A 144,179-nucleotide genomic window follows, 5' to 3' on the forward strand; every position below is an offset into this window, starting at 1 on the left:
GGGCATCTTGTGTGAACAGCTGAAAACTTCTTGCCTGGTTCTGCTGCTTTAGACACAGGACTATGAATTAAATACAGTTTTAGATGAAAGTGAATTGCCCTGCATTTAGTCTAGTAGGAACGAATGAGAAGAGAAAGTAGGTTATTTCAGATGATGTTCTTGGGGAAAAAACAGTAGGAAAACAAATATGGAGCCACAGTGTGATCGTTTTCTTGTCTTCTCTTCCTTTCTTAGTACATCGTGTATCAGCCGTTTTCCATGGGTGACATAAGTTGTCTACAAAAGTACAATGCTGCCATCCCTTAACAGACTTTCTACCTACTCTTTTCTTTCCACTCTTTTCTTCTGCCAGAGATTCCATCCACATAATAAAACCAGCAAAGAACACTGTGTAGGCCCAAATTTCAGCTCTTTCAAACCATGATTGCTAAAATAACGGTATACACTCTACTGTTTGCTGCTTTGCATAACAGAAGCAGCTTGTATCAGATAGGTTAAGAGGATTGGAAATACCTTGGAATAGCCAGCTGGACTGACACAAACTAGTAACTTCCCTGCCTATCTAGCCTTCTCTTCTGCTGGAAGAAGAGTACAAATAATCCTCTACAGATGAATGGTAAATGTGCTTGTTATAGGAGCAAGATGGAAGAATGCAACATCATGAATTAAGCCTCGTCTATATTAGGCTATTGGGACAGGGAATAGGGTCAGAAACATGAAGGCAGGTAAGTTCCTTTTCTTACAAGAGCTCATAGATCTAAATCATACTTTTAGCACACTTACCTGCTCTTCTAGACTTTTCATAGGTGTAATCCTGGTGTATTCCTGGAGAAATGGATGAATGCATACTATTCTTACTGAGATCAAACTGAATTCTGAAATCCTCTTACTGTGTGACATCTGATGACTCTAACTGATCACATGAACTGGATGATTCCTCTTTCCCATGACATTCTTTCTAAGGCTGCATTCCATCCCTGTGGATGAAGCATTGAACAGGAAACAGAAATGCATCCAGAAAAAGTAACACTGAAGTAGGACATATGCAGTCAAATGTTTTATGTCCTTAACACTTCCTTATCATGTGCAAATATGCGAAGAAAATTCTTAAAAAATATAAGCAGTTGAGTAGAAATAACAATGTGTGTTATTAACATAGAATACTGCCTTGCAGCTCGTGGAGGCATTTATCAGAAATGAGAATATTGTCCTTTTGCTATGGAGAAAACCCCAAGCTGTTGAGTGAGCAAATGATCTGCCCTGGAGCACATGCAAAGCAACAATAAGACAGAAATACTATTAAAAACTGTTTCCTGGGATATGCTGATGTACACCGCTTCGTCTCCTTTTTCTGATATATCAACAAATGTTGTGTCTGGTTTTGTGGGAAAAGGAGGAAATAAAACATAAAATCTATCTTCACATGAAATACCTGCAAAAATACATGCCTACCATTTTTGAAAGACAACATTTTGCATTGACACAAAAGGAAACTGTCACAGAAAACACGTACTTGGAGTGTGACTCCTAAAATGACTGTGTGACCATTTCTTCCTCTGTCAGTGAATTAAATGTGACTGGCCAGATGCAGGAAGGTCATGAATATACAGAAAAGAATAAAAAGTGGAGAAAACTGAAATTCAACAGCACATGAAATTAGGACATGAAATAGTATTTATAGAGTAAGTAGCTGCAAAGAATAAAAAATGTACTCCGGATTCCAGGCTTGTCTGAACTGGAACCATAAATCGGCAGAGGGAAGTTCAGACTGTTTTATGCAGAATCACTTATACTATATGGATCACTTTTTCATTGTGAAGTGCTTCCTCCCAGAAATATTTTCATTTTCTTTCGTAGCTTTGAAAAAACTCAGCATCTGTTGTATAAGCTCCTATTCAATGAATAGTTAGCGTACCTAGAGTATTCATTTGTCTTGGTCTTTGCTTGAAAAATGTTATCTCAGGATAACTGCCTTAGCATCACCCATTCCTGTGCTACGTGCATTGTGTGTTTCATGGATCCCTATGGCTCTTCAGTGCAAACGAGCGGTTACTGCTTACAAAGAATTATTGAATTTCAAGGTGCATCACCAGCTGCACAGCCACTGTATTTTCTTTTCTTTTTGCAAATAGGGCATAAAATGTGAAGTTCCTTTGTGTTATGGGGTGGTAAAATGTCATCTTTGAAATGAACAACATAAGAGTGGTTTTGAATTATAAAATGGTAGAAAAACAAAGAAAAATATCCCATACCTACAGAAGTAATTTTTTACCTGCTATATGTTCTCTAGGGGAAAAAGAATTTCCTTTGAGCTGAAACCTGATAGGTTGTTTCAACTTGAGGTGAATTAGTTCAGCTGCTCAGAAAGTACAGGAGTTCCAAAATAGTTTTATAATGGAAAAAATGGTAGATCCTTAACTTCAGCACTGCACACAGACACTTCTAAAGGAAGGAAAAAGGTATTTGAAAGATTTTTTAGGAAGTAAGTTTTGTTCATTGAGGGTGAACTAACAGTAGAGAGTTTTTTTTTTCACTTTAGCTTCCCGTAATGGCTTACATCTATCTAGCTAATTTATTATCTCTACCTGTTTGCTAATTAATATTTGGTTCAAAAAGATACAAGGAAAACATAATAGGTGACTTGTAAAGTACCAGTGAAAGGCTGGGTAGTTAAGACACATTCCTTTAGTATAGTTCTCCTTATGAGCAGGTATTATGTGACCTGCAAGTGCAGTTGTACTCATTGTAGTGGTTACAAAATACAGAATTCTGAGCCATTACACAGCAGACAGAAAAATTAACTTCAGTACTTAGAATGATTTTTGTCTTTTGTGACAACATGGATGTGGTTTTTAGAATCACTGGATCAAGGTAAGCGACAATCAAGTAGTTGCTAGTGAATAATTTGTCAAAAAAGTCTAGGGTCTTTCTGACTTAATATTAAGCTAATCTTTTTTCCAAACATTACTTAATTGTTGGTTATTGTAGTTTGATACTTCTTGTGATTTGCTAAGTGTTGTAGACTAATCCTGAAGACCTATTGCATAATGTTCATGCAATGGTGGACGTCTTTCTCCTGCTAGGTAGGGTCTGAAGTGTTGCTTCTGCTCATATAGCACTCTGAGCTCTAATTTTCACTGTCCTAGCAGTGATAATAGAACAGAGGAACACATACCAAATTACTTATTTTCAATAGCAGGCGTAGTTTGAATTCTTGAATTTCCTTTGTTTGCCAGAACTTGCAAAGGGTCTAGTAAGCAACAAAAGATTGTTGGGTGATTTGGGATGGTGGTGTTGCTCCATGGATGTGTTCAGTCTTAATGATTTTTGTGTAGCTAAACCAGACTTTAAGCAACTTGTTTTAACTTTAAAGTTAGTGTTTCTTTGAGCAGAGTGTTGGAATAAATAACCCATAGAGGCCTAGCCCAATCTAATTTTTTTTCCCTGTGGTTCTACATTACTTGTACAAATAGCTTTTTTTTTTTTTTTTTTGAGAGAGAGCTTCCATGTCAGTAACATTTATTTTTTTAATACACTTCTATGACATCAGGAATTTTCTCCAGTCTTTTCTGGTTTGAACTCACAGCCTAGTGCATGAAGGGAAGGCAATGGATATAGTTTTTCTGTATTTTAGTAAATCTTTTGATACTGTCCCTCACAGCATCCTTCTGGACAATTTGTCCAACTGTGGGATGAGAGGGTTAATTGTGCACTGGATGAAGAACAGATTGAAGGGCAAAGCTCAAAGGGTTGTAGTGAATGGTGCTACATCTGACTCAAAACTGGTCACCAGCAGTGTTCCTCAGGGTTCAATTCTAGAGCCAATTCAATATATTTGTTGATGGTCTGAATGCAGGAGTTGAATGCATCATTAGCAACTGACGTTACTAAGCTGGGGGTGCTGTTATTCTCTTGAAGGACAAGAGGTCTTGCAGAGGGACCTAGATAGAGTGCTGAGCTATGATTAAAAGGATGAAATTTAACAAGTCAAAATGCTGGATTCTGCACCTAAAATGAAGTAATGTTTGGAATAAGTATAAATTGCAAGAGGGACAGCCCTCCAGAAAGGAATCTAGTAGTACTGGTTGACATTAGGCTCAATATGAGTCAGCAGTCTGCCCTGGTGGCCAAGAGGGCAAATTGCATCCTTGGATGTGTCAAACACAGTATAAACAGCCATTCAAAAGGGGTAATTATCCCATTTTATTCAACATTAGTGTGGCCTCACCTTGAATACTATGTGCAGTTAAGAAGGATGTGAAGGTCCCTGAAGATGTACAGCAGAGGGCAACAAAGCTGATGAAAGGACAGGAATGTTATTTGAGGAGTGGGCAAGGGCTTTGGGTTTGTCTAATCTGGGGAAAAGGAACTGAAGGGAAACACCATTGTTCCCTGTAGCTCCCTGAGGAGTGGAAGTGGAGAGCAGGTGCTGGTGTCTTCCAGTGATAGGATGCGTGGGAAAGTTTCGAAGCTATGTCAGGGAAGATTTAGACTGAACATTAGCAAGCGTTTCTTTACTGACAGGGTGGTCAAACACTGGAATACACTTCCAAGAGACCTGGCCAATGCCCCAGGCTTGTCAGAGGCATTTGGACAATGCCCTTAGCAACACGCTTTAAATTTTGGTCAGCCCTGAAGCAGTCAGGCAATTAGACTAGATGACAGTTGTAGGTCCTGTCCAATGGAAATACTTAATTTTTTTTTCTCTCTTCTCTCTTCTCTTCTCTTCTCTTCTCTTCTCTTCTCTTCTCTTCTCTTCTCTTCTCTTCCACTTCCTCTCCCTTTTTCTTTTATGACTGGCATATTCTTCTGTTATGTTATGAAAATGCTTCGGCACACAACGCAAGGTAACATGGTCTATTAGGCAGAATTAGGGAGGACATAATATAATTTTTGCTTGCTTTCATCAGTTTTGATGCTCTTTAGATGGTTTAAACTGAAGATTATGGACTTCTCGATTCATATCAAATATCTGTATCTTCTGCAAAACAGATACCATACATTTTACATAAGCTTAGGTATGAAACATATGTGGAAGTGTCTTCACACATGAATTACAATATTATTAAGAAGAGTTTTATAATATAGAGCGCTGCTTTGGCTAGTAGTCAGAAATTTCTGGAGAATGCAGTTACAGCTTTCTCCTAGTGCTCCTAGTTATCAGCAAAAACCAGCTGGGGAGTTATTTTATTGAGCCCTTTTTTTCTGAGCTGAAAAAGCTTTAATATAATGCTTAACTAGAAAGAAGATCAGATGATTTTAAATGAACCAGACTTGTGGTGCCTTTCATTGCTCCTTCAAAACTCTCCTACATAGCTTTGCTGATTCTGAAACTACATGCCTTAGCACCCTGGTTCCAGGGACGGCTGCCACATAGCTTGCTGTGATCATAATCACTGTTATGCTCAGATGCCTGGGCTGAGTTTGTTAAGGATGTTTAAAAGTTGTCCCGGTAGATTTGCCAACAGTTTGTTGATTTCTTGTCAAGGACTCAGCATCACCAGTATAAATATCTTAAGTTAGAATATGAAGTCCCGCATGGCTGCAGATATGCAAGAAAGAGGATACAGCATAAAAGCAGCTTCAAAATTTAGAACAAAAATCCAAACAAACAAAATTAAGGTTGCTGTGCCAATATAGTGTCTTTTAACCTTCATGAATGCTTGAACTGTTTCACTGCTAAGTTCATCTTTTCCCATTTGGCCAGGTCCTCATTGGCAACACAATGATGTGACACACTGGTACCCTTTTGGTGGTAAAATCCTTCTAATCTAAAACCACGATTTCTAAAAATTTTGGTGTCCGTCATTTTTAGTTGGGTTTTTTAAAGATGTATATTCTTAAAAGTGAATGAGAAGGTATTAAATCTCTTAAAGATCTCAGACTGGTATCTGAACTGTTCAGGTTTAAAATTATATTTAGGAGCAGGTGTTCATCTTGGGACTTTCCATAGCACCTTGGCTAAGGTACTAAAAAGAGCACTTGCCCGAATGTTGGAATCAGACACATGAGACAGAGAAAATGCTCTGGGAAAACTCTGTTTAATATACTCAATGCACTTGCAAAGCTATAGGCAGCAGCAACTAAGGTTTTGTCAGAAAGTTAACTTAAATGACAGATTACTGTGCGTATTGAGATGTACCACTGTTTAACTAAGCAGTGCATTGGGGTGCACCTCTGTGGACAACAACATTTAGAAAATGAGAGCTCTGAGACGTCCTCTGCAACTATCTCCTGGGCAGTCTGAATGCACGCTAACAGTATTTGCTTCTGCCCACAGCTCACAGGCTAGTGGTGGTGCTGTTGACTGGCTTTTATGCAGAATCTACACAGCTGGAGCATTTATCTAAGAGGCAGGAAACCCAATTTTACTGCTGGCCTCAGCTTGTGATGACTCTCTTAAAAAGAAGCCTTGGCTCCCAGGTCAGTCAGTTGTTGTAGGCTGAGCACAGCCATGACTAAATTTCATTAAAATGTCTGAGCCATAGTTCATAAAAGTCAGAAGTGAAAACAGATGATCATGAGGCAGGGGAAAAAGTACTAGGTCTCATCGATCTGAAAAATGAAAAGATATTACAGGTAATTATGTATTCTCAGCCATTAGCTATTTGGGATTATGCTTCCTAAATTATATCTGCAGCCATAGCAAAATTTGACCACCCTTCTTTTTCACCGGCCAGTCACATTTGCAGTATTTCCAGCTGCCACAGCCCCCAGATTTGTCTGGAAAGCATAAACTTATATGATGATGCTGCTCAACAGCAACTCCTCATCTTCGCTGGCAGCAGTTGTAGTTCTTGGAGTTAATGTACTTTTACAGCCATTTAATATCTTTGTCAGAGGAACACTGGAGTAAGAACAGCCCTTGCTCAATGTTTTCTATAAGCTCTGCCCCTACTGGTACTTTACACTCCAGAGACTTTGTGTGCAACTTTCACATGAAACTCACTGCTATTTCACTTTTATGTGTAAACTCTAATGTTATGTTTTTAACCAGTCTGACAAGTTCTAATTAGTGAAAAGAGGAATGGGAAACTTAAACTTTCACTTTATCAGGTAAGCAATAAAAGGAGTACAAGCATCATCACACTGAATTAAACTAAAAAAATACAAGTTTTTTAAGAGAAAAGTGGCAGAAGTGTAGCAGACAATTACGGAATAACCCATCAACACAGAAACTTGTCTTGTAAGATCAGGACACACAATGCTCCTTAGCTAAAAGGTAACCTCCTTTGTTTAATTCGCATTCCACATATACATCTATGTGACAGCTGGGTAATTAGCGTTTTTCCCTTCTTTTTTTTTTGGAGGGGGAATATGTTGCAGACTGAGCCAAATACACCCCTAGGATCTGCCAGTGAGGATAAAAACTGTTTTAACTCTCCCCGTAAGAAGAGGAACTAAAAAACATATCTAAAATTGTCCTGGAAATGACAATGAAGTATGGAAAACAAAAAGAAAAGTACAAATGAAACCAGCTGTGCCTTTCACAAAGGAAAATAGGCAATTAAAGTTATGCCATAGGTTAAAAATAATTCTTTGTGTTGTGCAAGTTGTGGCACTATTTTAGCTTTGTTCAACATTGTATGACTTTTTTCCTACAAGCACACAAATGTGTAATAGGTAACTATTAATTTTTACATTTGTTGTTTTAAAAGCAGAAAACAAATGTATAAAAATTAGTCAAATGAACCGTTAAACAAATAGATACTTGCTTTCAGAATAAAAACAATATAATACTCAAGGTTAAATTAATGTTTTCCCTGAGTGATGAAATAGAACTCTGTATCTTTAAATACTGTTTATAAGAACATAAGAAGCTAAACTGATAACACAAGAGTTCTGAACATTTTTGTTTTTCTGTACTACAGGAAGGTATATTTGGCAGCAGTGTAGGTCTTCTGATATTGCCTCACCATTTTATGACTGATGTGAGAAAAAGCCTGGCAAACACCTTCTCATTCTAAAAATGGTCACAGATTTCAACCACTATCAGATCACATGGATTCAAATGAATAGACTACTAGTGAAAAGGTCTAGATTTATCAACAATATTTTATCCACTCACACAAAAAATTATTCTACAATATAAAATACATTTTCATTGAATCTCCTGGTTTTTATATTTTTTCCTATATGCTCATTTTTTTTTTAACACAGCGCAGTGGTGTCTCATACAAGCAGGAAGCAAAAATGCAGGCCATACTCTGACATCTCATCAGTGTTTCAAAGTATCATTGAAAACATCTTTAAGACAGCAAATGCCATTGTAAGTTGATTTACATTATAGCACCCTATTGCTGTATGAAATGTAGAGAGGGAAGCCACAATTCTAGTTGGCGAAAACATCTTCAAGGCTCTGAATTATGATGGAAGAAGCAAGACTTCATTATTGTTGAAATACTTTCTCAAGTCACATTCCAGATCAAATGCTGAATTCTCCAGTGATGTAGGAGCTAAACAGGAGAGAAAAAAATCCTGCAGCTGGCCGGCCATTGCATTTATTTGTTCCCTATTCCTTTCCTCTCTCCTTTGATCATCTTGTTTTGTTGCAATATATTGGCTTTTTATGGAGTATGCTTTTTTTTAAGGCACCAACTTTTATTAACAGAACTGCGCAGGTTTACATTTCTCTAAACTGCATGGAAATTCCTTAGGGGGGTCTTCTAAGTAATGACTTGGCTAGATCCTGCTTAGCTAATGAATTCTTTCCAGATTATGGCCCAACATCTATCTCAGTATTTCCTTATTAGTTTAGGGCTGTGCATAAGGGGCCATCAAGCATACTAAGAAGGCTGCAGAGGATTGCAGCTTCCAAGCTGCTCCACTGGAGTTCTTGTTTCAGAGTGCACTCTATGAAGGATCCAAATCACTCACTCTACAATATGCGAAAGTACTAGAGGGAAGAGGGAGATTCTTGTACCCTCAGTGTGTGCATTTGGCTAGAATCTGTCCTCTCTTTTTTTTTGTAAACTACATCTGGAGATGCTTGTCCTTTCTGGGGGAGAGCCCACACTGTGACACAGTCCGTATTTGTACTACTAGCACCCATTTGTTCTCTTATAAAAGATTTCCACTTTCCTTCAAAAGCTTTGTAATAAGGTAGGCAGAACATTAGAATGCAGTTAGAGTGAAAGATGATGTTAAACCCTTTCTTTCAACAGAAGAATTTCCATTGGCTCCAATTATTAGTTCAAACAGTAACACACAAGTGTGTGTGGGTGGAACGATGAAAAGCAAAGCAATTCACAGATTTCACTTTAATACGCTATAGATTTCCATGGATTTTACCGCTCCTCTTTATAGATTATTTTTTTTTTCCACTTTGAAAACCTTCACAATCTTCCATCAAATATATTTATGGTGGCCTCTCTGCTGACCCCGAGCAAGTTAATCTGGTGATGCGTATTACACAGTGTGATTACAGAAGGTAAAACCAAGCTAATAAGGTAGAGTGTGCGGAGCTCTTTAGTGGCCTTGATGTCTATCTTTCAGTTTTCTGTCTTGCCTGTAAAGAGCAATAAACTCCCCCTCAGTTTCAACAGTGCTTGTACTCCCTGTTTCACATTGCTATGTTATTCCAGGCTGACATGCACTGCACCTGTCTTGTTTCTCGCAGGCAAGTCCCTTTGGTCTTTTCAAAGTTATGAATACTTGAGACATTCCTACAAATTACTGCACTGATTAAAAATCCTTGATCATATCATCTCTTAGCTTTTAAATGTACTGTCAAACAATAGAATCAAAAATATGGGGCTGCCGCAGTTATTTCATATTAATGCTTCAAGTTCAAACAAAGTGTCAAGATGACTAAGTACAAGGGATTTTCAGAATGCTTTAATGTTAACTCATTTCAAATCACTTCATAAGCAACTTGGTAATGAGCTCAATAAATTCTACTGGAAAAAAAAATATGCTTGCTATCAAAAAAAAAGAAGGTTGCTTTTTTATAATTAGCCCTCTGGGCTTGTGGGAAGGAATCTTATTTCGTGTTTGAAATCCATTTTGTTATTGCTGTGATATGGAGATGGCTAAATGAGTATGAAATATTGTAATTAAGGACATCACAAGCTGTTTATCTTATCAGCAGTGTTTTTCTTTAAAGGCTGGCTTTAAAGGCTGACCACTAGTGTATTATCACAATTTTTATATGCTTTGCCAACTTAATAGACAGAGGTTTACTAACACTGGAAGAGGAAGGATAGTAGAAAGACGGCAAACACAAATGAAACATAGTAGCCCTTTTGATGGAGCAGATATCTTTCCATTTGCTCTGAGCTGTTTCTTCACCAAGGTAAGGTTCTGAAACCTTCTCTAGACCTGAAAGAGTGTGGTCCATGGAGATCTTGAGGCTGTGCGGTGGGTCTTTGCGTGGCCTGCAGATCAGCTTGCCTTCGTTCATGACAGAAGCAGAAAACCAATTTTATCATTGGAAAAATGAGCTGGTGTATTATTGATAAGTAGTTGAGCCACTGCATTTCTCACTGCTCTCTGCTACTACTCTGAAGGCTTCCTGTTATGATAACCTTCTGACCTCCTTGCTTTCTTATATTAGCTCAACCAGGAAGCAAACACTTCTAAGTACGGGCATCAGTCTGTTTGTACATAGGTCTTTCACAAGACATATTCCTAGCGTTTTGTTGTATTTCCTGGCATTTTTCCTGATTTAATGTGTATCTTGCTTACAGTGTGAAGTAAAATATGGTGGTGAGCACCTCAAGCTTTTGCTGAATAACCTCTTGCTAGATTATGAGGCTCTATAGGCACCTCAGCATGGCTCTGCAAATCAGCTAATTTGTACTTCTGAAAGGCAACTTCATATCTCTCCCCACTGCCAAACTGAGCCGTTTGCTCAGATTTATCTGACTTAAGGTTGCATTGTTGGCAACATTCTTCTAAACTATTGGGACATCCTTCTCCCTGTGATTGTTCATGTTGTCTAATAGGTTTGATAGGCATTGGCATAACCCTCCCCCTCTTGAAGCTGCAGCAGAGGGCTGCTGCCTTGCTGAGTCGGGGTGCAGAGAGGCCAGACGGAGTATCAAAGCCCACATGTGCTGCAAGGATGAGTAGGGGAGAATGAGCCATTATGTATCTGCCACTTGTTTGCCTATCAGGATGACTAAACTGGCACCTGGTCATCCCCTCCCTTATCAGATTTACACCATGGCTACAGAACAAAGACTCAGAGGTGATCCTCAAAACAAAAGTACTAATAAGATTTGTGAATAGAAATCTACATATGTTGTGCTTGGATGATTTAGATATGAGTTTTTGTGATGGAAACATCCTGATATATGACCCTGGATTTTCTGGATTCCTACACATTGGTGGGGATTGCATGGACAGGAAGCAATCCACTGTGTCCCTCACTGTGTCCCTCACCATCGGGCGCCACTGACCAAAGAAAAGGAGATGGGCCGACTGGTACCCCAGATGTTATCACTCCAGAATGGACTATAAGAAAATGAGAGGAGCCAGCCTTAACCAGACCTCCCTCTCAGCTGGTCTGAGACGCCCCACCAACAGCAACAACCTATGAACACTGAACATCAAAGTGTTTGCAGAAACTTCACTCACAGCGACTTCTTCAAGGAAACATCTAAAGACTTTATCACCGAACTCCATACAGGTCATATGGTCCTCACAAATCCTTATAGGATGCTAATATCGGTCTAGATTTAAGCTTATATTCTTGACTTAGAATTGTAACATTATAGGTAACAAACTAAATGTTTAAATATGGTTCTGGGTCCTACGCTGTCTTCCTCGGGGTGTGACAGGCTTGGTTTCCTGTTACAGGAGCTGTGCTTCCAGTTCCCAGTTATATTCCAAGCATTCATACATCTGTTCATTTTACTGTTCACATTAATTTCAACAGATTTGCCAACTAAAGATTTCAGGGGGGTATGAAGATTCCCACTTTCACCCTTATAGTGTTTTTTATTCCTTTGGTATCAAGTCAGTTTCAATTTTATATTGCAAACACGGTTTATAATTCACCAATACAATATTCCTTTAGAACTTGAGTTAATACTACTAGATCTGAGATATTTGTTACCATTTATTTTACTACTTTCTTCTAAAACTTCTCCTACTCATGTTTTAGTTTAATGTAGTACCCCCCAAAAAGACAGGTTACTCTTCCAATATGAAGATGAGTATTAAGAATTTATTCAGTATTTCTGATATATTTTTTTCTTCCTCAGGGACTCTTTTTGCACCTTGATCACATCATCTTACTGAAAGGCTTTCTGTTTAAAATATATTTAAACAAGACATTTATTAGTAGTTTTATGCCTCTACCAGGAGTTTCCTATGATTTTTTTCTTGGCTGTTATATGATGCTTTTATATCTATCTTGTCACATTTGATGCTTCTTTTTTTTTTCCTATTTTCATCATTTAGATATGTCTTTTAAAAATGTTATCTTTTTAATTCTAGTGTTTCCTTTGCTCATCTTTTTTATGTCATTTTTTTACCCTCTTTTAAAAATCTTTTTCTACAAGTAATAAACACTTATTCTAAGCATCAATCTCTGGTTTTAAGCAGTTCCTCCACACACTAAGTATTGAACATTTTTACTTCTCTTTACAATCTCTTAACATGCTTACCCATTTTTATAAACTCGTGTTGCCTAAGGACAGATATTGCTGAAATGCATAAGTTCCTTTGCTGCACATTCTTGCGAAGACGCTGAATTAGAGCAAAGAATGTTTACTATTGAAGCATAGTACTTGATTTACATCTTCACATAGGTTCTGCACAGTGCACAGGTTAAATCAATAACTTCTTTTTGCCTCCTTTCTTAACAATTCAGACTCCTTTAGTGACCCAGACTTTAACGCTACTCAATCAGTTAGTTAATTGAAGGAATTAGATTTGCTATTAGGGTTTCCTGATTGTGAACATGAACATAAGTTCTATTTGTTTTGTCTATCTCAGACAATACAGTTAATAAATAAATAATTCCCTACTTTTTTTTTTTTTAATGGACTTTTTCCGCTGATATATTCATTACAACTGGTTTAGAATGGACCATTGTTCCTTCCAAACCAGTCTTATGCATCTGATAATTGTCCATTAAGTAATGCTTTAGAGGAAAGTAAAATTTACCAGACTGAAGTGCACTGATTTCATAGTGATATGCATTGTGGGGAAAAGCCCATCCTGATGGCAGGTAATCCACTCCTGTGCCCTGAGGCATGGGATATAGATGTACTCTTGTCTTATCTTTTTATAGCAACAAATGCTGTAACTGCTCATAGAATTATTCAGCCCTTTAAGACTCCAGTCACAGCACTCAGTGATAATTTCCTGTGCCAGTAAATTTCAGCAGTTAATTCCGAAATACATAAAGTAGTTTTTATTTTAGATTATTTTACTGCTTCCATATTTACTGGTCATTAGTTTAATTGATTGACAGACTTTTCTTTTATGCTGCAGGCTAAAAATACAAGTGAAGATAAACTGTGCCTATAATTCTTTTGCACATCTTGGGTAGCTCTGTCTCCATGATAGTCCTTAGCAAACCAAAACACTTTGAATTTTTCAGGATCCTGAGTGCACCACCAGGCTTTAATTGCCCTGAGCAGCATGTAGGCATATTTTCTGTAACCTCTCTTCCAAACTCTCTAGTCCTCCTGCTCCATGTGTTATCCACAGAAGTATCTTATTTCCAGTCTAGGCATGATGAGAACATCTATAAGGACCTGCCCACCAACGTGATGTCGTCTGATGGCAGCATAGTGTTCATTGCTGATAGTGCAAAAGGATATCAATATCATCAGTAGCCAAGAGTGTTGATACCCCATCTGGATTATGGGAGATATCCTGACTTCCATCTCCACCTTCCAGCAGGTGTGACTCAGCGAGCTGGACTACAACAAATCCAGACAAGAGCATGACTGCAGAGAAAGATAGCTACAGGTTGATCAGGACAATTAGAAGCTCTTGGTGTTCAAATGAACATGACAGAGTTTTACCATCTCTAGTCATATATCTCTCTTTATCTCTACCCTGACATCCATATACATAAACCCATAAAGCAGCATTCAAGTGCCTAAACACAGGAGGGTCTTGCCATTGGTGATTCCTGCAACGTCTGCATAGAATCATAGATGTATAGAATTGTAGAATCATAGACTCACAGAATGGTCTGTGTTGGAGGGGAACTTTAAGGGTCTAGTCCAAACCCCTTGCAGTCAGCAGGGACATCTTCTACTAGATCAGGTTGCTCAGAACCGCTTCTTACCTGCCCTAAATATTTTCAGGGATGTGGCTTCTATCACCACTCAGGGCAACCTCTTCCATTGTTTCACCATCTGCATGGTAAGAGATTTCTCCCTCTCTACTCCACTCTTGTGAGACCTCACCTGGAGTACCTCCTTCAGTTCTGGAGTCCTCAGGACATGAATCTGTTGGAATGAGTCTAGAGGAGGGCCACAAAGACGATCAGAGGGCTAGAACACCTCCCATATGAGGACAGGCCGAGAGAGTTTGGCTTGTTCAGCCTGGAGAAGTCTAAAGGGTGACTTTATAGCAGTCTTGCAGTACTTAAAGGCAGACCACAGGAAATCTGGGCAGGGTCTCATTATCAGAGAGTGTAGTGACAGGATGAGGCGTAATGGTTTTAAGCTGAAAGAGGGGAGATTTAGATTAGATATCAGGAAGAATTTTTTTCCTGTAAGGGTGATGAGGCACTGGAACAGGTTACCCAGAGAAGTAGTGGATGCCCCATTGCTGGAGATGTTCAAGACCAGACTGGCTGAGGCTTTGAGCAACCTGACCTAGTGGGAGGTGTCCCTGCCCATGGCAGGGGAGTTGGAACTAGATGATCTTTAAAGTCCCTTTGAATCCAAACCATTCTATGATTTTATGATTCTGTGATCTAAAAATGAATTTTATCTATTTTAAGTGAGATAGTCTTCATTCATTTTATATTTTTTCAGAAAATAATCATGTCCAGAAAACAGTTTTTATATTCTTTAATGAATTAAATGAATTGTGCTTGTTGGTTACCTGTTCCTCCTCACTGAGTATAGAAGGAGTAAAGAGACACTATCTTAGTCTTAGACAACTAATATTTACAAAACTCTAGCAAGATTTAGTAATCTAAACACAGGCTTCTAATGTAAGTTCAAATGAGGTTATCTATCTGACACCTTTGTGGAGCTGGCAGAGATTATCTACGGTGTCTTCATCTTTTGGAGTAGCACCTGGAAGCTGGGTGATGTACCCCATGGTATATGGAAAGGCACTAAACAGCTTTTTAGGCAACTTAATCCCATGTTGAGAAAAGGCTCAGCTCCAGATTAAGGTACCTGTAGTTAGGTATTTGTACACAGGGAACTGCTTGTGATCACAGATACCTTAACCATCTTTATCGCCAGTGGAGACCTAATCAATTTGCTCGCTGAAACTTAGGGTACAATTCTGCGTGCTCTGAAGTAGACAATTCAAGTGAAATTGGGCAGTCTGAAGTCTTTAATAATACATATATGTATCATATCTCCCTCACGGTCCCTATCATGACTTTTATTATACTTGAAGTGAGAAGCCATAAGTTCATACCCTGAGCTAACATAGTGAGGCATAGCAGCAAGTTCTCCTTCTGGAGGAATTTTCAAATTTGAGGGTGAAGAACTTGGATTTGATTCCTTTGTGTAGTAGAAACTAGATCTGATGAGAAGCTTCCCCTGTTTTTTTATTATGAAATTATCCAAATGTGGGCACAACATTATTCTGTACTATGCATCGCTAACTTAGTTACTTCATTGAAATCCCTCCAAATATACACTCCTTTTAGCCAGTTAGTTGCTGTGATGTTACAGCTATTATCCCTACTGAGGATGCATTACTCTTTCTTTTTTTCTGGGGTATTTATATATCAAAAATCCCTTGAATATGAAAAGTTTTAGATTATGAATATGAATGAGCTTATACCTATCTTGTTTTGGATTCATCCCACTTTCACATTTTCTCAGTTTGATTACTGGGTTGATGACAGTTTATTTACCTAAATACTTACACACTAGCAGCTTAATCTTTTCTATTTTAGGGACATTAACACAGAAAAAAAGTTTCTCTACTATTGCCTACCGTTATGTTTGTCCTGTATTCGCCCTGTGAAATTATGCAAAGCAAGACCTTTATCCATTTTACATATGTATTTTCATTTTAAATTTCTTTGTAGTCTGCAAGGTTTTTTAAAGTAGAGATCATCTCACTCCTAGTCGAAGTATGAGGTCCATGAGGGCATAATTTGTAAATAGTGACATTTAGGACAGGTAAAAGCAGTAAGGGTAGTTGATTATAGAAATGCAAGGCTTTAACAAAATATTAGACAAACATTTGTGTGAAGTAATTCAGCTATAGTTTACTCTCTTTTTGTAAGGAGATGGATTAAATCATTCTTTAGTATCATTTCCAGTCTTATTTTATTTCAATCTATATGAAAGAAATTGCTTATTTACCTCTCCAAAGAGGAGATTGCCAATTAATTTAGAAATAAGAAACAAAATACAGAGATTTTAGACTAAGAAGATCAGTAAAAGATGTAACAAGCTGTAACTTTATCTCAGAAGTGTGATCACATGCAGAGTGTATAAACCATAATCAATATTACTTCTGAACTTATACTTCGGAGGAGGGTTTTAAAATTTTAGCACTCACTGCAGGAGAGCAGAAGATTCTGTAAGCAATAATAAAATTCTTTAAGAGAACAAGAACATTGTGAACACATGCAACAATATTATTCAATGGCTTTTCCATCAGTAGCCACTACAACTCTTCTCAAAATCCATGACATTTTATAAGCCAGATTCTGCTGTCCAAACTATGACAGTTTAGAACCACATGACACACTATGCCGTGAATACTATGCAGATTTCTTCTTAATATGAGCAAAACCAGCTGCATATATGGTGTAGAATTTTACCCTGTTGTTTTTCAAAGAAGCAGTTAACTCATTAAATCACTCATTTACAGATAGTTAACCTGAATTTTTGTAACTGAAAGTTAGCAATAATTCTCCTTTGCAAGTCAGAGGTAATCTGTGAAATCACTGCAATATACACAGCTGAGTTAGAGTTATGTTACCTAAGCATCCACTCTCTGGTAATCCCTACTATCAAAGCGAACTGGAAAGTTCAGGTCCCAATTTAGGCAATAATGATTCTACCGGGTAAGTGAAATTCCAAAGGAATAACATTTCCTCGAGAAAATTCTGACCCTAGCATTGGAAGTTTTATTCATGTGTCAAGAGTGAGAATATGACTATGAGGAAAAAAAGATTCTGCACCATTTGATGTCATTTAATTCACAACTAGCACTCTGCTCTACACTGCTACTTAATGAATAACACATGCATTGATACGTACATTAACATCATTCAGCTATAGTAGTCACCACACACCAAGGTTAGATTATTCTGTTCTGCAGATGGTAAAGCTATGGATATTGCTGTGATGTATCCAAATAGAAAGATGTCTCTTGAAGATATCTTCAATATTATCACTGTGTCAATAAAAATGGTAGAAGTATCTGAGAAGAATAGTAATAGCTTCTGAAATACTATTGCCAAGTATGAACTCAGAAAAAATGTGAATCTAATAGGAAATTCACGTTAAGAGCCATACCAGCAATAATACACAATTTTCAAAAATGGGTTCCCTTACTCCTTCATTTGCTCTTTTAAATGCTTTCCCTTGCCAATCAACACTACTTTGGTTTTATTTAAATTGAACTTCAGCTAATTCATGTCATCCATGTAATTTTATCACATCTGTCAAGCACTGTAAAGCACAGAAATTTATATGTATGAGTTTAACGAGAAGCAGATCAAAACTTTATTATATTTTTAATATTATTAGTATTTCCAGCAGAATAACTCTTCTTTTTTTTTTTTTCCTTCCCTCTTTCTATTCTGATAGGCCTGCCTATCTGTATGTCTCTCTGCCTTTCACAGGTCTGTCTGTCTGTCCACACTCTGGAAAAGAGCTTATAAGATCATGGCAGCTTTAAGTTTAACAGGTCAAGCAACAGTCTGGCAATTTGCAAAACTACACATGCCAGTATACACCAGGGTTTGGAACAATTGCATATTAACACCAGAAACAGAGACCAAAAGAGAGTAGAATCCCTCGATCACTTCTGCTAGGCTCCACTGTCACTCAAGTAACTGCATAGCTGATGATATCAGTGGTTGTTGACAGATGTAAAAATTTCAGTTAGGACTTCCCATTTTCTTCAAGAATGGCACTATGAATTGTAGGTTGTGGTTCACCTTTTGTCACTAAGGTATCTTGCTGTGCCTGCTCCACAAGATGAATATAAATTTTTAGTGAAAGTGGAAGCATTCTCCTTTAAATTGCCCATTTGAGGGCATGGCAGTCACCACAAAAAGAAAAAAAAAAGAACAAAAAAAAAGGATCTTGCTTTTATATAGATTTAAAAGTGACATTTCAAAACTCTAAATTTTTTCTCTATGCAAGTTCAGTCAAGTGGAAAGGTGTTTTAGTTTCTCTCCATAGAATTAACTATTGTTTTCTGATATCTTCATGAATGAATTTCCTCCTCTGAACTTTGCAGATGACAAAATTTGTTTGGCTTCCATTTGCTTGGTTTCCCTTAGCAATTATCCCTGATTCAATGGTGAATTTCTGGAACCCAATACAAATTTTTTGCAGTGGAAGATGAATCACAGAGAAATGGTGGATTAAAATATCTTTACCCTTTAAAATTTCACTTTATCTTAACCTATCACAACAAGGTTCTCTGAGCTGAAAATGTAGCAAAAGAGATGCCCAAACAAAACCAGAGGGCAGTCACCTAATTCTTTCTGAGAGAGCTCTCAATCTTCCTGTCAGCCTAATCTTCTGAGAAGAATTCTTTTCCCTAGAATAATTATAATCAATAATCTTATATGCTACTGGTACAACTCCTGCACCATTGTTTACCTGTCTGCCTTTGGGATTGGAACCATATTGTGCTTAGACTGCTGAAATTTTGTAAAATGTCATTATTTGACAGTTTAGCCATCTGCCCCTATCCAGATGCTACCATTCTCCTAGACTGATCTGTCACTGAATGAATGCAAAAAGCAGGGCAGTCTCTGGAACGCATTTACTGTGAAGTAGTGTACGCTAGCATTTGCTAGATCAGCCTTTTCCTCCAAAATGTTGTGCATATTCATTCCACTTTTGAATATTTTTTCTAAAATGCTATTGGGAACATTTTTCTAAAAAAAAATTATATGAGAGTTAGCAATTTTTGAGCCAATAATTCCAGTTTTTCTGTAGAAATGATGCTACCCCATTTCCCTCAAGTGAATGCCATGCCTTGGATCCTGTTCCAAACTGTAGAAGATATCAGCTGTTCTTGTATGGAAGACGAAAAGAAGATCTAGAGAAGATGAGTACTTTCTGCAGTATTTCAGAGCTTTTCTTCTTTCTTAAACATCCTCAGTTTTTATCTAGTCATGAGAACATCAGCAGTTCCTTCAGGACATTTTTTCACTTAGGAGGGATGCTAGGCCATGTCTGAAACTTTTTTGGTTTGTACTTTTATTTCTTCCATATGCTTTGTTGTTCTATGTAATTTCTTTTGAAGAAAAAAACCCCATAATCTGTACATAACAATTTATTTTAAAAAAGAACAAAAATTCCAGAAATGAAAAATGTCATCTAGGTATGCAATCAACCTTCTTAAAGAAAAAGGGATATTTTTTAGACAGATGAGGCATGTGGCTCTGAGATGTAACAGAGGCCTTTCAACATAGAGAAAAATATAGATGTGCAGAGGATAAAGGACAGAGGAACTTATTTATTTCCTCTGTTGAGATTTAGAGTTTCTTAACACACAGCAGCAGTCTGCAGGCTGTGTGAAGGGTCATGGAGGCTGTGGATAGTAGGTATATTTAGGATTTAGGCTTATATGGCAATAAATGCTTGCCTTAGAGATGTAGCCTGCAGGCAAAAGGATACAACTAATGCTCTTAGGAAAAAAAAATCCGACAACCTTAATCATGAATAAAAAGGAAGGAATAAATCTCATTTTCATGTACTGTACTTAGCTGCTGTTATTATTCACCAATGAGGGAAAAACTCAAATTGCTGAAGAGGCTGATGGTGTTATCTCTAAGCCTAAACGTAGGTACTTCAGTAGTTCTCGACACTGTAGTATGCAAGTGTCTCCCAGATATTCAGAAATGAAAATAATAACTCATGTTTTCTTCTGCCATCTAAGATTTTAAAAGGGATGACCTGGGTATAATAGCAAGAGGAATTGTCTGTGTCTGAGGAGGTGCCACTAACACATGCAAAGGCTGTTGTATCTTCCTCTCCAGAGATCAAAGAGTTTTTATTTACTTCCCACGAAGAAAAGGACCACAGAACAATACCTATAGAGAAAAATGAGGAACTGTTTTCTCAGGAAAGAGAAGGATTAGAGTACATTTCATCAGAAGCAAAATGAATTGAAAAATACAGAGAGTGAGGACTCATATGGTCATTTTTAGTCAGTGGAAATTCTGGTGTTTATACTAGCAATAGAAGATAATAAAAATAAGATATCTGTATTAGACAGAGGAAGTTATCACTATAGGGAGAGGTATACTGAATATGACCTTTAACTAACTAGATAAAAAATAGATTTATTTTTTTCTCCCATCTCTCTTGTAAAGCATTGCACTAACATTACAGTGCACTAAAAAATGTAAGTTTTAGTCATGGACATGTTGGGTAGCAAGTTGCCTGCACGGAAACAAGTGATGGACTTACCCTGTTCTACTTATGGAGTTGTTTCTTAGAGAACTAAAACATAGATTGATTTCATAATCTTCTATCCTGCTATTGTTTATTAATATTTAATAGTGTTAATTGTTTTCTCATTCATTAGTATATATTCACCTTGAGGGAAATCTCAAAAGAAGAAAAATTTCTGGTCTATGGAATGAACAGAAACTGAAACAGCGTGAACCTTTGTCCTTTCTTATCTCTTATTGTCTCCTCATGCTTTCTGGCACCTCATACTTTCAGTATTTGCATAAACATCATGACGACTGTGTTACATGTTGCATAACATCCTCAGTTGCATTAGAGGTTATCTCTCAGGCTATGGTACTGAAGGAAAAAGAAGGACAAAAGTAAAAACTGAAAAAAAAAGAAAAAAAATGGGTTGTCATTCTCAAACTTGTATAAGCGTATATTTGATACTAACACTAAAACTCACCCACATCCACTTGTCCTTTTACTGAGTTCAGATGTGCTATACATCCATGTGAAATTACATGTGCTGGCTTAATTGTATATTTAGGTGAGCCTGCAGAAATGGAATTTGTAAGTTGATAGAGGAAAAAAAGGGAAAAAATAATTGCCCAAGACTCACAGGGAAAACTGTCTTAACATAGACACACCATGCATTAGTGGTGCTGTAGATTACCACTAAATTAGAACAAACCTGAAAACATAAATCAGCAAGAGTAGGGCTCTTTCTTAGGCACCTTCTCTTTGGCTGGCAGACCCCGTAAATGGATGACATCTATGTTTTCTGTAAGCTCTCTGTTGACCCTGTACCTCTCTGTCCATAGACAGCAGCTATACCTGCTTATTTTCCTTCACAGCAATGTTTAACTTCCAAAGGGTAATTTCCAGAATAAAGAATTGAAGGTCTAGAAGGAATTCTTGACCTAAGTTGCGTGTTCTGCACCAAGTTCCTTGTTTGGCTATAACAACTTTTGCGTCAAAACACTCCCTTTCCCTATAGGACTCTCTTGACTTTTTACCTCTCTAGGTGTGAAGTATTTGTTTTAAAGAAGTGACGGCAGGACTTACACAGTAGGAATAAGAATTACAACAGAGAAAGACGTGAGGAGCAGGTAAAAGCTAAAGATACTACTGAGCTACATTCTACGTGACCGTACAAATAACTTTACTTTATTACAGAGTGACTATCAGGCTCTTTAAGCCTCATTGCATAGATGGGTTGTGAGGAGCTTGTGAGAAGAAGTGCAACTGGGAGGCGGTGCAGAGGAGGAGAAAGAAGTGTAACTATCTAGCTGTGAAAAAATAACTGTTGTGTATGCGTGAAGTTTAGTATTAAAAGGTCCTGTTAAAAATATTCCCTTCAGTCCATTTTCATGATGCTACAAAGAAAGAAGAACTTGCTATAAAATTATGAGTATCCATGCTGGACAGAGTTTATATTTCATGCTCCCCCTTTTTGACTGATGCTCCTGCTTTGTAATAAAGTTGCATTCCTAGCTCTAGAAATTTCCTCAAACTTTAGGCCAGGAAACCTCCTTGTTGTGTTCTCATCTTTTTTCTCACCACCTTTCATCACCCATCATCCTGTCCTTCACTGATTCCTACTCATAGCATCAACAGTGCTGACAGCAGGCTTCCCACACTCGTCTGGTTTTTATTTTTTTTGTTCAGATTTTGTTTATTTAGTCCATTAGATCTCCTTTTTCTGGTAGGCTTTTTTTTTAGTATTGTGACCACTTTGTCTAGTCCCTCTTATCTTGAACCCCTTTTGTAACTTTTACTGGTTTTAACTTTTGTAACTTTTTACTCTCAGTTCTTATTAAGGCTTGGTTGTCTTTGTCCTTAGGTGACAGACAGTTCCCAGCTATTGACATATGATTTACTATTGATTCTAGGCTGTGTCTTGGACCTGCAGATTTTTGAGGTCACAGCTTTGTAATTTCTAAATTGAAGCACCCCCATCTCTAAGGCTTCAATTTGTTTCTATTGAAGAGTACATTAGACTGAAGATCTGTGGTGAAGTGAACAGATACTGTACTAATATCACAAACCAAGAATTTCTAATACTTCAGGGAAAATGTAGCCATAGCAGCCCAAACTCACTTTTAAATCTGATTAATAATAAAGTGGTGACTCCATTTAATGAACAATCCAGTGTGCAATGAGTGCATAGTTCTACAAATAGCACTAAGGAGGTACAGTGCTCAATGGATTAAGTCAGCTATATAATTCCTTGTGTACAGTGCTCTCCTATAAAAAGCTGCATTTATTGCTGAAAAGCAGAAAGTTTTATTAACGTTTTCTTTAATTGATAAAATGTCTTTCTCTAAGAAAAATAAATGCTTGCTTTGGTTGTGAAATTTCAAGTGGAATAATAGAAATACACAGATAAAATTGGGTGCAAGAAATTTAAATGTGTTGTTTAAAATATAGAGAAAATTTTCATCTTCAATGTCTTTTCTTGGTATAGAAAATGGCAATATTTACAGGGAAGAAAAAGGGGGATCCCTTAAGGTTATTTCCTCACTTTCCATGTTTTTAGCTCTGATAAGGACTGATCTACAAGCCATCAATTTCTTTCCTTTAAGTCAGTTGTAATTGACTTGCTGGGGGTTCATTACACAGCTAACAATAGCTAAAGCCTCTGAAAAGTTCAGAGGCTTCTGGGCAAATTCCTTTTTTACTCCCGGTAAATTCCTCTTCCTTGCATTATGAAGGATAATATGAACCTGATAGAGCAGCTCTATTGGGTTTTTTTAAGACAGAAGTGTTTCTCTTAGGTGTTTTCTACTCAGTTTATTCTCTCTTTTTGCTACCTGAATAATGAGAGCAAAAAAAAAAAAAAGAAATCTGTTCAACAACTTCCCCCTGGGAATTGCTGATTTGGACTACTAGATTTGATAGGGGTCTCCTGTAGTCCATAGGCTGAACAAGCCTTGGATTTTTCAGGCTAGTTTCTACAGTCAGTCTATGTTACATAATTTAGCACAACATTAATCTTTCAAATGATGTTTTTTTCAACCAAAGATGTGTTTGAAAGCTGATACTTTTGGTCTCTAGCCTTCACAGATTTCCTTAAACAGCATGATTCTCTCCCGTTCTGTGGGAAGGTCATATTGCATGACAATAAAGTCCTATCCATGATTGACTGTGCCTTGGCAAATGCAATTGACCTTCTTTGAGAGGTGAAAATTGCCTTCTGTCTCATCTAGTGATGCCCTAAACTGTTCAAACTTTCAACAAACAACCCCTTTCCTTCTTGTCATTTCTAAGATAGACTCTAGCTTCTGTTCCTATTTTTGGGCAAATGTATTGCCAGTAGGAAAAATAACACATTAATATTTTTAGTCTGTTTTTCAAACAATCGTAATAGCCCATCTATCTACATTTGTCTGTCTCTAGCTGGGAAGGAGGAGAAGACCTCAGCATATCCTGGCATTTGGCGGTCTTACTGCTGTTCAGAGCATTTCAGTTTAATTGCTACTTCCCCGTACTTTCTGAATTAAGTCTTTTTAACCAAGTCTCTCTTGAACACATTGTAGCTGGCCCTAGGTGCCAATTTTAAGCCCTAAGGACTACTTTAAGGCGACTGATACATGAAAAGATGTTCCAAGTCAATCCAGAAATGTACTAGTGAGTTAAGATGTGAAACATGCCTAGTTGGAATGTGAATTACCTGAAAACATTTTATTCTATGTTTTAGGTCAGGGGTCTTCTGATTTAAAGGGATGGGTGAGAGAAAGAAAAAAGTATTTTGCCTTTCTTGAACCACTTAAGGAAAAAATGTAGGCTGTCTTTTAATACTTGCAAAGAGAAATCATTGCACCTGACTGTACCTCACAGAGCTGTCATTTGTAGTTTATTTGGCTGCTGCTTCAGCCCATGTCACTGTTCTCTTCTTCAATTGCTTTTTCGGATTTTTGCATGATGTTAGTGAATGTTTCTGTACTACATCTCTGTCTTCACTCACTTTTGAGAGGATCTTTCTTTTAGTAATGTACTATTTAATGTGTGCTCATGATTACATACTGAGAAACAGTAGAAAGGATTCCTATAATCATTTGGCAAAGGTTTCTCAATAAAACACTGATTTTTTTTTTGCTAGAGGTTTGTGAAGGTTTTGGTTTTTTGTTTTATTTTATTTTTTTTTGTCACTTTGTGGTTTTTCTTTTCTATTATGCTGCGTTTCTGATTCCTGCTAAATCACAAAGAAAGTGGCCCCTGTAAAAGGCAAGAACGAGGTATAGTATCTTTCATCAGTTCCTAAAATACATGGGCATAATATTCAAAAGTATGAAAGCAGAGTCAGATTTTAAGTTTATAATCCTGTGTCTTTTTTGAAAACACCCATTCATCTGTTTTTTCACTAGAGAAAGTGAACAGCTATTTTTTCTGCTAATGGATGTTGAAAAAAGGCACACAATATTTTATTAGTCAGGGTCATATTTCTTTACAGTGCATATTATTTTGGCATGCCTCTTGCACTCTCTAAACACTATGCTAAACACTTTTAGAAATTCAGATTTCATTAAGTGATATCTTGGAGTTCAATTTTTGGAAATAAAACCTTGGTCTCCTGGTATTACTAGAGTAAAATGAGTATATCTTAACATGAATATGCATATTGCATTGTGCCCATGATTCTTACGCTAGCCCCACCCATGCACACATTTTCAATATTTAGACATGAAATGGATGTTTACATGAATACTTTAAGAATAAGTAAATTACTCCACACAAGAACAGGATACAAATTTCAGAAAATACATATGTTATTTACTGCTTTAACAGAATGTCCCCAGACAATATTGTCCTGATCTTTATTGCCTGAAGATCTACTTTCTTTGTGTAGAAGTTGCTCTGCACTGCCTTATTTATTTATTTATTTATTTATTTTAAGAAAAAGGCTAGGTACCCTTAAACAGCTAAAATTAGGAGCTGTTTGCTTGTCAGTTTCATTTTGCAGTTGTTGCTCCGTTAGCTTTCTTTCTAAAGGCCCTTGGATATGTCCAGTACTGTTAGTCTCCTAATATATTCCAGCAGGACAGTACATCTTGCAACTTTTAAAGGGTAACTAAACCTTGTGAAAAATTCATTCAATTTGTGTGTTTGTGTGTTAACATACTACCCGCATTTATAATGATAAAGATGATCAAGTTTTAACATTTATGGAGCTACGAAGAAAGAAGCAGCAAATTAAATCGAGCCTGTGTCTATAGTTTAAAAGCAATTGTAGACAGAAAAGCATTTTAACATTGACATCTCTGACCTTTGCCTAATGGAAGAGAGACAAATTTCAGAAACACTGCAATACACTAAAAAATGTCTTGATTATTGGGCAGACTCTGTCAGTATACCAGAAAAAATCCTGTGTCCAAAAAGCCCCAACCCTGTTGCATGCAACATGGGATGAGAGGGAATCAGTAACAGTTATTCATGTACTCACTCACAATGAAAGCCCAGGCAGGACATGATTCAGCAACGTGCTGAGCACTAAGCTGCAAATCCATCAGAGAAAACAGTCAGGTTGATTTTTGAAGGGGAATGTCAAGATCTAATTTTCTGATGGCATTATACCTGATTACCACAGTGTAGTCACAAGCACAGTGCATAAACCCATTGTTTTTTTTAAACAATATCTTAAGAAGAGATGGCCATTTTCTCCATTTTGGAGTAACTTTATAAATTCTGGAAACACTAGTTTATTAGAGTAGATTAATTTAGAAAATTTCAGAAAATCTAGAAGCTCTATAGCAGTCTTCTTCATCTTGCAAGTATGGGTTTCCACGTGTATATGCTTTATCAGTGCTTACTAGGTAGAACAGAGTTTAGAATATTCACTGGTACAGAAGATATCAAATGTCTCATATTTCAAGTCAACAGAATCTCTGCTTCCTTCTCATTCTAAGTACAGTCCTTAAAACCATTTGGATTTTTAAAGGATCAGTGTTACTCATGAGTTAATATCCATGATCAAATGTCGATTAGGTGTCAAAAGTGAAATTTGTAACAGAAACATTATGAATTGAAAAGCTTAGCTTGCTGATGTATAAGTTTCCATTCAAACCATAGTGGTCTATAAGGTACAGGAAGAAGGAGGGGCATAAGCTTGTTTCACAACTTTCTGTGCACTGAAAAGGCAGCTTCTGAAGAAAATTGCCTTAATCATCCCAGTTTGTGAAACCTGCTGAGGTTAAGGAATGGCTTTCAGGTAGCATCAGCCCTTTGCCTCTTCTTCATCAGTGAGTCCTCCCTCAGACATTGCTCCCTGAAGTAAGCAGGATTTGGATTCTGATGGTAAAATCTCAATCCAAATCAAAACTGAAGCCTGACACTACCTACGCCAGGTTTTGAGTCTAAGAACCCAGTGATACGTCTGCAGCACAGACAAAGGTGCAGGTACAGATCATGTTGGCATAACTTTCTTATTTTAACAGCAGCAGTGTGTTGACAGCAGAGTGGAATTTAGTTTGGGCTGCAAAATCCTCCTGCAAAGCTGGGGTAAATATTGGATGTTAGCCTACCCTGAACTCTGTACTGCTTTGACAAGGCCAGCTAACTCAAGGAAATAAATAGACAGCAATCCCCTTACAGACTGACTTTCCCACACACTTCTAAAAGCAAAATCTTTCCAGTCCCAGAAGGACAGACAAGAGATAATGTGTCCTTGTTTTGTATGAGTTTTCTGGTATTTAATTTATCATAGAATCACAGGATCATAGAATCATTAAGATTCGAAAAGGTCTCTATGATCATCAAGTCCAACTGTCTGTCCAAGACCATTATGCCTATGAAACCATGTCCTGTAGTGCCACGTCTACATATCATTTGAACATCTCCAAGGATGTGACTCCATCACTTCCTCGGCCAGCCTATTCCGATGTCTCACCACTCTTTCAGTAAGGATTTTTTTCCTGCTATCCAATCTAATCCTCCCCTGGTGTGACTTGAGGCTGTTTCCTCTCATCCTATTGCTTGTTATTTGGGAGAAGAAACCAACACCCACCTCACTACAACCTCCTCTCAGGGAGTTGTAGAGAGTGATAAGGTCTTTGCTCAGTCTCCTTTTCTCCAGAGTAAACAACCCCAGTTCCCTCAACTGCTCTTCATAAGACTTGTTCTCCAGCCCCTTCATCACCTTTATTGCCTTTCTCTTGACATGCTCAAACTCTTTATAGTGAAATCCTCAAAACTGAATGCAGTATTCAAGGTGTGGCCTCACCAGTGCTGAGTATCGGGGCATAATCACTTCCCTTCTTCAGTTTAAGTGAAATTAAGTTTTCTTACTTCAGTTTAAGCAAAGTTCTACAGAACATGTAGATACATGAAAAGAAAAGCGCCCTTTTTCCAAAGAGTTAGCTTTGTAGGGCATGCAAACCTGTGTGATTGACATCCAGGATCTCAAAGACCTCAAAGGCAGCAGTATCTCTTCTGAGAGATCACAGAGAAGAGCTCTTTAATGCAGTTTTAAAGTTGCCTGAAGTCTAGAGGTATCCAGCATTTGATTTTCCAGCATTCTGCATTTGATGTGAGCACTGTACTAATTGTCCTGATTCTCTGTGAAAGGTAACACTCACGTACCCATGTCAATGTTTCTGGATCATTAACTGACATTGACATTTCTAGCCTTAGGATATTGCTAAAATTAGAGACTTTTAACATTAGCTCAGTTATTTTTTTCTCTTGAGGACTCTGGGATATTTACTCAGTAAGACCCTACTGGCAGGTTCCTGTGATCTTTACTCCCTTCCTCCCTCCAGCAGCTCTGTCTGCAGTCTATGAATGTCCTATGCTTTTCTACCTCTCTGATTTTGGATCTTCTTTAATACTTATACTTTTACTTGGGACTGTTTCAAGTTTCTTTGCTGTAAAATGAATTGTTTGTTGGGATTCCGAGATTCCAAAATGTCCTGAAACTCTTGGTTCTCTAAAGACCTAGAACTTCACGTCTGCCTTGTAGGCACCTTGAACTAAAGTCTTTCTAACCTTAATTCAGGACAGGTATAAGCTACTCTAAGACATAATTTGGGCTCTCCTGCCTGCTCAGAAATTTTCAGTTGACATTGCCACAGGAACAGCAGAAAACAGCTGTGAATACCATCTTTGTAGGCATGAATGTGTGTATCAAATCACAAAGTGAACTAGCAGTATCCCTCTTTAGAGTCCCATCCAAAATGTGAGGATGCTCCAGGAAGTGGATAAAAGTAAATGACAAATTTCACCTCTTCTGAAGGTAAAGACCTATACAGGAGCCAGTAAAATCAATGTATATAGGAAAGGATGAATTATGGAAAACTCATCACATATTAAAAAAAAAAAAAAGATGAGAAGTTGCATCTATAAAAATATTTAAGTGTAGATTAATTTTCAGGTATATCTTCCATGGCAGTGGTGGTGAAATATTTATATTTTTAACTTAAATAATGTTTCTGGGTAAACTTGGTTCAGTTTTTGAAATATTAAAAGAGGTTGTTGGGATCTTTTTAACACAGAAAACCTGAAAGTTCCTTTGCCTGCACTACTAACTGATTGAAAATCAAAGTAGTACTGAGGGATAAAGAAATATAGAGGAGTGTATCACTTGCAGATCTTCCCTTCACTTTTATTACTTGAATCCAAAATTTAGGTACTTATTGAATCTATAGGTCCTCTCTCATCGTGATGACAGAGAAACACATCACTTACATTTGACCAAAAGGTTGCAACATTTTCTTTCAGGCAGGGAATGAACTGCATGTGAGTTTGTCACTGTATGAGCAGATTAGTGCCGAGTGCTCTTCTTTGTGGCAAGTTATTATAACAATTTGCTGCAGCAATTTGCTATAATGCTATTGTAGCGTAACAACGACTCTCACTGCACAGAACTGTTTGTCTATCAACCAGCAAGGTCTGATAGAGGTGTTACCAAGGGATTATTTCCAAAATACCTGTTAAGGGAATTGTGACTAAGGATGCATAGGCACAGAAATACCTGATACCTGTCAGAGTTGCTAAAAATGTTCTTGTTATTTTCAAATTGTGCAGTGGTTTAATACCCCATGAAAGCCTGGGTGACATATTTGCTACCTAAGTGAATAAAGTGACAGATACTACTAGGGCTAGTAATAAATGAATTTGCCTCTTGGATGGTAATCTTTCATGCTAGCTCATATACCAGTGCTTAAGGGAAATTATTTAAAACACACTTCACCTAAAGTGAATCTGGCAACACACGAGTGAGAAAAATGTATCACAAGCATTTCTTTTTGACGTGTCTCTCTTTCTCTAATCTAGAAGCCATTTAACGGGCTATATCATTGGGAATAAGAGAAATTTTATGCAATAGATCATTTTTCTAAGTAATAATTCAAATAAAGCTAAAATAGTATGTATGTATATACGATATATCTATTATATGAGATTTTTGTGATTTTTATATATATATATTAGTGCATTTGCCTGTTTCTGTATATTTTTCCAGTATGCCTTTATGTATATATTTGATATATTAGTTTAATATACATGACTGCATATATACGTGAATAACTCCCGAAACTGATTGTTTTTCATAATTCATTGAGGTTTACAGAAAAGTCGAAGCTAGATTTTGTTACAGTAATGTCATTGTGTGGATTTAAATATTTAGAATCTTCTGCTTGGGGTCCTGAGGTAGCAGAAATCAGTGCAACTTCAGCTGGAGTCTGCAGTCATATTCTCTCAGATGAAGTTTTGGTGCGAGGGTGTTAGTAGTAAGACAATTCTAGATGTCTTGAAAAAAGGACGGTAATGATGGAACTAGAGTGCCTTATTTGTTAACTCATGGTGTCAAGCACTGGTAAATGGAATAGTTTATTCTCAAGAGACTGTACAGTGACCTATTGTATGTGAGTAATGTCGGTGGTCTCCATTTAACTTGAAACAGAGAAAGGATTGAGCAAGTGTTACACTAAAAGAGCAATAAATTTGGTAGCATAAAGCTGGCATATGGAAAAGCAGCAATTGTGGGGGTTTTGTAACACTTAAGAACTTAAAGGTATAATGAAAGCTTGATGAGATTTCTAAAGCCTAAAACAAATTTGAAAATCCCACTGGGTTACGAAATTACAGTATCTGCTCTACTGATCTGTTTGTCTAGGTCAGATGAATTACACTAAACACATTTTGCAATCTGAGCTTTTATTTATCTTAACTGTAGCTCATCCACAATCAAGAGATAACCTTAGAAATTATTGCTAGCAGAATATTTTGTGTCTCTTGATACTAAGATTAATGACATGACAGAGGAAACAAACAAACCTCACTACCTTCTTAGAATTATTTCTCAAACTTCATTTCTTAACAGTCTTTGTGTTCTTCATTCTGGAGCGTGTCCGGAGAAGAGAAACGAAGCTGGTGAGGGGGCTGGAGAACAAGTCTTATGAGGAGTGGCTGAGAGAGCTGGGGTTGTTTAGCCTGGAGAAGAGGAGGCTGAGGGGAGACCTTATTGCTCTCTACAACTACCTGAAAGGAGGTTGTGGAGAGGACGGAGCTGGCCTCTTCTCCCAAATGACAGGGGACAGGACAAGGGAGAATGGCCTCAAGCTCCACGAGGGGAGGTTCAGGCTGGACATCAGGAAAAAAATTCTTCACAGAAAGGGTCATTGGGCACTGGAATAGGCTGCCCTGGGAGGTGGTTGAGTCACCTTCTCTGGAGGTGTTTAAGGGACGGGTGGACGAGGTGCTGAGGGGCATGCTTTAGGGAGTGTTAGGAATGATCAGACTCGATGACCCAGTGGGTTCCTTCTAACCTAGTCATTCTATGATTCTATGATTCTATGATTCTATTTTCTGTCTTGACTATTCTTTATTTCCATTCTCTGTTTTATCTTTTGTCTTTATCCTCTCTTCATTTTATTTACGTCTCTTCTCCAATTCTCATTTGTGCAGCCAGATCTCTCTTCCACATACTTTTGTTTCCTCAAGTGTTTATTTTCCTTACAGAGCTCTTATTCTACACCACATCACTCCTGAAATGAACTGAGTCATTCCTTATAAGATGATGCCACTACTGGTCTTGGGAGGGAGAAAATAATTTATACAATATATGCTCACTTTTTATGGCATGCACAGCTGATGTTCTGAGTATAAGGATTCGCTACTTTCATCCCTGAAAGAAAGAGAGACAGGAGGAAGAGACCAAGAAAGAAATTTCATTTTCCTAACAGGTTGTCATTAAGAAATCATTTTAAGACTCTGACAATAATTTCCCAGTGGCTGGTTGAGTAGGAAAAGAAACCAAGAAAGAAATCGTGTGAATCAAGCACTCATGGTGCTAGGAGAATGCAAATTAAAGCTCACTTAGTCATTATGCTGTCTATCTCGATCAAAAAGGTCTAGAGATTCTCAAAGAAAATTGCTCATTTACTTATGTGTCCAGTGTCTGTGGAAGCACTGCATACTTAAAATATAGTCTTGATGGTTCACTAAAGTGCATAAGCACAGTAAGGCTGTATAAGCACTTCCATTTAATATTTCACAAACTTAGGACCTTACTTTCACAAACTGCACCTTACAGGATTACAAAGGACATTGAGAGTCTATAGCGCACGAACATTCAAACTGTCCCACACTGCCTAACACCAGACGCCCTATTGCCCCACACTATTTACAGAAGGCAGACCCTTAATTTTCTATTCATCTAATTGTCTAAGTCTGGCAATATGAAAATTTTCTTCTCCTTTCCTTACCCTTTGCCTGATTTTGCCACGATCAAGATAAAAAAATGGATTTATTAGAAACACAGTCTTTGGATGATTTCACATGGCGTTTCATATGCAAAATAAATTGCTTTGCCAATTGTAACATATACTATTAAGCATTTCTATTTTAGGTGGGCATTTCATGGGCCAGAATGTACAAAACTGCATTTAAAAAAATATTTTACCTTTAGGAAGTTGTGTATCTACTGCAGCAAATAGAAAGTACATGTTGTTTTCAATACATTGTTTTATCCATCTTGAATATTACATAAATGTTAGATTTATTGGTTGTTCATTCTTATTGTTTATATTCCTTAATTTTAAAAGAATGAAATTGATAAAGTGACAGGCTTAAGGTACTGCAGGGCTGCAGAATGACATGTCGGACGTGGTTCACTACTTTTAAACCATCTTGAGCTGAAGTATTGCCTGTCAGTAAAGTATCAAGTAACATACCAAGTCAGTGAGAAATGCAATGCATTCTCTTACTTCGAAGGAAATGTAGAAATTTATTACAAAGCAGATTTTTTTTAAGTCCTAGTAGAATTTTAGAAACAGGGAATTCCAGCTTCTGCCAGCTTTGATGCATTATATTTCTGAGTTCCTATGATTGCTTCTGTGAAAGTGTTAAATACAAAACAAAATATCATGCAGCCATATTAGTAATGAATAACACTGGTAAAGCATTCACAAGCAGCTGCTGTTTTATAACAGTCCTTTTGTATGTATTTATAATTTTTTTTCTGTTTTTGCCTATTGAACTCTCTGTAACCAACACAGTGGAAAATAACTCTCTGAAAGCTTAAATTCACAAAAAGAATCTGCAAGGTTTCTATAAGGTATAAGGTATAAGAACTCACAAACCACACTATTTTAATAACATATTCTAGACTCTTAGAAGATGAAGAAATTCCTATATTTATTTGTCATATCCTAAACTTTCTGAGAGGATATCTTTTTTATTTAGATGCTTGGCCAGTTCTCTGAATATGTAACAAAATTATACAAACATATCACTGTTACTGACTTAGAATGCAATGTTTCTTTAGTAAAGTCACTATGCTTGCAACAGCAATCTTCCTTCATACATTTCCTGCATGAAAAGTAGTTTGTTCTGATCTATTGTTCTTCAGTTACAATTTGTATCTGTCATTCTAAAATCTATGTAAGAAAATTTTCTGGGAGAGTTCTTTGTGTTATTTAAAGATTTTATACTTGTCAATTTTAATCTGTTCTGTCTTTTCTATTTCATGGAATGAGGAGGTAGTTTTTTTTATTCTCATTTCTTTCCTTCTAATCAAAAGATTTGTAAACTTGCAGTCTCACAGTATTTAAGATGAAGGTTTTCTTGGTAAATGTTACAACTATTTTCATTCACAGACTCACGTCTGCTGTTAATAACTTTGACAAAGAACCTTGAATGGATAGAAAAATGTCTAAGTTTGCTCATGAAGTTGAAAATACTATTTCTTAAAATTTTTAAGAAAAAAATGCCAAACTTTCTGAAGATAGTGCATTGAATCTGTTCACTTATACAAAACAACCTTGTATTGTCTGCCTCCAAAAATACCATTTGGTCTATATTGTATGAGTTACATAACAACAACCTCTACTGTTAAATATAAACAGAGGTTTTACCTAGTTGTCTGAGCTGGAAATTTCTAGGAAGTAATTCATTACAACTATTATAACACAGTCAGATGAATATCCTTCTGGAACTACCCCTTTAATTTCTGTGGATTAGTGAGGAAGAAAGTCTGATTTAGTCACCTAGATTTTCAGTTGTATAAACTAAGTAGAAAAGACTCCTACTCAATATCCAAAATTCTGTTGAAGGTATCATTGTGCCTGTGATCTGTGATTATTACAAGCTTTTTCCATGAGCAAGAAATGAACTGAGAAACGTTATTCAATGGGAATAACGCAATTATACAAATGACACTGTGTACTAATAAAAGAAGGTGTTATTCTATATGTATAAATGTTTTTCATTCATCCTGACAATGATAAAAAAAAGAATCTACAGATAAGAAAAGATGTAATTTAAACCCACATTTAATGTCCCTCATACTTCCACTGCAATGTAAAGACTCTTAGTGCAAATGAGAAGTAGGCTCCAAAGAGCTTTTCATCTAATGACTGTGAAGTGAATCATACTGCATTGCTACTGCTGCCATTAACAATGAGAAGTCAGAAGGAACAGTGGGATCTCAACAGTTTTGTGAATCATGGCGTAAGTATGGAGCAGTGGGCGCCAGAAAAGAGAGGCAAGTGCCTAAAATACACTCCAAAGTAACACAGGATATCAGTGATCATACAGCATTACCAATTCTAATTTCTACCTGCCAGCACTCCTGAGCACTTCCATACCACACTGCCCAATTGAAAAAGGCTTTGGGAAAGTCCTTCCTAACAATCAGAAAGAGACTGAAAGCACAGTAGCCTCTCTGCAATTTTTCTTAAAATATCAAAATCTTTGAAAGCTTGTGTTTTGCACATGAGATTTGAAGCACCATCATCCAGTATTTCCTTACATGTTAAATTGGCTAAAGATTGTGTGGTGTTAAGTATTTGATCTTTCTATACCAGGAAACTTAGAGTTTGATAGACAAAAGGAGCACAGAAAGATAAAATGCACAGAAAGATAAAATAGTGTCCATGCACTCCCTGGACACAGTGGGGGAAGTGGATGGGATGCCCTGTGGGGCCAGGACTCATTAAATGTTATTTTCAAATAGAAAAGTATGCACTCTTATGTTACAAAAAACAAATACATTTTTAGTAATTTTATAATCGTAGAATTATAGAATGGTTTCGGTTGGAAGGGATCTTAGAGATCATCTAGTTCCAACCTTCCTGCTGTGAGCAGGGACACCTTCCACTAAATCAGGTTGCTCAAAGCCTCATGCAACCTAGTCTTGGACGTCTCCATGGATGGGACATCCCTGACTTCTCTGGGAAACCTGTTCCAGTGCCTCATCACCCTCACAGTAAAAAAAAATATTTCTAATATCTAACCTAAATCTCCCCTCTTTCAACTTGAAAACATTACTGCTTGTCCTATCACTGCACTCACAGATAAAGAGTGCAATGATTTTTTGACTTGCAAGAAGAGTTCTAATCTACTCTAGTCTCTATACCCAATTAGTGATTTGATCAATATCTACTGAAGCAAATGACAGTGCTTTGATTTGAGGCCAGCATCTTAAGGTTATTCCATAAAAGCTATATTCTACCCTGAGTGTTAATTTGGATAAGAACAAATCTTCCCTTGTTTCTTTCTCACTGAAGAATTCCTGTTCTCCAGAGAAAAAGACTAGTTACATTTGGTGGGCCACCACAGTACTCTTTCCTCAGCAAACCTGTCAACAATTTGCTAAACAGAAACAAAGGAATCTGTTGTCTATTTCTTTCACTACCAGCCATTGATAGCCCAAATGTTAACCAAGCAGGGTATGGGCTGAATCTACAGACTTATTGGTGGTGCTCTGGTGGTAGCATGTATAGCATGATTACTTGCTACTGTATTTTACTAGGATTTCGTTCTGTTGTGTATTTAATTTAAAGGTTCTGAATTTAAGTATCGAACTCTTCGGTATGATTACACTAGAGGTATATAATATTTATCCATATGGAATATATAGAAAGGTTTCTTTAACATGTTTTGCAAAAGGAGGCACGACAGCAAATGGGAGTTAGCCCTAAGGTTCTACAGAGTTCTCTTCAAAACCAGACTTGAACTACATTATGCAAAGATGTGATAGTGTAAACACAGTTTGTAGAATTGTTTTTGAGAATGCATTAGACTTGTTACACACGCAGTAAACATAATGCATAATGACATAAAATAACAAGTTCAAGTCCGTGATTAACTCTCAGATACTTTATTTCTTTAAACACATTAGCAACTGCTGAATTGCATGGCAAAATATGTCCTGCATGAATGTGACTTCCACAAATAAATTGAACATAATCAATGCTATTCCAGTGGCTAGCAGATTCTCTTACCTTGGCTAGGCTTTAAAAAGGAGCTGTAATTATTTTTTTCAGTAAAATTGAAACACTGAGTTATTTTATGATTCTTACCCCAGTTAGATGAGGTTTGTTGTGTTCAAATTTCAGTGGGGTTCTTTTGGAATTATATATGACATCCAAATTAATACTGAAGAGTTCATCACAAATAATGTTATTACAACTATTGCTAAAGATATCAATAAGGATTTCCTGTTGTGAAGTGTAGAAGTCGTAGGGACTTTGCCATCAAAGAACACTAAGGTGGCCTCATCCTGTCAGGTCTTTTGGATTAAGGATATTAAATAAAAACACTGTAAAATATTACAAGATTTACATTCCTCCTTTCTGGTATAAATGACATTGCTAGCTCTACTACACTTCTGGGACCCATTTAATTTAGCTATTGCCTCAGAAAGCAGTTCATAAAAAATATTCATAAAATATTGAATTAATTGTGATATTTCTAGTACATTATATATTTATAAGCTTGTCACCACTTGTAAACTCCTCTCCCAGTTGCCTTGTAGAGGCAAAACTAGAAGATTATATGCAGCATTAAAGTGAAAATTCCAGTGATCCTAACGCTCTGGTCTTGTCATGTAGCACTCTACACACATGTCAAGAGTGAAGTTTGCTGCTGTTTGATTTGTGCTTTCCTTGCAGTTGCCTCTTATGAATGGAAACCAAATATGCAAGACTTAAATCTTTCACACGTAATATTGCCTGGTTTTAACATTGCAGCTATTTACTATAAAGGCTTCTGAGTTATAAAACCCATTGTAAGAAACTGCCTATGACTAAGCTTTCTAAGTAGTTACAACCCTCATTTTGGCAGGGGATCAAAGTGATATCTTCATCGTATAAGCAACTGTTTAGCAAATATCTAAACCAGAGAGAAAAAATACCTTTCGATTTTGATGAGCTTTTTGAGAGAAAATCTACAAATCCTTCTTGAAGAGAATTATTTACTCATTCATGCATGTACATAGGCAGAAGAAAGATTAAGCTACACTTTTAAATCTATTTGGTTTAGGAGGACTTCCCTTTGGAAAAGTACAGTCTCATTGGGGCAGTCTCCTCTATACAGTTGTGAACGCAACATGGTTGCAAAGTATCATTTTAACAGGTAAAGATGAATCTTGAATCTTTCTATCCAGTGTACAGTCATGCATAAATAAGTATCATGTGTCTCAGTCTCAGAGCCTCTTCCTAACTGCTTTTTGTTTGGTATCTAATCTTGTTTGTTGTTTATACACCCTCTGATATGTGAACAGGTAAGTATCTCCAGAGGTCAGTAAGTGTAATAGACTTTAAAGATCAGTAGAACAAATAAATTTTTGGACAATTTTCACTTTCGTCACTAATGATGGAGAGAATCTAGAAGAATTTTTTAGGCTACAGAATTAGAAGTGGCAGTCGGCTATGTAAAGATATGTAACTACTGAGACCTGAAATGCCCTAGGATATATGAGACATAAAAAACTGGAGATCAGGAAAGATATTCTAGGACATTTAGTTGTCCATCCTTTGGCAACTGAATCCCATCCTTAAATTCTAGATACCTACAACATGAATCCCACCCCACTGTAATATAAATTATATGCAAAGAATTATTATCACTATTATAGCAGTTCTAAATGGTCCTATCATTTCAAGCCTTTGTTTATATGCTACTTCAAACAGTGGTACAAAACTAGAACTAATTCTGCTTCAGGATATTTCTCAAGTCATGGTTTTATTAATGAATAACCTTGTTAACAGCTTTGAAATAGCTCTATTCCATTAAAAAGTTGATATTTGATATGAATGTAAAGATGTCATGGGAGAAAATTCTTAAATACCAGTGGAAAAATATGAATACCCAATAATATAAAAATAATATTGGTCAAAATATAGTTTTTTGAACCCTTCTGCACCACTAAGGAAAAGGGCTCAATTAATGTTTCTGAACTAAGCTTTCTTGTGCTTCATTTCTCCTTTTCTGTTGGTCTAGGCCTGGTTATTCCAAGATCTGCCTCAAGTTTTATAAATTCAAGCTATAGCAAAAGGCACTGGCACTGCTTTTACCAAATAGAAACAGCAGCCTGTTGTAGTATCCTATTGATTCTAATGTGTTATTACAGTTTGTATAGCATCTCCACACAGGATAGATGTAAATGGTAAATCTAATGGCCTGAACCGCTCATTCTTCTTGAGAAACGACACTTGAGATTACACAATAAATCCATTAACAGCCCTAAGAGCCAAGAAATTAGAATTACGACATATGAAGAACAAGTGTGACCTTTAAAACATGGTAAATGCACTGTAAATTATATGACTTTTGGTATATCATTGTATAAAACTATAAAGGGTATTTTATCCTACAAGTGTGAATGATGTCTGACGTCTATGGGGCCGGATGGGATCCACCCAAGAGTATTGAAGGAGCTGGCGGATGTCCTTTCCAAACCCCTATCCATCATCTTCCAGCGGTCCTGGCTGACTGGGGAAGTTCCACTAGACTGGAGGCTGGCTGATGTTGTGCCCATATACAAGAAGGGTTGCAGAGAGGATCCGGGGAACTACAGGCCTGTCAGTCTGACCTCAGTGCCAGGGAAAGTCATGGAACAGGTAATCTTGAGTGCTATCATGAAGCACATGCAAGAGAACCGGGTGATCAGGCCCAGTCACCATGGGTTTACAAAAGGCAGATCTTGCCAAACTAACCTGATCACCTTCTATGACAAAATCACTCAACTACTGGATAGGGGAAAGGCTGTGGATGTAGTCTTCTTGGACTTCCGTAAAGCCTTTGACACAGTTTCTCACAGCATTCTGCTTCAGAAACTGTCAGCCTCTGGCCTGGACAGGCGCACACTCTCCTGGGTTGAAAACTGGTTGGATGGCCGGGCCCAGAGAGTGGTAGTAAATGGAGTTAACTCCAGCTGGAGGCCAGTCACAAGTGGAGTTCCTCAGGGCTCAGTACTGGGTCCAGCTCTGTTCAATGTCTTTATCAATGACCTGGATGAAGGCATCGAGTGCACCCTCAGCAAGTTTGCAGATGACACTAAACTGGGAGGAAGTGTGGATCTGCTGGAGGGTAGGGAGGCTCTGCAGAGGGATCTGAACAGGCTGGACTGCTGGGCTGAGACCAATGGGATGAGGTTTAATAAGGCCAAATGCCGGGTCCTGCACTTGGGGCACAACAACCCTATGCAGTGCTACAGACTGGGGGAAGAATGGCTGGTGAGCTGCACGGAAGAGAAGGACCTGGGGGTGCTGGTTGACAGCCGACTGAACATGAGCCAGCAGTGTGCCCAGGTGGCCAAGAAGGCCAATGGAATCTTGGCTTGTATCAGAAATGGGGTCACCAGCAGGTCCAGGGGGGTTATTCTCCCTCTGTACTCGGCACTGGTGAGACCGCACCTCGAATACTGTGTTCAGTTCTGGACCCTTCGCCACAAGAAGGATGTTGAGGCTCTGGAGCGTGTCCAGAGAAGAGCAACAAAGCTGGTGAAGGGGCTGGAGAACAAGTCCTACGAGGAGCGGCTGAGAGAGCTGGGGTTGTTTAGCCTGGAGAAGAGGAGGCTGAGGGGAGACCTTATTACTCTCTACAACTACCTGAAAGGAAGTTGTGGAGAGGAGGGAGCTGGCCTCTTCTCCCAAGTGACAGGGGACAGGACAAGAGGGAATGGCCTGAAGCTGCGCCAGGGGAGGTTCAGGTTGGATATCAGAAAAAAATTCTTCACAGAAAGAGTCATTGGGCACTGGCAGAGGCTGCCCAGGGAGGTGGTAGAGTCGTCTTCCCTGGAGGTGTTTAAGGAAAGGGTGGATGAAGTGCTTAGGGACATGGTTTAGGGAGTGTTAGCAATGGTTGGACTCGATGATCCAGTGGGTCCTTTCCAACCTGGTGATTCTGTGATTCTGTGATTCTGTGATTTTGTTACGTCACTATTTGTATGTAAATAAAATAACTAGCAAGTAAAATGAAATTTTTAAACCCTGTTGCTGGATTCTATACAGCACAGAAGCTTTTGATTGGAGTTCAACTTCAAAATAAAGAAATACACAGCAAAGCAACTCATCTCATTCATAGACTGATCAGTGCAAAGATTGACTTAGTGCATGAGTTGCAATACGAACTGGAAATTTCCATCAGACCACACATTTGGGTAAGATCGTGGGACGAAGAAGCATAAACTTCTAGCTTTGAAACATAGGAGAAGAGCTATTCTGGAGAACTAGTGGAAAGATTTCATAAGCAACCAGAAACCACAGACTAGCAGATAAATTCAGGTTCCAGGGTATAATGGGAGATACTAGTTGATTTAGTATCCTCTACAGTGGGAATATGACATTAAGGGCTGGTATGTATTTCTTCCATCAGAAGCCTGGATTTTCTGAGCTGCAATTGTAGGAAACACTTCTGCCTACAGATGTTATTGAAGAAAGGAATAGCACAAGGAAGCAGGAATATTGTCTGTGGTACAGGAGGTTATAAAGTAAATGTGGCTCACATGGCACAAATTATTATTGAGTCCTGGTTGTGTAAACTTGTGACAAATATCAGTTTTTTTTAATGTTTGGAGCCAGCATGCTAACACTTAAGTTCTGGTATATGAGCAATATTCCATCACCAACAAATAGAAATGATACATTAAATATTTGTGTGAAGCTTTATTTCCCAGAATTGCAAATGTATTGCTGCAACTAGCATGTATGGGACTAATATATCATCCATCCAGGAATTGAACTCGTGTAGTACAGTGATAAGAATCTGCAAAATTAACTCTTGCTGATAAACTAAAGGCTACTTAGTTTATGAAGGTAATATTTTCATTCAGAATTTCTTCCTTGTATTGCAGCAGCAGCTTTATCTTTTTGTTTTATTTTATTTGTCTATGAACTCAGATGCTTGGAAGATAAAAACAGTCTCCCCAGCTGTTGCTACTGGCAATAACAGCAACGTATACAACAGTACGGTAGTGTGCTACTGGCATAATACTGATTAGTATGGCACCCTTACCTGTGGATGCACAGGCAGACCCTGGAGACAAACTTGCCTTTAGAAACTGAAATATGAATAAAGTGCTACTCTTTTGTGATTATCAAAGAAGCTTGGTGATATGAAGAAGTAGAGAAAAGAACTACATTGACTGAAAATGCGTGTTCATAAATAAGTCTACCATTTCATTTTAGTGGATGAGCACCTTTCCAGCACAAATGCAGTCTCTGAAAGGCAACTTAATAGTGACTTGATATTGTTCCTCTCCTAAAAAGGGTACTTGATGTTTCTGTAAATGTTCATTTGATAATTCAGTCTCAAAACAAAGGGACACCACACCAGCAGGACAAATATTAATCCTATTCAGTGTTCAACAATTTTGAGCTGTGAATATATTCACATCAGTGGTGCAAGTTTTGTTCATGGAGATAAAAAGCTTATTGAGCTATTAGCACTTGTTCCAAGTTCAGATTATTTCAAGATGACAGGTATTGCACTGGGAGACTTCAGTCTTCTAAAACACCATTGAGAGGACAGGCAAATGAGAAGGAAGAATAGCAGAAGAGAAGCCAGTGAGTGGTCATAATGCTCTGCTTGGAAAGAGTAACAGGAAAGGAACTGAAGCAGAAAATTAAATGGTCTGATATTGACTTTGAATAATAGCTATGGGTCACCTTGAATCTTATAGTACTGGATATGCACACATATTAACAACCCCCAGCTGTGATCATTTTTGTTAAGATGCTTTTTCTCTGTCTCCTTCTCTCTCTTTCCTTATATGAATATACATCCATAGGTTAGTAAGGAAGATCTAACTACTTAAAAGGCTATTCCATTGTAGAATTTCCTTGGAAATCTTTTGGAAAATTTGGATATTTCTTTCTCTTTTCATTAACTCCTTCTGAAATGTTGGTCTTCCTATGAATCCTTCAGTCATCAGAATTTAATTATTTTTGCCTTCCATTCAGATTTGGCTGCCTGGGTCTAGCTATCAGAGGTGGTCTCGTGGGAAATCAGATTTGCTGAGATATTTGTTAGCACTGCCAGTTACCTCTCTAGTGGTAGGCACTTTTTTCTGCTTTCATTAACTCTTTTTCTCTTTTCCTGCTGACCACTATTTCAAACCCACAATCGTTGTATTCCCACAGTGAGCTGAGGTAGCAAAACACCCAGGCTCTGGATTTTGAGTTCTAAAAATTATAGCTGGAAGTGATCAATTAGGTTATCCTACTACCATTGCAAGATTATATCCCACAGTATAGTTTTCTACTGTTTTATTCAGCCTAATTTTAAAAGCCTCAAGTGATGGGGCTTCTGCATTTACTCTAGAAGACTTTGCAACAGCTTACTGTCAATAGGATGATTTATTGTTTTCTTTTTCATCTGCATATTCTTCTGCATAATGCATTTCTATGACCCTAAATTTACAGTCTTGAAAACATTTGAAATCAAGTATTCTTCCTTGATATTGTCTTGACGGTATATGAGGATTATTGTTCAGTATGAATAATAGGCACCTGCCATGGAACAGGTATAACTTTTAGTTTTTTTCTGTTCTTCAACAGTGTACCTGTTGAACGAACACTAAGAAATAATCCTTCTAATGGATTTCCCTGATCTACCTTTGACAGTCACCACTTGTTTCCTTGGTCAATCTATAAGTCTTCTTCACCCTTTTCCACCATGCACTCTCACTGACAGTCATTTCCAGTCTAGAAAAGGCCAATGTTCAAACAGTCTTCTTTTAATTACTGCAGGCTCCTGGCTCCAGCAGGCTCCTAGAACTCTATTAATATTTTCTTCCTAAGGCTTCTACAGTATCTATGCACCTTGTCTTAGGAAAAATTTCTCATCTACATGTATCAATTTTAAACTCCTTTTTGTGTTGCTCCCAGACCTTGCCTATGAGTCCTGCACAAAGACCATCATGTACTTCCAGATTTTATTTCAATTTCCTCATTGGGAGGATCTTCTTCACATTTACTCTTACTTTCATTAATTGTCACTGTGCACACATGAAAAACGGTAACCTTTAAAAAACAGTTAGTTCTCCTTTGATTAGGCAGAGTTTTGCTTAATTTTCCCTCAGTAATTTGCCATGCCCAGTGTCATACTTATGACTATATGTGGTTCACAAATACAGGCATAGGCATGATCGTGTGTGCATTAGCAGCACATCAACACAACAGAAATTATGAATAGAAGAACCTGAAAAGAGCTTGTTAAGGGTAACAGTTACATAGGTAGTTGCATTCAGAAACATATACGTTCTGCTGTAAAAATATCACTGCTTGTATTTTACATGTAATTGTGTCTACAATAAAAAACGTCAAGGCTTTTGTTATCCTTTTCTAGGTCAAAGAACTAAAAAGGATGATTCCTTACTTCTTTACCTCTTGAGCGGGGTAAAAAGCAAAAGTGGGCCTCAACTTATTAAATCAAGAATAGCATTCAGAACTTTCATACGTACTGCTGAAGAGTTTCACTGAAACATGTTCAAGAGTTTCATTAAATCAGGACTCCAAATTATTTTCATATGAAGCACTATCATTTTCACATTTGTCTAAAAACACTAAACCAGTCAACCCAAAAAAATAAAACTAAAGGAAACTTTGTCAGTAGTTTTCATATTTACTATGCATCAAATTTTACTTAAAAAATTCTTTGGAAAAAGAAATGGTTTCAATCAAAACCACTTTCAGCTACATTTAAATTAGATATCTGTCTATCCAGAGGAATCAGAAGGTATTTTGTACTATTTGCTATGCTAACACTGGTACAGTTTATGTTACTTAAACATTACTTTCAGAAACTTTATCTTTTGATTTTAATTTTTTATTTGAATGGGACAGATAAGGAGCTGAAAAGAATGCAAATGAGAATGGTTTCGGAGACAGGCGTGCTTTGTCACTGCCAAAAGATCCATCAGTTATATGGTATCATGAGAAGGAACAGCTGAAAGACTAAGGATTTTACCGAAACATTTGAGGACGGTATTGAAGTAAGATATGGGGCAATGCCCCTAAAGCAAACTGATGCTTACTCTGTTAGTTGCTTTGAGGTGAGGAAATACTGACAGGGAGCCGTAATTTATCTCTGTTTCTAAGGGGTCTTTCCACTAACCTGCCTAAGTATCAAAATTTCCAGCTTGTTTGATAAAATTACACCTTTCACTATGCTGAGGAGTAGGACAGTAGGAGCTCCTTTTCACTTTCCTCCCTTACCTGTGGCAAACACAGAGACTGCTTCTTTTTTATTCCCTCCTGCTCCTTTTCAGAGAAAGGGCAGATCCTCAAAGACTAGGAGGAATCAGCAAAGGGACAGCGAAAAGGAAAGAACAGAAAAAGAAAAGAGAAAGGGGCAGAGAAAGACTGAAGTGTCAGCAGTTTCTCAAAGACATATGTGATAGTTAACTATCCAACCACAATCGTCCTTCTGATTTTCGACAACTCAGTCATGAAGGCAGAACCTAATAGAGACTTCAAACTAATTCATTTTCTGTAATTTAACATGGCTCATTGACCTGTGCCTGTGGGATTTCCAAGTGATCTCTCATCCAAGAGCTAAGCAGGCCCTTGAGTACTTAACTTCAAGACAAGACCAGGTACATTCAGATGATATGACGGAATCTGTCACATGCCTTTTCCCTTTTAAAATATGTTTTGAGAAGGCTAAAGAATCATGGTATCTTTATGACTATTGGCAGGATAAAGAGTGGACAGAGTTGCTCAGCAAAGTGTTGTGCTTTATAGAAAACTGATTATTCATTAAAATACCTTGGGCAGAGAGCTCATTAATATTATTTTCCTTAAATCATGAAAATGTGAACACGAGGAAGCAAAAGGAAAAGAAGCATCCAAGGCCACACCAAGAATCCATGTCTGAATTCAGGACATCTTCTCCTTTGCTGCTGAGGCTGTAGCTCAGGTCATACTAAATAGGCTAATTAGTGGTTTTTTTTAATTCCAGTACTCCAGAACTGCTTAAGTTCATTTTTCCTCGTTAGAAGGTGTGAAGCATATTGATAAATGACCAATATTTTAACCAAATACATGAAATTATGATGTTTTTGGTCCAGCTATACTATAGAGTGTGAAAAGTTATTTATGGTGAAATATAGTTATTTGATTTGTCTTTTTGTCCAGTGTATCTTTGACACTACAAAATTTTAAAGGCACAAGAAACAGATGAGCTTGTGGTTTATCCCAACTCATCTGCTTTTTCTTAACAATTTTATGCTACACCATCATTGGTGAACACACTGATTAGGTTCCATAACAAGCAGAAAGGTCAACTGCTCCCTGCCTTCTGTGCTAAGATAATGCATTTTATGGCAGCTGGGTAGAATGGTGGCATGTTCAGAGACACGCTCTTAAGCTAATTTCTTTCACCAGCACACTAAAAAACATTATGCAAATTATCAAACAACTATGGTACTGCTTCACAGTTTATGTTATGAAATTAACAATCAAACTGGAGTACCTTTTTCCATTAGCAGGGAAGATCACTGAAGTTCAAAATGCTTTAAAAGAGTAGGCAAACCAAAACAGAGAGAAGGTAACTATGCTATTGCTGTTATCGATAGTGAGGATGCTTGGTAGCCAGCCAAACAATTCAGTTTCAGTGTCACTATTTTTCAGCTTGTATAAAGCAATTTGTTGAAGCCATTAAGCTTCCTTTATTTGATTGTAATAGGCATTTCATTGACTGCTAGCCTTTTTCAAAAGTTGGTGCAGACCAATTAGAAAATAATACCTGCATCCCACAAAAGGCTGAGCTGGTGTTATCAGAACTGGAAGTCTGCATCATATTGACTTTGCACAGCTGAGTAAGAAAACAACACTATTTTGGTTCAAATTTGGAGACTGTTGTCACATGTTTGGTCACAGACTGCAGGAGATTTAATGCCTCATCTGCAAATCTTTTGCTATGGAGTGTCAATCCTTTAAATAAATAATGGACATCCAGTTGGGAAATCATTTTAGAGGTCCTACTCCACCAAGCACAGTTCAGTTGCCTTCTAGTTCCCTTCTACAGGACATTTTTTACTTATGTTGTGTTGTAGCTCTTTAGACTGTTCTCCAGCCTGATACAAAGCCTGTGTAACCAATGGAAGTTTTTCCGCTAATTTAAATGACTGTTGACTGGATTCTGATTGCTATTTTTTTGTTACATTGTTTTTATGTGTAAAATACATTTCGAAGGTCAGGTTTTCTTACTTTCCCTTTCTTTTTCCTTTTCTCTTTCCTCTTTCACTATATTTTCCCTTTTCCTTTTTCCTTTTTTCCTTTTTTCCCCCTTCCCTTTACCTCTTCAGCCTTGCCTTGCCTCCCCTCTCTCCCCCTCCCCTTCCTTCCCTTCCCCCCCATTTTCTCCTTTTCCCCTACTTGTCCCCCCTTTTTTAAGGCCATAGACATTATTTCTCAGTTACTAACTAAATCAGGATTTTCTTATTTTTCTAGCAAAAGCTCACAAGGAATCTGCTCTCACAAGAAATTAACACAGCTGAACACTAGCAGGATGAAATCAAGACCACTGGAATAAGATGAACTCATGGATACTGAGATGAGCTCAGGATACTGTTGACCTTCTGGGATGCGAGTGCACATGAGCCGGCAATGTGTATTGTCAACCGTATCCTGGGCTGCATCAAAAGAAGCGTGGTGAGCGAGTCGAGGAAAAGTGATTCTGCCTCTCTATTCCTCTCTTGTGAGACCGCATCTGGAGTATTGTGTCCAGTTCTGGAATCCTCAAAGTATGGACCTGTTGGAATGGGTCCACACGAGGGCTACAAAGCCGATTGGAGGGCTGGAGCACCTTCCATATAAGGACAGGCTGAGGGAGTTGGGCTTGTTCAGCCTGGAAAAGAGAAGATTCCAAGGAGACCTGATAGTGACCTTCCAGTACCTGAAGGGGGTCTACAGGAAATCTGGAGAAGGGCTATTCATAAAGGCTTGTGGTGGTAAGATGAGGAGGAATGGGTATAAACTGGAGAGGGGCAGATTTAGACTGGACATTTGGAAGAATTCACTGTGAGAGCGGTGAAACACTGGCACAGGTTGCCCAGGGAGTTTGTGAAAGCCCCATCTCTGGAGGTGTTCAAGGCCAGGTTGGATGGGGCCGTGGGCAGACTGATCTAGTGGGATGTCCCTGCCCATGGCAGGGGGGTTGGGACTAGATGGTCTTTAAGGTCCCTTCCAACTCTAACTCTTCTCTTCTCTTCTCTTCTCTTCTCTTCTCTTCTCTTCTCTTCTCTTCTCTTCTCTTCTCTTCTCTTCTCTTCTCTGCTCTGCTCTGCTCTGCTCTTCTCTCTTAACTCTTGTGTCAATAGGTATGTATTCTTCCAAAGTTTTTGTTTAACTCTCACGCTGGAAGCTTTTGTGTTGATTGCCTAAGTTTCTGAACACCTAAATGAAATGTTTCTCATTGTCTTTGATGTAACTGATGTCTTCTTTTACCTTTGCCCATTATTTTTTTAGTAAGTTCATTAATCAGCATTCATTATTTATATCCACTGTGTGAAGTCACTGTTTATAGTTTCCTTTCAACAGAACATCCTCTCAAATTGAGTCTTTTTATTTTTGAGATTTTATCTACCAGGTTTTAGCTATCATAAATACATGCAAATTATTATTCACTTTCGCTTCTAATATAATCTCAATTTATATATATTTGCAATATTTTCTGCATTTCATCAATGATTACTATGTTGAAATGCTATGTTTGCAATCCTGTCAGCATTGTATCTTTAAAATAAAAACCTTTTTTTTCCTTGAAGGATATTTGGCCGTTGCTGAACCATTCGTAAGTGTCCATAGAGAAAGATACTTTGCAGAAGACTGCCAGGATTTCTATTTTTTGAGCATATTTTTCTTTTTTGGAGGAGGCTTAAGTGAACTACCATTGATATGAATCATTGCTGTGTTCATAATATTAAATTTCATATTTAATGGATGTTGCCAAAGCTGAAAAAGGTTGATGTCAAAGGAAATGGACAGTTCTTTGTGAGGGAGTTTGAAATGAGAGGCATCTGTTCAAGATGTGGGGGAGATAGCTATGCTGGTAGGGATGGAAAGCACTGAGGACTATCAGTATCAAATTACAAAATCAATATTCTCTTACACCAGCTTAATGGGAGTGACACAAAATGGTTCTTGATTTCTTAGTATCATTTAAATATCACTCATTTGAACTGCCATGGGAGGCACATGATAGATTCAGACCATACTGAACAGAGGCAGAGCTTGTGTTTCATTGCCTTGGTGACAGCAATAGAGTTATCTTTCTATAAGAGAGGAGAGTGGAAAAGGCAAAAAGAAGTGAGAGAGAAGAAGAAAGAAATGATTGGATGAGATGAGATTCTCAAGGCCATCTATGTGCATAGACAAAATACACATTTGTTTAAGGAATTTGACAGCTGGAGAAAGCAAAACAGTCATTGTCACTTTCGTTGATTTGCCAAATTATTATGGCAGCTCTTGGGGGTGTTGTGAAGTGCTAAAGACTGTCAGGGGGAAGAACCAGCAGCCCTTCACCTCTGTACACAAACACACACTCTACTCCCTTCGACATCTCAGAAACATCACTAGCAACCCTGCATTTCTGAGAGTTTTCCTGCCTCAGTGTCTCACTCAGTTCTACCACTGGCAGAAGGCTCAATAAGCCTTTTCCAGAAATTGAGCATGATAAAACTAAGTTTTACCAAGACTTTGAGAAGTTCTTAGTGATTTCTGAACACTGTGTGATTTCTTTAAGGGTCTAAGTAGAGAATAGAAGACTGAATTTGAAAGGAATATCAGGAGGAAAGCTAAGATTATCTCAATGAGGTAACCGTGACAGAAAATAATCATCTAGGTGAAGATGATCAATGGAAAATTAAGACAAGTTTGTCAAGAAGCCTATAATGTTAATCAAGGCACATATACATATATTTTTTTGAAGGGTCACTAATAATATTTGTAAGTACCTAGCTAACTCCTGGCATCCAATTTGCAGGAATGATGAGCACTCTGTGCAAGAATGATACGAAAGGGGGTGCAGAGCTTATAAAGTGTGAAGCAATGTGAAGTGCTTGAGAAAATAATTTCCTTGGTGACTTAAATTGGCCACTTCAAATCCATGGATAGTGTGGACTCTAATCTCTCCAAGCTTTAGCATCTCAGCTGCAAATGGAGGAAATGTTTCAAAAGAGTACTGTGAAAATGAATGCATGATAGAGATGACTTACACAGAAAAGCACATGAGGTAATTAATAATTCTGTCTTCTGAACAGCGTTATAATTGTGAGCAATAAAATAAGGCCTACAGCAGCACAGTGAAGAAAACAAATAGTATACTGGTGCTCATTAAATAAGCACTGTCTCTTCTGTGCACAGAACAAAACAGGGGTCTTTTGGGAAAAAGGTATATGACTGTGTAATTAAAAAATACATCATTATGTGTTCACATGAGGGAGCCAATTTAAGGAAACTTGAATTCTGGCATTTTCTAATTTTGACTTCCTTCTATACAGATTGTTTTGCATCCCTTGGAAACCAAACTTCAGGTTGGTTTATGTGATCATACATTCTCCACAGGAACTTTTACTCTCTTTCACCAATTTCAAACTGAGTAACATTTCAAGGACAGTAAAGGAAACATTAAGTTTGAGGTTAAGTATATAAATGTAGGTATCTTTAGATAGTAGGTGTCTAAATTGCTGACACACTCAGTGGAGATCTAGTCTCAATGCAATTACCGGCACAAAAGCCCATTGCTTTTAGATATAAACAAGTATATCCTGCTGCATGGTTTCCTGCTGTCTCTGCAGAAGAGTCTCTCATAGGTTCTGTGTCTAATTTGCCCAACCCACATGGTAACCAAGTGCATCTCGAATAGTGGTGGACACTTGATCACAGAATCACACTCCAAGGCAATTCAGTTAGCAAAGCCTAAAGAGAAAGTCAATCTCCTCTGATGTAAATTTCTCAATGGGATCATTCTTTAGCCTTGGCTGACTGAATTGAGGAGATCTCCATTGACTAAAAGCAGAGCTGAGAGATATAATGTTTGCTTAGATTCCTAAATGCGGACATCTAAATTTAGATGTCTTTTAACGAAACTGAATCCAGTGCTAAGTACCTGAAAAAAAATGTTATGTTCTTTTAAGATACTTCTCTCTTGGAAAGACAGGGTGAACTCAACAAATGTCCATTGTACTTCAGCAAATCACTCACCAGTTAACATGCATATGTTAGCCGATCTCTTGGGGTGCACATATCTCTTGATTAGCTGTGGTGTTAATCTCTTCTGTCTCTTGTCCAGATAGAAGACAAAAATACACGTAGTGCACATGGGAAGAAACAGGAAAAGGGATTCAGAAACAAAAGTTATTATCTGGTGATATGAGAAGGATCTGGAACTATTGCAGTTGGCGTGTTACATAGGATGTGGTATTGCAATAAGGAATAGATGACACAGGAAACGTAATACAGATCTGCTGAAAATATTGTTTCATTGATTCCTCACTTCATGGACAATGCATTTTATAACACAATATTAGGTAGTTGTTAAGTAATTTCTTTTCTATAAAGAATGATGTAAATAGTTTTAAATGCCACCTTTGGGTTTTGAGGGTTACCACTAATTGCTTACTCTGAGTCAGGTGACAGGCAGGTAGGGATACACTAGGCAGATTACCCCTCTTAAGACATGAGTTCATGTCATAAGTTCATGCCAAAATCAACATTTTTTGTCTCCTTTTACTTTTCAACATTAAGATCATATAACTTAGTTTAAATCCAAGAGTAGATCTCCATGAAAACTTTCAAATTTTGTCTAAGGAAAATTAAATAGTTTGCAACACTTTACCAGACTTCCTTGGGATCTCTGTACTTGTCCATTGTCTGTAAACAGGTTTCAGTTTCTCCAATGAGGTTATTACCTGGCTGAAGTTACTACACGGTACAGTCCTTAATAAAATCAGAGTGACAAACTAAAATAAAATCCATTCAGATTAAATGCCCTGAATGTTGTTCATGAGGCATCTGTGAGATACTAGGCCATTTCTATTGAGAGATTCTAACATTTTATTGGGATCTCTCCTGAAAACAATAGACTTCCTTCACTGTCAAATGTAAGAGGAAATCCTTCTTTTTGATACTTCACTTACTTTGTGTATTACATTCATAACAAATCTTCATCTTAATGCCTCTTCATTCCCATTTTGTTTTCCCTTTACATTTGCTTTTGACTGCTCTTGTCATTTCCTTTCAATGATCTTTACTGGGGGAAGGACAAGGAGGACTCAATTAAGTTTGGCTGCTCACCAGTCAGTTTGATTATGTCATTCATTTCCCATCTGCCTCTTTCTATATTTTATCTGACGCACAGTTTCTTCTCATGTCCTGCCTTACTTCTCCAATACACTTTACAACGTTCTCTTTTTATCCATGTTTTTGCTTGTCACTTGTAACATTTTGTACTCCTGCTGTCCCATTTCCTTTCCTGACCCCTGCCTACCTGAGGCCTCCAGATACGTCTGGTGTATTCCTTAATGGTAAAAAACATTGAGTAAATGGAGTGTTTTTTCAAATGATGCAGCAATTAATCTGCTGTGGAGTACAGGTAGCGTAAACCTTCCATGTAAAGAACCGCTTGACGTCACGTTTAGTCATTCTCCTCTATAATATTCCTATCATCGTAAACCAGGACTTCAACTCAGCTCCTGAGCCTGGTGCAGAATCAAAACTGCACTGCCATGGATAGTTCCCTTTGAGAGGGAATTTAGACACTTGATTCTGTTTTTCAGTCCATTGGTCCCTTTACACCCTACGTTACAACCCTGCTTGGATTGTCAACGAATTTCTAGCAGCAGCAGTGGCAGTCATTTTATATAGCACATCCCATTGTGGGCTGTGTATGTATTTATGCCTTTAATTCTTGTATATAAAGCCTCACTATTGTGTCTGTAGGCATCTTATAAACCTTAAAATGAATAACAGAGATATTCATACCCAATGCCTCCACACTCCATTATAGATACACTATAATCAGCTGGGAGGCCTGCTATTTATCAGCTGCTGAAGGATAATGTAGTTTATCACTTTTTAATTAATTATTTTCTGTACTGTTCATTTCCAGACAGATAAATGCAGTCAAGGACATCCTATATCAAGAGGGATTTATGCCGAAATTTCTTTTAAATTTGATGATATTTAACAAGAATCTTCCCTGAAGGTTATGGTCTGTTTGTGTTGCACCATGGTAAAAAGGCTGGCACAGGAAGACTTGATATGAAGCACGGGTGAGGCATATTGTTGCTACAACCACCACGGAAGACATAGTCGAAAGAGGCATATTTAAAGGGCTTCAGCTCCCTGGAGGGTCTGAAGAAAGCTGCAGAGTAAAGTATCATCCCTTAGGCGGTCATCAGTCAAAGAAGAGCATATCTAGTCTGAACTGTCAACCTAAAGAGATTTGTGCTGCAATTTGCAGAAAAAATGTTAATTTATTGATATCTACCTGCTTTTAGTTCAGCCAGAGCTTGTGAGAGTCTCAAGACCACCTTTCAAATATAAATTTGAAAATGGGAGCCAGACCTCTCTGAGAGACAACACCTCCATATTGTTGCTGTTTTCTGGATTTTGAAGGAGATGCCAAGACAGACCTGAGGATGAATCAAACAAACAAACAAACAACCCCCGCCCCATTTTTACTAAGTTAGATATATATATCAAAACCCTCAAAAAATCTGTTTGTGAAATGGCATAGACAGTGTTTTGGGTTTGGTAAAATGAGTAATTATGACAAAAAAACATTTAGTTGTAATTAATCTGATAAACTTTCAGAAGAACATTATTTCCATTTGAAGTCTAGAACTTTTTCAGATGTATCAGCACTGGCATTTCTACAGAAGATGTGATGAATAACTACTCCAGGTTAATATCTAGATGTTATTTAATATATCACAGCTGGTTTATTTATATAGCTGTTGGCAATTCATCAGAATTTTATAGCAGGAAGTTGGGAATGATTTTAAATAGCTTTCTCAATGGTACCATTCAGTCTGGCTTTTATTATTTTGTTATTTTAACCTTAAATGACAAGGTTTTTAATTATTTAAATTTTTGTTTATAGACATTGCCCATATTCAGACTTTGACTTTTTGGTGTTCTATGTATCACATATTCTGACATAAACATTCATACTATCAGTAGTTATACGCAGCTTACTTAATGTACAGATCTTTTTGTCACTACACACTGCTCTGTTTCTTGTTTACCTGAAATGTTCTTATTCTGGCCTTGATTCAGGATCTTTAGCACTCTGCATATGTAAATATACAGCACTGAAGCCTTTAGGATTTCCAGAAGTTTCTAATCATGTACAGAACAGATGTCAAGAGGAATGCTAAATATATAAACCTTTTAAAATGTAGTTTGTTTGAATTTTTGAGATCTTAATTTAAAAATGACCCAAACTAATAAAGGCACCGGAACTGGAGAATTAATACTGGAAAGTGCTGTCACTAACTTAAATGTCATTAACTTAAGCTTAGGCTGCCCAGGTTGAGTCATCATCCCTGGAAGCATTTAAAAGGCTGGTGGATGAAGTGCTTAAGGATATGTTTCAGTAGTGGAAAGGTATGTCTAGACTTGGCACTCTAAGTTCTTTTCCAACCAAACGATCCTATAATTCTAAATGTTTAAGGCAATATCTTACAAATAAGAACATATTTATATGTTGTTATTTGCATGTTTCCTTGCACAGTTCAGCATTACTGAAGTTATACATTTTCAGACAAGTATGAATAGAATAATGTTTGAATTTATTTAAGATTTACATTGGATGAATGAAAAGAGTTTGTGTTTTGCAAATGAAATACATGGCACGAATCCATACAATCTGTGTAATTAACTGTACTGATGTTTTATGGAGAAGTTGGAGACAATTGAATGTTAATAAGTTCTCAATATCTACATCCCCTATGTATATTTTGATGCTTGTAAATTGTCAAATACTGTATTGTTTTGGACTGCAAAGAAAAAAAATATTTTAAATCAATTAATAAGGAATTAATGTTTTGATCTGCTTTAGTTCAGACATGTCTAGTTTCTTTTAAAAATAAGTGTCTTTTTTCTTTAAAGGAAAATAAAAAACCATATTTGACAAAGATCTTATGAATCATGCTTCAACATAAAGCAAATTTTTTGCTTTCCAGTTATCAACTCTTTCACCCAGGGGACACATGACAGAGACTCAAAATACAAGAATAGTGATATCTATGTGGATAGTAACAATGCAACAAGGATCCCATAGCTGCAAATTGTATTCTTTCAAAAGTCCCTCAGGATTTGAAAAATATTGATGTAATCACAGTTTCAGAGTTATCATCTGATAATGCTTGGGAATTGGTGGCCCAAGGGACTAATTCCAAACATTGCTAGAAAATGACATGTTGCTCATGTCTTGGTGAATGTAAAGTGCGATATGAAAGTATTTGCAAGCAATTTGGCCATCTGTTGTTTCCTGTTGATATTGTTTAAAAATAAGCTCATAGTTTCACGAAACCAGGTCAGTGTACCAGCACCTGAGGTGAGTGTCTTTGACGTCCCAAGAGGACATAATCCTCTTCCCTCCACCCCTCATAACTGCACATTGTCTCATGAAGATAATAGAGAAGGACTGGAGTTTAAACCCACATATGGATGTTGATCTTCTCAACTCCCAACCTCCCTTGACTAGAAAATTAGAAGCTTGTCCATCTTGTAACCCTCCATCAGTTCTGCTTGCTGCTCAGATGGAAGAGAAATACCCCAGAGGCTGCCCAAGGCAGGGAAAGAGATATCTGGAGAACAATTGACATAGGGCTTTTATGTTACCAGCATCTAGTGGCTTATTGTTACTATGCATTTCATTAGCATGTCTGCTTTACATTAGTCCATTTGCACTTGGTTTTGCAAGGCTGATAAATTCAGCCACATACGTCCCTCTGGAACAGGAAAAGTTTAGTCTGCATGAAAACCGGCTTCAAGATACTGCCACGTTTAGCCTAAGGAAAGAAGGAGTCCTCACTGGCCCCTTGCTTTTGTGTGATCTCTCATGACTGCAAATTTTTTTGAGGTTGTGAACAGCTGAAAGTAAATTGTGGAAATCCTTTTCGCCACTTCTCTAGAGAGTTCACTGGGTAAAAATTCTGATGATATTCTCATTTACTGGAAAATTCTTCAATTGCTTCCCTCCTCGTTTTCTTCACTTTGACTCTAAATGTTGCTAGAATCAACTGAGGAAATCAAATATGCAGAAAGTTCCTATGCCATTTGTGCTTTTACATTTGATCCTTATTCTTACTTTTCAGGTTGCCTTTGATTTCTGTCTGTGCATTAACAAGCCTGAATTCCTATTTTACTTGATTTTTGGTTTATTTTTTATATTGACACTCCTCCTAACTCAATTGTTAGTATTACAGCGTATTGATTTTCTAGGTAAAACTCAGTGTACTTGGACACTGACTGTGTCATTGAGTCCCTTGCTCAAGAGAGGCTAAATATGCAAAAATAGCATACCATAGCTTTTTTTTTTTTTCTTTTTCCATACCATATTTGGAAGCTCGTTCATGGCCCATTGGGAAAGGTTAGGCCTATAATTAGACCTTTTTCTCCAGACATTTCGGCAATAGGATGCATGCAGGTTAGCAACAGTTTCCTTTTAATTGATCCCTGGTGATTTTACTGTAAAGCTGTTAACTTGTTCACTGGAGACCCACAACCCACAGGCTCCTTGTGCTGACATTTGCAGCAATTATTAGAATGTCATTGCTTTCCAATACTTCATTGTCATTCAGGGAGCACTCAAAATGCTTTTTACTTTATATTGCAATGGAACACACATTCGCCTGCACACATATCGGCTTTTCCATTTGAGCAGCATATGCCTTTGAAACTGGATTTGTCTTGTATGCACACTTCAGTATTGCCTTGCTTTTCTTCACAGTGTCACTTTCTTGTCTCTCATACTAATGGAAACAAAGCTAAAGTGCTCACTCTGCACATAATAGTGGACCCCAAGGGCAAAATGTCTGTCCGTATGGAAAACAGAGAAAACAAAGAAATTGTAACTATTTGTGTGCGCACAAGAACTAAAGTTCATCTATGTCACTTCTCTCAGGTCTTTGAACATGAAATAGTCCCGTTTCAACTCACATCACATCATTTATTAGAGAACAATACTAAAAAATTTAACAGGTCTCGAAACCAGTGTACTTAATATGTCAGAGAGCTAGGGAAAAAGTTAAAAAAAAGACAGAGATTCTGGTTGAAGTACTTGACTGTCACTGAACTGAGTGACTGTTACTGAAAATTTCTCCTTTCAACTCCTATTTTTCATTTCTCCTATCCTGACCCAGATTAAATAAAAAATACATATGCAATTTGAAGTGCATTTTTGGAGGGAGTAGACTCATTGGTTTTCATTACAAGTAATTAAGGGAGAAACTGATTCAACAGGAGTGGCAGAATTCAGATCTTAGTTGTTCTTGCTGTTGTCTCTCTATCCAAATCAAATTGAAGCTGAACAAAAGTGGATTTTTCATTTTGCGTGTTTGTTTAAAATCTAATTCAAGACAGAAAAGTAACATTGAAGTAAAGTGCTTTCTATGACATTTTTTATTAAGTATGTTAAAACGATGCTCAAGTCAAATAAAATAACGTGTACTTTCTTGGAAAACATCCGAAATAAACATTTCTCTTCACCTGATATTTCCGACAGGAAAGATGATTGCTTCACAAACTAAACCTGAAAGATTTCTTTCTAAATAACTCTGAGGAGTACATTGATTAGATTAATAAGTTCATTTTATCAGGCTGATTTAAGACTTTCATTCCAATGCACTACCTAAGTACAAATTTTGTACATCTAGCATAGAAAAGTCTGCGTAGATATGCATAGTTCAAGGTTAAGTTCATTTATCTGGTTTTGTTTCAGTAAAACAGGGATGAATGAGACATAATTAATGTTCATTGTGTCTCTGAAAGGGCTGGGAGGGAAATAAACAACACAATCATAATAAATAGAGAAGGCAAATGAGACCTCCTACAGTGTCAGTTGACTGGCACATGTGGTATTTAGTGACAATGCAAGGCCAAAACTGGTAAGTTCTTCTAAACCAGCCTGGAATTGTAAGCAGAAGATGGTGAAATGACTGTTTGGCATCAAATGACAATACTGATATAGTACCTCATGGAACTTCTGGAACTTGGTAGACCTTGGTGCTAATTTTTCAGACATGACAATGAGAAGTACAGGCACAACAAATGAAGGATAATATGAAGTATTACAGCATAAAATATCATGGAAAATAAAAAAATGGGAAAATAGAAAAATATTTACAGATGTAAATCCCACATTCCAACAGTAAAAATATAGTATTGTTCTTGTACTGTGGGATGATGGAGATCAGGACAGGTTAAATAAGACTAGAGAAGCTACAGCTTTAGCATAGGTGGTGACAGTAATTTAAACTGCCATCATGTTGACTGGATCATCAGGACAACATGCAGAGATTAGGTTACTAAATGCAATAAATTAGGGCTTCCTAGAACATCCTGATTCAGAGCCTACAAGAAAAAGTGTTATTCTGTGTCTTGAGGCATGGGACCTGATTCAGGAAGAATAAATGGGAGAGCTGCTCTGTAGTAGTGATCACAAAGCAATGTGGTTCAACATTGTCATAGGAGCTAGTGGGCCAAATAAATCTAGCACACAAATATTGACAAGATTCTTGAATATTCAGTGAGGATAAATACATAAAAATGAGGCAATTAAAAAAAACAAAAACCAAAAAAAAATCCAAAAAACCCCATAACAATGGACAGCAGTGTTCTGAAAAGGAAGGTGTCTGCAATCTGTCTAGAAGCTGTTAAAAACAATAATAAAAGCTAATAAAAAATTGGAGAATAGGAGGGATTTAGGCTATAGAAACTGGCCAAGCCTTTGTGTTCTCCTACAATAATATCTCCCACTATCACTATGGAGAAGTAAAATTGGGCTTGTGGACCAGGGTCTGATGCAGCAAGATAGCTCTTATTCCAGTTCCCACCAGTCCTCTGCATAGTGCTGTCCCAGTAAATTCAACAGTATCAGGTCTGGTACAAGGGTCCTGAAATACCCATTCTGGTAAGCTACTGACTACTGGGGTTAACCATGGGCCAGATTTGTTTTCAGTAAGCAAGTTGTAAATGGGCAGCTTCTCTTGGAACCTGGAAGCATTTAGCTGTATGGACAGGAGTGGTGCCGTGTCAGCTGGATTTGCTGTTACATTTTATGTAGCATCAGAAACACAAATGCAGAGACTGTGGTGCAAAGACAATAATGACAGCAGAGATATGATTCCTATAGATACACAGCATATATATAAGAAAAGATGCCCAATATATACAACAGAAAGTATGTGTCTGACAGATACTCCTGCCTAACAAAAAAATTATAAAAAAGTAGCCAGGCTTGAAGCTTGAACTACTTTAAAAAGAAGTGAAACAAAAAAATGACGAGGATTATTATATTATGTGATGGACTATGTGAAATCACTGGATACTTCATTAATATTCTGTTTCTAGCAACTTTTGTTCACTTTTCCAGTTATTCAATGAATGAAGGAGTAATGGCGAAATACACTGTTAATTAAAAAAGAGAACTTTTTTTTTCTGTGCATAATGAGGCAAGCAGTCCATTTGCTGCCACTTGAGAATCAAAAGAAGACAAAATTATATTTCTTGCCATCCATTTCTGACTCTGTCTTGTTCCATAGACCTCACTTCTTCAAACTTCACCAGGAGCTAATTTCCAGTACCATCTTTATTAAAAAAAAAAAAAGGTTCTACAATGTTTCTGCACTTGAAAATGTAAAAACATCTGTGAAAAAAACCAAGGGAAAATTAAACCATGCTTGAGAACTTAATACTCTGTATCTAGCTAAGTTTTTAAATATTTCAGACAACCCAGTGCATCACTACACACATTTTCAACAATGTGTTAGGCCCACATGGTTTCTAAAATTCTACTTAGTACTTGAAGTGAAAAAGTTTCACGTTGATGAACACATGCAAAGAATATAGTGATGACTAAAATCAGAATCAGTCATGAATTTAGGAATATTCTCTTGTTACAGATCAAAGATTGCTTAAATTTTTCTTTGTAGAAATTGATCCATTATTCCAGGAAATGTAAATTATTGTGAAAAAAAAAGCATGTCCAATATTCAATTGTTGTATCATTTTGGCAAGAAGAATTAATGATTATTTTCTGCACTTTTCTGCAGTAAAAAAATAAATAAATCACAAACCCACCTCTTCTGTTCTAATTTGGAGGTCAGGTACCTACAAGTCATTCGGTGTGTCAGTGTCCTAGAAAGGAATCCAAAGCCCAGAGCTAGGATCTTAGGCTTCCAGTACACTTTGAGAGAAGCATTAGGCATTTGGAATAGTGGCTCAAAGATCTGCACACTGACCTGGGGAGCTGGTACATGTGAAACACTGAACATGGAGATACTTTTCTCTGCAACCCTGATAAGATAATTATGATAGCCTGAGATGTCCTGCAGCTCAAACAGAGACAAGGAGCTGGAGTCCTTCCAAGAGAATGGTCACATACAGCTATTCTTCTGAAGTACTCAGAAGGCCTTAATGTTTTCATGTAAATGTGGTATCCAGAGAAGGTGAAAGAGGTGATAGTTGTTTTATCTAAGACAAAGGGGTGAATACAAAGGAAGAAAGAGCACTAAGTTCAAATATTTTCTCAGCTTGAAGAGATTAAAGTCTATGTTCAGGATAGTGAAGCAAGTCCATAATCAACTTAGCCAGTAGATCCAGAAAAACTTTAAGTCCATCCTAAAGCAAACACCCATTTGATCGGCTGGATTGTGTAGGTCTTTGCATACGCATAGACCTCTAGTCTCTGAAAATGTCTTTGGATAAATAGGATGTCCTTGCGAGGCTGTCACTTACAATATAGGACTTGTAGCACATCTGTGCCCTTCCTGAGGAGGAGTCAGAGACTGGAGCAAATAGGACACTTGTAGTGCAATTACACTAAATACTGCATGTGAGTGAGCAATTGATTTGGTCTCTAGATGCCTATGTCAGGTGAGTAAATATAGTCTTTGGTGCTTCTGCTTCTGTGATGAAAATTGGGACAGACAGACACCTCCAGAAAATAGGTCTATATGTATTAAAGGTCATCCCATCTTAAAGTAATTGTGTCTCTGATAGCATCTGTTTCTCTGTGGACTACAATTTCTTACATCACAACCCAATGTTCATATGCTTCTTTCCAAACTAAAGATGAGCTCACTCTCATGGAGATGATGTTTATTTTCAGATTGCAGTTGGAAGGAAAATTCTGCTATACAGTGTATACTCATCACTGAGTCTTAATTAGTCACCCTGATAAAGCTCCAGTTCCTGAAATGTGCAAAAGTGCATGTCTAGTTACTTCACCATCTTTTCACTATTTTGCTAGTCCAGTACATACACAAATAATAATCAAATCCAGTACAGTTTGGGTATTCAGAGCCGAAAGATTTTGGTAGTTAGTGACTGCACACATGAACTCTTTTCACCTCAATTCTTCTCTTTTTTTTATTAGAATTATTTTAAAAAGAGCACCAGACAGAAATCTCTCAGAGAACTGTAGCAACTGAAGTTACACTCCATGAACACTTAGGTGCTATTTGTTAGAGATAGGGGTGTGATGTGCAGTGAATCATGTAATTTAAGATTATAGCTTCATTTTTTCACTTATATTACAACCCTGTGAGGTATCCATACATATTTGTTCTCTAATTTTTTTTTCACATTTACCTCTGCCTCCTCTTTTTAATCTTTCTGTATTCATCCTTTATACTCACAGGTAAGATTACTTAATAGTTAGGTTCTACATATCTTTCTTTGTGTGAGGCAAGTATGCAGGCATTCCTCTGTGGTAATCCATGACAGATTAACTTTTCAATTTCATAATAAACATGCTTTAGAAATTTATTTTATTTGAGCATTTGTGTAAAATAAATATTCAGAAAATGTGAAAAACAGCACGTAAAATGTGAGCAAGTCTTTCTGGGACATTTCTTTTAACAAAGATTTGCTTGCATTGGTATTTTGAAAGTTTTTTCGAAACACGTGCTTTTTATCCAGAAGACTACTCAAACGGCTTTGGAATTCTTATTACTGATTAAACACATTTGAAACCTTTAGTGTGCATAACATTATGTGTGATGGACATAACAGAATGTACAGAAGTTTACACTAATTTGCTGCAAGTATTGATTAAGTCATTGCTAATATTTATGGAGATTCAAAGGCTATTGCTGCCTTACAAGGTTAAAGATTACCATGGCGTATTCTTGCCCTTACACCAAAAGGAACAGGTTAAAAGTGTCAATACCAATAAACACTCTCTCAGACCCTAAAACTAGTTGTTCACATTCAAACTGCTGTGGCCTCTGGATCATACTAACTTCTAAACAGAGCCTAATGAGAGTACGTTCCTTGCTACCAGCCAAAAACATGCCAGGATCTGTTTTAGCAATTTAACTATGTAGATAACTAAGGTTCTAGGACTATATCCTGTTGCTTCTTGATTTACTGTGCTTGACAAACTTCAAATGTGATGTCTTTGTTTCCATTATACAGGTAATCGTTCACCACTCCCTTCTTTCCTTCCTGACATAAGTACTAATCACCACTTAGAGAGAGAGAAAGGGAAATTTTGGTCTTTCTTTGGGTTGACAGTGGGGTGATCTCCCACACAACCACATATGTCCATTCTGGGGTGACCACGACTGCCATGCAGATCTTGGCCTTTCTGGCATGGCTGAAGGTGGCAGTGAATGCCCTCATTCCTGGCTGCTACAGAGGTGGCTACAGAGTTGGAATTGCCCTGGGAAGACCAAACTCTTTGCATGCACCCTATTGAACAGTCAATAGGTGGCAACACCTTTACATGGTCATCACTTTGAGCTGGTTTATAATCACAGTATAGATGGCAGAAATATTATAGCCCATTAACAATCCCCTGAGCCCCCCACAGCTCTTTTGTTTTCATGTTGAACCCTCCATAGGTGTTTCCTAGCATGAACAATTCTGATGTGATAAGCTGTAAACAATGCATGAGTCTCTGGAGCCATCATAATGTATCATGCCAATAGGACTGCAATGCTTAGGTAATGCATTATTAAATTTTTGATGAAAACTATTTTTTGCACAGCAGGTGCTTTTCTAAATGAAATAATTCCGTTGATTTAATTTTTTCCCAAGATCCCTAAAGGCAAAAGTGCACATTATTGACTAATGATGTGAAACATTTCAGTTAAACTCACCCCCAGAACCCCAGTCCCATTTTCACACACAAAAAAGAAAATGGGTTTTTTTTGGTCAGCACAAGAAGCACCTGGCCTTTATTTGATTGATTCCTGGTGTGTAAATTAGAAGAAAGCAAGCTACATTTATCCTTTCAGATTTTTAAGGTTTTATTGGCAGTTAGATGAAAATGTATCTGGAGCTTTTCTACCAGGTGAAAAGAATAATTCTGGAATTACATGAATCTAAAAAGAAATAAAAAAATATTCTTCATGATAAGATCCAAGATGCTACCATTAAAATACTACTCATACTAATAAAAAGCCATTAACAGTACTGCTAATTCCAATGCTCAGATTAGTTTAAATTACAGCTCTCTCCCTTAGCAGGAAAGAAATTCAGGAAAGAATGTGTCTAATAACAGTAGGAACGTTAGGTTACCCTACCGTAATTCTCCTTCCTTCAGAGGCTGCATATTGTTTTGTTGATCAGGCCAACAAGTCGCATCTTTTTTGATGATAATTTTCACCATGAGAAAGTATGATCTACCGCATTATCAGTATATGAGAAGTAAAAGTTGCCATGAAACTTTCACATGACAATTTTAGGTGAACCTATATCTGGGTTCAGGAAAAAAAAGAATTTGCAAACCTGCTATCTAGTTCTTCTATTCCTATCTGATTCCACTGTGCAGTATATATAAGTGCAGGAATGTATGCATATAATCAGTTTAGATGCGCTGTGTTTCCTGCCAGTATGGGTTAGCTACCATCCCTCAGATATGTAAAGGGTAAATGCATGAAATACAAGGGTTTATCAGAGTAGCTGACTAAACAATTCTGTCTACATTTAATCTCTATGGACCACTCTAGGTTAAGGACACATTTACATTTAGATACAAATTTCAGCTGCAAACAGATATGAACTGTTTTCATTTGTGCTAACAAGAAACATCTACAAGTGCAACACAGAGAAGCTAAAAATGACAGTGTTGTTGTGCTTGAGGGAGTAAACCTTGCCAAGAGGCAGCTTCAGATACAAGAAGGTATCCGTATAAGTATATTTTAGGCTACATGTTGGACTCTGCTCCTTAGAGATATCAATGCTTTATTTGGGCCTATGATGTAGACAGTTACCTAAGAAAACAGATCCTGCACCAGTCCTTGCCTTTGTAGTTACTGTGGGATGTAGCTAATGCTGACTGTGAAAAGGTTAGGGAAGATTATATTTTAAGGAAATACCTGAAAGAGAAGTCGTCCATGCAAGCATTTTAAGGAAAAAGAATGTAAAGGTTATACAACTGTACCAACTGGGAAGGTAATGGTGAAATGGTTTGGGATTGCTGTTCTTAGAACACATTTTACCTCAGCTATGTTCAGCTGTAAACTGGCATCAGAGAGTGGTTGAGATTCATATAAAAAGCCTGAATCCTCATTTCTTCCTCCCAAGCGCAACCAGATCAGTTCACATTCTCCACGGCATCTGCAAACTTTCTTTGATTTGTATTCCTAGCATAGACTCTTGTCTTTGGTTTGGAAGCATAATTCCTTGATTAGAAAATTTACTCCTTGACTTCTGAAATGCACAACAGCACTAATGCTTGTTGTATTAAATTTCACATATAAAAGAAGACCCTGGAGTTGTGAAGAATGAGTAAGTGTACTGCTAGTCAGAACAATTATGTAATGCTGGAGGCAGTATTTACTGCTTGTTTGTACATATCTAGCTGGAGAGCCCTTATCAAAACCTACTTTACTGAATCTGAAAAGGTTAGGGGATTTCGGGGGGGTTATCTCATACAGCTTCTTGTATCGCCTTAGGTTGTTTAATTCACGTCCATAAAGGACAAGTAAGCTATGGAAGGAAAAGATTACAGTGCCCCTGCTAGTTCTAAACAGTGTGTGTTTGATTTATTCAGCCCTCTTACTTTTATTTGAGGTGGAAATCTCATCCAAAGGCTGCTGACTCTCTCTGTATTCCAGATGTTGCCATATCAGCCTGAGTTGCATTTCTCATATCTCCCTTTTCCTATCTGTCAAGTTTACGAAAAATTAGAGCCCTCATACAATCAAAATGTCATCTCCGCCACCTCCCCAGGCAAGCCTGGCTTTTTATTGTGGATACGCAGTCATGTGTAAACCTCATATTGGACCTCATCAACAGGACTATTTAAGAATTGTGGATTCTGCTTCATGATATTACTATACCAATTTTATTGAAAAACTTTATGCGCTATACAAACATTGATTTTTTTTCCCCCTCATTTAAATGACATGGTGAACATGCTTTGGGGGGCTTGAATACTTAGGTTAAAGGCAATGTTATGGTGGAGAGATTTTTGACAGTGACTTACAGGTTTGAATCCACCCTGGATCAGTTGTGATGAAGAGTTAATAATATCTGCCGGTGTTCAGTACTGATTCCCCAATAATCAAATGGATTATGTATTAATATTTCCATGGAAGAAGGATATTTAGTTGTGTTGGCTGACCTGAATCTTGCTTCTTGTTGTTCAACTCAGAAATAATTGTACTTACAGAATGCAGTTACTCTTCAAATGTCTTTTATTTTCCTTATGCACCAGGACAACAAATTTATTGGTGTTGATAGAATATGCGCACTACTTGCCACTCTCCAGCTGCATCCTGTGAAACATTTACCAAGACCTTATAGCAAACTAAGACCTGAAGTAAAACACCAGAAGTCACAACAGACATGTACACAGGAAAAGGAGAGGAGAGGGATAGAACAGTGGTTTGTTTTAATGTAAAACTCAGCAGAAACCCAAGGAAATTAATCTAGCCCCAACTATAGAAAGAACAGCAACAACAAGAGAAGTGATAAAAGGGAAATATAGTCCCATAATGTGCAGCTAATGGAATTCACTGGCATAAGTTAATGTGGAAACCAAGACTAGTAGAGGCAACTGGACAAAAATTTGACTTGTAAAATCAGATTTCCAAAGGTTCTAGTATCTTTGTTTTTATGAGTGATGCTAAAGGGATGAAGAACAGCTGGAGTTGGTTAGCTGGGGGAATTCTCCAGTAGTATAGAATCTCACATAAATCACAGATTTGGGTTCTGCTAAATAGGGGCGTAGCTGGAGAATTTAGAGGCCTTGGAATCTATAATGTAATGTATATGCCTAAATTTTCCTATGATGGTGCTGGAACTAGGCTGACATTCAGGAAAATACTGATCTATAAATAGAGTACCATTATTTCTGATTAACTTTAGCTGGAAAACTCAGTGCAACAGAGAATCTGATCCTTGTATGGCAAATAATGTCAATAATAAGATCAGTAAGGCTTTTCGGTTTTATTGTTTTCATATTTTGATGCTTGATATAGCAGTTTTGTACCTAGATGTTGGTATTTAAAAACTGGCCAGTCCCTTCACTTTCAGTTTTTATAAAATGCAAAGTTATATATTTTGGATGATGAAAAAAATTATGGCAAATTGTTTCAATACAAAATCTTATAAAACATGCCATCTACAACCAGAAAATTACATTTACATCATTGTGGACTTACATCAATACAATGTCCCATAAGTTGAATTTTCCAGTTTCTTAGAACCACATTCCAAAGTCTAAAAAATAAATCTTTATTTAATGGTAAAAGAATCCTGTGTCACTTAATACAGCATAACATTGTACACTAAGGAAATTGAAAACACTAACTACATGTGCTTTTTCTATCAATCCTAGTGTGATAAGAACAGGTTTGGGTCTCTTCTGAGTCACTGTTCCCTTTCACCCATCTTCCCCTGTATTCCAGGTTAGTCCACCTCTTATCATTTCAGAAAGTGGAAAAAAAAACCCCAAAACACAAGCCCTGAAGTTATTTTAGTGAAAAGTGCTTTAAAGTGCTTTTCAAAGAACATAGGTGTAGGCTCAAATCGTTACAGAGAAACAGATGAATTGAATGACTAGATCTGTGTGATTGCAGTCATGAATATCCTAGACTTTACTTTGTTTGTTTTTTGAGTGCTTTGTGTGTATGTATAGTTTATAGTCAGTACTTGCATCTAATACTACACTGTATCCATTATATCTGTACCCATCATATCTGCAAAGTTTAAGCCAGCAAATTACAGTGGTGTAACTGATTTTAGGACATGGAAACTCCTGAACTTTAAATAGCAGCCACTTTAAGATTTCATTGTTTGAAAATAAATTCATGTGAATGCTGAAATACAGAAGAAATGAAATTAAGCAATTTAGATTATAGTCCTTTCACATTTTTTCTTTTCTAAGTCTATTCTTTTGCCAATATTTGTTGATATACAGGCTCTTGAAGCTCTTTTTCCTGTCTTAAGGAGTATTAATTACTAAAAATGAATATATAGAGACCTGTAGTTTCTAGGAAATCCTTCAATATGTTCTGTGAGAGTACATTCTATTATAAATTCATGCACATAACATTCACTGACATTAGGAGTTACTGGCTCTCACTAAATGGAGAATAGTTGACAGTTGCTGAATAAGTTACTCATCATGTCTTTTAAATGCATGAAATTTCATTAAAAGGTTCTTTAAATGGAAGAGTAAAGAACACAGAGAGAAGTGAATATTTTTATTCAAAGGGGGTTTGGCATTTATTTAGTATGGATTCCTCATCTGGCCATATGAAATATATTACCATAGATGATATTTCAAAATACCCCAAAGTCATGAGCTACTCATTTTATATGATCCATTCAGACCTGTGGATGTTGCAGCACTTCTGAGTTTTTTGGATAATATAGGTTTTATATCCTAATGTGTAGGAAATTAGTAGTCACAGTGGTCTGAAGAGTGATGACTTCCCTAATAATAATGATAAATGGATTGAGGACTTGATGGATGTACTTAACCTAGTGGAGGTTAATGATGGTGCTCCCAAAAGATTTGAATTGGTAGTGATAAATCGAAGATGACCTGCAAAGATAAAGTACAGATCCCATTAACTTTATGAGAGCCTCCCCCTACAAGAACTACATCATAGGATGCATTGGGTGCTTTGTTACCCCCCAAATAACAGATTGTTTTGTGTACTGCCCAGTGGCATCCACTTCTGATGCAGTTAATTAGTTCCTCCTCAATGTAAACTGCAAGGACAAATATCTATTATACTGTAGTTATGTCTGTAACAATGAAGACAAACTTTTAATGGCAGGATTTAACAGAAAAAACTCTGACTATAAATACTGACATAGGTTTGGAGTTAGGATTCAGTGTATTGCTGAGTTCATTAGAACAGTGATGGTCCTGTTTTAATAATAAAATAATAACCCATGGAAGGGACTAAATTGTTTAAAGGGACAATCGTGTTTGCTCTCCCCATGTGCATGATACTGTACTGTCAGACACCAGAGGCCATAGGATCAGCAGAAAGAAGAGATGAAGAGAAACATCACAACTACGTTATTTTGGGGCCATTCTGTGAGAAAATGACAGAGAAAACTGATATATTCTTCTCATTGTTCTAAAATGATTTTATATCCAAAGCACAACCTTAAGCACAGACCTTGGTGGCACTTAATATTTGTCACTACTTTGGGAAGAAAATATCTAATAAACTGATGACTTTAAACAAATTTTTGAGGACAGAATGTGGTAAATCTTCTAGTGCCCTTTGGCAATGTTCTGGAGAAATCAAAGAAGATCTTACAAGTCCATAAGAATGAATGGCCCTTTTAACCTCATCCTCTCACTGTATATTGAATTAATAGCTGGATAGCGAAGTGTGAGGAAGCTTGCATTATGTGTATCTCTATTGGGATTGGGTTTTGGTGTGCTGCAGCTGTCACTATGACCTTTTTGCTGAATTAAATTATCTGAAAACTCCTGTTTTTTCAAAGCCTGGCTTTTCTGCATACAGTATATGCATGAACTCAGAGGTGATTTTTGCATATTACATTTTAACAGTTAATTTTTAACACAATTAATTTTAACACAAGGTAGGGGAACAGGTCAGAACACAGAAAGGACAGGTTAAAGAATATTAAATAACTTAGATGTAGCCAAGTTGTCAGGATCTGATGAAATTAACTAAGCCAGAACTGTCTTTGAACCATCAGTAATTATGTTCAAGAACTCTGGGACAACAAGCAGAGTCCTACAAGACTGGAGAAGGGCAAATACAATACAGTTTTAGAAAAAATTGAGAGAAAACATGATATAGAAAGGAAAAAGATGAACTATAGACAAGTCAGCCTAACTTTTTCACCTACAAAGATATGATAACACTTTTTAAAACAATCATTTTATGAATGTCCAGAGAAGGTAAGCCTGGGTTTCCTAAGAACAAATGAGCTCAAACTCCATCATGTTCATTCCTGAAGAGGGCAACTGTGATACATAGGACGGAGACATATGCACCATCTTAGCAAGGTTTTTGACACGGTCAAAATATTCTAATACTGAAAGAAATAAAATGTAGTCCAGGAGAAACTAGTAAGTTATGGTTACATTAATGGTTCTTTACTGAATTAAGAGTGAATCTTTTTTGTAGGAGGCTATTCCTATGTAGTGTTATCTAGAATTTTTGTTTACCAACTAGGCCAGAAAAGTAGGGAACATATTTCTTTGTGGATCATGAATAATTGCATTAGGATGAACATTTTATAAAGTAGGGACTTTTAAGGGTAGAAATACAATTGGAGATGGTCCTAGTGAGAGAAGAACAACCCAAAGTACGTCAAAAGATATTAATTGAAGACCAGTTTGAGGTACTGCATTTAATAGCCATATATCTGTTGCAATATTATAAAATTACCCTGCATAACATGTATAGTGTAATGAAATACATAAGCAGTTGATGTCACGGCCTTGTAAAATTAGGTAGACTTCATATAGGTATTTATCCACCAAAGTGTCATATATAATACATAGGAGGTAATTTTTGCACTTCCCTTAATATTTATACAGTGTAGTCTATTTTCTGTTCTATTTTGGGCACTACATTTTAAGGGATTAATATCAGTAAAACAGAAGCTCTAAAAAAAAGCATCAGAAATGAGCAGAGACTTAGTAAATATGGTCTCTGAAAAATGATTGAAAGAACAGAACGTGTCTTCAGCAGAAAAGAGAAAGATGGTTTCAAATAGATTGGCAGTGATGATAACAACAACAGTGGCTTGTTACCGTTTGTAAGTAATATCCCAGAAACTGGGTTTTATGCAGAAAGTAGAAATCCTTCTTACAGTTGGGTTTTGAAAACAGAATAGATATTGGTTTGATCCTACCATGATGAACTACATTGCTTCCTGTGTTTGTCAGTTCTGTTGTGCTTTCTGTGACTGGATTTCATTCGTGCATGTACTGCTGTGAACTGATAAAAGATATTCTTGGAGTACACTATTCTATGCTATATTTAAGTCCAGTTACGGGTGCAATTTACACAATCACATTATATTACATAAATTTTGGACTTCTCACAAACACATTATCTAAAAATACAGTGTATTAGCAATATTTTCTTTGAGTTTTGTTTTCTATGGCATATAATTAATCTGAACTAAATATTTTCTCATTCAGAAAGGTTACCCCACTGCCACTGGAGTTGACTGGGTGAATATTATCTATTGGTCCTTAATTAGGTAGGATGTAATGGTCAGAATTATTCCTATTGCTCATTGCTCTCTTTAATTCCTTTTCAGCAATTCAATATTTTCTTAAATCTTTCAATAAATGAAAATAAGTATGAAGTAAGAATTGAATATTTTTTGGTAGCCCTCAGAATACCTGTTGCAGAGAAGTTTATAAATGGCTGGGCTACATTAGTTTTACAAATACTGAGGACATTTTTCTTCAGTGGTAAAGATTTTCAGGGGAAAACCATAAAGAATGTCACTTATTCAGAGAAGACAAATGCAGTTTACAGCAAGATTTGTCCAACCAATGTCCTCTGAAAAAGGTGCCAAAACACAGGAATGAGTATCAAAATTAAAATAATGTACTTTTAGATAACTCTTATAACTGAGCATCAGAGACACTGTTCATCAGATCAGGTGCTCATAAGCGAGAAAAAGAAATGTAGCTGTTAATCCCCTGCATTTTAATATCTCTAGATGCTGAAAAGATTTTACACAGGTAACACATTACAGATTCTGTTGCACTTCTGTATTTCTACAGACAAAACTGGAAAATGTGATAGAAAAACCACACATTTTTGTTATGATAATTATTTTAAATTCTGTTTTGCTAGCTCCTTTTTGTAAATAAGATGCATAGTCTTACTCAGGCACTCTCTTTGGAGCACTGGGGACAAGGATAACTGAAAAATTCCCCTGTTATAAAATAATTATAGAAATCTACACTTAGATTTTTATGCTGTATATTAGCTTTCAGACTAATAAAGGACTAAATATTTGCTTTTGCATTTCATTAGCACTGACATAATCCCATTGTGAATGGTGTAAATGTTACCAAATGCCATTCAATGAATGAATGAATGTGATAGAATGAACCAGGCAGTGTAAATTATATTCATTGCCATCTGAACTTTGTTTTCCATTTAAACAAGGCTAAAATCTACTTTTCATGGATAGAAATACAATAAAACCTCGAATGTTGCAAACATTGGCAGTGTATCGTAAAGGACAGTAAAGCTCAAATGGCAGTTGACATAAGTAATTCCACACACAAAACTCAGTACCCTGAAGTTCAGGTTACTAGTCTGAATATAATGATTAATTCCATATTAAGTAATCCAGAGTTTAACCATATTGGAAATAATATTATGGAAAAAATCCCACAAAATCTTAAAGCTACAACAACTTTCTTATGTATGTTGCTTTTATAGCTATTCTGCAAGAGGAAAAATAACTAAATAAAGTATTTATAAGAAATATATTTAAGAGTGCAGGAACATACAGCACTGATTTTCAGTAATCTTGAGCAATTTTTTACCTGTATCGCTGTAAAGTGGAACAAAGATTCCTATATCTTGCGTGTAGACACATTTATACAGATTAGCATTCTGTGTTTCAGAGAAGTTTCACGCTATAATGTTGACAAAACATCAGTAGTGTGCATGAAGTAGAAGAGACAGTCTGCTCTCTGCTCATTTTAGCCTATGGAACAGGTGTAACTTGGACAGAGTCAGGATAACATGACATATTTTTATGGGAAAACAAGAAATGCTTCCCATTCATATGGAATAAACAACTAACCCATTCTTGAGGGACCTGAAGTTCCTTATAGGTTACTTCACATACAGTGATAGGAAAAAATTAGCTCTATTAGCCAAAATACCTTTTGCACTTTGGCACTTTTTTGTTGTCAGATAACAAGATAGGATTGTGTTTTTGCAATATCCTTGACCTCTAAGTAATTATTAGTCTCACCCCCTATAAAGTATATGTAATTTTTATACTTACTTTACATCTTTAAAGGTTAAGGAATACAGAAAATTTTCAGGAACGCAAGTAGAAATGCCTTTTGCAGCCTGTAACACTTAGAAACAAATTTTTCAATAATGCTTATTCTGCATGTCTGCACAAATTTATTTGATTTCTTTTTAGGTTAGACCCAGCAAATTCTTCTACACAAGACAACTCAAGGTCACAATCCTCCAAGGATATTTTTATCAAATCAATCCTTCATAAAGCTTGAAATGTATAAAAGCATTATTGAACAAATAGGAAGCAGCATGTCTTTTAACAATTACTGGGCTTCATAATGAAATTTGGCAAACTTGTCTCTTTTAACTCACTTTGAAAAATTAATGCCTGGCAGAACTGGAATTCTTCATTTAATTTTGCTAATTTCTCTTGGAAAAGCAGGGCAAAAGATGGCTGAAGGCGAATGGAAAGACAATGTAATATGCAAAGCCAAAGATAAAACCAAATAAAATTAAATCATCAATCAGATAAATAAGTTTTAGATTAGATTTTTTTTGTTAAAAAGCTAACATCTTAATTGCAAGTCCAAACTGAACAGCTCGTAAAAGCACTAACATTGAGGCATATGTTATATGTAAAAGTGCAGCATTCAAGAGACATCAACACCAGATGTGTTTGTTTAATAGCTCAAGCAATTAAGATGTGAAACAGACTGTCTTTTAGCCTCCTTAATGTTACTTCTATCCTCATGTTGCTTTGCTTTAAGTTGGTTCCTGAGAGTAAATGACTCCAGTGAAGCTGAAAGCTGTGTGTTTCTGAATATGTTCTCTTTCCTCATGGCTCAAGCAGCTTATTGGAGCAGATTCCTGGTGCTCAGATCTGTCCATAACCAATCACGAAAGGGTGAAGTGACCATACATCTTGAGATTTCAATACATCTGAAGTTAACATTTTATGATTGCAAGTGGACTTATTCTGAACAGAAGTTTTAAGATTGAAATGTGATCAAGTAGGTGTCTTTTATTTGATTCTGTCCTCATACCATCCTATTGGTGTTGTTATTTAACACGCAACGCACTATTATACTGCTCAGTGATATGTTTTCCTGGCACTGCTGCTGATGTACTTTAATTTATACAATGCCACATTCAGTGCTTTGCATTTTTGGTCTGATTTTGAAATTTCAGTTCCCGCTCCATCCCCGCATCCTTTCCCACCCCAGGACCATGAAAATCAATGTCCAGACTGATACTGTGTAGTAAATGAACGTGATTAATACAGCTTAGGTGTACTTAAGACAAAGTGATCATGCAGCTTTTACATATATACACATAACAACAGGCTAAATTTCAGCTGAGTGCAATAGAAAAATGAGCAAGTGAAAGGAGAGAACAGTCAGATCTGCAGAGGTTCCCGAGATGAAGATGAGCCTAGCCATATAATAGGAGGGTTTCAATCCCTACTACTCTAATTTATTTTACATCCGAGAGCAAGTTACCATGAGTGATACAAGTTATTTCTTTCTTCAATCAAGCCAAGAAACTCTAAATAGCACCCTACATTATGACACCTTTTGGTGTTAGTAAACAGCATGTTTATGAGAACCTGGTAATCCCTCAGACTTCATCCTTGCCTAAGCACAGACAGAATGTAGCCCTTGGCAAGAATTTATTGACTGATGTTAAGGACCTTGATGTTCTTTTGCTTTCAGAAAGGTGTGCTAGTCCTCTAGGGACATAATGTAATTTTAATTGAACACAAAGTCATGCCTGGATTAGAGGTGAGCTAAAAGCAGACCTTCACATTTCACACATTGTCTATGGTGTTATACAGAAGTTTGTTTTCATGCTTTCTTCTTGATAAGTTTAGGACTTTTCTCTGGAGTCATACTTCTAAGACAATATTGTCCTGCTACATGTTCCCCTGTCCCCTGATACCTTACTTTCATGGATCATGTGTACGTTTGGAGATCTTATCCTAAATATTGTGTGTATGTTGCAATGGAAATGCCTACCTTTTGTAAATGAATTTCTTTTTGACATATCTGACAAGCAGATTGCACGGTTTTATTAACTAACTCCCTGTAATTCCACTGCATATTTGAGAAATTTAATGAACTCAGCTGAAGCAGACTCCCTTGCGTGTTTATCTTTATTATGTAAGAGTACAGGAAAGACCAGCCTTGACATCTTGTTAATCTATAAACCCTCCAGACACTTAACAGTTCCAAGACCTGCTGATAGAGAACTTATCTAAATTGATTATCAAGACAGTAATATTTACTTTGGAAGACTTCAACAACATAGATGATGTCCTCATCTGCCTACTGAAATTTTTGCCAAGGATTCCTTCAAACAGTCTGACTCACATATTCATATGTAGCTTTATTTTCTCGAATGCTCAAGCAAGACATGGAACGCAGTTACCTCCACAGTTTCCTCTCACAGTAAAAACAAAATTGTTGGTCAGCAGAGAAGACTTCTGAATAGCAGAGGAAAAAATTTTCAAGGTGAAAAGAGAGATACGATGAACCTTAATGTCATGAAAAATAAGAAAGAACATCAAATTGATTACTCTGAGAATAAAAACATATTTCACTTATTTTTCATGCATAAGTTCCTCACAAATGCTGATGATAATGATTCTGTAGAGAATGTATACAGCTGAGCAACTGCTGACCTTTGCTCATTGAAAGTGAGGCTTTTATGTCCATCCATTTCTTTTGATGCAGGGTGGGGTCACCTGGATCATCTGGCTATCTCAGACAACCTCGTTAATCATCACTTCAGGCACATGTCTCATTTATTTCAGGCCAATATCTTTGTTTGTGATAAAAAGCAGGGCCATAAAGAACATAGAATGGCATTATCTTTCAGATAGTTTTAATTACACATACCTTTAAAACAAATTAACCAAATGTCTTAATGCTTAACCGAAAAATTATTAATTTCTTATTTTATCATAGTGTGAAATACAACACAGACGTGTCACATTATAGACAAAAGTATTATTTAATTTCAGCTCTAGAAATAAAGTCAGTAAGAGCAATGTTTAGCACTATTTTGCATTTAATTCCTGGTTTCATGTTAAGGGACCATGAATAATGAGACCCAGAAAGGGAGGGTGCAAGGAAATACTAATGTTAAGCTATGTAGCTACATTTCATTCAGAGTATGTATTCCTGGTTACATTACTTTGGGATGTGTACTACCATCCAGAAAATGCTCAAGATGCAGTGCACACTTCCTCATACCCAGGAATTTCTTATCAGTTTGACAATAATGCAATATTAATATGAAGTGATGACACTAGCACTGTGCAAGTATTATTCCTTCAAAATAATATTTACACAAAAATTAAACTTTATTTAATTTTACAGGAAGGAATGTTTTATAGATGCGTGTTTATGTGTGTCTAGGCAAAGCAAAATATGGGAGTTGTTTGTTTATTTTCTCACAAATGAAAACCAAAGCAAGGAAAGCTGTGTTATTGGAATAAGTTTAGACTGCAGTCTTATCGGGCTACAGAAAATTTCAGCTCAGAATATTGCACTTGTCAAGTGCTTTTCATTTCAAGGAATTAATCAAGCTGGCTGTTTGGAGAGTTTTTGAGAATGTTCATTATTTCAGCTATTAATTTTTAAAAGCAGCAAATGTTGCTAGTCAACAACAACCATAAAAATTGATTTATCGTGCAATTTACCTTATGCTACTGGAAGGAAAAAGAAGGGTTTGCATAACTGCTACTCTCCCTCTCAATTTTCATAGGTGTGTGCTTTATGTGAGTATATATTGTTTTAAGGAAATTATTTGACTGAAAGAAATAGAATTCCTTTTTTTTTTTCTTTTGATTAGTTTTACACCAATGTGGATGGATAGTATTCGACCACTTTCAAGAACTGCAGAATTTTACTTTAAAGAGAATGAGAAACATAAGCAATTGCAAAGAGAAATAGTGACAGAAGTGTAATCTGAAACTGCAGGAGTCTCACTGTAACACTGTGTTAGGAGTCATTATAGTTTCTTAGGCTTCCGTCTCAGTGAAATGTATTAAGCACCATTCTTTTATAATGTGTATTTGGTATATTTGCCTGTGGGTCCCATAAGGAGAAGTTTTACATCTAGGCAAACTTATATAGAGGGAAGCTTTGGTTAAACACCTGACTTAATGAAGCTTCCTGCTGCAAACTCTGAGTGTCCTATTAGCTTTGGACAGGAAGAGGGAAGGATATCTCAGATTTAGAGATTTGGGCTTATCATATACATTAATTCACCGCATTTGAAGTATCTGATATAAGGCCTTTACTCTAAGTATGTTTTACATAACGGTGCAACACAGCCACCTGGTACAAAAGTCCCTAGTATGCAATATCTTCTGTACAGCAGTGATTAAAAGCCTGGTCCCACTGTGATTCATGGTAATACAGTTAGACCTAGGATTCAGCGTCTGCTTCTTTAGGTGATGTAGTATAACCTTGACTTGAGGGCTTTGCCATTTGCATGTCCAAGCTAAAAGTGACAGACAGTGAGGAACTCTACTGTTCTACACAAATTAGATTCACTGTGGGGATACCTTCCCTGAACAGCAGATGTAACTCACAAATTCCATGTTCCTGTAACACTGATCTGACTGGAGAGCATTGGACTTGACCCGCTCATGCATGGATGCAAAGGAGGAAAAAAGCCCCACCAACCTCCTCAAATTGTTCCAATAGATAACTGTGGAACAGATTTTCTAAGAGATTTAGAGGGAAATGCACACTTGTACTACACCATAGACCTTCAAAAAGTTTATTAATAATTCAAGAGAGAGACATAAATCAGCCTTAAAATCCTGGCCATTAGGGCAGAGGACATTACACAGTTCATGAAAATGACCAATATTATTAAGGAAACTGTAGATCTTCTCAGTCCTTTAAGATTCTAAAACTGTGAATCAGAGGATCAAAGATCTACAGTAAAATGATGAAAAGGAAAGACCATATAACATTTTTATAGTGTTTGTCTGCTTGATAGCTTTACTCAGGAAAATATTAACTTACTTTGCCTTTTCATATCTGAAATATAGTCTGGATTATAAAATGAATAAGATTGTATTTTCTCTGACTGGAGAAATCCAGAGTGTGGGGACCAGTATTTGCTTTACAAATCCTTTTTATATTACATATCTAAATATTCCACAGGTGAAAAAGAGGCGAGATATCATTCATCACTCATATATACCTCTTAAAAAGAAGAGTGTGGGATGATATATCCTGAGCCGTTTTACAGGAGAGAGACACAAAGAACATAAGGCTTTCATGAACATATTTCCCACAAAATATTTTTACTTGACATTAACTTCTAACTAATAAGATAAAGTCCTAAAACCCAGAGAGCTTAGGCTGTGTTACAAGACCTTTATAGAACCATTTATGTGCCAGCCTCAGGCTTTCATATAACCCTTGAGCGGGCATTCAACGACACCAAAACACACCTGTAGGGAGCTTGTGGATTAAGTAATAAGTGCTGAGTCCCCTGTTGGGACATTGCTCTTATCTTTATCATCTTGATCTTCAAAAATATTCGAGCTGGTAATGATTTTATGCAACCTACTGTGTAAGATTTCAGCTTCAGTGTAACATTTAATAAGGCATTATCTGTGGAGTTCAGTGGTACTGTATTGATAAGAATCGTCTTTAGAAGACTGTTTTAGGCTGAGCAGTGGTGGCTGCGTAACACAAACATTGGAAATAATGAAAGAAAAACAAGTTACATGATATGCAGTGGTAAAATTTCACTGCAACTAATGAAGAAAAATAATAGCAAAAGGAAAACTATTACAGAAACTGAAGGCAAACAAATAAACGAATACCAAAGAAGAAAGACAAATAACAAGAGCAAGCTAAGAAACGAATAACAAATAATAAAACAATAACAAATAGTGAACAATAGCAAACTAGACTGCAGAATTAATCAGACTGAGAAAGAAATGGAAAGAGTGTATAATATGAGAGACAGATTAGCACTGTGTATTCTTGGGATCAACGACTCACTTTCCTTTTAGAGGTAAAATGGGTTAGGGAATAATATTGCCAAAATTTTGCACATAACAATAAGCATCTCACAGTTTGCTGCACTAATTGTTCATCAAGAGAGACGTCAGAATTGCTAACCTGTGTATTAGTATGTAGGTTCATGGAAGGAGTGCATTACAGGGAAGCACATAAACTGCTTTGTACTTGTTTCAACATTTGCTTGAAAACTGAAGGAATGTTTAGTTGGATCAGAAAAAGATAAAATATACACACAAATGAACAAAATGGAATCATAGAATCGTAGAATCATAGAATGCTTTGGGTTGGAAGGGACCTTAAAACCCATCCAGTTCCACCCCCCTGCCCTGGGAAGGGACACTTTCCACTAGACCAGGCTGCCCAAGGCCCCATCCAACCTGGCCTTGAACACCTCCAGGGAACTGGGCATCCACATCTTCCTTGGGCAACCTATTCCAGTGTCCACATCTGTTTAGCACTGGTAAGAAAAGAAAGATGGAAGAACTTTCCACTTGAAAACACATTTTATCTGAAGCTGAAGCCATTTGTAGTGGTATGAACATCCAATTGATACTTTATTTCAACAAAACCAAAATCCACTTTTTTGACATTCTTAGAACAAGAAGGTTTAATCTGTCTCTTAAAAATGATTAAGCTTCTCTTCTACTGTTGCATGCTTTCTTATTCTGCTGGTTTGAGATAACTCAAAGTTATATTGGAAGACTAGTTTAATAAAAATTAACTGTTTTGATCATCAAAACCAACTTCCAGTTATTCATTCAGAATTTTCTTTCATTAAGCTATCTCTCCCCCCACAGCCAAGCTGAAACAAAAACAGATTTGAAAAGTCCGTATGATGCATCAAAGACTCAACCTCTGCATGCAACTACTCCTATTATTGTGCAGTCTTTAACAATGACGTCTTCAGAGAATAAACATTTTAGGAAAAACACCTGGAAAAACATTGTTTCTTTTACACATTTTGACCTTGAGAATACAACAAGAGCACAGACAAAGGGCAATCTCAGAGGGAGACAATAAGATGATGTAGTTTTCCACCTGCAATGAACTCATGTTCTGCTACTAAAGAAGCATAGAGGAGAGAAAGAGACAAAGAAACATCATGATTTGACCAATCTCACATTAAGCCAGTGATCAGGGCACTCTTGACAACTGTCTCAATTCACAGTTTTAATCTGTTCCTTGCGTCTTCCCATGTCACCAGGAGAGACAGAAACAGCTCTCATCTGCAAGGAGTGGTTTTGCGTATTATCCAAATGCCACTGGAATGCATGCCACAGATGATAGTCTCAAAATGGGATCCACAATACTCTTTTTCCTCCATTGATTTCAACAAATCATCAGCTTCAGGTGAGACTCCTGGCCTTCTTTACCAGCTTTCACAAGTGGAGGTCCAAACTATCTTGTACACAGCAGTAGAACAAGCACTTCATGCCACATATTAGTATTCTTCAATTATTGCTGTGAAGGAAAGGTTATCTCACAGAGAAAACCCCTCCAACTGAGATTTTTTAGTATACTTTTTTTCTGTGTTTGAAATCCTCTCTCAGCTTCACAAAACTTCGTCTCTGAAAACATTGGATTTTAATGACATGGGAAAGCACTGAGCCAGCTGTCACCATATTACAAATGTGAGTTTGAGAGCAAAACCAATGAGAGTTCGAATCCACCAGGCTAAAGTTATTGCAGAAAAGGTCTAAGGTCCTCTTTCTACACTGCTGACTGTGGATGCATTATCAAATTGTATACAGATATTTTTAAAGCAGTAAGGAAGGCTATAATATCGAAATGATCAAGTAAATTATGTTTGGATGACCCTAAGCAGCCTCAAAGAGAACCCCTTTCCTCCTTATTCTCCACCCTCACAGCTGCTGACAGGTTTCCTTTCTGACTTCATGTATGGCAAACTGTTTACAGCCCTGAACAAAGCAAACAAGCCAGGTAACTAAGGGCATATTGACAGTGCAGTGGACCACTGCGTCCACTTGTATTAGCTGCAAAATAAAGAGCACCCCTGAGACAATTCGCTTTATTTCTGCCTGATCTGAATAACCAAGTCCACATTCCTGAGTAAGGGCCCATTATTATCCCAGTATTGTTACCTGAGGTCCAAACTCCAATTCACCAAGGTTTGTACTATCTCATTTGGATTTGCCAGCTAGAGTAATGCTGCCTCAGGTGTCTCTGTTCGACACTCAAAAGCTCAGATGTTCAGGAGTTAGAAGGAAAAAGGATTTTGTTTGCACTTATAGCTGAACCTCTAACTTCTTAACCACTGAACTTCTACTAGAGAAACAAAAATATTCAGGTATCTTTGCTAATCTATCTTCCACTTTCTTCTGTTTTACGGAATTGCATGAGAATGTGTTGATGTCAAATGCTGGTTATGGTTATATCATATATATGATTATAAATGGTTAAACTGAGGTATGAGTCTCAAGCAACTCTACTAAACTAGTGGAGTTTCCTTGGGTTCACAGCTACAAGAAAGAGAGACAATTTGATTCTTGTGGTGTTTCTAACTGCAGGAGAAAGGCACAGAATGTTAAAACAGCTTCTGCCTCTTTTATCCTCACAGGAAATTTCTGCAGTGCTGGGTAGGATGAAAGTGTACACTCCAATTTACCCTCTCCATAGGTCTGGAGAGATACCCTTAACCCATTCATTTGAGTTGAGACTCTTTGGTGTGTGAATCTCCATGGTCTGTTTAAAGTTCACTTTGTGACCAAGTGAAGAGGAGAGCAGTATATCAGAGGGTTGGAATGAGAGGATGTGTTCAGTAAGTCCTAAATTCATGTGGAATTTAAGGATAGAATTGGACTTTAAATTCTACCCAAATCCCAGCTTATGTTAAACTTTTTTTTAATTATGTTTTGATCATCATCTGCTTGACATTTGAAAATATTCAACCTTTATTTTTTCCTAAATTAAATCAGATCCAAATTACACCAGGGATTTGAGAAAAAGGTGGAAAGTAGAGTCTGAAATTAATGTTTTGCTTTACATTTTTCTCCTTTTTGTAGCTATGCCTACATTTGAACAAACTCTGTGCCTTTTTCAATTAATGTCCTCATGACAACCCTCAGAAGTGAAAAGAGTTAAAAACTCACAGGGGAACTGTAATGGTAATGTGTCCTGAGAGATATTCATTTGGCCCCAGCTGTCCATTTTATTCTAAGTGCTAAATGCTTTAATATACATAGACTATCATTTACATAGCAAGTGACTATGCAAGATGAATTATTTATTTTGTGACAAATACCTAATACCCAATGTACTGTCAAACACAAAGAAGTTCCTTATTTGACCCCCACTTGTAAATTTGCATTACAGAACTCATTATCTTTGCTCATAAGTCACATTGAAGTTATGTGCAGATATCTGTCAGTGGAACTGCAGATTATCGCAGCTTTGATTTAATTGCAGTATTTGCTGGTATGCCATACTTATACAGCAAGAAACCTGTTTTTTAAGCTTTGTGCTGTAGAAGCTGCTCATATACTTAACAGCTGGACTTGTAATGCAAAAAAGGAAGGTGAAATAGCAAAGCAAACTCAAATCATGATGAAAAAGTTATGAAAATATTATGAAAATCAATAATTTGTAGGTAAGACAAATTGCACCAGGATATCTTATGCCTGGATGAAGGCAGATTGAGATGGGAACCTCCTAAAATCAAGACGATAAAATTTGGTCTGTTTTCCCCAGGCAATAGTGACTTGATCTTATGCAGCCAGCTTCATGTTTTCATTCCAAAAAAGTTAAAGTCAGCTTGAATAAGAAATAATATCATATCAGATTTACTATTCTTATATGGCATACAGTTCTGTTAATTCTCAGAAAGTCTCATATTAATCTTTAATTCTTTCTCCTTAGGATCTAAATCTCACCCTCACTATTATTTTAACCATTTAGATGCCTATATTACTTTAATGATTATAGAATGTGACAGAATCCTTAGACCTATCTCAGGGCAAATATTGTACCTCTCATCCTAGTAACTTCCAGATTTGACATTTATTAGCATGCTTTTATGTGACAGTTATTGTGATAGTCCACAGTGTTTGGTAAATCTGAGATAAAGTAAATGCTGAATTCAGAAACATTACATCTTCTTTCTGAAACTTCATGGGTATACTTCAAAAGATTCTGGGGCATGACTTAATCTGCACAACACACAAAATTAAGTTACTTGCTTACATAATTCGAAATCATAACCCAATGCTAAAGATCTCTCAGAAACATTCCATCTTATGCTTTTTTGTATGCTTAGCCTTTTGGTTTGATATTTGGCATAACTTGCGGAGTGAAAGAATAAATAAAACATTTCTGAAACTTGAAAGAGATTTTTGCCTGGAATGAAGTCAGAATCTGAAGGTCAGGTCAGTTTTTATTGAATCGGTCCAGTTTCCCATCCATTACTGAGAAACAATTTCTGAAGCTGCTGCCTTCTAGGCTGGCTCATTTTAGCAGTTCTACGATGAGATAGAGTTTAGAGTATCCAAGGTTTTTCATTCAATAGTTTAGAAAGTTGGTACAGTTACAGACTGAACTCAGCCAGAGGGAGTTTTTGCCAGCTAAGGAATCTGAAAATTATTGTTGACACTGAAAAAACTCTTCTGTAGCTAGAGAATTTGTTTATCTGTACTTTGGCACATCTTAGATAATGAAAGTCTTTGAAGAACAATAGGCCAATTACAAACCTGTTGTGAATGGGCATAATGCCACTGAAACCAGTCAAGTTGCACCCACTCACACCAGGTTTGAATTTGGCACACTGCCTTTGTCAATGGCAAAATAATGTTTACAACAAATTTCCTGGCAGAGGCTACACTGCATGGAAAATGCATTCATTTAATATGTTTATTTGCATAACAAATCTGAGCTTCTGCAGAGTCTATTATTCATTATGCAAGTTCATTCCTTTCGTATCCAGCAATGAGATGCACATCAGAAAGGGTAGTTGAACAATTTTTAAGAGACTTTCTTCTATTTGTTTTTTTTTTGCTTTTTTATTGCAATCTGCCCCCTGCTTCTTTCCCTACAAAGAAATAACTGCAACACTGGGCAAAACACTTCAAAAATAAAAGTTCAGAAATAGATATATACAAGGCCCTATTCAGACACTTTCCTGGATTTCAATAGAGCAGTGTATTCTCTGACTCTTCTGATGATGCACTTTTTGTTTCTGAAATAATCTGAAAGAAATAGACAGGAGCTCAGCTTTTAATCAGGTAGGGACCTAAATATAGATTTAGGTGGCTAACTTTAGGCTTCTCTTTTTGAAAATCTTGCCCCAGAAAGGTTGATCATTCAATTGAAATCTTCCAGTAAGAAAGCTTCCTGTAGGAGAAAGAAGATTGTGTATTTCCTATACTACTCTATATGAAATTCTGTGTATTTAGTACCGTATTGAATGGTGAAGCCTGTACAGTCAGCACATATGGACAGATTTCTGAGGGTCCATGAGGTCAGTTCTATAGCGTTTGCTTCAGGTAGGATGCAGGAAATTTAAATGACTCAAGTGCGCAAAGAAATTGTTCTGTAGTGTCATCTAGTTGTTTTCTCTTGTATTTAAATGGATAATTAACATTACTAAGAGAGGAACTTTTCAATATTTTTTTGGCCTCTTTTAGAGGTAAAGAAATCTTAAGTCCTTAACTTAAAGGATTTAAGAGAAAAGGAGGTATTTTGGGAAGCTAAGGCTGGCTGCTTAAGGTGGACTGTATATCACATTGGTGTTTTCTTGCAGGGAACATAGGTTCCTTAGTTGAGTCCATGGCTAGTGTTCTGTGTTAGTTCTAGTGTTCCTGTTCTGACTAAATTTTTTGCAACCTACACGCACACGTTCACAGAGCAGAGAGTATGCTCATTCAGGAAAATAATTAGAAACAGAGTTTAATGAGAAGATTGAATGGACTTCAGATCAGATGCAGGGCAGAGCTGGAAGTTAAGTACTAATCAGCAGCCTGTTTATGTGCTTATTTGACTAGTTTATAGCCTTATTCCTCTATTTTCCTACTTTTCTTCCTCCCCAAACCACCATATTCCATCCTTTCCCTGCCTTTGATTCCTCCCTTAAACATTGCACAATAAATTCATGCAATCCAAAAATGCTTCTCACCTGTATCCTGTAAGAAGTCTCATAACTTTAAAAGGTGATATCTACCCTCAGTCTGCAAGGCTACCTGGAGAGCATCCAGCTGTCTAGTGGTGATGGTTCTCAGTCCCTGCCCATGGGGTTGACACCCTCCTGGGATGTCGTACAAGGGAATGGGTTAGGAGTTTGTTCCTCTGACTGGGTTATTTGGGCTCCCCCACTGCCATTGTGCTTTTGAGGTCCTTCGTGTGTGTGGAGATAAGCTTTTAATCACCTAACACAGCAATTTCAAAATGCAAATGCCAGTACATTAGATGATAGTTTTCTACATAGTCCTTATGGTCACTATCAATGTGTTCAGCAAAGACTGAACTATTTACCCATGCACGTATGTCTACTGGCATCTGAGACTTCATGGAGAAGGAAGAGTTCTCTTCAGTTACCAGACACTATGCAATACCTGCAGAGAATGATTAAGTTAGTATAGAAACAGCTGGATGTCTGGCAAGATACCTTGCGAGACCTCAGATAACTCTAAAAGCCTCCATGTGTTGAACTTACAGTGATGGATCAGCAGAATTTCTTACTAGGCTCAAGTAAGGCTACTAAGTAGATAAAATGGAGATCTCCACTGACCGTAACAGCATTTAGTCATCTAGTCTATCTATCAACACCTACATATAAGCACTTACATTTAAATAGCTGTTTTCAGTAGATAAATAGACAGTTTTCACATCACGTGTTTTTTCTTTGGAGGTTCTGACTGCTTTCTAGGAGTTCATGAGGTAGACAAACATCTCTCAGTGGCTTCTTTGACTGAACTATGTCATGAAAGTTAGAATATATTAGAGTGGTGTAGGGGGAATCTGGGTCTCTTGGTTGTCCATGCAGCATTCTTCTACTATTTTGAAAAAACAACAGAACTGGGGAGTATAAGTGAGGTCATGAAAGAAAGAAGAGGGGAAGGCTTGGAAGAGAAACTAAAGCCAGCTTTATATTCAATATTTAGAAAAAACAACAGAGAATTTTCCAATATCCAGCAGCTTGGGAACAGAGTACCAAACAGCACCTTCTGCTTTCTTGCTTGCTTTTTTTATTTTGAACATATACTGCAGTTTGAAAAAAGTGGCATGATATATTACTGAGAGGGCAAGGTTCAAAGACCAAGTGAACCGAAGTATAGAGAATAGATGAGTCAGAAGAGTTACAAAGGAAAACGATTAGCTGATGAGTCTATCCATGAGGTCAGGGTATCCAAAGGTGATCTTCAACTTTCCTTCCCAACAAAGACCTACAGCAGAAACATTTGCTGCGATAGTGACTATTAAGTGTACAATGAACTTCATGTCCTCTAAAATACAGGCTAAGACTTAAAGCTGCATTAGAAGTGCACACTGTTTATAGTTCTGTTTGAACACATGCAGGAATAAACACTTCTTTTTGTGGTTTCAGAAGATGCCTAGTTTTGGAGCAAAAAGTACTTTTCTAAGCTCTGTTTCAGGGCAGTTATTGAGGCCATGAATTTTATTTCCCAAAGCTGCATGTGCAGATTGTTAAACTCATGTTCTTTCATATCCATCATATTCACCAGAGGTCCAGAACTACAAATGTAAACTTCAAGTTATACTTTACCTGTTTTTACAGGTGACTGCTTTAGCACACAATGAAAAATAACAACTGTCATCTTGGAACTAAGGGGGGGAAACAATTTAAAATGTTTCTTAATATTTCTGTAGGAAGAAAACAATGATTATGTGAACTCAAGGAACAGTAGCCTCTTGGTGGTTTAATTTTGGGGTTTTTTTTTTGTTTTAAACACTGTGAGAATTTCTATAGGATCTTTTCTGTCTATGGAACTATAAATAGTTCAGAAATATTTTAATGCTTCTGTTGTATTTTAAATGTACCCATTTGTTTTTCTGTGGTGAATTTCCTGGTAACTAGACATGGTATTTGCAAAATTGACAAAGTGGATATTTAAGATTTAACTTTTAACTTTTAAGTTTTCTTTTTCTCTTTTTTTTTTCCAATCAGTATAAAGATGTATGCCAATCAAATTGAAGGAATTAATGAATTCCATTTCTAACTGAAAGCTTTATTTGTACACCTAAAGCTTAGAAATGGGTTTGGAATTGTTTTGGAGAGCCTCTGGTCTCAGGCCTGGAATCTTGTTTGACTTAAAGTCAATGAAACTTTTTTTTAAGGCTATAAATGGAAGAAGGATAGTTTATGAAAACAAAGTAACAGTCAGAGCTGGTGTGAGGGGTTACATATGGACTCCAAATTCAAACAAGAAAGAACAAATTCCTTTCCTGATGAACATGGGACAACAAAAATAGCAAGATATTTGTCATACACTGTATTTCATCAATACATTTCCCATTTAATTCAATGTTTTCTTCTCTCTTCCTTTACTGCACCATCACAGATTTGTCCTACATTTTACCAGCTTTATTCTCAATGAATGTATTGAGTAGATAATAAATATATTATGCAGCGGTTTCATCACTGTTTGTCTAAGTCTAGAATAGTAACTCAGAAGCAGAACTCCTGATGTGATAGGATGTTGACAATAGACATCAGCAGTGACAGATGTGGATTTGGAACCACTGCTGTACTGTGGTTTCAGTCTTCCCAAATAAATTCCTGTGTCATGGGGCTTCATTTAGAGGTCTAGATTCTTGATGTGTGCACTTTTACTGTGACTCCTTCCTACATTTTCACTTTACCATTCATAAGTTTTCCGGAATGAGGAACCACATGTAATACACATTGTCCTTTTATGTTGCTCTGGAGAGTTCTCTCATGTTTGTCTGGGAACTTAGGTTCCATTGAGCCATTGGCTTTCAAATATCAACATCCTTCTAGTTTGTATTCTTTACATTGAATCTAATATATCAGCCATATATTTTCTGTTTCTTAAGTAAAATTATTAAATGACTATTATAGCGTCAACCTTCTTGCTCAGGTCTTTGAGAAAGAGTTTTATGGGCTACTGATTTACTGAAGCATTAGATTGCTCTTCTATGTTAGCACTTTTGTTGTACCAGAGTTGTGATGCTCAGCCCAAGGTGGAGGTTGAAAGGTTGAAAGGTGACACTTGCATGCAGCTTTTACTGACTAGGAAAAGGGACTGGATGAATTTAAAATCTCTTTCATAAGAAAGCATTCCTTTTTTTGGTCCCCTGTAACACATTATGGAACTTAGAGCAAAAATTGTCTTTCCACAACTGGAGTGTTATTTAGAGGAAAATACTGAGTGGAGTAGAATTATTCTCCACGTTGAATCTGCCAGTTCCTGATTTGCCTGAGATGCAATCACAATTGGAGAAAGGGTGCCACTGCTATTTGAATTGAATACATGACCATGTTTTATTGTGCTTTAAAGCTTAGGTCAATGCTATTGAAGCATGTAGACAAATACACTTTGATGTGTTTAAATAAAAAAGAAAATTATATAATAATTTAACTGACGGTGTAATTTATATAAGTCCTAATCATGACTGAAAATTAAATTGAGTTTTCTCTGCTTTGCTGGGGAGAGGAATGTGCAGTATGGCCCCAAACCAATTTATGATAAACAAATCAAATGTTGAAATAAAGACAAATAAGTGCATGATCTCTTTACTAGTCTGCATTTTTTCTAATATTTAAACTATTATGAAGCCTCTGTCATGTTATGACAAGATTCTTATACCTGTCCAACTGAACAACAAGTCAGAGAATAAATTTTTAGAAACATGTAAAATAGTATTTATACATTTGCATTCTTTTTATTTTACCTACAACAATTAAAAAATTGGGAATATACCAAATTGAAAATTGGGTTTGTAAAAACAGTTAGATGCAAATATTATGTTATTCACAATGTGACTTGTACCAACTTGTACCAATCTTATTTGTAATCCAAGATACTGAAATTACAATAAACTGTCGAGAAAATAAATGGGCATCAGAATTTACAGCAATCTTGAGTTTTGTACTTTATAATGTGTTTTAAAGAATTTTTTTTCTTTTCTTGTTCTTTGAAATGTAATTTTCTAAATACCTGTTGTCAGCTGGTACTATTTCGTACAATATATTTTATCAACGTTCTTTTGTGAGGAATGCTGGATGATGCAAAATAGTATTCATTTGGCTGCTTAGTTCTCAGCTAAATGGTGCAATACAGACCACAGTAACACAGGCAGGATGGTCCAGATGAACTAATGCAGTTTTGATCAAATCTGTTTGCCACTCTGAATATAGCGCATAAGCCAGATGCTGTGAATAAATGTTCTCTTTTTATAGCCAGTTAAATCAACACTTGTACTTCTGTAAGAAAATACCATAAAGGAAACTGTAGATATGGGATACTTACCTTAAACAATATTTTGTGAAAATGCAACACAGATATATAAAAACATGCTTAATTTAACAATTTTACAAATGAAAACAAAATAATACATTTTATAAACAAATAAGCACAAAAGGTAACAGGAATTTTTGACAAAATGCTTTGGAAACAAGGCATTATCTACTGTAATCAATCTGTCAGTCTTAAATTATGACTCTCTAAGGACTTACTAATCAGAGCAAGACCTCCTTAGCAACCTCAAATAAATGTGTCAGTCATAAATTCCCAGAATCATTGACCATACACTGTAAATATTCTTCCTCCATGAAATGGACCTTCTTTCTCTTGTAGCTAAATCAATGACTACAATGCACTGGATTAGTGCAATTATCTATAACTCTGGGAGGGGAAATAGTCAAACAATAAAGTGAATATAGGAGTGAAAACTTAGCATGTTTGCAAACTTTCTTCTTACTTGTCCTTAAAATCCATCAGAGTCAAATGCTGATTGGATGGAAAAAACTTTAAAAATATTCACAATCCAGCCTAATTTTGAGTGTAGAAAGGCAGTCTGACCGTAATGTATACATCACATTTTAGGTTTTGTTCTTTATGTTGTATCTAACACATGTAAATATAGGAGAGAGAGACATGAACATGATCATTCCTAACATTAAAAGTAAGTGCCTGAAACTTCAATTTGCCAGCTTGTAACTGATCCCTCAGCTATTTCCCGTGATGATTTACAAAGGTCCTGCCTTGATCAGCATGCCGGCGCCAACCCTGTGAGTTGTCATCTCCTCCGCTGACAAGTGCAAATGTAAATTTCCTTCTGATGAAGTGGAACCCACACTAGGACCATTCTGGAGTTACCAATCTTCATCCAGGGTCTAGCTATGTCTGTAATGCAGGTTTGGATCTTGCTTCTCCTATACTTCATTCCTTTCTAAAGAGAATCCTGGGTGCATTAGTTTTTGACAGACATTTCAATCACTCACAGATAATACAGTGTTATTGTTTAGCCCCAGCCCAGCTCGAGTGCAGCCAAATGCGAACAGTTGTGATGGACTCAATTCCCACAACCTCCTCCCTCAGAGAAAGGGGAAAGGGAAATGAGAGAACAAGACCTGTGCGTTGCAAACTGAAACAGCTTTAGTGAAAAAACAATGATACGGAAAATATTATTAATAACAAAATAATTAAATATATACAAATATACAAATATACAAAATTTCCCACCTCCTTTCCCCACAGATGCTGTAGAGGAGGCACGGGAAGATGTCCTGAGCTGGACTCAACAGCAGGTGGGAGCTGGACTCAGGAACTGGATTCATGAACACATTGATCTGGGATCAGGGCAAAAAGACAGACAAGGACTTCGCTGAACATTGGCCATCAAAGAAAAGAGATCAACATTTGTGATCTCTCAGTTCTATACCAAGCACGAAAGGAATGTATGGAAAGGAATATTCTGCTAGTCAGTTTTTTTTCACCTGTCCTATCCACCCCTTCCAGCAGGTGTGACCCTTTTCCCCTCTTCGACTTACGACATTCTGTGAGCTCAAGGATAGCTTTGGTTTCAAGAGTAATAAGCAATGGCCTTTCTGCATACCAATGCCTTGTGTTATCACTTCCAGACAGAAACACTGTCTAACTTTCAGAAAATGAAGTTATTCAGATGAAGCTTAGCTAAAGTTAGAAAACTGATTTTACTTTATCTCAAACCAGAAAGCACAGAAGCCTATTAGTTAGTTTACTCCCTCACATTAAAGATGTCATCAGTTCACAAAAGGCTCACAAATTATCTTTACTAGCTTATTGGACTATTAAGGAATCTGTGATGAGCATAAGATACCCTTGTTTTCTTTATTTCCTAGACAAAACTCTTAGTTGCTCTGACTTTGTGTTTTCTATGATGTATCACACTTCTGGCCAAGGAATCTATAACTGAGTCCTGGTCAGTTCTTACCTTGTGCGTACTGGAGTCAGAATTTCACTTCCCTCAGTAAAAACTTTCTGAGTCTTATTTCTCTCTTGATCTAAATAGGATGGTGCACATGCTTAAGACAGTGAATATTTTTCTTTTCTTGACTTTGACATTGCCCACAAAGTATGTTAAACTTCATTTTATGATCTAACGGATGTATTATGCTGAGTTGAAATACACATCCCTGATTTGGTCTGCATATAATTTTTTGAATTGACTAGACATCTGCTTGTTTTGCAAATCAGAAAGTTTATGTCTATACTATTCCACACTATTCAATTAACCATTTAACATCCTTGGGCATTATAAACTTACTGATTATATATTAAATAACATAGTACAGTTTGGCTACTTCTGAAATCCTATAGTTTATAGAACACATTGAATCATAATAATTTGTCTATTTTTCTAGGTCTTGAAATACAGATAATCTTGAATTTTTAATGCTGAGTTGAACCCAAATTTGAAAGACAAATTAGAAAATATTATTTCAAATGACTGATCCTTATATATTTACATTCTGTTGCCTTAGGAAATGTTTGATCCCAGCAATCTATCAGAGTATCATAGAGTCATAGAATGACGTGAATTGGAGGGAACCCACAAGGATCATCTAGTCCTAGTACTGCATCCGGGGATTTACAAAGATATTAAAAAGCACTGGCCCTGAGACTGATCCCGTGGAAACCTGCTAGTGATTAGTCTCCAGCCCAATGTAACCCCATTTACTATCACCCTTGAAGCCGACTCATCAGCCAGTTGTTTACCCATTGTATTATGTGCTTATTCAACTGTGCGCTGGACATTTTGTTTGTTAGAGACAGTATTGAAGGCTTTACTGAAATCTAGAAAGATTACATCCACCATTTTCCCTTGGTCAAATATGTGGGTAACCTTGTCACAGAAGGAAATTAAGTTTGTCAGGCAGGACTTTCCCTTTAGAAACCTGTGCTGGCTGGGACCAATGACTCAGTTGTCTTTTAGACGTTTTTCAATAGCTCCCAGAGAATCTTCTCCATAATCTTATTGGGCACTGAAGTGAGGCTAACAGACCTGTAGTTACTGGGGTCATCCCTGCTGCCCTTCATGAAGACTGGGACAACATCTGCCAGCTTTCAGTCAACTGGTACCTCTCCAGATTCCCAGGAACACTGAAAAATTATTGGGAGAAATCTCACTATGACATCAGCAAGCTCGTTAAGTACCATTGGATGAATCACATCAGAGGCCCCATTGATTTATAGGGACCCAGCTGGAGCAGCAAATACCACACAAGTTCAGGGTTGACTGGGAATTTATCATTTGAACAGTCTCGGTCCTCTACCCCAGGGCTTTGAGAGTGCATGAGTATCCTTTCTAAGTTTCTTGTTTTCATCAACAAAACACACATTTAAATGTGTTTCCCATAATCTGGGGACTTTAGACTGGACATTAGGAAGAATGTCTTCACCATGATAGCGGTGAGACACTGGCACAGGTTGCCCAGGGAGGTTGTGGATGCCCCATCCCTGGAGGTGTTCAAGGCCAGGTTGGATGGGGTCTTGGGCAACCTGATCTAGTGGCATGTCCCTGTCCATGGCAGGGGGGGTGGAACTAGGTGAACTTTAAGGTCCTTTCCAACCCTAACTATATTATGATACTATGATACTATGATACTATGATACTATGATACTATGATACTATAATACTATGATACTTTCTTATTTCCCTGGTCAAAATTCTCTAGTTCATTTTGGGTAATGACTGATTGTACTGGGTCTGGCTGGGAGGAAGTTAACTTTCTTCAAAGCAGCCTGTATGGTGCTGCGTTTTGGATCTGTGGCTGAAATGGTCTTGATAACACACTGATATTCTGGTTAATACTGAACAGTTCTGTAATAGCATTAAGGCTTTCTCTATCTCTCCCTCTGGCTGCCAGCAAATAAGCTCAGGGTGCACAAGAATTTGAGAGGCAACACAGCCAGGACAGCTGACCTAAATTGACCAAAGGGTTGTTGCATGTCATATAATGCTGTGTTCAACAATGCTGAGTACCAGCAAAGCTGAGGCAGTAGCTATTTCCAAAATTGTGATTGTTCTTAGACTGACTGAGTATGGTTGCCTTCTGGGAGGTGGTGAGTGACTGTCTTTACATCACTTGGTTGGTTTTTATCTCTCTTCTTTTACTTATTAAACTGTTTTTACATTGACCCAACGTGTGGGTTCTTAGCTGCTGACTAGTGTCAACCCACCAAAAGGATATTCACTTTCTTTCATCTGACTGGTGGACCCTACGGACTTCCCGATATTAATTAAAAAAAAAAAAAAAGTTAGTGATACGCTGCCTTCTCAAAATTGTGGAGGAATTTGATTTGATGCATTTCAGCAGTGCTGCAAGTCATTACCTAGGGAACTGGCCTTAGGTTGTATCTTCACTATTTTGACTTTGCTTTCCCCATCTAAAGATAATGTTTTTTTATTTACACATGAAAACTAAAAGAAATAAAGCATTTTACAACATAAGAATTTCCACTAGGAAATACAAACTTGTTGAGACCATCACTGGCCTTGATTGTCTAAATCGTCTAACTCAATCGTATACTTCACCTTGTTAGTGTAGCTAGTGCAGTACCTGGCATTGTGTTGAACCCAGACCTAATTGCAATCTCCAACTATTCTCAGGCACAGATGAGGAATTAAATTGAAAGGGGTGTTATTCATAGCAGATAGCTTGCAGGCCCTATGTTTTACTGAACATGACAATCTAGTAGTATGGACGTGGGCCACTCCGCGCTAGTGAACCTCAGTGCCAAAACCAGTCTGGGAATGCTTAATGTACTGGTGTAGCTGTCACCACCAAGTCTGTCACTGTCCTGTAAAATGAAGTCAATTACTGAAACATTTGCAGGAACTGCAATCAGTGGGGAAAATACCAGCAAGGTTTATTTAAATAAGTCAAAGATTCTTATTCAGAGTAGAACTCGAATGCAGATTCCCCCATATTTGAGGCAGGATGCAGTTAGTGAATTATTTCAAAGACTTTCTCTCCAAATTATAAGGAAAAATAAAAATGATACTGAAATGAAACAAATACATTTTATTAGTTCCACTGTTCATAAACAGAACTTATTTTGTAGGGAACATATAACTATAACCTCCATTCTCCTAATCAGGAGGAAAGCATTCTTTTTACCTAGTATCAAAAATTAACAATGTAGATAGCTACATATGAGCTTTTTAGACATGTACTGGCCATGATTCATCCAACTTATTTTAGGCATCTTCCTTAGATGAAATAAGTCAACTTCTAGAAGCTATTATTTTTCTCTCCAGCTATAGAAGTTGCTTAATTGCTTAGTTCATATGTAGAAATCTGCATTGTAGATGTCTAAGGTGAATTCTTCAGCACAGATTTATTCAGTTTCTACTATGCAATTTAAAAATAATTGGGCTGTGAAAACTTTACTGTGTAAAAGCTAATTATACTTATGTAAACTCCAGTCAGCTAGATATATGCAACTTTACAAGTTGTTCTTTGGCTGGGAATTCATAATTTCAAAAATATGTTATGTTGACCGCTAGCGGGCCTGGACTCCCACTTTCTACCTGTAAAACAGGTTTAGTGAAGATAACCTAAAAAGGATATTTTTCTGGAACCATGTCCCTGCTCCTGCAAGGGGGTTGGGCTTTATGACTGGTAAAGGTCCCTTCCAGCCCTAAGCATTCTGTGATTTTATGGTTCTATGCTAATTCTAGGGATATGCAATAGAAGATTGCAAGTGTAGCTCATATGAAGTCAACAGTAATGCAACTAATTTCCAGTCATGTTAATGATTTTTGTAATAAATATGAATGTCACATGGAACATAGACCATGACTGACTCATTTAGCACCATAGCCACAAGGCCTGTAGAACGTAATTCCTTCAGATTTCTAGCAAGGGAATTGGATTGGCACTGGTAATCTCCACTGAAAGTGCCTTGTACACCATTATTGATCCCAGCAGTCAAAAATGTAGTTTGAAAGTATGAAATATGAATGGCGCAGTTTTCCCAGGCAGAATGTAATCAGGAAGGAGATGGTAGGGGAACAGATATATGAAAAGATGTTATTTTAATAAGTAGCTCAGCACAGAACTATTGAATTACTGACTTACAGTAGTATGAATTGGAAAGTTCTACAACAAAGTCCCTGCTAACATCAGAAAACTTAATGTAGATACTGAGGCAGCTTCTATACAGATTGCATGCTAAAAGAAACTATTTTTAAATGCATGTTGCCAGCACTGAAGGTTTTATAAGCTGCAGTATGTTCAGCTAAAATTATTCCAATCAATGAAGCATTTTTCTCATGCACTGTCAAGCTTCTCCTGTAATTACAGTCCATGTTGCATTTCTAGTGCTATTTGCGTGCCTAATAAAATCAAACCCTTCCAATACTATCTACTTGTGATTTCACAAACATTCATTTTATCTTTACCATAGCTTTCTCTAGTGTTGGCTATCCCCAAGGACCTTAAGACTTCTGGTGTTCAATCTGCCTGCCCAGTATCACAGTTCAGTGGCACTGAAGTTTATTGATATTTCATTTTGCTCCTATGCAGCCCTGCTCTGTAACATTTACTCTGTCAATTACATTCATTTTGGTATTCATAGTCAATTCTATCTCTCTGTGACTTTAATTGCATTTCACTAAATTAAAGAGGCATTATAAAGTTGTTACCCTTTGATTTTGTAGCTTTAATTTCATTTTTCTTTAATCTTCAGAGCACACTAGATTATCAATTATCATAATAAAACAGTCACTGTGGAATTTAGTAACAATACTGGATATTCTGTGAAGTGAATCAGCCCACTTAATGTTAGTAGTACAACAACAGTATATATGCTACATAATAAAGTAGCCAAAATTCGACTCGACAATTCTATGGTATCCTTATAAATGAATTAAAGGATATTGAGATTTTGGGGGGTGGGGGATGTTGTTTGCAATTATGGTGGACTCCTTGTGAATGTTTTGTACACCCTAAATTTGTAAGAAATTTAAGAGATCTTAATTCTTAATATTTTCTTCATTTCAGAAGCTGCAGTCATTGCTATTGGTAGGCAGTAAAAAATTAATTGATATTTTAGCACTGTCTTAGGGAGTTCCTTTAGAAAAAATTATCTCTGCTCCCATTTTGGGTCATTCTTCACTGCACTGGTGAAGACTTTCTAGCCTGTATTTGTGATACTTTGACTTGAAAGACTAATAATCTTTCTAGTTTTCTTGTAGGTGAGTCGAGCTTCAGTGTTATTTCTTCTAAATTATCTGCTTTTCTTTTTGTTGATATGCTGGTTCTGCTAGTGCATATTACTCATTCCTTGAGTGAACAGAGGAAAATTAGATACAAAACTACCTATTCCTTCTGTCCTAGTCTGACTAGTCAGACTGTGGTGAGGCCAGCCATGTTATGTGGCAGGATTCTAAGTATCTACATTTTTAATTTCTTAACCAAGAATGGATGTTTGTATTGAATTTAGCCTCCTGGCTTATATGAAATCCAAAGGAAGAGAAAAGGCTATAGAGTTATAAGTCCTTTGTAATCTATTAAGTTTTTATTTATTCAGTGCCTTTTACCTAAATTGCTGATGTTATCAAGCCATGTAAAACATATTTTTCAAAACACCTTCTAGTAACAGCAGACAACTGTAAGAGAACTTAATAGATACTCATAAAATCTTACAAATTGCAAAAAAAAATATTGATACGGCCAGATACAAGCATTATGAAAATCAGTTCATTGCAATTATCTAATGATTTCTGAAAAAGTTAAAGGAGAAGTTGAAAGGAAGGATATAGAGCAAAGGAGAAGTGTGGAAAGTTATAAAAAAACCCCAGAAGTGTAAAAGGAAGGTAAGAAAAAATAAAATCAGTCTTCATGTTCTCCAAACCAGTGGCAGTCTGGCTGTCTTCCCTATAAGGAATAGAATTTTATTGTTACAAGAGTATAAGCTTTTCTGAGTCACTGTAAAAGATTTCTCATGGTAGTGTCCCACAAAAGCTTCCAAAAATCTTTTGAATGAATGTACAATAAAAGGTCAACCTCTCTTCTTTTTTTTTTTTTTAATTATTCTTTGTAATTTGGTTGAATTCAGGAGTACTGTGCTGTTTAACTCTCTTTTTTTCCTTCTTCTCATTGTCACCTTCCGTGTTCAACAGATTTTGCTTTGAAGAGAAAAGCCTTGGTGAGCTGAGGTCCCCAGCTTTAGGTAGTCCTGTGCAGAGCAGGGTGTTGGACTTCATGATCCTTATGGTTCCCTTCCAACTTGACATATTCTATTATTCTAAGCCACCTCCAATATCAGTCCTGCTGGCTCATTTTCCTGGTTGTTCTGGGTGAGACTCTGGCAAGGACTGGTGAAATTGGCCAGTGACACTGTAATATTGACTTCAGGGGTGACCGAGCCACACTTCTCTCCACCAGGTTTACCCTGGATAGGAAGCACAGGGCTGCTAGACAGAATGGAGCCTATTTGACATGTGTGAAGGTGGAGATAGAGAAAATGTGAATGAGAGCTTCTCTTCTGAAATATTTCTGTTAAAACATGTCACTTGTTTCCCCTCCTCTGCTAACACCAAAACTGATCTTAAACATGCTACATTCCAGACATCCTATGCTTTCTATTTGTATTCATTGCAGATGTGCACTAAAACTACTGCAAATAATTTAGGTAATTGGCAAACCACAGGGGCATTTACCCTGTTCACTGGCCTATTTTAAGCTGGCTCATCATCACCATTCTAATTGATGACAGGTCTCTAGTTTTTCACTTGCCAGGCTGTTAAGAAAAGGAATACTAATAAAGTATTCTGGCAGTGGGAATGTTGTAACCGTTCCCAGTCTTTTGCAAGCAATGATCTCCCCTGCCCCGGCTGCTAATGCTCAAGTGATGTGGTGAGGATCTTTTTCAATACAAGAATACTCTTTTTTTCTCCATCTACTCAGCCTCTACAATTACCTAATTCTAATATTACCACAGTTTTTTTAAATGTAATGCTCTACCCTGCAACATGTTGTTCTTAAAAAGCAATGCAAAGTAGCTGACATCTTTATTGAAATAAAAAACTTTTCACCTTTATATAAAGAGTATTTAGTGTTAAATGCCTCAAAATATTGGACATCAGATCTTAAATACCAAGATCTTAAGCACCAAAACACTTCACGCCGATGCCTGCTGAACAGAACCAGTGCGAGTCAATACCAAACACTGAGCACAAGTGTATACAACAAAAATCATTGCTCATCACCTCATGTGGCTTGGCTCCTGGCTTTAGTTAGGCTCAGTCCTGTCCTGAGAAAAAAGGCAGTGGAAGTGGCTGGTGTCAAACTTTTGTATAATGCTGTAGAATTGGAAGGCCCTCACTTCTGCCTCTTTTTTCTAGTCCTGTCCTTCCTGATCCTGATGCAGATCACATCATCACATCATCTGTGTTAATGGGTGCCTTTGCCACTGCTTGGTAAGAGTCAAAGGAAATTACATACTTGAAGTACTGAAGTCCTTCATAAAACTTAAATTTAATGACTAATCCAGGATCAAATAATTAACCTGAGCCGTGAAGAATAATTGTACACGCATTTTCCTTCAGTCGGTGTTTTATCCAGTTTATTCAAAGTACAGTCTCACCATCCATCAGGGCTGTAATTTGGTATATGAGTTAAGTCAACTTAAGCTGTTCTGATGATGAAACAGACATTCCTGCCTTCTGCTTGTTCTTTCCTTTTTCCTTTTTCCAGTGCAAATGTTGCAATGGCCATGTGGTCAGATTAGAGAACTGACCAAAACTCACATGACTGCAAAAAAAAGGGCTCTGGTAAGTCATAATATAGGGGACTAAGAAAATTCACTCCACACAAGGCACAGGAGTAGAAAGCTGGATAAAAGCTTCTCCTAGAGCAGTATGGGAGGAAAGCCCCAGCAAGGTATGTCACCTGGTCTATACAAGATATAATCTGTCATAATAGTTGGAAAAATCTTTTGCTGCTTTTGGAAGAATAAATTAATGTTTTCCTTTTTTTTTAGTATTGAAATAGATTACTAATTTGTACCAAAATGTTGAAAGTGGAATTGCAAGACATGAGAGACTGACGATTGGCTACAGTTTCCCTTAAATCTTTTTATATGCCGAGAATACTTTCTTCACAGTTAGTCAAAGTCAAAATTTTTTCATCCCAAGTTAGTTAAATCTTCAGTAAAAGACAAAGAAACCTTTGGCTGACTTGTTTAAGATAACTAAAATAACTTTTTGAGCTTTGGTCCTCTTAAACATTTATCATGCCAATGATTTATAATACATAGATGAAATTCATCCTCATATCCGATAACTCACTTATAGAACTGTACTTCTTAAACAAAAGATATTTATTAAAGCCACTTTCATAGTCAATGGAGAAAAGTAGCTCATCCTGTCCTAAAAGAAACTTTTAAAATAGTACAGATGAAGACATCTGTTAAAAACTACTATTTCTTCTTAGTGACTATAGAGGAATTTAAAACAACTACCTTGCTACCAACTAGTGCTAGGTGAGATGGAGCCCAATATTGGTGCTCTCATTTTAGGTAGTTCCTTTAGACTTATTCAACTTGGCACAATAACTGCAAAGTGATGTGGTGTGCTAAACTTTGCTGCAGCTGTATAGTGCACTCTATCACTTTTTGTCCTGTTTTGTCATACAAGAACTTTTCAGGCAAAATAAAGTAGAACAGAATGACTATAATGCCTTTTGAAGCATCTCTATACTGTTCGTTGGAGATGCTCTTCCTTGGTCAGGAGACCTGACATGGAAATCTCATTAACTTCTTTTATTGTTGAATTTCATGTTGCTATAGTATTTAAATCACCTTAGCAGGTGGCAGGGGCTGTGTGACTCTGTTGTGGTATTGCTGCCATCCCACCATAGCAGTTCGATAACTAGTGTAAGCTAAGGCCGTTATTCCTACCTTCAGGATGATGAGATAGATGCTAAATTTCATAAAACAAGAATTCACTTCCTGGGCAGAAACATACTTTTAAGTCTAATTTAGAAAAATATGGAAAATATCTACTGTCCCTCTACTTTTCCTTGTGTGCCCAATGTTCCACAGTGCTGCATTTAGTACTATGTTTCAGAACTGTAGCCTGAAGACCACCTCTGAACCATTTGGCCCTGAACCTGTCAGCAATAATTGGTGCAAGCAGGAAAAGGAAAGGAGTACGTATTTGTTGTACTTAGGACTTTCCTAAATCAGGCCTGAAAGGAGGAAAGTGCTACTGAAAGGGGAGAGCATAGAAAGGAATGTTATTTTTATTCATTAAAAATAAATGTTTAGAGTTTAAACATGTTGACAAGCTAAAGCTCTGTTCTGTGAGGCACTGAGTGCCCTTGAGTTCTTTTGAAGTTAGTGGTAGGTGAAGTAATTCAGCACTGTACAGGACTGAGCACCGAGTGTCCTCCTGAAGGAAAGTCACAAAGATGGATGCCTATGGGTTTGAATTTGAACTCTACGTCCATCCCACTCTTTCTGTCTCCTAAATCTAGGTCTAGATGTGTGTGGTTAATTCATTTGAAGGTATTACATGCATACTAGAAGATTAAGTGTGCAGTTCAGCTAGTGTCTTTCAGTTTGAATGGATGGAAAGAAATGGCTCATTTGTCAGAGATATGCTTTTAGTTATCCCATTGGAGAGCAAGGGAAGCAATGTTTGTGCAATCCAAGATGTTTGCTTTGTACTCCAGTCTTGCCGCATAGCCCTGAGCTTGACAGACAGCTCCTGGAAATAGAAGGAACTACTTGAAATAAAAGGAAGGTGGAATTAGATCCCTGGGGTATTTAATGACCTAGTTATTTCAGAGGAGATGAGGGATCTGAAGAGATACTTCCAAATTATACTTTGCAGCGGTTATTACACACCAAGACAAAGAACTTCAGAAGTGATTTATCAATTGCCTCAGTTTCTTATCATTATGCTGATCTATGTAAATAAGTTACAAATTCTACACCTCTCTCTGGTCCACTGTTTGACCTCTCAAGTGTAATTTTTTTTCCTTATATGAAGGGTCCATTGCCTGCAATCCTTTCATTGTGAATTGCTGGAGAGCTTTTGGCTCTATTTTCCCTACATCCTCCATTAGTTAATAGTAGAGTAAGATGACACACATAGTAACAAGAAATCAAGTTTTTTTCACAGAAGTTGTGCAACCTCATTGGTGTACAGGTTTGATTTTGGTTAAACACTAAAGTCTATCAGTACTTGAAGGGAAAATGAAAAATCCTTCTAGGACTGGGCTCTACACCGTATTTCCCATCTGAAGGTGAGACTCCACACCTGCTCTACTAAGCAGTGCAGCCTAATGGCTGTGGCTGGATTTACAGTAGATGTCACAGTTGTGCTGAGTCTTTTCAGAGGGTTGAGCGATGAATCCTTGCCGAAGTGGAAACAGTTGTATACGGCAATACTGCATAGACAAATTACATAGGTACATGCATAGATAAACATGTACACATACGTATTATGCACAAGCTGCATATTTGTGGTTTTAGACACAGTGCAGACAAACACCAGATCAGATAAAGTTAGGTCACATAAGCTATTACGTTGTATACAACACAATGTTTATTTTTTTGCTTTGTTTTTTTAAACAGCAGAATGAGTCACTGAGCGTTTTTGATTTCAGTATTGATAAATGCAGGGAGAAACATTTTGTGTTTCTTATGGGAACTTATTGCAAACATCTAAAAGACTGGATATAAGTATGCGAAGGATTCTTACGTTGCATGTGGAAATGATTGTCTAGTGTTAATCTGAAGATTGTTTATATTTTTATATTTGACCTCTTATAAAACAGTCAGAAATCCTGTGGCTGCTTTAGTATCAAAACTCAAGCCTCCTTTTAATGGTTCTGATTTCTCCTTTTCTCAGGGAAATCAAAAGAAATACAGAGCACTCATATTACAGTGAGCCTTTTGATGGTGATACTGGGGAGAATAGCATAATGTTTTTCAGAGAGATTTCGAAGGTTAAATATGTGCATTTCCACAGCTCACTACTGTATTTACTCTAAAACTGATTGCTCTTGCTAGATTGATTTCCTTTCTAAATAAAATAATGTGCATCTTAGAAAAATATCCCACAAAAAAACCCCCTTTAATAAAGTCTAGTGCAATAGACATTGAAATCAGCAGCAAAACTCCTACTGAGTTAAATAAAAACAGGTCAAAGTGCTGTGCGATCAGAATTCCTCACAATAAGCCAGACAACCCCTCCTTTTATTCTTTCCCCACTTGTTCTGTGTTTTTCTATCAGCCATGTGATCAAGTAATCGAGAAAAGGAAACATTGACCCTAATGGTAATTGAAGAAGATTTGACTGGAGCCAGATTGTTTGCAGCATTTGTGAAAAAAGTTTGAAAGTAAAATTTTGAATAATTCATCAAGACGGAACACTAAGAGCAAATATCGTTGATCATGCAAACTCAATAAAGAGATTTTAAAAAACGAAGAAAAAAACTCTGCTCCCCATTCCTGTCTTCCAGCTCAGGAGACTGGATACCCTGAGATCCACTTGCCTTACTAATAAAGACTGAGGCAAAGAAGGCATGGAGTGTCTCAGCCTTTTTCTCCTCCTCTGTTTCCACCCGTATTCAATAAAGGCTGGAGATTCTCCTTAGCCTTTCTTTTGCTGCCAAAGTACTTACAGAAACAATTTTATTGTCTTTTACCACAGCAGCCAGATGAAGTTCTAACTGGGTTTTGGTCCTTCTCCCTGCATAACCTCACAGTATCTCTGTAGTCCTCCTGAATTGCCTGCCACTTCTTCCAGAGGCCATAAACTCTCCTTTTTAACTGAGTTCCAGCCAGAGCTCTCTGTTCAGCCAGGATAGTCCTCTTCCCTGCTGGTTCATCTTTTGGCTCATGGGGACAGGTTGCTCCTGTGCCTCTAAGATTTTCTTTCTGAAATATGTTCAGCCATATGTCCATATGCTTTGAGTAACATAAATAATTTTCACTTAAAAAGTCAAGTTCATCTGCAAATATGATCTGAGTGGTGAAGAAAGGGAAGATATGTGTTTGTTGTTTGTTTTTTTTCTAGGAGAAATGAAGCTTATTTATCTGTTCTGATAAAGGGCAGGAGAAATAGAAGCAAGGCGTGTATGGGTGCGTGCTTCTGTGAGTGAATACAACTGTTATTTATAACATCATTTAATCTCAAATATTCTTACAAGTTCAAAGTCTTCAGGTATTAAGATCTCAGTAATTAGCTTCCAAAGAAACAAATAAAAAAAAAAAGAATGGAGGAGCAAAATATTATTGCTTGATAGATTCGGTAAGGATCCTGACACAAGATAAGCTCTTCTGAGCTGTGATGACTAGGCATTCCTGAAAGTCATATGTGGTGTCACATATGCACCAGGAGTATTTGCACCAGGAGTCACAGTTTAAAATGTTACAATGTTTTTTTAGGGACATTCTTATGACAAAGGCTGTACTAAAGAAAAATGTATTTTAAGGGAGAAGATTCAGCAATCTTATTTCCTTTTATATTGCAAAGATTTGGCTATATCTGAATGTAATATTCCTCATGAATGTTCCTGCGCTTTTCTCAATATACTATCTGCCACACCTGTATCTATACCTTCATCTACAATAAATGGTATTATATATCTATATAGTATATATAGAATATTTCTTTATAGCATATAATAGCATACAATAGAGAGCGAATATTTTGTAGCTTTAGGTGACAAGAAGCCTAATTATCAGAATTACATTAAAAAAACAGGTAATATGTCATGGATATAGTCACACAACTCTTTCATACTAAGAGAGGCCCATGACCAGAGATGGTACGTGTAACAGTGAATAAGCTTTTAAGAGTTCACTCTGTCGATCAAACCTGTATATGTTTAGTAATCTTAGCACTAGTATGGAAATATTGACATTTTGAAATCTGAAATTTTGAAATTGTCTGCTGGTATATGATGTCCTGGTCTTTTGATCATTGGATCTTCTTTTTTACTCTGTCATTACATCCACTTCTGTTTCTTCCTTCCATTCTAGAAGAATTAGATTTTGAAGACTTATGTAACTTTTTTTTTCAGCACAGAGTACACTCTAGACTGTGGAGAATTTTGGAAATTTGCAAAAATTGTCAGTAAAAAAAAAATCTTAGGGAATTATTACACTATTATTTCTAAATCAATACAAGATGTATTTTTCTCATATCAACTAACTATTTCCAGCCTAAAAGAACGACTATAATTGCTTTGGCCAGAAGGTGAAGAAATTCTGTCTTTCCTCCTTCTGATAAAGTTTGGTTGGCTCAGTTGCCCTGCTTAGATAAATTATTTCAATCATACAAATCCTGTTCTATCTGAAGCTTACATAAGAAAAAAAAATACTGTAGGAATAATTTTGCATCTTATAACGTGAAGCATGGTGAGATGTCAAGACTAAAGAAAGGCACTCAAAAAAACCCAAACTTGTAAGCAAATCCTTTTTCTCCAGGAAATCACTGGAGGTTTGTATTAGGCAGTACTTTCTGCTAGCAAGGACATAAGCACCAGACAGATTGTTATTACAATACAACACAAACCATTGTTTGTTTTGGTCTTAAATTTTCACAGTTTGGATAACAATAAATAAAGATTTGGTGGAACCTTCCTACTATAAACTTGCCAGCTACACTAGCCCGGATCAACTGCCTCCTTGAAGGGAGGGAGGAGCATGGAGCCTAGAAACAGCATGCAGATACTCACAGACCACTTGTAGATTTCCACTGTGCACTTATGGGTAGCCTCCTCTTCCTTTCCCTCTTGCTACTAACCATAATGACCCAGGAATTACTGAACATCACAAGTTCAAACTAAATAGAGTGGGAACAGCATGGATGCTGGATTTTCATCACCAGCTCACTAGCCCTAGAGATCCGCAAGGCTGTGTTTCACTCCTCGTTAATGTAGACATTGCTTACCATTGTGTACATATGTGTTTTACTGAGTCTTCTATTCCTGTGCCTGCTGCCAAACAGCTTCTAGAAAGTGATAATTATTAACTGAAGTGAATAGACTGTAGTGGGAAGAACTTGGGAAGCACTCAAAACAATAAAACAAATGACATTTTTGCAGTTAAGAGTCTTTAACCTGCCCGTCATCCTAATATTAAGAGGTTCCTAGAAAAGCTTCTTGAAACCTGTCACTCTTTCAATAAAACAAATAATGAGAGAGAAAACATGTAGTTCTAATTCTTATCCAGTATCAATTTTTTCACTTCTCTGCTAGAAGCAGCTCATTTTACTTCAGTAATTGCTATACAAGTAATGAAAAACAGACAATGTGAGGGAAATAGAGGCAACGTACTTTTGGCTGTCGGAGTGCAACAGAAAACAGTAAAGGATTGGTGAAGCCATAGAGTGGAAGAAAGGAAAGGGGTTCTGCTGCAGAAAAATGGTAAATAATTTTGCAAGGTGTGTTCACTCACGATCATCAGAGAATAATTTTCTGGTAGAGGATGTAACCTGGACAGTATCTGGGACCTTAGTGGATTTTAGGAACTTGGGTTCTTCAACTTGGACTTGAGGTTATACTCCAGAAGAGAATAAATTCATTTGCTATAAGGTATTTATACAATAATAAATGTTAGCAAATGAAGAAGAAAATTAGCATAAAACCTCAGGGATTGTAGTCAAGATATATATCAGATTCTCTAAGAAAAGAATGGAGCTATTGCTAAGAATTCAGCAGGATCCACATCCAAACTAACTAAACATGTACTAAACTGAGCATCCACTAAAGACAGCCACATACTAAACTAAACTTGTGTTAAATGTTATCAAATGTACTGAAGTTAACTTACGGAACCCTACTTTTAACCCATGAAAGTTATAATATCTTCATAATAACATGACAAGCAATATATCCAAACAATTTATTCTGTAAGAGATGTGTGAATAAGAAATTATTCTATAATTTATTATTCATGAAGAACAGTAAATTATTATAATGACATTTTCTGTATTATGAATATTCTAAAAAGTGCTGCTGCAGGCAAATGAATGGCCATGGAAAGTGTGATCATTCATTCCAATCTTTTTTTTAATAAACTTTATTCAAATTAAAGGAAAAAAATAATTACAGGGAAGCAAGGGTCTAAAGACTATCTCTGTGACATGATCACTTGCTATAAAAGGACATCAAAAGCCTCTTCAGTGCAAAATCACAATTCCAGCATTAAATCTTTAGTTCAGATACAGAGACAGTAGCACCTGTCTTTGGAAATTTATTAAAATGCTTTGAACTCCAGTACCGATTAATATATACTTTTGAGCTCTTCGATTTGCACAGTCCTGGAGATAGCCTTATTTTGAGTAAAAGGATACACCAGACTTCAGTAAAATACAATGAAGGTGAAAACTTCATTTTTATTTCATAAATGGAAAGATAGATTAATGGCTTGACTAAATGAAGCTGGTTGAACCTTGACATTCTGGAAGCTAACAAACTAGTTTTAATCTGAATTAGTATTTTGAGTATATTATAAAACTTCTATGTGTTGAAGAATTTGTGCCTCAGGTATTTCAAAACCATTCAAATGTTATTTTACATATGTTCATATTGGACAGATGTTTTTAAATCCACAGCTTTTATGGCATCTAGTGATAGTTATTTTTCCTTTTCTTCTCAGCTACAGAAAAAGGATTCTGTGATTACAATCACAGAATTTTGCCTTCAGAGAGAGGACTACAAGAAAACTTTGTAGGAATTTAATATTGCCGTTTTAAAGTACTCATAGGTGGTAAAACTGGGGAATGAACTAGAAAAACTCTAGACATAATTTTGTTTCTTTCTTCTATAGCTGTATGTTCCTGTGCTATCATTAAGATTGGCAGTATAAAATATTAGGTATAAATGGGAATTCCTAACAGATTTCCAAGAAAGGCATCTTGCCACTTTAATTTTATGAGATTTAGTGATATTCCAAGCTTATGCATCATTTTATATCATTATACTCTTAGTTTTGTATCCTTCTCACTATGGCCTTACACATCTCTGAGTTCCAATTACAATAACAAACTTTAAAGGACAGCTTCTAGATATGATTTTGCTGTGAGAATAGCAACAGTACTGTCTGTACAAAGAAGAAATGCTTAGCATGCACTGTCTTGATTAAACTGTTATTATACCAGACCAGTTATTTTTAAAATAGCTGAGATGCATAAGTTTGTGACTGAAGTATAGACCCTGTCTTTGAGTCGTCAATTAACATGGATTTCATTATAATCAAAACACACTAAGTCTCAGCGGTAAAAAAAAGCATACTGAGACAGCATCTTATAAGTAAGATTTTAATGAAGAATGAAAAAAAAATCAGGAGAATTATTTATGCCAAATACATAAATATTTGCTTCTTCAGTTAAATTACTTAAAACATTCTGAAATGTGTGTTATAAAGGCAACATTGTCTAAGAAGGGTGCCTACATGATTCCATTAAACTAGAGGACTGTTCTCTGTGAGGCCAAACTTAGGAGAGAAGGATCCCTCTCAATGTTTATTTCAAATAGGAAGGTTAGCAGCCTCCGATTTTCACTAGGCAAATGAAATGTTTTGGGGAAGCCAGCAGGAAAATGGAATAAAAGAATTAAATTCTTCATAAAAGAATGAAAAATTCTTTTATATCTTCACAGAGAATGCTCCACAGAGACATACATATTTCTTCACTCTGGTGACCAGGAAGTCCAGGAATGTGGAGTACCCAAAGTTTCTTTCCACCTCTAGCATCCTTTCTGGCATAAAATATGGCAGGAGGGATTCAGTGGTTCAGTTGCAGACTGAGGATTTTTGTCCTTGCTGGAGAAACTGGGACATGAAGAGATAGTCTGTGACCCACTAAGTCACAATTTTCATCTCAGGTTGATGTTGGGGCAATGCAACTGCTTTATACGCTGGACTACGCTGAAAGCAGTGGGAATGAATGCCCTTCAGTATTTAGGTAGTCATTTCCCTCCATCTTTCCTTCCTTGCTATGAAGGAAATTAATTTTCCATTTCATTGAAAGATCTCTGCAAGCTGCATGGAAACATGATCATGCTGCAACACAGATAATGTTACAGGACAGCACAGTGTTGCCAGCAGAACTAATTCTATCAGTGGCATACCAAATCACTCATTTCCATTTTGCTTTTGTCAGTATCATACACTGACAGATACAGATTTTGTCTGTGGAATGACGTCTGCCTTTGAAGTCCTTTTTCACTTATTTATTTATTTTTAATTTTATTCCTCTACATCATACACTCAGCACTAATAGAAAATTTCTTTTCAGTAATGAATTCCATTCAGTTGTTGAGTATACATCAGCTACACTGCTGATCAGCAGCGTGATAGGGAAATTTTATATTTTCTCTTCTGCATAAACCTCATCTCTTCTCCTTTGCTTTTCCGGGCTGTTCATTTTTGACATATGGTAACTTAGTTGCTGCAATTATTCCAGAGATTGCTTTGATATTTGCTCTTTTGTTGTGTTAATAGAACCACTAGTCTCTCTTACTTTGACCTTGCATTATATTGTCAAGGCTTTCAAGCTCCACATTCCTTTGTATAGGCAGTCCTAATTTTTATAAAGCTTTAATTACAGATTAGCCCTTCCTACAGCTCTAAAAATGAATGTGTTTAGGCTGTTTTATGACATTTGACAGAGAGAAGGCTAAAATTATTCTTTTTTTTTTTTTCTGGTCATGTAATTGGTCGTACCTGGATTTTTTTTTTTGCCCTTGTGTTTCAGTCATACATCTTGAAATAAGGTCAGATGTTTATTTTCCTTTGCATGTTTGGTCTTCCTGCTTCTGTGTTAATATTGTAGTTAGGCACAACTAGATGTGTCCCAGACAGAACCTGTAGCTTTTCTCTTGGTTTCCTCAGCATAATAATCTATTTTGACATATATATATATTTTCTTTCATTGAAGTATTTTCTGCCAGCAATATAATTTCAGGTGCTACTGAATATACTGAATATGCTTTTACTCCTATATAAAAACTTACGGATTGGAATGGAGGACATGGAGAGGCTTGAGAATTTGAACATTTATGCAACACCATTTTCAGGGCTTCTTTCGCATCATTCACTTTTATGAATAATCAAATTTCCACCTCAGTCACCCAGCACTTCTCAAGTCTTAATAACAATCTCTGGCTAAATTTTGTGGTGTGTTTCTGGGATGCTTTATAGCTGAATATCATATAGTAAGATCTTGTTCTTATCCTTGAGTCATTTATCTTTAAATATCTTCCTAAATATCTTCCTAAATATCTTCCTTAAATATCTTCCTACTCTTGTGAATTCAATTTTGCATGGAATGGGGAAGATTCCTTACAGTGTGATGTTTTTGTCTGAGTTTAAGGTTAAAGATGAGAGACAGATTAAATTATATTAATGATGCAGGTTCTTCTTAGCTTTGTCTCAGCATTGTATTTTAGGAGCAGACATTCTTACCATTTATATAAGATTACAATAATTTCTGAATTTTGTAAGTTTACTAATCTTTTAGAAAGTTATTTCTAAATATAAATATGCTGTAAAAGAAGATAATTGTGTTAATCAGATTTGATTTTCTGTTATTATTTTTTTATTAATTTAATGTTCCTCTTCATCTTTGATGGAAAATGTCATGCCTAGAAGTCTCTGTGAAATAAAATTTTAGGAGAAGAAAAATAGTATTTTCACATACATGCATTTATTTACAAATATATGTGTCTCAGTCAGATTTACTATGTCAGGCTTCCTGCATCAACAAATGACCCTGAATTGTTCCTTTGTAGCATTTTAAGATATTAAAATGTACTAGTTACATTGTTTTGTTGTTTGCTTATTTTCTTAAATAAAACAGCGTATTTTATAAGAGATTAGCAATAAAACACATTGCAGTTTCTCCTCACTTTTAAAAATTTTTGTCAGTATTTCTAAATATTCAACTGTTTTTAAAAAATAGCAAACATAAATTACTATAAGAAGGAGATTAATATGCTCCCTCATGAAAAAGAAATAAAAATGGTGTTGCAAAACAGCATTCACTAATATTTTACCTAATGTGCCACTCAAATATAAAAAAAAAATAAAGGGCTTCTTTTAGTATGAAAATATTTGTCATCCTTGCTTTTGCTATGATTAAAACAATATATTAAGGAAGATGAAATTAAGCTAACAAAAAAAATTTAAAAAATAACTTTTTTTCCCATAGACCTGATAATAATTTGGGAATCCTTATGAATGAAATAGCACAGCACTTATTTTTTTTTTTTTAAGGTGTGAGTTATATCTCAAGTTACACTATGAGCTTCTTCGAGTACTTAAAATTATCCTCAGTATTTTTTTTTAAAATATTTGTAGCAAGGCCTAAAATATAAAGTGTCACATCAGGCTTGACCTATAGCTAAAGTTTTACAATATATGTCACTTAGAATGCTTTTCCCAGTTACAACTTGCTGATACAGTCATATTGATAAAACCACTTGAATAGATATGTTTGTACAAGTAATCCACAAAACAGCTATGTTTCCAAGGTGAGCTATGTCTTGAGCATAGTGGTTTGATACTATAATTCTTTTGGTATGACTATAATTACAATTCTCTTTGAATGCACAGATCATCTCAGGAGAAAATGTGTACTGTCTTCCTCTCATGTTCAAAAGTCAAATTTCACAGCTTATATCCATAAATCTGTGGACTATCTCTGAACACAGCAGCTAACCAGTATTTTGCCTCAATCTATATCAGGCCTTAGCCTTAATGAACAGTTAATGGCTGAAAAGAAAAACAGAAGAAAAGCCTAAATGTTAGTCCGTTATGATTTAAAATCCTCAGGAATATTTTCCTTGGTTTTGTTCTGACGGGATACATCTCTCAAATTCCCTGTTGAATTTTAATAATTTTCTTAACATAAGTGTGTGTAAATACCATTTAATAAAAACAAACTTTTCCATTTATAAGTCTTGGCTCCAGTCTTTTTTGAAGTTCCTAGAAAGTAGGGCTAGCTTTGTTTTGTTATCCTTTTTGAAGTCATAGAAAAGGCTTTTTTAAAGGCATTTGGTTTTCCTCTGTAACACTGGTGTATATATAAACTCTCATTATATTTTGAAAAATACATAAGTTTAATATAAAAAAACAACTGTAAGGAACATGCATTGATGTGATATAGATGAAAAATCCTTTACTAAACCACAAATTAAATATTTTAATGCAGTTTTATGACCCATGTGTTCTAGAAAAATATCTAAGTGGTACTAGCTTTGAATTAAAGATGTTCAGTTTAGAATGGCTCTTTTTTGTCTATTTAGTTTTTCTTAAGCCTCAGAAGCTAAACATACATTGCAATATTATACGCATCTTCTAGAGAACAGAATTATTTTTTTGGCATTTGCACCTCCTGGGAATAAAACTGTGAGTTTGAGCCATGTTAGTTGTAGGTTCTGCAGAAAAAATGTGTCTGTAAGGAATCATTTATTTAGGAATTAAACAGACTGTAAATGTTTGAATGTTCTCCGAGGATGTGTTTATAAGCTTTGCAAGCAATTAGTTGTATACACAGTAATAACAAATTGTAATGGGTAAGACAAGTGCCATTCCTTCCTAGATCATTTGGGCCCAATGAAATGTTACCCACCACAGAATAGTTCTATGAAACAGTTTCAAATGCGTTAGATCTAAATACATTAAGATTGGTTTACCACATTGGTGGATACTACCAGCAATATGTATGTGGACTATACCTTGTTCAAGAATCCATTACAAAGATATATTTCTTCTCATTGTCTTTGTCTTTAGAGTTTTCTCTTTCATCACTGTGACATCAGATGTAAAACTATTGGGAATTAAAGGGATGGAAATTAAAAAAGGACTCAGATTTTTCCCTAGTCAGTTCTTTAAAAGCAAATGCAATGCTTTTCCTAGAGCAAATGTTTAAGGTCTTTCATTACTCAAAATCTGGATTCATGAATGAATCCATGTGGAATTCATTAGATGCTCCTGGCAATTCTATTGTATGGAGTAAATCCTGGTCTGTAGTTGGAAACATCCAAATGTATTCATACATTTTTCAATAACTGGTCAATGATACTGACAAATATAAGTGAAAAACACTTTTAAAACCCCACCAAAGTACACATATTGCAAACACACACAAAATATCTGTTTCATTCTATACCAAAGGTATATTTTATACCTGACTCCTTTTCCAACTTGGCACGTTGATTCTATTCCATCTACATAGGAAGACATATCCTGAATTCACCTGTGTCATTTTCATATAACATGTATTTCAGTTCCCAAATATTAATTCAACTTAGGAATAAATCTAACTTTTATTGCCTCTACGGCTTGGAGAAAAGCACAGAAAATCATATTTCCAAATTTGCCTGGCCAGTTACTTACGTAGTGGTTAATATGAGCTATAAGACTTTTCTTCCAAACCCCTATTGTTTTTAGTTAATATCACTTTCAACATTGAAGTGATACCTTTATCCTTAGCACATAGAAGAGTAATAATACTGATGGTGTCAGAATACTTTTGGACTGAACTTCTCTATCTTGGGGCATCTGCACTGTATCTGAAGAACAATCTGCAGGACTGTCTGGCATAACACATCAGTGTCCCAAATAGGAAAAGGTCACTGTCCACATAGCCACACTAGGTTTTTTTTCTGACTAGAAACATTCTTTAAATTCACACTGGTGCAGAGAAGATATAGATCTTTCTTCACCTCAGTTTACTATTTAAAATGTAAGATGAATTAAAATGATAGCATTAGACAGATATCAGAGATAATTCAAAAAACTAATGTAGATTTGAATTTAATAGCTTAAGTGGAACACTAAAGCCCTCACAACAAGGGTCAGCCCAGTAGGACCTATGCCTGGCAAAACTGAGTAAAACTTGCCGAGGTGGCATAGCAGAAGCTTGTAGTAGAAAAATTTTCAAAATAGTTTTTAACCTTATATTTCAAGGTATGTGGAACTCTCTGTCCCTATTCTCTGTCAGAGGAGAATTTAAGGAAAAAAGGGCTCTTCACTGCCTCCTTGATAGGCTGTTGAAGCTTTTCAAATGTAAGAAAAAAATGTCGTGGGAAGGAAAACCTAGTAAAGCTTGGTGAGCTTAGCTGGAGATTTAAAGAGATTATACCCAAAGTTCACAGGCAGACTTAGAAGAAGTCGAACTTAACTGTTATCTTGAAAAGCTTTCGAAGGCAGGGATCATCAACACCACCATACCTCTCATCTCTGGCAAACAATTTCAAGCAGCTTTAGGTATCAGATGGTATAGCCTGAGGACTCAGGAAAGAAATTTCAGGGCTGCTGTTTCCTCTCAGGTTTCTGATTTTGAAGCAAACTTTACTGTTGCTACATCTAGAGAAACATAAATAGTAGGTAGATACCAAAGAAGTGTAAGATAGTCATTCCCTCAGTGTTGTTATTATTATTTTCAGTAACAACAAGAGTAAATCTGAGATGATTAAGGTTTTTTTTAGAGGCAACTAAATCATTAGGTGGTCCCTGTGGTTGGAAACAGCACTATAGGATACTTTCATCCCTCTGATAGGCATGGTATATTGTCTGCTCAAAAGGCAGTTTTTTCTTGGAGCCTCATGTTGAATTGGTGACCATATAAAATAAAATCTAGAGGTCACTTCAGCTTTTTGAAAGGAAAAAATCCAGCGCTGCCATAAAACACCTTTGTTGACAGGGTTATTACACATGTCAAGGGCTGAATATGGCACCTGAAGTAATCTCTTAACATTTTTTTATTATATACTTTGTGGGTAGAAGTGACTGGACCATACTAATATTAAATAAGTATTTAAAATTATGCAAGTAAAAGGTCAGCAGTGAAGGTCAAATTGATAGTTTTATGCCATGTTGTCTGAAACAAACCAGGACAAGTGAGTCCTCTCAACTATTTGAATCTATTGGAATCTCATTATCTACAGTTGGATAAAACTCACTTGTAATTGATTGCTTAAACACCTTGGGAGAACAGAAACAAGATAGGAGGAACATGACAACACTGAGGAATATCTACAGGGTCAGAAAAATGTAAATGTTTTTATGTTTTGTTTATAATAATGCATCAAAATAATTCTGGCTGTAAAATTCAATAACTGTAAGAAACAGAAATAAAGTCACTATCTAATACACATATATGTTTTATTTAAGGTGTTCCACTCAATAGCTATTATTACTTTCCTTACTGTGTGTTTTGATGGCCAGAAACTAGTCCTAGTAGCTGTGTTGAGAAATGGGTTTGATAGCTACATTCTCTGTAGACGTTAAGAAACAGACGTATTTATGTTAGGAAATGGAGAATGTTACGTCAGCTCTAGCAACAAATATTCATATAAAAGTTTCCTCTGCCTTCTGTTGTGTGATGTTTTTCAGAGGTTCATCTTCTTCAGTACTCAGAGAAAAGACATCATGTTAAGACTCATAGTTTGCATTATTAACCTGTCCTAATCACTAGATTTTCAGCTCCAGCAAGTTTGATATGGGTATGCAATCTGCTATAAGGAAGAATGTTGAAACAGTAAGTTTTCATACACTTATCTTAGCATTTATATAGTTTATTCATCATTAAAATCAATGCATAATCATAACTGGAGATATGAGCAAGCTGTCAGGCACAGTGACAAATCCAAGGAGGGAAGTAATTACCTGAATCTGAACATTTGGCTAAGGAACAACAGGTTATGGTGGTAATCTTTCCTATTAAATATTTTCAGCTCATTTTTCAAGTGTAAATTTAAATAGAGAAGATGTCTTTGAACATCCAGGACAAGGACAAAATATAAATATATATAAATAATGAAATATCTTATCTCACAGTACTCAGAAGTTGATAAGCATAAGATAATGTAGCTGCCTGCACCTACAGTTTTCTTATCTATATTATTGTATTTCAATGTCCATACTAACATGTGAGTCAGAAGTCTTTTAGCTAACTGGAAATAAACCATGAATCAGTAGTCTGTCCACGGCAATAAGAAGTCTGAGTTGTATGCTAGATTTCTAGAACAAATACAGATCCACTTGTTAGTCTTTATCCAAGGTTTGACCCACATACTCCAAAAACTAATCATGGCCTTATCCTGTTGTTATTGCAGGCTCTGGAAAGCTCTCAAACTCTGAAACTCAAGTGAGAGTTCAGAAGGTAACATCTAAAAGATTCCAGTTAAGAACAGAATCAGGATCTGAATGTTTGCAGTGTTAAAGAAACAAGATTTCAGGTATTTCCCACTGATTTGGATGAGGAAGGCACTTAGCACCTGCTTTACAGGTCTTTAAAACAGCACGGGAAGTAAAGTTTATTGGACATGAGCTTTCAGCTAGGAAGAATTTTGGCACAGCCAGGAAGGCACCAGAACTGACTCAGGTTGAACAGTGACTGCCTTGCACACTGGCATTTTGGTGTTTTATAGCAAGCCAAATACAACACAGAGATTTTTGCTTTAGGTCATGGAAAGTTAACTATATCTCTGAACAGCTGTACCATGCTAATTTTGAATGACATTGTGGTGGGTTGGCAGTGGCCAGCAGCTAACATTCACACAGCTGCTCGCTCCCTCCCTCTTCTCACAGAGGGTTGGGGAAGAGAACAGGAACAGCAAAAGCAAGAAAACTCATGGGTAAAGGTAAAGGTAAAGGCAGTTCAATAAGTGAAGGAAAGAAAGATAAAAAAAACCCAACCAAACAAAAAAAAAACCACACAAAAAGCCACACAATGCAAAGACAATTACTCACTATGTCCCACAAATAGTCTGATGTCCATCAAGTAGCTACTACATTGCAAAAGAACCTTCTCCAATGCTCTCATTCTCTAACCCCTACTCTCATTTCCATTTTTACAAAGAAGCATGATGTTATTTGGTGGGAAATATCCCTTTCATCAGTTTAGGTCAGCTATCCTAGTTGTATCCCCTCCTACCTTCATGCTTGACCCTTGCCTACTTGCTGGCACAAAGGGTGGGAAAAAGCCTCAATTGCTGTGGAAGCATTGTTCTGTGATAGCCAAAATATCGGTGCATGATCAACACTATTTTAGCCACAAATCTCAAATTCAGCAGCATATAGGCTGCTTTGGAGAAAGTTAACTCCGTTTGAACCAAATACAATACATTTACTTCCCTAGTAGAGATACACCATTGACCCTGACAATGGCAAAGATGAAGAACCATTTGAAACAGTGTAGTTATGATAACAGGGACTAGACTGACAAGTAAATCTGTGCTGAAAACATAGCAACAGACAGCATTTCATAAGGATTATGTATCTATGGAAAGAGTCAGTCTAAAATCCATTTAGTTTGGAGTCTAAATGTACATGATAAATGGAAGTAAACACACCTTTCTTTCTAATGTCCAAGAAACCAAGTGGCCAAATGGTAAATACACCTCAGTTTACATATTTGATTGAGTTGTATTTTTAAATAACAGATTTGATGGTGCTTACTAGACACCAAAGTGCTTCTTTGAAGCTAGTTTAAGCACCCACAAGAAACTCTGAAGGCAGAAAAAGTACTAGGCTAATTCGTCACATTTTCTTTACTCCTGCAATAAACTGTGCAGTTGTTGAAAGCACCTATTTGGAGCTTCTACATCAACTATGAGCCTTTGAATTAAACTATCACAGAACTATCCGTGCATTATAATTATATGTTCTTAGTGGGAGTGAACTAACATTTCTGAATGATGTTAGGAAATTGATAACTATACTTGTTCTGTTGACTAAGAGGAACATCCAGAAGAGATGGAAATTAATGTCATTTATATATAAACATTATTTAATGAGTCAGTGCTTCAAGGCACACTATCTCCTCATGGTCCTCCTACCCAATTTAATGAGGTTTTCAAAAGCATGGTGAAAGCAACGTAAAAGAAGTTGCCTTGGTTCCCTGGAGAGAAGGGAATGGTTCAGGGGAGGTTCAGGCTGGACATCAGAAAAAAATTTTTCACAGAAGAGGTCATTGGGCACTGGCAGAGGCTGCCCAGGGAGGGGGTTGGGTCACCATCCCTGGAGGTGTTTAAAAGGCAGGTAGGCAAGGTGCTCAGGGACATGGTTTAGTGGTTGATAGGAATGGTTGGACTCAATGATCCTGGTAGTCTCTTCCAACCTAGTGATTCAATGATTCTATGAATGGTCTTAATTTTTGTGACATGAAGAAGATACTCAATAAAATTATGAAATGAATTGTGCCCAAAGACACACTGAGTAGCAAATGCCACAATGATGTGATCCTTTAGAAAGTTACTTACCTTAGCCATCTGAATACCTGATATTTTTCTTTCCTTCATGTCTCAGACTAGAAGTAGTAAAGAGTTTCACTTAGCTTTTATAAGATTCGTAGAATCATAGAATCATTAGGTTGGAGAAGACCTTTGAGATCATCAAGCGCAACTGTACCTGTCCACTACTAAATCACACCCCTTAGCACTTCGTCTACCCATCTTTTAAATATCTCAAGTGATGGTGACTCAACTAACTCCCTGGGAGGCCTCTGCCAGTGTTTGATGAACCTTACAGTGAAGAAATTTTTCCTCATCCAGTCTGAACCTCCCCTGGCATAACTTGATATTATTTCCTCTCATCCTATCACCCATCACTACGTAAGAAACCAACACCCACCTGCCTACAAGCTCCTTTCAGGTGGTTGTAGACAGTGATAATTTTTCCCCTCAGCCTCTTCCTCTCAAGGCTAAACAACCTCAGTTCCCTTAGCGGTTCCTTGTAAGACTTGTTCTCCACCCCCTTCATCAGCTTTGTTGCTCTTCTCTGGACACACTCCAGAACCTTAATGTCTTTCCAGCAGTAAGGGGCCCAAAACTGAACACAGTATTTGAGGTGTGGCCTCACCAAGGCTGAGTACAGGGACACAATCACCTCTCTGGTCCTGCTGGCCACGTTGTTTCTGATACAAGCCAAGATGCTGTTGGATTTCTTGGCCACCACAATGCTGGCTCATGTTCAGCCAGCTGTCAACTAATAGCCGCAGGTCCTTCTCTGCCAGGCAGTTTTCTAGCCACTCTTCCCCAAAACTGTAGCACTGCAAAAGGTTGTTGCGTCCCAATTGCAGGACTCTGCACTTGGCCTTGTTGAACCTCTTCCCTTTGGTTTCAGCCCATCGGTCCAGCCTGTTCAGATCCCTTTGTAGAGCCTCCCTACCCTCCATCATATTGAGACTTCCTCTCAGCTTACTGTCATCTGCAGACTTACTAAAGGTACATTCAATCCCATCATCCAGGGCATTGGTAAAGATATTGAACAGGACTGGACCCAGCACAGAGGCCTGGGGAACAACACTTGTGACCATCCTCCAGTGGGATTTAGCTTCATTTACCACTACTCTTTGGGCCCAGCCATCCAGCCAGTTTTTAAGCCAGCTGAAAGTACGCCTGTCCAGGCCAGTGGAAGCCAGTTTCTCAAGCAGAATCCTGTGAGAAATGGTGTCAAAGACTTTCCTGAAGTCCAAGTACACTATATCGACAGCCTTTCTCTCATCCATTAAGTGGGTCACCTTGTCACAGGAGATCAGGTTAGTTCGGCAGGACCTGCATTTCATAAACCCATGTTGACTGGTTCTGATCACCCAGTTGTCTCGTGCATGCTGTATGATAGACCTGCTTCATGACCTTCCCTGGCACCAAGGTTAGTCTGACAAGTCTATCATCACCTGTATCCTCCATCTGGTCCTTCTTGTAAACGGGCATAATATTTGCCAACCTTCAGTCAAGTGGAACTTCCCCAGTCAGCCAGAACTGCTGGTAGACATTGGAAAGGGGCTTGGCAAGCACCTCCGCAAGCTCCCTTAAGACACTCAGGTGGGTCCATCCAGCCACACAGACTTGTGAATGTATAATTGGCCGAGCAGGTGTCTAACCATTTCCTCTTGGTTCATGGAAGATTTACTCTGCTTCTCCTCCCTGTCTTCTGGCTGAGGAGGCTGAGTACCCAAAGAACTCTCATCCTTTGTAATTTTTGTTCCCCCTGTGCCCAGTAAAGGATGGCTCTCCTTTTGTTGTTGATATATTTGTAGAAATGTTTTTTGTTGTCTTTCACAGAATTGGCCACTCTAAGGTCAAATTGGGCCTTAGCCCTTCTGATTTCCTCTTTACATGATCATACTTCATCCCTGTAGTATAGTTTGAATGAGATCTTACATTATCTTCATCTTTTCACTCTCTAGATGGCAGATCCTGTGGGAAGCCATTACTCTTGAATAAAGGCATGCTATTTCCTAATACCTAATAAAGATATTGTAGAAGTTTCTTATGTACTTTTATGAAACTACTTACTCTGAATTTGAAAGCTGTGTGCAGCAGAGAGCTGCTTGTTCTTTTACCCCTATACTTCTCTTTGTAAACAAATAAGCTTTCTAAATAAGTTTTTTAAAGAAATCCTAGTAAGATTGGATAAAGCTGGTCAAAAGACAAATTCAGATTATGGCAAAGCCAAAGTAGTGCATAAAGGTATATCGTTTGGCAGAGTAAGACATGCTAGGGGCTGAGCACTGATTAACAATGTAGATGATTAAGGTTCTGCTTGATGCTGTTCTGGCCTAGAGTGATTAAATAAGGGTTAGAAAGTGATCCTCTGTTAGCTTAGCTCTTTCCCAGCCAATCAGCTGCGTGCAGATACATGCTTGTTTTTCTGCTTCTAGAAAGAAAATCACGTCTCAGTTTGAGAACAAACTTGCTGGCACATCTGTTTTTCCTTCAACACACTTAAATGAGAGCATTTCAAAAACAAATGCTGATTCAGCAGCAGAACTATCATCTTAAGAATGGTCCTTTAGAAAGGTCACCTCTGAGACTGCCCACGTTTTCACATTACTGACTAAGGAGTATGAGAAGGTTATTTCTCCTCTTTGCTTGAATAACTGGAGATCCCGGGAAATTTCATAGTTAATTTTTCTCTCCTAAATCAGATAATAATGTTTTTAAATGCTGACATTTCTTGTGGAACAGCACTTCTGTAAATGAGCAGGCTGCTAGAAATGCTGTGTTAACAGGATTTTACAGGACTGAGAGCAGTGATGCACAGCAACTGGTCCAGTATGTCAGAAAGGAAGAATGTTTGCACTAGAGAAATTCTTGAATCTTGCAGTAAGTGCAGTAAAAATAATACATATCAAAGATGTTGGTGAAAAAAGGAAGAGGAATACACTGCATTTACTGCATTTTGATGAAATATGCACTTTCAGGGTAAGGTTAAGAATCAGATGTTCCATTTGGCAATTGCAGTGGTAAATTCAAATGAAAAAAAACTTAAGCCTGGCACTGATCTGTAAAATATATTTTTGGCTATTAAATGAAACATTTTTGTGAGTAATTTTTGCTATCCATAACCCCTATTTAAAATTTTTAGAGAAAACAGGATTTACAAGGACTCGAAAGTCTCGTAAGGTCTACATATTGTTACTTTTGCAGCACTTAGTGGCCTCTTTTCCCTGTGCAGTACTTCTTGGAGCTTACAGGGTTTGTTCTATTTCCTACTACTTTCCTAAGTGACATCTTCTCAGCTGTCTAATCCTGTATGAACACATTTCTTCCATTCTAGCTTTCTTTTCTGCTTCTCTCAAAGAAACATTTTTTTAGCCTATAGATGTATCATCATTTTGCATATTATGAACCTAAACTGGATTATAAAGTCCTTAACACAGATACAACTTTTACTTACAAGCAGCACCAGCTGCATGTAGCCAGCATTCAGCTGATACATACAAAAGGCAATCAGGTCTTTAAAAGCGCCTATTAATGTTTAACTATTCAAACACACAATTAATGCGCTTCATTAGCAATGATGCTAAGCATCATCATTTAAATATATCAGCCTGAATACTACTGGTGCTAATGTGGATGACAACAAGAACTTGCTGGAGTTCTGACCTTTGCTGTGCTTATTCTGCTCTTAGACAGGAGAGATTTTTGTCAAAAGGAGATGAATGTCCAAGTATTTGGTTTCTCTGAAGGCTTGGAACAAAATCTCAGATCTCAGTGCAGCACAGAGTTTAACCTCTTTTATATCCACTGGTGAGCCAAATATCATTTCAGTATATTATTAGGTTTAAATATTTTTGTCTCAAAAATGAATTGACATCTGTGTTCTAGGACTTCTTATCTGTAGGGAGTTTATGATACTGTGCAGTACTATTGCTCTAATATAAAATCTAAAGTGTTAAAGAGGCAAAAATGTTCAATTTTAATGCTGGGAGTGGGCTCTGCTGACTTTTGCTTTAAGAGTCTGTGAAGAATAAGTGAAAACAAATTATATATTTTTGCAGCGTGTATAAATCTTCTGGTAGTCTTTGATCTCTTTAAGGATGTTCATGGTCTAAATGACTACTACGCTTTTATAGAAATAACTGAAACTTGGATTTGAAATAATTGACACCAAAGGGAAAACATATTAAAAGTAGTAATCTCTATCCACCAGTTAATTTTTTTCCCAGTGCCAACATTAAAGGTAAACTAATCCTTATTTTTTTCTTGAGAAATAGTGATTTAGACAAAGTAAAGACATTATGTTATGAAAGCAGACGTACACAATATCCATAAGGAAGACACCCAACAAGATTTAAGAAAAGGATAATTTTGTCAATAAAAGAAGTTACATTAAGCATTTTTTCTTAATGTTTACTTTAGAAGATATTCCTTCCTTAGTTCAAAGCTGTAAGTGAAAATGAAAAAAAAGAAACAAAGCAAAAACCTGTAAAATATATTGCACTCAACTAAGGCTTCAGAAAGTTTGAGAATAACATATAACTACTTATAAATTCACCTTTTGCAAAACTCTCTGAGCCTTTGTGATAGTACCAGTTCTCCTTTACTGACCTGGGATGAACTTTTGATTAATACAGCTAGCAAGGGGAAAAAATATGGAGGACCAGCCACTACTGGTTTATGTAAGTAGATGTTATAGTAGAAGACGGTATGATGGGGTTTATTCTTCCAAGGTCTGTTAAATTTCATGCACCAAATCATATCTTCCAGTGGAAAAAAAAATAAAATAAAGGCAGTATGATGCCTAATGTTAATCAAAATAGTACTGCATATACTTTGCAAGCTTGTAGGTAGTAAATGAAGCAGATGGCCATTCCTTTCCTAACAACAATTTCTGAACAAGTCAGGCGCTGTAAGGCATCTCAAACCTCCTGTAGATTACTGGGACTGACAGAGGCCCCAACACTGGTACTGAAGGTTTCCTAACTTTCAACACTGGTGGTGCAACTTCTTTCACATGGGCTCATCCTTTCCATAACAAGATCACAAAATCAATGGCTAAAAATTAATGGCATGACAAAGCATTGAGATGCATCAATGATATGCCAGAATTCCTTTCAAAATGAATACTGATATTATCAGTGTTCATCTGCAAAGAGAATTTCTTCATAGGTGTGTCAGAGGGTACTAAGGTGCTGGACAAATTATTTTTAGCTTTTCTTCTTTTTGTGCTCATCCATACTTCCTTGAAATCATGATCATATATCTGGCAGAGAACTGCAATGTAAGAACAGAAGTTCAAAGCCTTTTACCTAAAACTAATGACAGAGAACTGAAAATGGGATAGGATATAATTAAATCACATCCAATTTAGAAAGCAATATGCATGCCTTTGTTCACAGCTAATGCCTAAATTTCACTTCTCTAAGAGGAAAGTAGTAGCCCCTAATATTAGCATCTGACATAGAAGTTTTTAATTCAATTGTGATCTTGCTTTCATTTTCATAGTATCTTCTTTATCCTCATTATGTCTTAGCGCTGCACTCAAGAAGAAGAAGAGCCTGTGAAAGATGCTGTAAAAGAGGTGGTTGGCCTATTCCTATTGAGAAGGTGTTATGGGTTAAGTGAGGTTCATCTGATCAACCACTGCATTGTTTTTTAATTCATGTACATCTCATTAAAAAATAATAATTGCAATTAGAATGAGTATCAGATGTAAAAATACTTATTTAGGTAACAGTTGGAATTGGGGACACCAGTAGCCATTTGTTTCTGGTTCCCATCACAATATCAAGGTTCACAACATTTGAGGTTCACAAACATCCACACATTCACACATGGAGTCTTTTTTTTCAGTGATGTGAAAGCTCTCTCAGTAGCCAGAGATGTGCTACTGGGCTCATTGTCACTCTACTGAGATGGTAGCAGCAAAGAAGAAAAAGGAATAAAGTTCAAGGCAACTTTTGAGAGATTTCCAAAGGAAAAAAGTGATTACAATTTCTCCTTTTTCAAAGGGTCAGTTGTTCATTGAAGCAGTCTCTGAGGATGACAGTACATTATTATACCAATTTGTCACCTAAATTAAAGACATTTAGCTTGCTATTTAGTGTACAGCTACAGAACTGATGTGTTTTATTTTATTTTTAATATGTTTTTTTTACAGATGGGAAAAAAGAAAACTCTATATGGAGGTAAAAATTGCATCAGAACTCTCTAAAGATGTTGCTTATGATACAAACTCTCTCTGGCAAGAGGAACAATAATCTGAACAGATCAAAATGTTTTCCTTTGTTACATATGTCTTGGTTAAAAACACAGCAGTACAGAGATATCTTTTTACACAGTCATCTTATTTTCTCTACATCTGTTTTTCTTTTCTGATAATATGCTTTCCCTAAAACAGGTATGAGTGCATTTGTGTATCCACCGGAGTTACTTTATTTGTCATGATGATGGATAGTATCTTCTTAATTATTAAATGACTTTATTTCTATTTTATATGTTAGTACTACTACTGTTTTATCTGTTTATGTATTTTGCTTTTTATTTTTAAAATGTTCAACCTATCTACAAAGAAAAAGAAACAATATGAACAAGATATGGAAAATAACCACTGGAGGAGGACAAGAGATTTGTAAAATGCTATAGAATGAAATCTGAACATCTCTACTCCCCATCTGGATATAACAAGATGCATGTTCAGAATTTCGTGAAATTTTTGTATCTTTTTTGCTTTATAATCCAGAGTGCTTTTCACTGTACTGAGTTAGCCAGAGGCAGTATCTCTGTCAGGATGATAAAATGGTGTCCTAGCTGGTCAGCTTTTCAATTTTATCAATAGTTTTTAGATATCCTATATACTACACAAATCTACTTTCCTGAAAGATTGTCCACTCCTCATTTTTCTCCCTGTTCCTATATATAGCTTTTATTTTAAGAGTTACTGACCTTTAATGACAGTATCTTTAAAATTATCTTCTTTTTTATTTCCAAATAAGTGTGCCTACATGTCAGAGAATAATAATGTTGGCTTACTCTTATATCAATATTCATGTCTGCTTTTATTCAACTCAAAGCAATTGCCATGTGAACATAGCGTTATATCCTGACTCTGAACAAGTTATTTGCTTCCATTTGGACTGTGATATCTTATTTTCAAGCCTGTCAGCTCCATTTGGCATCTTCTACCCTGCTCAAGAATAAATGCCCAGTATTTAACAATTTTGTCAAAGCACACATACACAAATAGGTATATGGTGAAGTATTCTTTTCCATGGGCAACAGAAGTGGGAGTACATTATGGGGTGCAGGCTGTAGGGAGCTGTTACGAGCAATAGTGTTAGACTGAGCCTTTAGTGATGGGATCATACACAGAAAGTTTGTAGCTGGCAGCTGGTGAAGTGATCTTGGATTAGTCGTGAAGACATTATTCTGTGCTTTGACAGAATTATCTGATGGCTGGGAAATCCTGAACATCTGATTATGATTCAGCACAATGTCATCTTTCTGCTGCTGAAATTGACACTGAGAAATATGGGGAGACCTCGGACTGAAATTCAGCCCTCACTGTTCCTTATTTATGTCTATCCAAATACAATTTTGGAGATATTTTCTAAATATATTTGTGATCCATCAACATTTCACTGAGGTGTTGTCCCTAGTCTGTTCAAGAAGTATTTCTATTGCAGAATGTTAGGAAGTCATGTCAACATTGACAGAAGAACTCAGCAGGGAATGTTCTAGCACCCTGTCAGGGTATCTCTGCAGCTTTTTATCACAGTTCAAGAGGAAAACATCAGTTTGTAATGATAATTCACCAGTTTTGTGCAGTTCAAGTGAAAAGAGCAGCAACTATTTTCTCTCCACTCCTTGGAGTTCTTCATCCATATGTACCCTTAATTTTTTTTGCAGGGACCATCACATCTTGAGGTAACTGCTGTTAGAGAAAGGATCTTGCTCTTCCTCACACCCCTCAATTTTCTTTTTAGCTGTAAGAAAGGAGAGAGAATGCTTGTGTTTCTTTCATGTTTTCTCATGAGCTCCTCTCCTATGATATGGCTGTCAGAAATATGCTGTTTTCCTTAGAAATTTCATTTTGATTTGAACTAATCTGGCAAATCAGAGTTTAAATTGCAAAACTGAATTACCCTTATTTGTTCATCTAAGTTCTTAATGTAATTTTATTGTGACATTTGTGAACAAACTAAAATTTCTAAATTGTGCATAAAGGAAAGAAATCTATGAATTAAAATTCTTTCTGGCTGGTCATGATTTGAGAATCTATAATCTGTTAGTCTTCCTCCCCAAAGTCCCTTTTAAACGGTCAGTGTTTCCTGCCATTCACATTAAGAAAACAAACCCATGTTTAAATAAAACTTGAATTAAATTTTTATTATTTAACCTTTCAATGAAAATGTTTACTGAATATAATTTAAATTTTTAAATTGATAACAATAACATCAAAATTATTTAAATAATGTAGAATTTGTGACACAATTTAGTTGAAGACAAACTCAAGTTGTAAGTATGTTTTTATTCCCATTCAATTTTAAATAAAACAAGCCGAAGCACAATGGTAGTGTTGGAAAGAGTCACAGAAGTCCCAGGGATGATGACAGAAATCTTTTAAGTACATTATATGTGTTATATTTTAAGTCTTGTTTAAATGTCATTATTAGATATAATCACAATGATATATATTTGGAAGAAATATCTTTACCTCTTAAGGCTTTAAGACATTCAATATAAACGTCTACTAATTTCTTAAACATTTCTTTGACTAAATATGGAAAGTATTGAGATATTAAAAACTAAGCACAAAAGTCAAGACATGGATTAGTCAAAATTTGTTGGTTTAGAAAATCCAAGATATTTGATGAAGAGATAGCTGGATCCATGGCATTTTCAGGGGAAGGCAAAGACAAGGACATCTAAGGTACCAGAAATCTGGCTTCAGATCCTTACTGTATCTTATTTGCAGCAGTTTATGGGAAATAGTTTTATTCTAAATTAGAAAATATGGAATGCCAGCTTGCCAGTATTTATGTCAGTATTGAAGTCTCAAAGGATAGATTTCTGTAAAATAAAATATAAAAAGCTTTTATTTTTACACAATTGGAAGTGAAAATTTTGTAACCTTGATGCTTGTTATAGCAATGAACTACCATTTTCGTTGCAGGTGTATTCCAGTGGCATCTTTCTATATTCCATATGAATGTAATGACTAATATACAAGCTGCTTCTCACAATTCTGTTGCTCACACGTCCCCACCTAGATCACATCACCCGCTTTGCAGCTGCTGCATTTGAGGAACACAGATGGACCCTTAATTCCTATGCACATCCACCAGGCATACATATGTGCTTTGAATATTGTAAGATGTCTCAAATGAGACTAGACACATATGTTTAAGCATTCCTCAAACATTAATTCTACAGCCGAACACATTCACCACATCCACTTTAACATTCCACTGGCTTTAAGGGAAGTATCTAGGTTAACTTCTCTTTGTAGACAAAAGTAGGGATTGAGGCTGCATTTCAGAGGTAAATCCCTACAACTACTCAGTGTATGGATGGAAAAGTCAGTTTGACTGATTCATCTGAACTGGAATAGCAGAGAAGTTGTTTGAGGTAAGTTAGCTTAGTTAGGTACATGTTAAACATGTTATTATCTAGTGAATAAAATTGTTGAACTAAAATAATAAGCATCCTTCAGTGACAAGTTATTAAACATTTTGATGTAAAAGGCTGCTCAAAATTGTTCTGTAGTTTCTCATTCTGCTGTTAAATACACTACTGAGAAGGTGGCCAGCTTGAACATATGTATTCTAAAGAAGCCTCTGTGTATATTCTGCTTATTGTCTAGCTCTCTCTCCTGTGTTTTCTGTGGATTTGGAATTTAGCTTGAAGACAGGAAACTAGACTGAGTGGCACATATATGTAAAGTTTATTTGTATACTGCTGAAGCTGGAGAGGCCAGCTTCCGTCTGAGATATCTTTCTTAAGCTTGCAGCTTTCTATTCATGATTAATTCCTTTTGTTACCTTCGTCAGAAGGTACTCTGGGAAGAAAGATGAAAAGCAAGTAAGGACCATATATTAGTTCATTCAGAATCCCTGGAGCATGCTGAAGATGGGAAGAAAGAAAAAATCAAATAACTTGACTGATAATAAGTCAATAACTTCCTCCACTTTACCCTTTTTCCTTTCCTTCCACTCTGCCAGTTGAAATACACTGAAGTAGTATGCACATGGATAACATCTTAAATTCGTGGTACATCCAGTTTGATTACACTTTATTATAGAAGGTAGATGAGAACATAAGAGCAGAATACTAATCAATCAACTGAAGAATCTTTTTAGCTGAGATAGCACAAAAATATTTATGAACTAATGCTCAACGAGATACTTTTTTCCAGACTGCAAATTTTATATGTAATATGCTTGAGGAGTAATGTATTGCCCTGGAATACATACTAAGAAAACCTTTTGGAGAAAGAGTGATATTAAGTTTGCAAAGGCAAACTTTTCAACATTAAAGAAAGCTGGTCAACTCTTCAAGTTTAACTACAATCTGTAAATTTCATACCACTGTAATTGAAGTGATCATGTTATTTATTTTTTTTCCATGGGACTTCTTGCTTATCTGATGCTCAGAGTACTCTGCATTAGTCAGTAGCCTTTGCTCAGATTCCATTTGTGGAGAGATGTGAACTTGTTCTTAAGGTAAGCATCGGTATGTTGTCTTAGGACTTCCCAGACGGCTGCAAATCCAATTTCACACATCCTTGCAAGACCATGGAATAGTATTATCTGTGTTTAAAAAAAAAAAAATGCATGGACTGCATGCATCACATGTGAGATCAAGCAGTAAGTGACAGGGAGATAAGTTGTCATTCTTTAGTTGCTCATATTTGGTGAAAAATTTTGTCTTTTGTGAACCAAAGGTCTGCCACAGTACATTTCGGCACAATGGCTTTAAGTTTGGCCAACTTACAAGAAATGGAAACCCAGATCCTATATTGGAAAAATACTATCCAGCCATATTTTGTTAACTCTTAATATGTCAAACAACAATCAAGAATAATCATCATAGTTTTCTTGCCTAGTTTTTCATGCAAATAAATATCATATTTTTTTAACTGGGCCTTTGGACTGAATTGTAAAAAGTATGCTAATATCTTGTAGATGGCAATAGGCTTAGCCAGACAAAATATACATCTAATATTTAAAGACCTCATACATAGTCAAAAAAGTTTCTGAAAGTTCATGGAAATTGTGTTGTACTAAAATCAGTCAAGGTTTCTTAGTCAAGTGTGTTGAACATAAATGCAGAAAAATGGGTCATAATTAAAATTTACAAATTAAATTATTAGGATTTCCAAGGGTGTAAAAAAGTAACTATGGTACTTCATTTTTTTTCTTCTTCTTTTGCTTCGAGGTCTGTTAAAAGAGCAGCAGAAAGTAAAGGTGAAAATAGGAGCCTTGAAAATGACTTCTGTTCACATCTCTGCAAAGGATTTGTTTTCTGACATCCTCATTTTCTTTTTGTTTAGGATGCGAAGGTTTGGGGGCTTGGTTTTCATTTATTTATTTTTTCTTTTGTGGAGGGGAGGGGAAGAATTAAACCTTGATAAATCTTTGGTCCATACCTAGTCTAAATTGAAAACTATACAGAAAAGAACTCAATAATAAGAAAACAAAAGTTAGATTTAGACCTCGTCTTTTTAATAATCCCTGTGACAAGAACAGGAAAGTTTATTCCATACATTTTTAATATTCCATTTCTAATTTCTGAAATGTCCAAGCTCTTATTTAAACTATGACTAATACTGATAGAAACCTGTCTATAGGACTTGCAAATAATAAGATGAAGGTACTTTGATATAAATTTCCCACAGTATTAAAAATCTGACAGCCTTAGTCAAATCACAGCCTAGCTGGCTTTAAACACAGTACTCCTGCTAGCCTCAGTCTCAAAGCAGAGACTGCTGTTATTGGTCACCCTGACCTTGGCTCATCATGTCCTACTTTACCCAGTCTTATAGATAGATCATTAGCTCTTCTGGTGCTTACCTTGCTTTAGGAACCAAATTTCATCCAATGCCTCTGAAAAGCTGAGCTCAAAACCTGGACTAGTAACATTCTGAGTCTTGAATTTAACAGAGCAGTGCCAGCAGACGTGTCTCATCAGGCCCTACCAGCTAATTTGTTTTTCTTAAACCAGCTGAGGGCAAATCTAATGATAAACCAGTGTCCTCTTCCAGATTGAGTCCTAAACTTTGATGATAAGAACCCAGCCAGACAAAGATTTTTGTAGCCCTTAGAGACATGATTTAGTGACAGACTTGACAGTGTTAGACTAATGGTTGGGTTCAATAATCTTGAAGATCTTTTCAACCTAAATGATTTCATGATTCTATAGTTCTATGTCATTCTTAATTTTAAACTTAGCCTGTCCTTCCTAAATTTAAACTTAGCCTGTAACCTCTGCAGGTCCTCTATCTCTAAATTTTTTTTCCTAGTATGGTGACATTAAATTCCCGGAAATCCTTCTAGCTATTGTCTCTCTTCAATTCAGTTAACAAACTCTGAAAACCATGCACTTCAATACTAGTATTGATTTAGTGGCTTTTCCTGGACTGAACTCTAAACTCCAACTGAACTCTAAACCCTGCCTGGACATGGTAGATTTGACTCTACCAAGCCAAGCCTAGCCTAATGGGATTCAAAACAATGGAAAAAAAAAACCATTGTCAGCCCTGGCTACATTTAGCCATTTTTTCCCAAATTCCTATCTATTCTCCTAATTTACTCTGAATCATTTGCCCTTCTCTGTCCTATCCTTAACTCTAGCTCAGACTCTAAAGAGGCTGGAGTTTATCTAGTCTATTCAGCCTTGTGAGCCAAAATCCTGACCTTAACTGTGGACTCAAGATTGACCCTTGCCATCTTTAGAAGTAAATTTTCCCTACAGACTCCAAAGTTCTTTGTTGTCATAGTAAAAAGAGACAATGGAATAGCATGTTGTTTTTATTTTTATTTTTTTTTCTGGACTCCTTTCACTAAAAAACATTTAAGGTATAGACATCCAAGTAGATCTTCTGCAAGAGGTGGCGTAAAAGAGCTTATGCGTTACAATGTGCAGTATTGCATTATCCACCTTTTCGACATTTGTTATTCAGTTCAGTTTATTGGGATGTGAGTTATATATGTATTAAGCACAGATTTCAGGTGGGGTAGTTTGGTCAAATAAATGTTACCTGCTCTATAAATCCTGATGGAGTGTAAAATGACTTAGTACATGCAGTATAATGTTAAGTTTGTACTTTAAACCTCTGTTCATTGAAGTGAAGATACCTAAGAGCATACGCGTCTAAGGACATGTGTGTTACGCAGCAATCATTGATACCTAAACATTAGTGATTTCTTGTCTCTTCTGCATATGTTTACATGCATGTAAACACATAAACGTCCCTTTTTAACACAAACTGCCATGCTCTGACCTTATGAAGACATTCAGCACTTTCTCTGCTACTGTAACATATGGGTATTCCTTTTAAGACTGCAAATGGCATAGCTCTTTAGCCTAAGGATTTTTGAAACTTGTGCTGACATAAAATGTTTTGATGTTGTTGATGAGAGTGTATGTGCATTGGATAATATTGTCCTCAATAAGATTATTTTGTAGAAAATCAAGAAACCCTGTAGTACAAGCATCAAAGGATTGACACTTACTGATAGAGCATGTGGAAATGTACATGTGGATTTACACTAAACAATCTGTGGTTTTATTATTTACGAGACATTATTCCTGATGGTTGTTTTAATAAAATTTGTCATGGGATTATTGTGAATCATAGTATCATACTATAGTTAGGGTTGGAAGGGACCTTAAAGATCATCTTGTTCCAACCCCCCTGCCTTGGGCAGGGACGTCCCACTAGATCAGGCTGCCCAAGGCCCCAACCAACCTGGCCTTGAACACCTTCAGAATCACCTCCCTCGAACCTGCTGGCCACGCTTCTTTTGATGCAGCCCAGGATACGATTGGCCTTCTGGGCTGCAAACGCATATTGCCAGCTCATGTCAAGCTTCTCATGGACCAGAATCATCTGTTCTACAGCACCACAGTTTATAAACCACATGCAGTGAGAAGACATATAGAAAGAAATGGTCCAAGATTCTTGTTTGGCTTTTTTATTCATTAAAGGGTTCTCAGTATTCACTCTCATGTTGCAGTACATGGAATCAAACAGAAGCTCTCTGAAACACTTTCTGGAAATGTGGCTCATTTAATTATTTGCATTTAGTTTGTTTTGATCATAAAATTCAGAATATTTACCTAGCTCTTATTTTATTCTCTTTACCCTTCACAATTACCAGTTCATTGTTCTGTCATGGGTGAAGGCTATGTAAGTGGTGGAGAAGGTTATCAGGAGCTGTATCTTATTATCTTTCTTTACACTCCATGAAGTCCCCTGATTTCTGCATACAGTTCACAATTACAGTCTACATTTTAGTTTGTTCAGTTACTTACTTGCTTCATGCTGAATGCTGGATATTACGGACCCTTTATTAAGCTTCAATTCAAAGACTTTCCTTCGTTTTGATTATGGTATATTTTCCAAGAAACAATCTATTCAGTTAAGTTGAACAAAGCATACTAGAAAACAAAAGGAGGGAAAATATATTCTGATGGATTTAATATCTGCAATGTGAATCATCTGAAGTAGCCTCCTACGAATATTCAGAAATATAGAGTCTAATGTATATGTAAATTGTTGTTGAATGAAAGCTATAAACGTCAGTACTTTATAGATTAATTCACATAGGCTTAAAACTTAAAAAAAATAAAATAGGCATTATTCATATCTCTGATGTCACTTTTCTTGAACATTAAGACCATTGTTGATTGTCAGTACTAATCTGATATCATCTTGATTTTTATTGTTCCCCTTTCAGATACATGGATGCATGAGATGTAACAAGATTCAAATGGCTAGAAAGATGATTTTGTTGCATGCTGAATTTTGAAAAAAAACTTTATTGTCTGTTACAGAAATCTCTGTGGCTTTTACAACAATTTGTCTGAGCACACAATAATGAAAAAAAAATTTTGAAACACATTGGTAGTGCCTTTACAGACATTTCTGTGGTTGTTCTGAAGTAGCGCATGAAATATCCTTAAAATTTCTTTCCTTACACTACTAAAATAAATAAAAATGTTTAAATAAGAAGTATCTTGTAACACTCTAGATACATGCTATTTCCTGGTATTTTAGATAAAGATGTTCTCCATTCAGTTCCACTTGTTGTGAAGACATCTCAGAGTGCATGAACTGGTTTTCACTCATCTTGAGCTTAACTCGAAGAAGTGATGGAGGTATATAGGTGAAGTTAGTACACTGCAGCCACAGATGGACATTCACTCCCTGCTAGTTACATGAGAGCTAGTCCAAAGCAATGCCTCTGCCATGGAACATGTGGTATGGATGCTGGGTCTTTGTTATCAGCTGTCTCGTTCCACAGATCAACATATAACGTATTGGGCCATGTTATTTACTAATGCAGACAAGTGCCTAACACGCACCTGTACTAACATATTTTTTGATCTATATGTTCCAAAATGTAATGATACCAGTAACAGTTTTGCTTTCAGATCAGACTTGAGTACATATGTAAAACCCCTACGAGGTAAATTAAGAAGGTTCCATAGATGCGTAAGTAATACAGGTATAACCTGCTTAAACAATGCATCGTGGGAAAGAGAGTTATCAGTAATGGACTGCACATTTAGAATACAGATTTAGTAACAATAGGTTCAGAAAGAACAGAAAGGAAAGAGTTGCCTTTCTGTGAAGTTTTTGCAGTAGCTTATGTGAGATTTTTTAAGAAATATGATAGACTAGGAAATTAAATCTTGAAACTAAAAAGCTTGTATACTGACAACAGAAATTTACTATGCATCGTCTGATCAGAAAAAGCAGCATGGCAGGATGAGAACAGAAATCAGAAGAGGAATCTCTCCAAGTTCCACTCCCAGACATATCCATTTAGAGTGAGTATAAACATGCATTACTCGGGATGATGTATGACTGTTTTCATATTCCTAATAACACCCTTAAGTGTGCTAATTGTTGGTCTGAGAACATGTCAAATTGCATATGTTGTCTTATTTTCATAGGAAGTATATAGTGTGCACAATTTTTTGATGTTGCTACCATCATGGTGACAATGATGAGTGTAACAGCATGACTGTGAATCCTAGCAGGAAAGAAACTCTTTGCAGTGCTTAAACTCACATACGTGTATAGGTATACATGCACATCTTTGTTCTATAGTACTTACAATCTAAAAAGCATTACATTCTTCTGATTTATTTTGTAAGTCCAAAGAAATACTAGAAGTCTTGATCAAATTCAAAGGTAGTGTAAAATGGGAATAAAATTCACAGAAATGCTTAATAATCATCCTGAGTAATGGGCCAGAAAAAGGGTTGTCTAAAAAGTAAAATCCTCATCAAAGACTTTATGAAAGTACTCAAGTAAATTAGTAGCAGTTATATTTATGTTGAATCAATACTCCTAAGTCAGTGATCTAACTTTAGTTGTCTAAAATTTCGCTTCTAATTTCAATGTACTCATTCTGGCTACTCATCTTGGGTCACTAAAGAAAGAGAGTATGTCCCTTCTAGAAGCAGACTTATCCTATCTTTCTGAATTACTGAGATTTTTAGGGTGTGTTGAATCATCTGAGTCCTTATTTCTCCCTGTGACTAAAAAGTGGCTTAGAAAATTTTGTATACTAAATATTTTTTTCTTTAGAACATTGAAGTTCTGAAAATCAATGAAAAGAGCTTAGTATCCCTTAGTATCTTAGCTTAAGTTTGCTTAGGAAGCAGGTCATTTCACCCTCAAACTAACATGGTGGATGATAGGTTGGGACGCTATTTTAGAATATGTACTTATCTTTTTAGAAAACATTGGCGGGATCCACATGATTCCAGCAGAAGTTGGCACCTGAGTTAATCTCCTTAGACTTCTCTTCTATCCAATGAGGAGAAGAAGGTCTTTCTGCGTTGCAGTTCATTTAATCTTAAATGAATTGTCTAAAATATTTCAGATATATTGTACCCTAGAGCTCCTATTTCCCCTTACATAAGGAGCCTCAGGATGGTATTTCACTTGCAGCAATCTGTGTGAGGGGAGTTTCCAGTTAAGTGGTATAAGTCAGCTTCTGAAAACTCAATCCTTAACACCTAAATACAAACAAAGGACTTAATATAGTGTTATCAAGAGTAATAAATACCTGTTCATGCCTTCATCATTCACACTGGGTGTTATGTAGGTAAATAATTTCAATGGGTCACTTATAAGGAGCTATTCATGAGTAATAAGAGCAAGATAACTGGAAGCAAATGTTACACTGCATTGCAAAAGGTTAGTCTTTCTGAGAGGAAAGAGGGAAGAAATGCTAAATAAGGTGGCATTCATCCTATCATTAATGTTGCTTCATGGGCACCACACTTCAGCCCACGAGATAAAACAGCCAAATCACTGTGGTCCTCATTAATCTAGGCAACAGCAAAATCTGATGTTTTGCTGAAGTTTACAATATTGTGTAAAGACAGAAAATTAAATAGTTTGTAGAAAAGGAAGTTGTTTCTCTGTCTTGCCTTTCAATTTCAAAGCTTCTTAGAACTGCCATTCTAAGTAGAACATAGCTAACAGTAGAAAGCTAACAAAAATAATAGCTTTTAATGGTTGAAAAATCCCCACGCTGGCATTTGAGAAAAGCAATTTGAGAAAGAATTTCTTTCAATGGAAAGAAATATGGCTAAAAGCAGGGGAGAAGTAAATAAGTAATTGCAAGAAAAGATTTTTTTTCCGTTTTTCTTGAGAAGAATTTCATGATGATTCTTCTACCTCTCTGAAACCTCCTGTTTCTCTTTGCTTTTGTAATCTACTTGAGTGATTGCATAGTGTTTGTTAGCAGAACATGTAGTGACTACCTGACCCTTTATACGCAATCAGGCAGAATCCAGGCACAGAATCAGTCATCACTGCACACTGAAATGTTACTGAAAATGATCACTTGATGAGACCATTTTTCTTCTTGGTCTCTGTTGCTGCTGTCAACAATCAACTTAGCAAAATGATCAAGGATGTATTAGTCTCTAGGGATATAAGTCTTTCCTTTTGCTTGATATCTGTTGTATAATATGTCCTAGGGCATGAAAGGGCGTTAAACATGACAAGGACTATCTGCACATTATAGAAACACTGCCATTTCCTTAATCCTTCCATGGCCTTCTTAGGTATAGCAAGTACTAAGACTTTGTGCTTAATAGAGATAAAGATGTCATAATAACAAAAAATAAATAAAAAGAGTGAAAAAAATTCATACTCTGGGACCCCAAGCCTTACTCTACCTAGATCAGCAAAATATATTTATTTTTGGAGTCTCAATAATGAAAAAGGCTTTTTGAATGAAACATATTTTTGAAAGTGGAATGGAAATGAAAGACTTCTTTTAAATGCAGCTATAATATTTCTTCCACCTATCCTTATGCTTAATTATAATTTATATTTTATAACAATAATCTGAGATAGTTTTAGGGAGACAAATTACAAGGGATAAACACATTGAAATGGTTGAAGAACCTTTCTTACTTTCTGTTATTCATGGCCTAATTTAGGTCAGAAAATTTTTTTCATTATGTTCTTTTCTTGATGACAGTTACACCTTGTATTTCAGTGGCTTTTAGCTTCCTAGATTCTTGGCCTTAGTAATTTGTTTTAATGAGAGGATGCTTTCCAACCGAGAGAAATCATGTTGGCATCTTTACTGTGTGCTCACAGAATAGTCACATTTCCTTTTTCATACCATATTGAAGATGTGAGGAAAAATACAGATGACATACAAACTACTCTGCATCTTTTCTTACGGTTCTGTTTTGATGGGGAAAGCCTTTTCTTAGGCATCTGAAGAAAAAGATCTGTATGTCTGTGTTCTGGCTCACTATTCAACTATCTAATGCCATTCAAATGTCTTGTAGTTTACAAAGGCAGATAAAGGCTTGTGTATCTTGAAGCTGTTCATACCAATTCCTTTGCATCATGGCTTTAATCTAATGTAAGCAGGAGTTCTTTCTTCTCCCTCCAAGAAGAGCTACTGGCCTGTACAGGTGACAACACAGCGGAAATCACTGTTGGCCTTAACTTTGAGGATTTGAAAGATGTAAGTTTGCTGATGAGTAAAGTCAAAGAGAGAGATGCCAGTGGCTTCAAGTTCAGAGGTTTGTTCCATTTTGTGTGGGCAACACAGGCAATGGAGTGATCCCCACTGGTTCCTCTGAGAATATCTTCCTTTTTTATACAATAACGTGCAGCAAATGCTTGAAAGTAAAGGTGATTTTTTTTATTTGTAACATTAATGATGCAAAAATAGATATCAGTAGATATTTTATACCCTCTTCAATGATGTTCCACTAAGCTCATGACCCATTTTTAACTAGAAATCTTTAAATATGATTGACATAAAAATGGTGTGAAATTATTTGGTTACAAATAATCATTTGGTAGTTAGAACATTTCCTTCCTTCTCTCCTTCCTTTATTCTTTCTCCACTCAAACCATAATAATGTAATTTTTTAAAATTAGATCATCTACAGGTCACTTACTTATGTGTTGACTGCAACAATTTTTTATTGTAGACATGACATGTCGTTGTTCTGCCAGGGCAGTCAAGAATTTTTTGCTGGTTTTGCTTTTGTTTTTGTTTTGTTGTTGCTGGTTTTTTTTTTTTTCCCTTTGCTTAAAACAGTCTTAATTACATTACTTTTTTCTTTTTTTAACAAAATGATGTAAGAAAAATGACTTTGTTTTAGAGTGACTTTTCTCAATTAAATCAAAAGTATCAGATAAGATTAAGGAAAATGCTTGCAAGGCACTAGTCAAAGAGAACGTGCCTCTTCACGTTAAATAAACTTTAAGAAAAAAAGTGTTCTAAATGATCTTACTAATATTATTTGTTGAATGCAATCATAGATTATGTTTGAACAAACAAATAGCAACATGATTCCTATTTGTCCAAAAATAACCAGAAAGCGGATATTTAAAGTATCTGTATCTATAAATAATAAATCCCTTAAAGTTTATACACAGTAAATAAGTCACTAGCTTACAACAGAGTTCACATCATTTTCATTGCTTCAAAGAATTCAGTGAAATTTCTGTGCAATTGAGATTCACTGGCTGATGAGAAGTGTTAATCTCCTTGCTCTGATGCAATGAGTCTGAATTACAGGTGTTTGACTGAGGCAATCTCATTACTGATTAAAGAATATACAGAAAGCATGTATATAGGGCATAGGGGAATGCATTCAAGGGGGAAAATGATGTTATTTCACACATTTTAAAGGTATTTTGATTTCTTCTCAGCCTTGCTACCTTTGGCTCCTTACAGGTATTCCCACTTGAGATGAAGAAAATATTTGTTGTGGTCTTTGATGTTGGTGGGCATCATGATCAGATAGATGTTTCCAATTTTAAATGAAAAAGTTAATTTTAAGTTACTCCATCCCCCTAACCTGTTTCCCCGTGTGTCTACGTGAATACAATGTGGCTGAAGAAGGGGTTGCAGTGCAGGAGCAGAAACACAAAGCCTTGATGACTATGCAATCTAAACTCTTTGTAAAACTACACAGCACTTCTAGCTTAATGAGAATGAACTCCTCTTAGTTACTTTTTTCTGGCAGTAGAGAGGGACTTCTCCCTACCAAGAGCCAAGTTTACCCATCCTGAGTTGCCTTCTCTGGGCTTGTACAAGCAGGAAATCCCTAAAAGATTTAACTTGCCCTCAAAGCAGAGATTATGATCTGTGACCTGCAGCTGTGAAAGGATGTGTCCCCTCCTGCACACTAGCACCACACTCAGCCTTTCAGAAAGCACTCACAGCCTCTCTTTGGTACTGAGTAGCGTTGTCACTGGTTTTATGTCTGCATACAGTGTGGATGTAGTAAAGAGCCAAATCTGCTTTTGCTTGTGATGCTGCTGTGCGTCAATCCCTTTGCCCCTGACTCTTCCAGGATGAGCCTTGAAATGAGAGAGTCAGAAACCCACAGTGGTTTGTCAAATTAGAGAGTACTCCAGCAGGTGAACAGGAAAGGCATAGGTAGGAGTGAACAACATATACTTTGCTCGTCTTCTGAAAACTGTAGTTTCAGTTATATGAAAACTTCGCAGAAATACTGCTATTGAAAATGTTCTCTTGCATATTTTATAAAAGTAATGACTTTTAGGACTAAAACTTGGAAACAGTGTTCAGTCTGACTAGCAGGACAGCAGGCTGGGCTGCTCTCTAAAAGAGGGGACAGAGACATAAGAGCAGAACCATCTTCCTTTGTTGCTTCAGAGTGGCAATACTGGTCCTCCCCAGATTCCCGTGCAGATCAAGGACTTCAGAATGTTGCAAAACCCCCTCACACTACATAACGTGCATATCCATGGAACTACTGTCATTGCTCACCTATTGTAAACATCAGAGAAAAATTTATTGCACATGGAGATATTGTCAGCTAACTGTAGAGTTCATGCAGGTGGTCCCATTTGTACAATGGAATTACAATCTCTGTTATTTCTTAGAACAAGCCTGGCTCTTGGAGCAGGCTGTGATGTGAAGCAAAGACACCGTGTTTTTTTACTGCCCTTCTAAGGATATGTCCTTGGTATGGTATTCCAAACATCCGCTTGTATAACCTATTCCTGAAAGACCTCCAGTGGTGGAGAATCCACAATGTCCCCAGACAATCTATACCATTGCCTCATAACCATTACTTCTAGAAACTTCCCTAAATTGTGATTTTATAATAACAGCTTGTAGTTACAAGTAAGCGATTTATAGGATACCAGATGAGTAAATAAAAGGGACTGTTCCTTCATAAGTTCTTCATTATAGCTTTTTGAAAAATTCAAATACAACACTGTATTTGAGAAAAGGTTCATCCTAGAAAACATTTAATCCCTTGTACTAGGCAAGACAAATTATACCACAGTTTCCAGCACTACAATGCCCCATGCCACTGAAATAGTGCAAAATGGCCAGAAACTAGATATGACCATCATCATAGAAAACTTGGAGGAAAACATTCCTCTTGGAGGAGGATATGTTTTTTGGAGAACATATTCCTGGAGGAGAACATGCAACAATCTTTCATAGGGGTGTATTTGTAGACCCTTAGCCTTTCCTCCATTTTGACATGGTGTGGCAGAATTTAATTTTGTGATAAACTGAGTGCATTTCTCAACTTAAAGGTGATATAAAGCTACTGTTAAGAAAATCAGCCTTCTCACTTTATTCTTGTAACTGTACCAAGGAAAGAAGAAAGAATCTGAATACTCATTACTCTGCATAGGTAAAAATGTACCCAAGTCTAAACTGGATATAGAATGCTATCATCCTGATTTAATAATGTTTGTGCTTTGTGTAAATGTAATTTCTTACAGGAATAAGGAAGTGGGAAATCGAGCTCATATCTAGATCTGTACTTCTAGATGCAGTTTCATTTGATGAATTCCCCTAAACCTTGAAAAAAAAAATTGAATAAGTAAGTTCTCTAGACATCCTCTAATTGTAAAAAACAATAAAGCTAGTATTGAATATGGGCTGGTTAATTACTTTAATGCTTAATTTACAGGTTATCAGACCCATATGAAGTATTTATGCACCAGAAAGACACAGTATGGTACAAAAAGTAAAACAGTTTTTTAAACTAAAAATGAAGAAAATTCATAAAAAGACTATACCCAGACCTGTTATGCCGTACTTGTAACATTACCCACATTACACAAAAGGTCATATGGTGCCTATAGTCTATATGTAGGTGCCTATAGTCTATATGTAAAAGCTGACTCTATGACCAGTGGGGCTGCTGTGGACATTGTGAAGTACAAATAGATTCAGAAGTAAATGAGTAGATTGCTATTTTTTTTTCTGATCTAGCTAGTTGTTTTTAAGTTGAATGTGCTTTGATCTCAAGTACAGAATTAAACGGAAAATCAACTGCAGTGAATAAAATCTCAAATTACTACAGAACTTTACTCCTAGCAGTAATTTTGGAAGAGTAGAAGAGTTTAAGGGTCAAGTCATCCAATCAAAGGAACTTAATAATATTGCTGCAGTCACATAATCTCAAGGAAGGACAGAATATAGTAAAATAACTATTGCAACTAAGAAAAAAAAGTTGCGTATTTAAAGATGTGTCCTGGACAGGATGGCTAACATGGCCTGCCTCAGGGACAACAGGGGATATAATCATTACCAACGCAATTGACTTTTTTCTTTCATGTTTCAGAAGTGTCAGTTTTGCAAGAGAGTCTGAAAAGAGAATAAAGTTTTGCAAAAGAAAGCCTGATCAATTGAAAAATAGAAATAGACAAGAGAAACATAATAAAACCTGAAATATGCTAAATCATACTGCAAATCATACATTACCTTTTCACCACTACTTCAATTAAGAAAAAATGTGGTAATGGTAAAGGCCGATAACTAATGTTTCTTGTTTCACGACACAGTCAGTACTATAGCCATAGCAATATTACATGTAATATATTCAAGGTTATTGATGGTATCTTGCAATGAAAGGTACAGAATCCATAAAGTAAATTGATCAGGATGAAAGGAAAGAACTGTTGGCAATTCTTCCATGACTTTTTTCCCCTTAGGACAGGGAACAGAAGCTGCAAAGGGAATGAAAACATCCCCTGTCTTTTTGGCTGGGAATTTCCCTTCTGGGTGAGCTGCTGGCTGGTGTATAACCACTTCATCTTGCCCAGTAGTACCCCTGTCTAAACATTCCTGATGCTGATGTCCTGTACCATGAATATTTGGTGACAACAGCATTTTCTGTCATTCCACATCGGAAAGGGCAAGCAGTGGCAACTGAGCTGTGCTTGCCCAAAAGAGCACCAGGAGTGGTTAGGCAGGGGTATTACTGGGCAAAATGAAGTGGTTATACACCTGAACCCTTAATTCTGCAGTCTAAACGCATAGTAAATAACAATATCACATGGAACAATGTCATACACCAAATCAATATGACAGATCTGCAGTTGCTCAAGGGAACTTTTATATTTGATCTCGATTTAAGCTTATCTGTAAATGTGGAGGCAAAAAGGAAAAGAAGATTGACAAAACTCAGAGTTAGAAGTAATAGCTTCTGATGCTCTTGATCACCTTCTGCCTCAGAAACTCTTAATAAATGTTTGGTTGCACTACTACAGCACACTGCCAAGGTGACCATCTGTCAGTTAGCTTCCAGGGAATCTACAGAAGTTCTCTTCTAAATCAGGATTATTAATTTTATTTTTAAATCAGGAAGAGGGCTTTTTATAAATATCTTTAATTTACCTGATGACTTTATGGGCTAAATTTTTAATAGGATGAGAATTCTCAGCAATAAATAAATAACATAAATTCTCATCAGATGAAAAGTTCATGCAGAGACTGAATGATGAGGGCAAAAGTTATCATGGAAACTTGAATCAAATTTATTAGCAGATGTTCAGTGCTGCAGAAGAATTATATGTGAATAATAATCTGCAGTGCTAGCCAAGAGCTCTCAATTTCCCACTTTCCTCAGGAAGTACCTTTTAATGGAGGTCTTTTTTCCCAGAAGCTTAACATTGTGTTGAATTATAATTAAACCATATTAAGAAAACATTCAAGTGATAATGATTCAATGCCAATGAAATGATCAAATTATTTTGGGCTTGATTTAGGTCTTTACTGACTAGAATGATTTCTCTGTTGTGACCATATGTCTGTTAAGAAACTTGATTCAACGGTAAGAATTATTATAGGGATTTTTGAGACAACTGAAGAAAAAAGAAACTGAAGGTATTTCCTGCAGCTTCCTCTTGTTGTTTCATTAACTAAACTTTTGAGTAATTGTCAAAGATCAATAAATAAATATTCAAAACAACTGTAAGTGCATGAGCCTGTTAGACTTTTACCTCATTCACCTGTCACAGACAAGGACACTTTGTTTTATGGCCTGTATAGCCAATCCAGCAGTAATATCAAGTGTCATAGATTGGAAAGGCTGAAAGCCACACACTTTCACCTTCCCTAAAGGTATTCCCATTGTCATGGTCCCCTTCCGTGAAATTGAACTGTGGTTTCTTTCTGTCACTGAGAAAAACTATACCTCATCAAGACATCTTTGTTTTAAGCAGCAACATGAAACTATATCTCTCTGGTCAGGGAGCTTAATTCATCACAAAAAAGGGGTCTTAAGAAGTTTGGAGATGGATAGCAACATCCTAAAGGCTAGGAGACTGAGGATGACAGATGTGAATGAAGAATAATGCTTGGAATGCAAAGATGTTTTTTCTTCCTGTGCAAGATTTTACGGTTGTTACCATAAGTATCTACAGGATAGATCCAAAGTGACTCAAATATCTGAAGTATAGGGAAACATTTGAAGTTATGTGCAATAAATTCAGTCATCTAACATGGGCACGTCCAGCATAATAAGTGAGGGTATGGTCAATTAAAGGCTACCCTTCCCCTTTCTGCAAAGTGTTAAGCTTGATACTTTACGCCATGGGAACATTTTGGTAAGTCAAAACATTTATTTCTATGCATGGTTGTGTTTCCTGGTCCTCCAGTCATGCCTACACTACTGCTCAGAGTTCTGATGCAGCTTCACAGGCCAGAGGAGGGGTGATTTGTTCTTTTTTTCTTTTTAATACAGACAACATTCCTTGTTAAGTCTACTACTGAGAACAAACACCTGTTTGTTCTATAGTTTGACTTAACTGGTTGTACAGTCACAACTATGTTGAACATGCTAACAATGTGTTTGCAGAGAGGATCCAGATACGTTTGTGGGCTTGCATTACCTGAGGCCTGATGAAGTTGCCAGAGGGCACATTTCTAATTGGAATATTAGAAAAAAAAAAAAAAAGTGCTTCAATTGGATTCTAAACCAGCCTTATTGCAGGAGCATCTCATGGCAAGGTAGTTCACATAATAATCTTTAATGTCTCGGTGGCCATCTCTACAATTGTAAATGAATAATAGAGTACCAGAAAACTTATTCACACAAACCTATTACCAGAAGACTTATGTTCTTTAAATTTGCCACCACAAGTCAACTTGGAGTATAAAATTACACATTTTGTTCATTTCCTTCTTTATGAAATACTCAAAATTCACTATCAGTAAGATGCAACTAAAACTGAAGAATCTTAGAATAAAATAAAAAATGCTGTAGAAAACCTTGTCTTCAGCTCATATAAATGTGATGAGGATATCTGAAATGCATATATAACAAAAGACTGAGATACACTCCAAGTTTTCCTTTTTATATAAGACCTAAGATATCTTTACGTTGCTGCAGCTAATCATATCTCTTGTACAAATCCACTATATGGGGAAATGAATGTGTGCAGACTCAACCCTGCCTTAGAAAAAATCCTGCCTATCAGTAGATTCATATCTGAACACTGGAAATCACTGTATTCCTAGTTAATTAGCAAAGTCTAGTCTTTTTAATACCTGAATTCAGAGAAGTGTAAAAAACCAGTTCTGATAATGACTTTGAACACCCAGCCTCTTGCCTTATGAAGACCAATTATGTCTATAGGATTCGTCTGTGATAATTTTCCAATATCAGGGCAGTACACTTTAGTCTTGATTAAGGTGTACTCTCAACTGGCGTTCATGGTTCTTAGATGAGGAAAGACTGAAGGATATGTTTATACATTAATCTCATAGAAAATTCTGACCTTTAAAACTGTGATTTCTATTACTGTGATCATTTTTTTGTTTGCTTACTATTAGCTGGTCCTTAGCATTATGCTAGTATTTCAGTATTGTTTTTCATATGTTTATTGTTTTGTACTTTTTATTAGACTACATATCTGTGTGAGGCTGTTTTATTCTACTTTGCAAACTATACATATACTATCTACTGAAATTCTTCCTGTAATATATATGCCTTAGTTTTAAAGAAATACTTGACACATATTATTATTTGAATTTTTAGTGGATAGATAATGAAAGTTACTGTTGGGAACTGATGGGCAGTAAGTCCAACAGCAGATAGATGGATTCATCAGTTCTATATTAAATACAAAAGTAAAGCACATGGCTAAGGGTTAGAGTATGAACCGGCAGCGTGGATGAGAGGCTGAAGTGATCACATCGAAGGAAAGCAGCTCCGTATTCATTATCACGTCTGATACTTTAGATTTACTGACAGTTCAGATTCTGTTTGATTTTTTAATTAAG

The sequence above is a fragment of the Cuculus canorus genome, chromosome 3 (assembly GCF_017976375.1).
Source record: "Cuculus canorus isolate bCucCan1 chromosome 3, bCucCan1.pri, whole genome shotgun sequence".
NCBI classification, from domain to species: domain Eukaryota; kingdom Metazoa; phylum Chordata; class Aves; order Cuculiformes; family Cuculidae; genus Cuculus; species Cuculus canorus.